Source organism: Myxocyprinus asiaticus, chromosome 30 (assembly GCF_019703515.2).
Source record: "Myxocyprinus asiaticus isolate MX2 ecotype Aquarium Trade chromosome 30, UBuf_Myxa_2, whole genome shotgun sequence".
Taxonomy (NCBI): Eukaryota; Metazoa; Chordata; class Actinopteri; order Cypriniformes; family Catostomidae; genus Myxocyprinus; species Myxocyprinus asiaticus.
This window is the reverse complement of record NC_059373.1, coordinates 37,887,230-38,031,408: the sequence shown is the minus strand read 5'-3', so window position 1 is coordinate 38,031,408 and position 144,179 is coordinate 37,887,230. Positions and strand designations below refer to the sequence as shown.

The 144,179-nt window shown below is 39.4% G+C and overlaps 1 protein-coding gene and 1 long non-coding RNA gene across 8 annotated transcripts; one reads left to right on the top strand and one right to left on the bottom strand.

The window, feature by feature from the left end:
• Positions 1-10,577: 10,577 nt before the first annotated feature.
• On the bottom strand, positions 10,578-11,383 carry LOC127420799 (uncharacterized). The gene is made up of 3 exons (XR_007893883.1): positions 11,239-11,383; positions 10,760-10,822; positions 10,578-10,647 (listed from the first exon to the last, which is right to left on the bottom strand). It is a non-coding gene; the product is annotated as an uncharacterized LOC127420799 (long non-coding RNA).
• Positions 11,384-28,025: 16,642 nt separating this feature from the next.
• LOC127420691 (protein 4.1-like) lies at positions 28,026-116,801 on the top strand. 7 transcript variants are annotated; one of them, XM_051663165.1, is made up of 21 exons: positions 28,026-28,145; positions 60,192-60,592; positions 63,911-64,420; positions 66,727-66,831; positions 67,089-67,131; positions 68,467-68,542; positions 68,913-69,131; positions 69,315-69,402; positions 70,893-71,045; positions 71,605-71,702; positions 73,498-73,673; positions 75,407-75,654; positions 77,292-77,366; positions 79,696-79,734; positions 82,052-82,114; positions 92,715-92,885; positions 101,373-101,501; positions 103,403-103,501; positions 108,812-108,892; positions 110,945-111,061; positions 115,841-116,801. In XM_051663165.1, the coding sequence occupies exons 2-20, from the start codon at positions 60,200-60,202 to the stop codon at positions 111,041-111,043; spliced, it is 2,865 nt and encodes a 954-aa protein (XP_051519125.1). In that variant the 5' UTR covers positions 28,026-28,145; positions 60,192-60,199; the 3' UTR covers positions 111,044-111,061; positions 115,841-116,801. The 7 variants fall into 7 exon arrangements, with proteins under 7 accessions (XP_051519125.1, XP_051519124.1, XP_051519126.1 ...); XM_051663164.1 differs by having other exon boundaries at positions 110,942-111,061; XM_051663166.1 differs by lacking the exon at positions 82,052-82,114 and having other exon boundaries at positions 110,942-111,061.
• Positions 116,802-144,179: the final 27,378 nt, after the last annotated feature.

Here is a 144,179-nt window from a genome sequence, read left to right as displayed (position 1 = left end):
ATATTTATTACTATATATTCTGATTTATAACTATATATTCTGATTTACAATGATATATAATTGATGTATAATTTATTAATTTTAATTTTGGGGTGAAATATGTCTAGACTGGGGCATGTTGACAGGCTTTGTAAGTTTTCCCTTTTTTGGTCCAGTCCTTCCTACAAAATCCTTAAGTTGATTGTCTCGAACAAGCGCAAGATTCATTGCTCGGATTTGAACCTACAACCTTTCAGTTTCCAGCACAGGTCTTTCACCACCACCACCACCACCCACACCTAAAAAAACGAATCGTGATTTCATGATTTTGAACATGTTTCAGTGCGCGAGCATCACCGGAGGAGAGCTGTGACGCTCCTCTACGACAGAGCACAGCGTCGACAAAAAGAGTGTTTGTATACTGGAAAAACAGCAGACAGGATACAGAGCAGCGCCTTTTCGTCGCCTCAGATAAAAACGTACAGTTTTTGATTCAAATGGTTGTTATAATATCAACTTGTGTAATGTAAAATCATTAACGAGAGTCGTTATTTCGGTGAGGTACAGCAGAGGTGCGGCGGATGAACGCAGAGGTAAGTGTGACGGGGATTGACAGATAATGTTGCTATGGTAACAGCAGTGACTGTTACGTTCGCCTCGCGCTGCCAGGTGAATCTGCGCGTGCTTTTATTTAGACAGATCTAAATAAAACAGTCGTAGATTGAGCTGGATTTAACTGCTGAAACAGCGGTAGAGATGATCTGATATCTGCTCTTTGGTGGCACGGTTACTATTGCATTATTCTTGCATGAAATCAGTCATTTCGTGTTTTTATTTTGTAATGAAGCTTCGTGTGAAACCATTTCTGTCAGTTGCAGTCGAGTAGAAATAAACACTAAGCTCATTGGTTTTTTTTAGGCATGTAGCTGTGAATTATGTACAGGCATTATCACTGTGTTATTAATCGTGCTGCAGAGAAATGAGCAATCTCTCGCGCGTCTCCCCTCATCCAGCAGATGATTGCTAGTCTCGTGCGCGTAAACATTATATCGAGATAATACATTACAAAATCAAATTAGCAGTAGCCTATAGTTTCTTAGTTATGGTTCGAGCCAGATGATTCAATATTACAAATAGCTTCTTCTGATTTTTGGCATTTGTGCACGAGTGCACAATTTATTGGTGAATGGGTTCAGTGGTCAGTGGAAACTCCTGTGCATTTCACTTTTATGTCAGGTTAAATCACAGGGTCAGGACTTCCATATTCATTGGATTTAGTCACATCTTCTTATGGCTTCATCATATTACCATGTATTGCTCAAAACCCTAATCATATAACACATAAAAAAGTAGTTACATAACAACAGAGAGGAGCATACCTTTAGTTGGTTTAATGATAACAGGGCATCACAAAAATCTGAATGTGATAATTTGATGACCTTTTTATACCAAACATACAATAAGATACAAACACATAACACATGTGCAATACAATTAGAGTGTGTGAATTCACAGGCATGGATGTAGCCTACAGTATAATCAACGTTATGTAATATTTCGAAGTGCAGTGCATTTTGACTTAGCTGTGATGGGATGTGAAGTGGTTTATCTAGAGGGAAAACAGCCTTTAAGGGATACCACACACAAAAATTAAAATCCTGTCATCATTTACACACCCTCATGTCTTTCCAAACCAGTATGACTTTCTTCTGTGGACCATAAGAGTATAAATGTTGAACTGTTGATGCTGCTTGCTTTCCAAGCAATGAAATGGAGCTGTAAGTCCCTACACTGAAAATAAATGTAAACTTAAAGATGTGCTTCATGTTGTAAAATCAAATTAAAGGAATAGTTCACCCAAAAATGAAAATTTGCTGATAATTTACTCATCCTCAGGCCATCCAAAATGTATCTGAGTTTCTTTCTTCATCAAAAAATACTTTTAGGATATAATTTCAGGCCTCCTCCTTTAAACAATGCAAGTGAATGTCCTCCATTTTTGGATGGTCCAAAATGCATATTTAGGGTGCACCAAAATAATCCACACTACTCCAGTCGACAAATAAAATTCTTCTGAATGCAAACGATTGATTATTTTTAGAAACAAAACAATACTTATATACTTTTTAACTATAAATGTTCGCTTTCGTACATCTCTGTGACGCACGCTCATGAGAGGGATGACATAAGCTCGTTGGTAAGGTCACGCATCATGTGGAAGAGGAGTCAGGAAGTGCGTCATTGTTTACAAGAGAAACTTGTGCCGTTCGCAAACCAAAACAGTCCAAAACTAATAATCAATCGTTTGCGTTCAGAAGAACTTTATTTGTCGACTGAAGTCGTGTGGATTATTTTGATGCACCCTAAATATGCATTTTGGACTGTCAAAAAATGGAGGACATTCACTTGCATTGTTTAAAGGAGGAGGCCTGAAATGAAATCCTAAAAGTCTTAAATTCTGTTTTGATGAAGAAAGACACTCAGAAACATCTTGGATGGCCTGAGGGTGAGTAAATTATTAGCAAATTTTAATTTTTGGGTGAACTATTCCTTTAACTTGTTTTGAACCATGGTCTGTTCGAATACTCGATTCTGATTGGATGGAATGATCCGTTAAAATCGTTTAATGCACAGGTAGTTTGATACAGTTTTAATCACCATTCTGTATTAATGCGCCTTCTCTGCTGTCCTCCGTAATGAGACATTGTGAGAGTTTTATGCCTCTGTTCAAATGACTTTTGACGTGAATATATTCTCAGAGCTGGGATTAACCATCACATCACAAAACAACATAATCAAGTCATGCAATGCCGTCTTAAAAATCAATTGTTAACCACTACGGGAAACATAGAAAAGACAACAGTGTTCATCAGCCCCGTATTACTCACCCAAAGCGCTTGTGAGGAAAGTATGGTTTGACATTCAGCTGTCAAATGCATCTTTCGCTGTCCGGCAGGACGAGGCAAGATTATTTAAATTGTAATATGATAAAACATCATCCAGTATTGCTGCCCTGCTCAACATGTGCGCTAGAGTTCACCCCGCGATCACACATCGCTGACTGAAGCTCTGAATGGATGGAGACTGTTTCATAACACGCAGCCTTTTGCTGTGTAGTAATCGTATAAGGCCACAGCCTTAATGGATACCTTATGGATGTCTCAGAGGTCAAAGTCTGCAGGATTAGAGCATTTTGGATGATTTTATTCTCATCATGTACAGCATGTGCTACTTTTACAACTGTCATGTCAGCAACGCTGGTTTTTCCTCATTAATGTGAAAATGACAAAGAATAGGAATGAAATATTACATGTTCTGAGGAGTGCCAACCCTTCTTCATTATGTAACTATTATTATTTCTGGACTGAGTATTTAAATTAACAGTTTTTAAAGAGGATTTGGTCTCCAAAAAACTGTGATATTATCACAGTACTTTGTCTCTGTGTCTGATTTAGAACGGACAGAACACTAGATCTAACAACCCGTAGAAAATTTAATCATTATTGTTGTTCTTCCAGTCAAATTTTGCAATGTAAAATCAATGACAGCTGTAACTAATCAATTCTGCCAATTGATCATGGTATAAGCAGGATAATCCATGGCTAGGTGTGCGTTAAACGATTTGCATGCACTATGCTTCGCGTCAGGTTGTTTTTCGCCTCCACATTGTGCATTAAAATAATTTAACACACACCTAGCCATGGACTATCCCTTACTTATTTGAGCCCAAAATATTATTTAACATCCCTAAATCAAATTGAATACATTAAGTTACACCAACAAAACAAGTTTTTATGGTTAGATCAAGTAGCGTTAACAGTAGTTCTGTCAGATAAACTCGTAGTAACATTATGCCATTCATTAAATTCAGGCATCTCATCCAATCATAAACCAGCCTCTGCTTTATAAGCTCTGCAGCTGTCTTTCGTCGCTGATTATGCCGCCATTTGTTTTCACCCCCTACCACCTCATCACCAACAGTTTAGGTTCTGTCCTGCTTTAGGGGTAAGTTCCTCTCAGCTGCCATCATTGTCTTACGAAAGGATCTGACAGTTCCAAGTAGGTAAAGCTGCAGCCCACAGATCTCCAAACGGGGGTGGAATCTCCAAAAGAGGGCGGGGTAACTCAATTATTACAAAATAATCATTAAAATAATCACAAAATAATCATTATTAACTGAATTAATGCAGTTTCTCATAAATCAATATCATATTTCATATCTCAAGTGGTTTAAGTGAAGAACTAACATTCTCTCAAACCCCACTTCACTCTGGAGAGGAGCTTTTCTTCTCAGAGGTGTCAGAAGTTAATGCACATTTGCAAAAACCAATAAAGCGCAACAGTGCCCTCCCACTTGTTCAGCTATCTTGATTTTGGAAATACTTTCCTCATTCATTTCTTCCATAGGGATTTCATAGAATCCTTCATAAAACAGTTCTGAGCCATGAACCAAATAAACCATCTTCAAGGTGAATCACGACATTATACAAACAGTGATTTGAAGCTGAAAAGTATTTTAAGATCGGACAATAAGACAAAGGTACAAGACTGCGTACTTAATGTCTTTCATGAAAGAAATACAATCCCATGAAGCATTGCAAATGGTGTAATCGAATTTAAAACAATGGAAAAATACAAAATTATTGATTTAAATTTGTTTGATGTATCTTGCAAAGTGGTCACATACATGCAAATATACAAGTAGTTTGAGAGTGTAGGGGGACCGACTCGATTGCGTCATTCATAGTGCGTCATGGAAGTGGGCAGTTGCTGCAGAGCTCTTTTGCCACGGTTTGTTTGCTGCGTATCTCTGATTGGTGGATTTTCCCCCTCAGGATCATGGGTAGTGTAGTTTGTCACCAGAAATTCCACTATTAAACATGATAAAATAAAAAAATAAAAAACTTGAAATATAGCAGACTGAAGCATATACTGTAGATTAACAACCTCGGAACTCATGGTGGGTTTGTATTGAAGGTTTATAAGGTATTGTTAAAAATCTATTTGCCTATGGAAACAATTAATGTGATTATTACTTCCGGAACCAGACCTTTGCACTATAGCGTATGTGCACAAGGTTGTGTTTGTCTAAGTGAAGGCAAACAAATAAAGGAGCAAGTGGCAACATTAAAGTAATCAAAAACAGATTCTTGGTAGCATATTTATTGGAAGCATAGCTTTAAGATATAGGACATTCACACCGACAGCAATTTGCTATGACAAAGTAACTGGAAGACAGTAATTTTCAAAGACAATTGACGATTTGAGGTGACAAAAACGAGAGCTACTGCTGACAATGTGACAAAGCTGAGCAGAGTTCAGCTTTATGCAAAGAAGTGCTGACCATGAAACCATCATGATCTGCACTCAACAGTACAGAGACTCGCAGTCTTGACAAGTGAAATGGCTGTTGGTATGAAAGCAGCTGGTGTACCTGTCTAGACTGGTGGATTGTGCACACTTCAGTTAAAAAAAATTTGATTTTTAATACTCTGGACCTTGTCTGTCCACCCATCTCCCAGTACCATACTGTTGATACAGCAAGTTTTCAGTTCCCACCAGAGGATAAATTCATGTTCTTCATTGTCTTTAGGAAATGGAATTCAGGGAAGCAAAAAAGGTTGAGGAGGATCAGAATAATAGAACACAAGGCACCTGTCTTCAGCTTAATGAGAGTTTAGTTTCATTCTGGGCAACATTAAATATTGAACATTACCAGTGAGTGATAAGAACAAGAGAAAGTATTTATAGAGATCCACCACATTCTTTCATTTTCTCAATCTGCTGAGGTCGAGAAAATTGTCTTTGTCCTCAGATAGTTAAGTAGACTCATTCAGAGGAATGCAGAGTCTTAGAGTAAACTGAAAAAAAAAATATATATATATATATTGATGACTTCAGTATGATCAGCTGAGCTTTAAACTGACACACGCTTTTTTAATGGCTAGTGTCAAGTGCCATTTTAGCAAATCCTGAAAGTTTCTTCCATAATACTAAGGCTATGTTCACATAAGCAGAAAAAAGTCAGATTTTTTGGATGCTGTCACTCAAATCCAGTTAGGTTTTTGTAGTCTGAACAGGACAAAAACAAATTAAATCCTATTTGGAATCCGATTAAAATCAGATTTTTCTAAATGCATCTCAGTCTGAACAGTCAGATCGGATTTCATGTGTTTTTTTCATCATTTTCTGTGCGCAACGGTTGTTATACATCAGGTTTTGCAACGAGAAAAAATACTGCGCTCCGAACGGCATAATTACTGCCTTCACAAGGCATTTCCAATTTAATACAATAATGATGGCCACACAGTAGGATCATTACAAACAGAATTTTCAATGAAAATGACTTCAAATGTCAGTTCAGCCTGTTTTATTACACACTTCAGCCCTTCAAAACTCTCACAGTGGAAGATAAACAGGGCATAGATATCATCACTTCTGAATGAAACACACCCATATGTCATTTCTATGTTACAGGGCATGCAAAGCACTGTAAACCTCTTATAATAATACAGACATTGGCTTAACTTACCCAAAGAGGTGTTCTAAGGTGCAGTAACCCAGACCGGTTGAGAAAAACCACAACGCGATAAACTAATGAATGTCATGCGAATACGGGACACTTGAGCATTTTGAGCATTTCATCACAGGACACGGGTCCTCGTCTCACCGTCCAATCTTTTTATGCTTTAATATGGGACACAAAGCCTCTCTGCTAAAATACAGGACCCCAAGATAAAAGGTGGCCCGTATGGAACGTCCTAATTTTGGCCAAAATACAGGACATCCTCGGTAAAATGGGCAGCAACAACACTAGCAGCAACAAACTTTGCATATGCCACCTCTTCCATTTTTAAGCCTTTGTCTGTGAAGAATGTTCACATTTGGATACTGCCCTCATGAAAAGCATAATCAAAGGTAAAACATCCATCACTATAATCTCAGGCATGGTGAATATGGTTGATCTTCTTTTGGTCACATGTCTCCTCGTCATCCAGATTCACAGGTCAACGTTGAACAAACCTGATTTTTTTCGCTGAGCTTGAACTTTTCAGGCTGACAGACAGCTGCAGAGGAGAGAGGGGGCGATGAAGGGAAAATTTTAGCACAGCGGCATTTGATAGAAGATAAGACGCTGAAATCTTTACTGATTGCTGTTCGGAAAAATCCAGAAAATAACTGATGTGACCGTTTTCGGATGGGATTAAAATCAGTGAGAAACTCTAGCAATTATTACATTGCCCCACATCCTCTAATTAATGTTTATATCATCACATGACTTGTTGGTACAGAGTTGTGATTTTACTGATGGTGTCGGAGGATTAATATTAGGAAGGAGACTCATTTTTTAGCTATTTATTACCTTGACCTGTGCTGTTCGACGCTATTATCATCCCTCCCTCCATGGTTTTTGGCTTCTAGCAGGTGAGTACACTGGGCTGACAGACAGCATCAGAGGTGGGAGTGGGCAGTGAAGGGAAAATTTTTGCACAGCGGGAAAAGCACCGCTGAGACTGTGGGAATGAACGATTCTCTCATTATTCGTCGCAAGTTTCTCATGACAGAAAAAGCACGGAGTACAGAATTGATCATAAAAATATTAGGCTAAGACTGATTATCAGGACAAAATGTGTCCCAACTGTAACTCCATTGGGATGCGGGATGCAGGATGCGGCTTATAAAATTGGGACTGTCCCAGTTTTATCAGGACTGGTCATTCTAGTTGGGATAGAAGAGAGTAGGCAACTGACCTGTTCACCTCAAGCACTGGTGATGGGATGGTTGATCATAGCGCTGGTTGTTGTACGGTGTTTGCAGAGAATGGTGCCATTGTTTATTTTGAAATGGTCCCTCACCTGATATTATTCAGCCAGCTTCATGGGTGCGCTTCAGTGTCACTGTCTCATGGATCATGTGACATGCAGCGTAATCTACAGTGCGCTTTCAAGCCATATTTAAGTTCGGATGACTGTTCGCAGTGTTTCACCTGAGTCCACTCAGTTAACTGTCATTTCTTGACACTGCTTCCTGCACTGTTGGTTGTAATGAAGGCCCACCTCAGACTTAGGAAAATACCAGTTATAGTTCAGAATTTGGTGTGGACCTGGGGTGGCCAATCAAATTATAGGGGTGGCCAGGGCCACCCAATGCCACCCATCTGGACACGCCCCTGAACAGCTCAAAGAATACATATTTAAAAGCTGCATGTTTTTATTGTTGCAGGAAAGTAGACAGTCAAGTCAAGTAATTTTTATTTGTATAGCGCTTTTCCAACACACATCGTTTCAAAGCAGCTTTAATGAAAGTTACGCTGTAATGTAGTCGTAATTGTGCAGTTTATATGAATAACTCAATTGAAAATCATGCTTTAAAAATTATTTGTCTTTAGGCCCCCAGTGAGCAATCCAAAGTATTGGGGAGAAACGGACCTTACAAAAAAAACCCACAGGAAACACGCAGGAATTTTCTGAAGTTTTCCTACAGGATTTTCAGCTAATTTTCCTGTAGCAATCCTGCAGGAATATTATGAAAGAATGGAAAGAATTTTCCGCAGGAATTCTATCCTGCAGGAATTGTCTTGCAGGTCATTAAACACCTTTTATTCCCTGCAGGAATATTGTGCTGGGTAGATTTCAAATCCTGCAGGACATGGCAAGGGTTAAACCATACACATTGTGCAGGAGATTTCTACAGGAACTATTTGGGTGGTATCATGCAGGATTTTATTTCTTCCTGGAGAATCAAACTTACAAATACAACAAAGTCCATTTTTACAAATGAATAATTTTATGTATGGAAATTTTGTCATATAGAATTACATAATCTGTTAAGATCCTAAGCAGCTGAGTCAGTCACACCTAGAAAACAGAGAATTAAACAAGCTAAGAAACAGGACAATATTGCTGACAACTGTGAAAAATAGATCAAAACAATGGTGTGAGATGAGATCCTAACAGTGTCATATATATACAGTAAGTTTTTAGGCGGTAATAGGTTTCAGTGGCGTGCACAGAAAGGAGGCTGCAGGGGCGCCTTTGAGAAAAGATTCATTTTCTCACTTTCGTTTGGAACATGCTTTCGAGGGCCATCCCCTCCTGCAGCAGTGCCCTTCAAGGAGGCAAAAATGCAGTTTGGAATTTGCCCCAGAACATCGAAGTGCCGTTGCTCCAGAAGAGTAACAGGTCAGATAAAAAGTCCACTCTATGTATTGTAGTCTGTGTCCATCAAAAGAATAAAACTTGATTAGTTTTCCAACAATGCAGAAAACTCTCATTTCAGACATTGCACACTTGCAGTGTAGACAGCTTTATTCATTACAATGGCAGCTTTTGCGTTGCTTTCAGTGTAGAAAGAAATTCAATACGTCTTAAAATATGGTCATAAAATGAAGGAGCTGTCTGATTCAGCCAAAACCAGTTTGGTTTTTGTTAAAACGAATAAGCCATTAAACTAATCATTTTCAAAAAAGTACCACGGTATTACCATTTTTGGACATGTAGGCTACAGTACCAAGGTAATTATTCAGAACCATGGTATTACTATCTTGACACCATCATTGTACCATGGTTCTGTCACATTAAAGGTCCTAATTATTAATGCCAGAATTTTAGTAAAATAACATTATATTAATATGAAAGGAGATGAAGAGAAAGTACTACAAAAAGTGTCAGTTTTTTAAAGAGGATGATGAGGTCAGAGAGGAAGCAGCAAAGTTGACAGGATGAAGTGAAGGAGCAGAGATGAGAGAACGTGAAGAGAAGAGTGATGAGACAAGAAAAAGATTTGAAGACTTTGAAGTACTGTGGTTTTACCAAGGTAATACCATGGTACTGAACGATCATATTCATGATATTGTATTGGTACTCCAAGGTACTTTAAAAAAATATACCAAGGTTGTCTAAAAAAACATTGTAATACTATGGTGCTTTTTGTGATAGATTTAACGGAATAGGTTTTTATTTGTGAGAAAGGAAACAATGCACAATTTGGATATGTATATAATAAAGGAAAATTACTTAAATACTCAAAAAGCAAAGAAATTAGTTTAGTAAATAAGTACTATTCATTAATATATATATATAATCAGTGCCCTTTTTATCCTTCCGCCCCTGTACCTCAAGAGGCACCAAAACACTTTCCCGGACTTCCAGCTTCATTGTACCACGTTGGTGGAACGACCTTCCCAACTCCATCCGTGAAGCTGACTCATTCTCTGTCTTCAAAAAACGACTAAAAACACATCTTTTCCATGAGCACTTAACCAGCCATTTAAAAAAATAAATAAATAAATAAAAAAAGATTCTGTTGCACAAAGTGATACTTTGTAATACAGCATTTTTTATACCACTGTCTCCTAAGATGTTTTGCTTATATTTTCCTCTTTTGTAAGTCGCTTTGGATAAAAGCGTCTGCCAAATGAATAAATGTAAATGTAAATGTACCTGCTGAGGTCTGTGCATGCCACTTTTAAATTCATAAAGGTGTAAGTATTAGATAATCCTAATCAAACATCTTATCTGTTATCAACTTTATATTGGATTGGTATAAAAAAATACTTTTCAAAACTCTTGTAAAAAAAAAAAAAGGGGAAAGGTATTACCTATCATCCATCCTTACGTTTCCCCCCATTTTTGCCTTATTCATTTCCTTTAGGACTGTCCACTGTGTCTGGAGAAAACAACAAGTACATTTCTTTAAGTTCAAGTTGAATACATTAAGGCAGTGGGAAGGGTATTTTGGACATGGCAATAATACACCTTATAACATCTCATAACATCACCTTTTTCCATGAGATTCACAATCTGACATCTTGTCCATATTGGTGTGGCAGAAAGCTCAACATCTAATAAAAAAAAAAAAAAAAGACATTACAACACAGCACAACAAAAAGGGGATACGAGGTTAGAATGGTATGAACAAAATAGTCTAGAGGTGAAGCTCTGTAGTCTGGTATGTACCGTTAAACAAGACGTACACACACGACGCGTTCGCGTACAAAAACCGATACGGAGCGCAACGAACTGGGACAGAACACAGCGGTCTTTTGACGCGTCTGAAACACGCGACGTTAATGACGCGAGCCGGCGAAAACAGCGAGACGTGACGCAACGGCTTTAACGGTACAACCCAGACTATAAAGCGTCACCTTCACAATTTCTACATTATTCTTACCTTACAATGGAAGATAATTATATCAAACAGTCAGCTAAAACATTTACCGCTCATAAATAATGAAACAAAACCTACGTCATAATTTACCTTTTCAGTGTTTTTCTCTGGCTTCCACGATCCTCTGCACATTCCCGTACAAAAAAAAAATCATTTGTATTCCCGTACAAAAGGAATAATGAAATCATGCAGGACACATGGAGAAACTGTGCAGGATATTTCTACAGGTTTTAGGATGGAACATGCAGGAATAGCCAGCACACTTCCTGCACAGGAGAAAAATCCTGCAGGATTTTGACATTTCTGCAGGACAATTGCAAACCTCCTGCAGGAATAAAATAAGGTTCCAAAAGGTTTAATCAATCCTGCACTACACCTGTGATTATTTCTTGCACGGATAACAGTATCCTACAGGATACACAGGAGGATACACTGATGTAATAACTGTAACAACATATATTAACACTGCTGTTATATATAAAAGTACCTGACTGTCTTTTCAAACACCAAGACAATTATTTTCTTTAAAAAAACAAAGAATTTAAGAAGAGACACAATTTAAAGTAAACAAATATTTTTAACTATTTTTAAAACATATATTGAAAATGGTATATTATGTGTTAGAGTGTGCAGTAGAAGATATGCTGTAATTTTAAGTATCAGACTACATAACCTGTTTATCTATTTACGTTGGTACGTACGTGTTGACGTCTGTTTGTTACGTCAGTCAACGAATGCACTCGAGTTCAACTGACAAGAAGCGTTCTGTGTCTGTTATCGCCCTGCAGGTATGACAATCATTTATTTAATCTTGATAAAGTATACGTTAGTGATGTGTGATTGTTTGTTAAATATGTGAAGTAAATATGTGAATGTGTAGTTTATCGAGTTAAATCTCCATTACAGAGTTAACAAACAAACTTTATGTTTGAAATATCAAAACCCGTTTTAAGACTTGACATTTGAAAGAACCCTTATATATTGTTAACAAAATACATTTGTTTTGTTATGCGTTTTCAATGGTCCTATGTGATGTTAAAATACTTTTGATTTCCTCAGAAAGTAATTTGTAGCAAATATGGTTATGAAAGAGTATGAGATGGTCATTCTTTCATTCTTGGAAAATACAGTTCCACACTTTTCATTAAAAAAAGAAATTTAAAATTAAGACACAGCACAAATAAATTAAACCACAATGCAAAGAAATTAAAACAAAACACAAATAAATTAAGCCACAACACAAATAAATTATACCACAATACAAAGAAATTAAGTCGCAACACAAAGAAATTAAGCCACAACACAAAGAAATTAAACAACGCAAGTAAATTACGATACAACACAATAAATTCAGCCACAACACAAATAAATTAAGCCACATCACAACGAAATTCAGACACAACACAAATACATTAAACCACAACACAAATACATTAAACCACAACACAAATACTTTAAACCAAAACACAAAGAATTTAAGCAACAACACAACGAAAGTCAGACACAACACAAATACTTTAGACCACAACACAAAGAAAATAAGTCACATCACAACGAAATTCAGCCAAAACACATACATTAAACCACAACACAAAGACATTCAACCACAACACAATGAAATTAAGCCACAACACAAAGAAATTAAGCCACAACACAATGAAATTAAGCCACAACACAAAGAAATTAAGCCACAACACAATGAAATAAATATGGACACAACACAAAGTAATTAAGCCACAACACAAATAATTTTAGTTACAGCACAAAGACATTAAGCCACAACACAATGAAATTAAGCCACAACACAAAGAAATTAAGCCACAACACAGAGAAATTCAGCCACAATACAAATAAATTAAGATACAACACAATTAATTTTTATTTTGTATTTTTTGTTTTTAATCCCCTTTTCTCCCACTTTGGAATGGCCAATTCCCACTACTTAGTAGGTCCTCGTGGTGGCGCAGTTACTCACCTCAATCCAGGTGGTGGAGGACAAGTCTCAGTTGCCTCCGCTTCTGAGACAGTCCACGCATCTTATCACGTGACTCGTTGTGCATGACACTGCGGAGACTCACGGCATGTGGAGGCTCATGCTACTCTCTGCAATCCATGCACAAATTACCATGTGCCCCATTGGGAGCGAGTCACATGGTTACCCCATGTGACTCTACCCTCCTTAGCAACCGGGCCAATTTGGTTGCTTAGGAGACCTGGCTGGAGTCACTCAGCATGCCCTGGATTCGAACTCGCGAGTCCAGGGGTGGTAGTCAGCGTCAATACTCGCTGAGCTACCCAGGCCCCCCACAACACAATGAAATGAAGCCACAACACAAAGAAATTATACCACAATACAAAGAAATTAAACAACAACACAAGTAAATTACGATACAACACAATAAATTCAGCCACAACACAAATAAATTAAGCCACATCACAACGAAATTCAGACACAACACAAATACATTAAACCACAACACAAATACTTTAAACCAAAACACAAAGAATTTAAGCAACATCACAACGAAAGTCAGCCACTACACAAATATATGAAACCACAACACAAAGAAATTAAACCACAACACAAAGAAAGTAAGCCACATCACAACGAAATTCAGCCAAAACACATACATTAAACCACAACACAAAGAAATTCAGCCACAACACAATGAAATTAAGACACAACACAAATAATTTAAGTTACATCACAGAGGGTCCTGGGTAGCTCAGCAAGTATTGATGCTGACTGCCACACCTGGAGTCGCAAGTTCGAATCCAGGGCGTGTTGAGTGACTCCAGCCAGGCTTCCTAAGCAACCAATTGGCCCGGTTGCTAGGGTGGGTGGAGTCACGTTGGGTTAATCTCTTCGTGGTCGCTATAATGTGGTTCTCGCTCCTGGTGGGGTGCGTGTTGAGTTGTGCGTTGATGCCACGGAGAATAGTGTGAAGCCTCCACATGCGCTAGGGCTCCGCGGTTGATGGTCTCAGACGCGGAGACAACTGAGATTCGTCCCCCGCCACCCAGATTGAGGCAAGCCACTACTCAAATTGGGCATTCCAAATTGGGGAGAAAAGGGGAGGAAAAAAAAGTTACATCACAGAAATTAAACCACAACACAAATAAATTAAGATACAAAACAATGAAATTAAGATACAACACAGAGAAATTAAGACACAACACAAAGAATTTCAGTTACAACACGAAAAAATTATGCCACAACACAAAGAAATTAAGACACATCACAATGAAATTCAGCCACAACACAAATAAATTAAGATACAACACAGTGAAATTAAGCCACAACACAAAAAAACGTTAAACCACAACACAAAGAAATTAAGATACAACACAACAAAGCTAAGATACAACACAAAGAAATTAAGATACAACACAACAAAACTAAGATACAATACAAAGAAATTAAGATACAGCACAACAAAATTAAGATACAACACAAAGAAATTAAACCACAACACAAAGAAATTAAGATAAAACACAACAAAACTAAGATACAACACAACATAATTAAACCACAAATAAATTAAGCCACAACACAAATAAATTAAGCCACAACACAATAAAATTAAGGCACAACACAGAGAAATTAAACCACAACATAAAGAAATTAAACCACAACACAAAGAATTTAAGATACAACACAACAAAACTAAGATACAACACAACGAAATTAAGTCACATATAAATTAAGCCACAACACAACGAAATTAAGCCGCAACACAGAGAAATTAAGATACAACACAATGAAATTAAGCCACAACACAATGAAATAAATATGGACACAACACAAAGAAATTAAGCCACAACACAAATAATTTTAGTTACAGCACAAAGACATTAAGCCACAACACAAAGAAATTAAGCCACAACACAAAGAAATTAAGCCACAACACAGAGAAATTCAGCCACAATACAAATAAATTAAGTTACAACACAATTAATTTTTATTTTATATTTTTTGTTTTTAATCCCCTTTTCTCCCAATTTGGAATGGCCAATTCCCACTACTTAGTAGGTCCTCGTGGTGGCGCAGTTACTCACCTCAATCCAGGTGGCGGAGGACAAGTCTCAGTTGCCTCCGCTTCTGAGACAGTCAGTCCACGCATCTTATCACGTGACTCACTGTGCATGACACCGTGGAGACTCACGGCATGTGGAGGCTCATGCTACTCTCTGCAATCCATGCACAACTTAACACATGCCCCATTGGGAGCGAGTCACATGGTTACCCCATGTGACTGTACCCTCCTTAGCAACCGGACCAATTTGGTTGCTTAGGAGACCTGGCTGGAGTCACTCAACATGCCCTGGATTCGAACTCGCGTGTCCAGGGGTGGTAGTCAGCGTCAATACTCGCTGAGCTACCCAGGCCCCCCACAACACAATGAAATGAAGCCACAACACAATGAAATGAAGCCACAACACAATGAAATTAAGACACAACACAAAGAATTAAACCACAACACAAATAAATTAAGCCACAACACAAAGAAATTAAACCACAACTCAAATAAATGAAGACACAACACAAATGAATTAAGCCACAACACAAATAAATTAAACCATAACACAAATAAATATGGACACAACACAAAGAAATTAAGCCACAACACAAATAATTTTAGTTACAGCACAAAGAAATTAAGCCACAACACAAATAAATTAAGACACAACACAAACGAATTAAGCCACAACACAAATAAATTAAACCACAACACAAATAAATATGAACACATCACAAAGAAATTAAGCCACAACACAAATAATTTTAGTTACAGCACAAAGAAATTAAACCACAACACAAAGAAATCAAACCACAACACAAAGACATTAAAAAAATAACACAAATAAATTAAGCAACAACACAAAGACATTAAACCACAACACAAAGAAATTAAACCACAACACAAAGAAATCAAACCACAACACAAAGACATTAAAAAAATAACACAAATAAATTAAGCAACAACACAAAGACATTAAACCACAACACAAAGAAATTAAACCACAACACAAAGAAATTAAGCCACAACACAAATCATTTTAGTTACAACACAAAGAAATTAAGCTAAAACACAAAGAAATTAAATCAATCAATCAATCAATCAACATTTATTTATAAAGCACGTTTAAACATAACATAAGTTGTTCCAAAGTGCTGTACAATAGAGAAAATGAAACACAATAATAAAGAGGAAAAATATCAAGAATAAAAACAATAAAACAGCATATACATAATCACAATCAATAAACACCCATCATTTAAATATTTTCAAAAGCTAAAGAATAAAAATATGATTTAAGGGAAGATTTAAAAATAGCTAACGATGAAGCAGACCTCGCGTGATAGCAGAGACTATTCCAAAGTTTGGGTCCAGCCACAGAAAATGCCCAATCACCCTTGTATTTACATCAACAACGGGGGACAGACAAAAATAATTTATTGGAAGATCTGAGTGCTCTGGTCGGAGAGTAAGGGTGGAGAAGGTCAGAAATGTATTTTGATGCAAGTCCAAACAATGCTTCATAAACAAAAAGAAGGATTTTAAAATCAACCCTGAACTTAACAGGAAGCCAGTGAAGTGATGCCAAAATGGGGGGAATATGATCCCTCTTTTTTGAACCTGTTAAAAACCTGTCTGCTGCATTTTGAACAATTTGTAAGCAAGATAAAGCAGATTGAGAAACTGTAATTCACAATGTACAGTGAATTACAATAGTCCAGCCGCGATGTAATAAGAGCATGGATCACAATTTCCAGATCTTTACTAGAAAGGAATTGTTTTAGCTTTGCAATAGACCTGAGATGGAAGAAGCTTCCCTTAATAACGGCACTAATCTGTTTATCAAAAATAATTCCAAGATTCTTAACTTTGTTTTGTACATTGGAAGAAAGTGGACCTAACTGGGCTTCCAAGACAGGAGAGGAAGACATGGGACTGCCTAAAATCAACACTTCAGTTTTACCTTAATTTTAACTGCAAACAATTATTCTCCATCCAACTTTTAATGTCTTCAAGACACTTTAGCAGATTCTCAAATGGGCAGTTAGTGTCTGGTCTAACTGAAAGGTAAAACAGGGTGTCAGCAGCACAGCAGTGATAAACGAAATTATATTTCTGAAAAATGTAACCCAGTGGAAGCATATAAAGGGAAAACAATAACGGACCTAAAATGGATCCTTGAGGGACACCACAAGATAAGGGAGCTGATGAAGAGTACAAAGTACCTAAATTTACAGAAAAGGTCCTATCTTTTAGATAGGAAGCAAACCACTGCAAGGCCAGATCCTGGATGCCAACCATACACTCAAGGCGTTTGAGAAGGATGTTGTGGTCAATAGTGTCAAACTCAGCACTGAGATCCAACAAAAATAAAACAGCATATAAGCCTGAGTCCAGAACAAACAAGATATCATTTGTGAGGATCTGAAACCGGACTGAAACGTGTCTAAAATGTTAACAGTGTTCAGGTAAGAGTGAAGCTGTGAATCAACTACTCTTTCTAAAAGCTTGGAAATAAAGGGCAATTCAGAAATTGGCCTGTAATTATTTTGTATTGCAGAATCAAGATTTTTTTTTTTTTTTTTTTAAATAAAGGTTGCACAGCTGCATGTTTAAAACTAGCTGGAACTAGTCCATTAGCTAGGGAGCTATTAATTATTGCTGTCACGCTTGGACTAATTATCTTAAAAACATCTTTGAAAAGACATGCAGGAAGAACATCAAACATGCAACCTGAAAATTTCATAGTTGAAATTACATCAGCTAGCTGGGATGGGGAAACATCATGGTTACATGTGTAACCTCCGTTCCCTGATGGAGGGAACGAGACGTTGTGTCAATGTAGTGACACTAGGGGTCACTCTTGGGAGCCCGAGACACCTCTGGTCTTTGATAATAGGCCAATGAAAATTGGCGAGTGGTATTTGCATGCCACTTCCCCGGACATACGGGTATAAAAGGAGCTGGTATGCAAGCACTCATTCAGGTTTTATGCTGAGGAGCCGATATAAGGTCCGGCCATTTCAGCGGGTAGTTCAGCGTTGTGGCAGGAGGGACACAACATCTCATTCTCTCCATCAGGGAATGGAGGTTACACAAGTAACCATGACGTTCCCTATCTGTCACTCACTCGATGTTGTGTCGATGTAGTGACACTAGGGGTCCCTATACAAAACGCCACAATTGGCTGAACTATGTTACATGAACTGGTGGTGTGTGGTGGGCAGACTACTGTATGCCTCATAGCCAGCACACCAGGTTGACACGTAACCTCCCCCAACATAGTTATGTGTCGAATGGCACTTTGGGGACAAGTCAACTACCCAAGAATTAGAGACAGGCTTAACCCAGTCATGGCCTCTTTTCCCCTTCTCTTTTTTCCACTCCCTAAAAAAGAAGGGGGATTATCTGACTGGGCTGCCAGGTCTAGTCGGGGGTGTCCCTCCCAAGGGGAAGACACCACGGAGACCACACGTCGCCCAAAGAGAGGGGTGGATATTTAAGTGGAAGAATACATCACATGGTCTTTCCAACCATGTGGAGAGTATTCAAGGTAGATCCTACCCAATGGAGGAGGAGTTACTACAAACATGGAGACTGGGGCAGAGGGGCTCTGCCCAAGGAAAACACAGCTTGCCAACAGGGAAATGAATTAGTGGAAGATATATATCGCATGGGGTTAGCCTTACAGGGAACCACCACATGCGGAGCACCTACCCCAGAACAGGACCCTTAGTTAGTACGTGTACTGGGCCAGCAGCGAGTCTCTCCGAAAACTCGACTGCCATAGGGCTTGGAGGAAGTCAACCAGGGAACAAAGTTTGTGAACACTACTGGGAATTAATGGCACACGTCTTCAGCTAAAAAGGAGGTGGAAGGCGCTATGTGCAAGTGATACACCCGGCCGGCTATCCCGGGCTTATCCGCTTGTATTGCGTGCCATTACCTGGGATGAAACCGGTTCCACCCGGAGGTTGTAGAACCTTGCAAAGGAATTGGGTGTTGCCCAGCCTGCTGCTCTGCAAATGTCTGTTAGAGAGGCACCCCTGGCCAGGGCCCTGGAGGCCACTAAACCCCTGGTAGAATGGGCTCGTAGCCCTACCGGGGGCGGCATGTCCTGGGCGTGATATGCCATAGTTATAGCGTCAATGAGCCAGTGGGCAATCCTCTGCTTGGAGACAGTGCTTCCTTTCTGCTGTCCACCAAAGCAGACAAAGAGCTGCTCAGAGATCCTAAAGCTCTGCATACGATCCAAATAGATGCGTAAAGCACGCACCAGACACAGCAAGGACAGGGCTGGGTCTGCCTCCTCCTGGGGCAGCGCTTGCAGGTTCACCACCTGGTCACTAAAAGGGGTGGTGGGAACCTTGGGCACATAGCCCGGTCGGGGTCTCAGGATCATGTGAGAGTAACCCGGACCAAAGTCCAGACACGTTTCACTGACAGAGAATGCTTGCAGGTCTCCTACCCTCTTGATGGAAGTGAGTGCAGTCAGGAGGGCAGTCTTCAAGGAGAGTGCCTTAATCTCGGCTGACTGCAAAGGCTCAAAGGGGGCTCTCTGTAGACCCTGAAGAACTACAGAGAGGTCCCATGAGGGAAGGAGGCGCGGTCTGGAGGGGTTCAGTCTCCTGGCGCCTCTTAGGAACCTGATGATCAGGTCGTGCTTCCCTAAGGACTTACCGTCGACTGCATTGTGGTTTGCTGCTATGGCGGCAACGTACACCTTCAAGGTGGAAGGGGACAGCCTCCCTTCCAACCTCTCCTGCAGGAAGGAAAGCACTGATCCGACTGCGCATCTATGGGGGTCTTCCTGTCGGGAAGAACACCACTTAGCGAACAGACGCCACTTAAAGGCATACAGGCACCTCGTAGAGTGGGCCCTAGCCTGAGTGATCGTGTCTACCACCGCGTCCCGTCCAGGGGCCAGACATGGAGATTCCAAAGGTCTGGTCGCTGGTGCCAGAGGGTGCCCCATCCCTGAGAAAGAAGGTCCTTCCTCAGGGGAATTTGCCGGGGGGGTGGGGCTGTCGCGAGGAGCGTGAGGTCCGAGAACCACGTCTGGGTGGGCCAATAGGGTGCTACCAGGATGACCTGCTCCTCATCCTTCCTGACCTTGCACAGGGTCTGTGCAAGTAGGCTCACTGGGGGAAACGCATATTTGCGTAGGCCAGGGGGCCAGCTGTGTGCCAGCATGTCTATGCTGAGGGGAGCCTCGGTGAGGGCGTACCAGAGCAGGCAGTGGGAGGATTCTTGGGAGGCGAACAGGTCCACCTGTGCCCATCCGAATCGACTCCAAATCAGCTGGACCACCTGAGGGTGGAGTCTCCACTCTCCCCTGAGGCTAACCTGCCATGACAGCGTGTCCACTGTAGTGTTGAGGTTGCCCGGGATGTGAGTGGCTTGCAGCGACTTGAAGTGCTGCTGACTCCAGAGGAGGAGACAGCGGACATACAACGAGAGCGCAGACTGCCTCGGTGGTTGACATATGCTACCGTTGCCATGTTGTCTGTCCGAACTAACACGTGCTTGCCCTGGATCTGCGTCTGACTAGACAAGCCCGCTCTCTGATGCTCATCATCTTCACGGGCTCCGAACAAGCAGCCAGACTCACCGTGAGAGGAGCCAGCGAACTCATCCGGAAGCCTGACTGGGGCAGACGAGCGTGCTGGGGAATGGGAGGTCCGCGGGGGGATACCCGGTGGAGGCGATCCCATTGTGTTCCCCAAATCGCCCCCAGTGCTAGCCGCGCTGGCCTCATATCCGTATTTTCTTACGAAAGCAAGCCACGACCGCAACGTTGCCATGGTCATGTTTTCGCAATGAGAACATGAACCATCCACAAACGCTGCCTCCGTGTGGGTTGCGCCCAGACATGAAAAACAGCGATCATGACCATCCGAAGTTGAGAGATAACGAACGCAACCCGGAATAACACACAATCAGAAAGGAATCTTTTAAAAGACGTTCTGTGTGCCAATCTTTTAGAGAAATACACTCTTTTAGAGGGAAAAGCTCTTTCAGAAAATATACGCTCTTTGTTTTCTGCCGAAGTGCCCAGGGGCGTTCTCTGCAGTGCACCAGTGCAGAGGAGGGAGAAGCCGCTAAAATGCGCCATCAGATACAGCAGAGGTGAATGAACAGTAGAATTCAGCTCAATGAGCATGACCGTTTGGCTCCGAAGAGAAAATCTGAATGAGTGGTTGCATACCAGCTCCTTTTATACCCATATGTCCGGGGGAGTGGCATGCAAATACCACTCGCCAAGTTTCATTGGCCTTTTATCAAAGACCAGAGGTGTCTCAGGCTCCCAAGAGTGACCCCTAGTGTCACTACATCGACACAACGTCGAGTGAGTGACAGATAGGGAACTGGTTAAAAGTGAGACAGACAGCTGGCAAGTGGAGATAATTGTGGAAATGGCAACTTAGAAGGTACAATAGTAGAATTTATATTTTTTATTTTGTAAATAAAATAATATAAAAAATGTTCACAGGTCTCTGTGGAAGCATCAGGAAAGACATTAGTAATAGGGTTTAAATAAATAAATAAGAAGAAATTAAACCACAACACAACAAAATTCAGCCACAACACAAAGAAATTAAGCTAGTTTTCTATAGCAGTTAACTGCAGAAATGTACTTTCTATATGATATTTGGTTGCATATTATTGCTGACAAATTTTCTCTGCCTCTCATTTCCCCTCTCATATCCTGGACTGGAACATCCATCATTGACTGCTGATGCCCTTGGAAATGGTCTGCTGTGATTTGTGGTGAGTCTGTCAAATTTCTTCCACTTTTTACACTGAGATTTGGAAAGGTCAGCAGGAAAAAAATAAATAAATAAACTGGTCGTTCATTGCTGCAGGTCACAGTATGACTTACTTAGTGAACTATATTTCATTATGCAGTGTGGCATCTGGAATCTATATTTACTGGGCTGAATACTGAGTGTGTAAAGCACTAATGAGGTAAAATTATATATTGCTTTTTAAACAGGCTCAGAAAGTACCAATTTTGGTATTTTACTTTGACTTAAAGGGACAAAATATTTTTTATTATTATTGTTTATTTATTTACTCACCCTCATGCTGTTACAAACCCGTATGACTTTCTTTTCTCTGTGGAACACAAAAGTAGATACACCATCACAACTAAATTGTTCTGCTTGCCGCTTTTTTTTAGATACCAATGCCAGTGAATGGCAATGTCATTCAGTAGATAACATTAGATAGAGCTGAGACAGACAGCTTTGTGCTAGGACACAGTCTTTTGATCGGAGATCAGTCTTATCAGTCTTATGATCTCAGATCAGTCTTATCTCTGCTGTCAGGTGAGACCTGAAACAGATGACTTCAGGGTGATAAAGAGACTCAGGTTATCATCACATCACCATAAAAGTCTTCAACAGTGTTCACACAGTGACAGATTGTGGTCACAGTGAACAACTGATGGATAAAGAGAGTGTAAGGAGATACTTTACAAGATACAGCTTAAGAAAGAGTGGGTACTTTTCATTAAAAAAAGGACTTCTCTGATGATGTTTACTTTAATAAAATGATTTCCAGAAATAGCCTAATTCAGTAAAAAAAAAAAAAAAAAAATTCTGTCATCATCTACTCACCCTCATGACTCTCCATGAGCACAAAATAATTTATTTTATAGAATGATTTGGCTGTTCTTTTCCATACAATGAAAGTGTATCTGGACTGTGGCTGCTGAGCTTAAAAAAAAAAAAAAAAAAAAAAAAAGGCACCATAAAAGTAGCCCATATGTGTCTTCTGAAGCCATTTGATAACTTTCTGTGAGGAACAGACCAAAATTTAAGCCGTTATCCACAGTTAATCTTCCCAAGAAAATTTGTTCATTCGCCACACTCAAATTTGGTGAGTGAAAATATGTTGTGTCAGGTTTGATATCAATGACATAGAAAACATCATTGGTTCTCGCATGTCTCATGAGCAGTCATCATTGACGTTATTGCCTGAATGGTCTTGCACTCACAATTCAGATAGCTTACTGGTATACAGATGTTGGCTCAATGACCAAAGTCATTTAGTTTTACCAGGTTTACAGTGGTGCCTGAGAATATGGCCATTTCTGGAACTACATTCATAAACTAAGAACATATTTAACAAAGGCTTTATAGCCTTCAACAGCCCTCTCAGCACGACTCATGCAACTTCAATTACATTGTATATGAGAGGACTTTAATAAATTTATATTCTAGTAGCTCATAAGAGGAGAGAGAATTGTTTTATGTAATAGTTTTATCCTTAGCAATAAGAAGAAAAAAAAGGTACATTTCCAACACTGTTTGCTGTTCATTTTATTTGCTTCATATCGAGAACTTTATATAATGAGCCCTGGTGTAGTTTTATGTAGCATCAGGAGATGGCAGCAGAGAGTGAACTGTGGAAATGGAGGAACAGGTGGCCAGTGGCTTGAGCTCAGGATTAACAACATGCAAACAGCACAGCCAGTCAGAAAACAACATCATCCAGAGAAAGACCCGGCCAGTGGGTGTTTTTAACACATCACCCTGTTTTCCACCTTTTTAAAAAATATTTTCCAAATACACAACAATTTAAAATAATAAAATGAGACATTTGTGGAGATGATTTAGAACAAATATTTAAATAATATTTAAATCATATTAAATACAAATATGTTAATATGATTTAGACAAATATTTAAATGTTCAATATTTTGGGCTATTTACATTTATTTTATTTTATTTTGATGCACAGCTGTTAAACAGTATACAATATTTCAGTTTTTAGAAATTGTATTATTATTCAACAACCTTTGAGCTGACTATTATCATTATATTATTCATTCTTTTTCTTTCTTCTTATTCTTATTTATTAATTTCTGTTTTATTTCTTATTATTTACTTTCATTAACTTCATTAATAAGTAACATTCACATATGAATATATGAGTGTTTCTTTAAACTTCGGGCACTTTTAACACCGTGGACTTCTAGAAAGTAAAGTCTTGATAAAATCTTTTTCATACTCTATTTTATTTTTTATTTATTTTATTTTTGTATCTACTAGCAATGTCCAACAGTGTTTGTACATGCATCACAGGAGATTATTATATTATTATTATTATTATTATTATTTTTTTTTTTTTTTTTTTAAAGTCATGTAAATTCCCAGCACATCTGTCAGGAATAAGAGGCAGGGCCCAAAAGTTAGAAAGGGGATTTATTTATAAAAACCAAAAACCAACATAAAACTCCCACAAGGGGGAAAAACAAACATAAACTAGCCCATAGGGGAATGACATAATACAGGCTGGAGAAGAACTTGACACAGGGCACATGACCAACCAGACCGGGCTACGGGAACAGGGATGAAACAGGACCGACAGACAGGACCGATATGGGAAAACAAACAAGCGACTGGAAAGAAGATGAACTGGCACTGGACAGCAAACACGAGGAGACTAAAATAGGGAAAGAAATCAGATGGGTTAACAAGACAGGGCAGGTGTGACTAATAAACTAATAATGGGTAAACAAGGAGGCGGGGTATGATGTAAGACAGAGAGACACGTGGCGATACAGAAACAAAACAAAGCCACGTGCTCTCACGAGACAACAAATCACCCGAATGGCATGAGCGCACATCGCCAAGACAATAAGGCAATATATGCCCATGCCAACAGACAAACAAGATTAGAGAATGCGTAGTTACACCAAACAAAGCGATGCCACGGATTCTCACACTAAATGAAGCCTGAGCGTTCATCGTGAGGCAAACGCCACAAATTGCATGCAACAGGCGACAAAAACAAGACAGAACACCTGTGCGAGAGTTCGGACACACACACACCCCCGACACCTTAGACCGAAGTGAACGAACCTCAGCACAACATGAAGACAGCTCGCGACCTGGGCGCAAAACACAAAGCGAGCGCGACAGAGGCGCGCCTGTGTTCACGAGAGACAGACAAACTATTGATGCGAGGGCATGCTGCCAAGATGACACAAGCGTGATACACTCACGTCAATAACAGACAGACATGGAGCATGAGTGTCCGGAACTCGACACAGATCGAAACCGAACCAGACAGGACGTCAGGACCTAGACACCATACTCCAGACATGAAACAAGACAGACCGAAGAGCGCACGGCAGGGAATAAAAACGAAACCATGCGCTCACACAAAGACAGGCAAAGAAACACTAGACAAACATGGGACGATGATGCCACGGCCCTGTCAGACAAAACCCAAACTGACATAGTAACAGGACCGTGACACATCTCACATTCTGTCTTGTGTTTGATAAAATTCTGTGCTGGAAATGACACTGATTTAAAATAAAATGGCCTACCTCTTTGTCTTGCTGTGGTTAATTTCATAGCTAACATTTGATGTATCCTAAATACACACAATTAAGTAACATTTTAAAAATTTCAGCTTCACTGGAAATTACGCATAATGAAAATATTGTGCTGACAAGTGATATTTACCTTGACATTTCTTTGTTTTCTTCAGACATCACTTGTCTGGTTTGACTTGGTTAACAAGTATACTAACTTTTGGAGAAAAATACATAAATAATTAGTAGGGCCAAAATTGTTTGATGTGGTGGAAATGTCGTATAATAAAAAATACAATAAAAAATAACGGATATAAATCATTTTCACACAATAAACACTGAATGGTTTTTGTTTATTTTACTCTTTGTTTAGGTTATTATAGTTTTAAACATGTAATAATTTTTATTTTTATAATGGATTTTCATAATTTAATATTGAATATCTGATCTGGGACAAGGTTAAAACAATAAAATCCATATGTAAAAGGCATTTGAAAAGTACCAAAAATAAATAATGAAGGCCTGTTGAAAAGTTTTCAAGTCAGTTTTAACTTGACCATCATATAAAACAAGTTTAAATCTATTCATTTAAATAAAAATCAACCCATGGGACATGAAAATGCCTGAAGTTGAAAAAACACCTATACGTTAAAATGCATGAATCACAGTTTCATTCATTTGCAACTATTTAAATGCACATTTTGTTCAGCTACACACATAATGTAATAATGAAAAATTAAAGTTATAATAAAATGTTACTTGCATTAGTATACCCAAATATAATGCTATGACTAAATAATCTAGTTTTTAGAAACAATCGCAAAGGTGATTTGTGATTTGTGATGTCCTGAAATGTTGTCTTTTTAGACAACTCACTACATTTTAAAACACAGCCAATATGTGTTCAATTCAGAGCTGCACACGTACAGTCCTCAAAGCCTCTGCCACATAATGCTGTGACCATGTCTGACACGACATGATTCGTTCTCCGTAAGGAGGTCTCTATACGGACAAGTTAAGAGGTATTTGACTAATGATGTATTGGTTGACAGAACAGTAATTAGGGGTCTCGTACCCAGCTGGTGCCCACTAGCACAGATGTTGATGGAGAAGGTCTGGGGGCGGGGGTGGAGAGGCAGAAGGTTCTGGAAAGATGGGGTGGGTGGGGTGGGATTTGTGTCACAGTCTCCCCTCTGTCGTGTCCATCTCTGGGGACTTGAACTGTCTGGATGGTGCTGTCGTTTTGTTATAGCAGACGTATGGCGATGCACCTGCCCTTTACATTAGCAGAGGGAAGGACCAATACTCCTAGTGTTAGAAACCACAGGAAACAAAAGAGAGAGAGAGAGAGAGAGAGAGAGAGAGAGAGAGAGAGAGAGAGAGAGAGAGAGAGAGAGAGAGAGAGAGAGAGAGAGAGAGAGAGAGAGAGAGAGAGAGACTTATACTGTTTTATAGGGAACAAATCCATTGTGCTTAAAAGAGCACCAAAACAGGCTTTTTAATGTTTTATGGCTTTTCCTTAGGTCCCTCTTATTAGTTTCTAACAAAAGCAATGCTATCTGTGGCATTTTTTAAGTAAATATGAATTATTAAATGAAATCTTAGAAGTCCTGTCTACATTATGCATGCATTTTGAGTTTACATTTACATTTACACTAGAACAGACAATAGTGAACAAATAAAAGTGCACATTACAGTTTTTGTCAATGCAATTGTGAGGGCGGCACCATCATTCATTATTTACTAGTAATGATGGATGTTGCCGTGTGTTGAGGCCTGTGCAAACACACCAGTCATGATTATTGTGTGGCAAGACAAAACGCTGAGATTTACTACAATCCTATGAAGACATTATATGACCTATAAAAGCAGGACACACCTCATGTTGCTGAATTTGAACTACACCAGACAGTTTTCACCTGAAATTTGTGACTTTATTTTTCTTTTCATTTTTTTATTATCTATTTATTTTTTGCTGTTTTTATTTTATTTTATGTTTGTTGTGTGTGATATTTACCAAAAAATATTAGTACTGGTGTTTGTTCATTTTTGTGGCAAATTTGGTTTATTTATTTATTTCAGTTTTATTTTTTGTTTCATTTTTGTTGTGGGTGATATTTACTGAACAACATTAATGTCAGATGTTTTTGTTATTCATTTTTCAGTCAATTTTTTTTTTCTTTTTTTTCAGTTTTTATTTTATTTTATTGTGTTTGCTTTGGGTGATAAGCAAATATTTACTGAAAAAATATGAATGTAACATTTGTTATCGTTATTTTTTTTAGTCAGGTCAACCTATTCTAGAAACAAAGTAGCAGCTGAGATGAAACTGTGTTACAAAATGAGTGTAGTTTCTGAGTCTCCTTGGTTACGATGCTGTTGCTAACGCCAGGGACCGAAGCTCAGTGCTCTCGCCTTTGATTGGCTCATTCCCCCTGTGCTCGTCTCCCATTGGCCGCTTTTTTAAATACGTTTGCCTCATTGCATAGCTAGCTCCCCCTTTTTACTAGAATCTAAACACCGTTTAAAAAAAAAGGTTGGATAATTTAGTACATGGGTTTGCCAGTCTGATAACTGTGGAAAAGCGGTTTTGGAATATTTTGTAGTGGATTATTTCTACCCGTGGATGAACTGAAAAAAAGGTAAGAGGGAAATCTTTTTGCTGGATTATGTATTGTGTGATGCTCGAGGACGGGAATCTGTTGACATTTTTTTTTCTACATTCGGCGCCATTTTCAGACATTCCATTCACGCGCACCTGCTCACCCATTATGACTCACGAGCTCAAATCATTTTGATAGACAGCTGTCAAAATACCACAAAAGCGTTAACATTACAGCAGTTTGATGAGTGTTATGATTTATTGCGTTTGTTTCGGTGCACAGTAGTGGGTTAGTCCGTATATCCCTTATGGATTGGTTAGTTCAGACTCCCAACACAAGTAAATGTGATATTTTCACGGAGAAACTCGCTTTCATTGAAATTCAAACAGCTTCTGACTGTAATTTGAGGTAAAGGCTCGAGAAAGAGAGTTTCTGACCAGTTACAGTATGCCCGTTCAGTCGCTGCGTGGGAAATTGTCCCAAAAGGGAAAGAATACAGCGCATGTTTTCTTCAGACAGGTCTATCAGCCTGCTTCCCCCCAAAAACAAGATGTAGTCTTGTTAGTGCTAATACGCGGTTTAAATACTAAATAAAAGGCGCTCAAATTACCTTTGTTCCTCTTCTCATCAGTTTGTCTTTCTTTCTTTCTTTCTTTGTGCAAATTATGGATTATGTTTGATGGTTTACAGGGACTGAACTGGGTTCTGAGAAAAAAAGTTCAACATTTTGCTGTCTCTTTGCATCCTATGTGCATCCTTCGAGTCTATTTGAGAAGTGCATATTATGATATTTGTCTCTTGGCCCTGTTAAACTGCCTTGTGAAGTCAACAAATCACATGCAGTGAGTCCTGGAGACTTTACATGGACTCCTGATTAAAACCCACAGGGCATGTTATTGTAATCGCCGCCTTCAGTTTATTGTTTCTGTGCTTTGCCCTCAGTCTGCGCCCATTCAAAAGTGTTATGCAATCAAAGCCCATTTATAAATGAAGTGCTGGAAAAAGCACAAAGTTGAAAAAAAAAAAAAAGTCTTTTCTCTATGATAGGACAATGTTATGAACGCACATGTGGTTTTTGTTATTGTTCTGCCATGCAGCAAAAGCACTTGGGAATATGCATGCTTATGACAGTATAGTGACATCCCCTTGTCTGCAGGGAATAAACTACAGTTACAGATTCTAAAGGTCTTTCCTGTAGGCTGTATATGCTTAAATAGGCAAAGTGCATATTATAATATAGTTCAGCATTTAAGTGGAGATGGAAGTTTAACACCATAAAGCGTGTGTGCTTGTGGAAGCATAACTGGCCATGTTCAATTAGAAATTTAGGTAACACTTCACAATAAGGTTCCATTAGTTAACATTAGTTAATGCATTAGGTAACATAAACAATTAACAATATGCATTTTTTTACAGCATTTATTAATGTTAGTTAATGTTAGTCAGACAAATGCAGTTGTTCATTTTTAGTTTATGCTAGTTCATGTTAGGGATAATGTACAGTCAGCCAGTTTTTATCACACAATAAACCCTGACAGGGTTCGTTGTGAAGCGGAGGGGTCTTGTATCAGTCTAAAGTGGTTTATTTTGTGATAACAACCGGTTGACTGTACATTATCCTGCTTATTACACGGCTACTAACCAAATAAATAAATATATGGACATAACATATTGATTTGCATTGAAATTATGTAATTTGAGAAGAAATAAATCGCTGAACAGCTGAAATCAACATCTGAGCTCTGTTGGTGTTTATTTTTTGAAAATGACCGTCTGACTCATTATTCAGCTTATTACAAGACTACTTGCCAAATAAATAAATAAATAAATGCACATGAAACATCGATTTGTGCTAAAATTGTGCAATTATATGGGAAGAAATAAATCGCTGAACAGCTGAAATCCACCTCAGGTTTGCCTCAGTTGTTACAGAGCAATATCTGACCAGTGGATGGCACCATTGAACAATCAGAATCAAGTATTCCAGAGAGCCGTGTAATGAAGCGCATTAACAAATGTTAACTTTTTTTAAATGTAATAGTATATGTTGAAATTAATAAATGATTAGATTAATAAATGCTGTAAAATTATTGTTCATTGTTTGTTCATGTTAACTAATGTTGATAACTAATATTATCAAATGGAACCTTATTGTAATGTGTTACCGAAATTATAGCTTTCTCATCACTGTGTGTGAGTTCATCATCCTGTTGCACCTGAAGTGTTAATGGTTCATTAATAGTTTATTGTTTGAGGCGTGGGTGTTACTGTATTATACTCAAGTGTAATATAAAATTCTAGCCTCCCGTTTAAATATTTCTCCTTTGCTCTTTATTTATACTCATTGATCAGTGTTGAAGGTAGTAAACAAAATTTTATTCTCATAATCACATTTTGAATCCATTTCTTCTCTTGTTAGTGGTGTTTGGTAAGGTTAGCATCACTATTACTGCATCACTGATATGATAGTTTGGTGGGGTTTTTTATGCTAACTTGTTTCAAATCACTGACAATTACACAACTTTGAAAGAGATGTAAATATTAGCATAATTCTCTATGTCTCTACATGTTTTCCATGTTTCAGAGTAACTGGTAATGGATAAGAGTAACAGATAATTGCTTTTATCAGCCGATACCAATGTTTGGGCAATAAATCAGTGCATTTCTACTATTACTATAAGTCCCTAACTGTATTATACTTTGGCGTGAAACCCTCTCTTTTCGGGAGGAGAGGTGAGGTGTGCTATTCCTAAAGTGATAAGAGTTGCAGGTTTTTGCTAGGTAAATTATAAAATGGGTGAAAAAAAAAGACCATACATTTACACTGAAGGAGGGACCAAAGCCAGATCTAGAGACCAGAAGAAAAGAGAGAGTTAGGTGTGGGCTCTTTTGACTTGTGCTAGTAAGCAACCAACTAGCATCTGCATAGTAAGTGCTAAAAAAACACACAGAACACTTTAGCAACCACACAGCAACATACCGGCAGTGACTTTTACACAGACAAGCACAACTTACATTTTCTTCAGAAATATGTATTGCAATGAGATGTTGAACTGCTTGAATTTCTAAATAACAACACTTTTATCTCTCTTGAATCTGGTTTTGAACCTTCCTACTTTAGAATTTCTGTTAATATTCCCACTCTCAATGGAGCGAACTTCCCTATCCATGTGTCCATTGAGATCAGGTGCACTGTGGCACCCTGCATGACCATGTGGCCATTGATTGGTTTGATTGTTCTGAATTCATCCTCCTGAGCCCCAGTGTGTGTGTGTGTGTGTGTGTGTTTGTGTGTCTCAGGCCTCCTGTAAGGCACTTACCCTTACTATGGTCCCAGGAGGAACCTCTCAGTCTCGTTAATTTGGTGAAATTTGATCTGTCAATCAGCACTTTGCTGGAATTGTGAAATCTTTATTGGGTCTGTCATATCCTTTTTTGTTTTTTGTTAAATACAACCCCAGTGGACTCTATGCTTGGCACATAATCTACATATTTCTGCTAAAATCTCAGGGTGATAATAGGGTTGGGAACCGAGAACCGGTTCATGTTCAGAACCAGTTCCATTCTTTAAAAAAAATACAGGAATCTTTTGATCTTCATGACTTTCGGTTCCATTAACGGTAAAACATCCTCTAACAGCACATATTCCTCAAGAGCCTCCAATGATCGGCATCACCAGTAACGTTTGTCTAGCTCTTGCGTACAATAACAACAACTAAGCGGAAGTGCAGAGCATCCGGGAGGATGTAGCTTGGCGTAACATAAATGACAGTTATACTGAAAGTGAAAACCATATTATGCTGCATAAATACAATAAAATGTACTAATATTGACCACTATTAGATGAATTTTATGGTTAGAGTCACTGTGGTAAGAGCTATATTTTCGTTCACTTCTGCATTTGCTGTGAAATTGAAGTATCATCAATTGTCATATTATATTAACATATAATATCACAGGAATATGCTTTATATAGCAATATAAACCAATATAATTACATGTGTAATACAGTCAAAAACAGGGACCTTTGCTAAGCCAGTGCTGGTCTATGGCTTGTTAATATTCACCCTCATTGTGGTCAATATTGAAATACACATTGTTAAACCCCTTCTCTTTACTGAATGGAGTAACTGCTGTCTAATGTCTGTAACTTTGTCCAATGTCATCTGCACAAACTCCTGGAGGAAGTAGGAAGAAATAGTTTCCTGTGCTGTGTTGGATGTAAGCATGCCCCCTCAATCAAAACGTGGAAGTGACTGCATAGAGTCTATTCCGAAAAAGTTGGGACAGTGTGGAAAATGCTAATCAAAACAAAAAGGAGTGATTACGAAATTATATTCACCCTGTGCTATATTGGAAGCTAAGCAATACAACAACACAATATTTGATGGTTTACCTTATGAATTTATTTTCTAATTTTTTAATATCAACTCATTTCAAATCAGATGATTGCAACACGCTCCAAAAAAGTTGGGACAGTTGATTCTTTTTTTTTTCTCTCCCCTTTTCTCCCCAATTTGGAATGCCCAATTACAAATGCGCTCTAAGTCCTCATGGTGTCGTAGTGACTCGCCTCAATCCGGGTGGTGGAGGACGAATCTCAGTTGCCTCCGCGTCTGAGACCGTCAGTCCGCGCATCTTATCATGTGGCTTGTTAAGCGCATTACCGCGGAGATGTAGCACGTGTGGAGGCTTCACGCTATTCTCCGTGGCATCCACGCACAACTCGCCATGCGCCCCACCGCGACCATGAGGAGGTTGCCCCATGTGACTCTACCCTCTCTAGCAACCGGGCCAATTTGGTTCCTTAGGAGACCTGGTGGGAATCACTCAGCACGCCCTGGATTCGAACTCACGACTCCAGGGGTGGTAGTCAGTGTCTTTACTCGCTGAGCTACCCAGGCCCCCGGGACAGTTGATTCTTTACCACTGTGTAACACAATTTCTTCTAAAAACACTTATTAAATGTTTGGGCACTGAAGACACAAGTTTGACAAGTTTAGCGAGCAGAATTTCCCCCCATTCATCCATTATGCAGGTCTTCAGCTGTACAATTGTACAGGGTCTTTGTTGCCGTATTGTGCACTTCATAATGCGCCATATATTCTCAATTGGGACAGATCAGGACTGCAGCAGGCCAATCTAGCATCCGCACTCTCTGCTTAAGCAACCATACACTTCTAATCTGGGCAGTATGTGGTTTGACGTTGTCTTGCTGGAAAATGCAGGGACGTCCCTGGAAAAGACAGCATCTGGATGACAGCATATGTTGCTCCACAGTTTGGACAAATCTTTCTGCATTAATGGTGCCCTCAAAGATGTGCAGGTTACCCGTGTCATGGGCACTGGCACACCCTCATACCATGACATAAACTGGCTTTTGCACCTGATGCTGATAATAGCTTGGATGGTCCTTTTCCTCTTTGGCCCGGAGAACACGGCGGACCACAAAAAACAATTCCACTGCTCTGCTGTCCATCTCAGATGAGACCGAGCCCAGAGAAGTCAGTAAAGTCTTTCTAGCAAGTCAGTCCACTGGCGGCCATCTTTGGAATGCTCCCAGAAAGCTATTTCCAGTCATACAAGTGCAGCTCCTATCTACAGGGTTTCTGCAGGTCTGTAAAAGTCTTTGCCCTTTCGCAAATTAAAGACTTAAAAAGGTTTAAATTGGAGCAACAAGTCTTAAATTCATAAGGTCATGGTATTAAATGTTGCATGAGGGATTGGTTTCTCATTGCGTTTAAGTCGTTTTAAAGTAAATAGTAATTTATGGGCACAGATAGCCCCCATACCAAATTTGGGGTCTCTAGGACACACTCTATAGCACCACCACCAGTTCAAAAATTCACTTTTCTTTTGTGCGTATCTTTTTAAGTTCAAGTTCAAGTTTGTTTTATTGTCATGTGCGCAGGCTAAAAAGTTACACTGTTCAATGAAATTCTTACTTAGTTTGTCTGCCCAATGTTCAGCAATAAAAAAATTTAAATAAAAAATAAATAACAAAATGTATGACAATAAATGCAGATCACAGGAGCCATTTGTGTTTAACCATTTGTTCTAGAAACAAAATTATTTTTGCATGAAATTACGCTCCTCCTGTTGATACAAATGCACCGGCCATTAAATTAAAACTCCACTCATTACAGTGGCCGCCATCTTGGATTATGACGTTTATCATTTATTCGCTACTATTCCTTCAAACTTTGCCCGATTTGCCTAAACAATGGCTCAAAATAATCTCCAGACTGATCCGCCCAGAATGAATAATACAGAATTTAGATTTTGTTGAAAAGTTATGTTAACACAAATTTAACAAGATCGTAGTAAAACAGGAAGTGAGGCTATATCTTGGCAACTGTTTGTTGTATTGAAATGAAACTATGCTTTCGGGACCATGATCTAAGGGTACATGCAAAATTTGGTGACAGCCCTACCTATAGGTCAAAAAAAGTATATTTTTGCACGTAACCTTTGAACCATAGGTCCTAAAATCATGAGTTTGGTGTCTATGGATTCCTTGGATCATGAGGATTTCAAGGATACCCATATCAGCCATATATTATTTTTCCCATATCAGCCATACTGCCTCTCTGGCATATTGATTTTTATCAAAACATTTAAAAGTTTTTTGAATTCATTGTCAGATTTATAAGAAATTTTGTATGCATCATTGACATCATGTCCTGAACGTACCTGAGCGGTTTGGAGACAGCGCCACCTATAGTTAAAAAGATTGTCCACACTTGTGTGCTGAATCCAACCTTGGCATGTCTCTGTGCCGTTTGAGAATCATCACAGTGTGTACATTTCTGTAAATGTATATATTATTGGCTAATCTAGGACAGAATCATAGGGAGGTTCATATAACAAAAGAAAATCATATATGCTCCTTTTGTTGAGCTTCTGCATTTAATGACCAAATGTATTTGAATAAAATCTTGTTTTTACATGTATGGTGGTGATCACTTATATTTTATTCCAGAGCTTTGAGGGATATTTTTGGGTGTTTAAACACTTTTCAAGTGAAACAGGAGTGTCGTAGAGGAGTATAGCTGATACAGCGGGTCTGATCAGAAGGTAAAAGTTATTTACACATTCTCGTGGTTGGGGCAGAGATGTTCAAGCCTTATTATGTTACTTTTTGTAAAATTAATTCATCTGTTAAATTGCATTTTTAAACTTTGAACTGTATACAGCATTCTTGACTGTTCTTGTGCTCCCTAGGCATTTATGTTTAGAGAATGATGTGATTTTTTTGCATACTTTTCCCTTAACCCCAGAACTGCTGCTTTTCTTCTAATGAACCTTGTAATATCATTTTGCATAAATGTCACCGCAGTCACATAATTTTTATGAGATCTGACTCATTGAAACATACCAACTCCCTGCATTTTTAATGTGTTGTCCTTATTTCTGTGTATTTAGCATACATTGGGGTCACTCAGGCAAGAGTTTTCTGTGTCATTCACACTGTCACCGAGCCCAGGGTGAGCAGAAAGACAGGACTGTGAGACATCCAGCTGCTTGCACTCGCTACATCAGTACATCTAGAGAGAAAGAGATAACCTCTGCGTAATCCTGCACAGGAGCACGATTAGATTTAAAGCGGCTTTCCAGTCTTAAGCTCGCTTTTTGCATCCAGTTACAAAAGTCCACAACAGTCAGCCTCTGTACTACATTGTTTACTCACTGTCTTTCTGACGTTTATTGTCACTATCTCCTTAAAGTGATGCTCTGAGTGTGATTGCAGTGTAGGTGAGATTCAAGGTGGGGTAGCACTTTATTATTGGAATAATATGAACAAAAAGATACCTACTGTATAAGCTCTATCCTACGGTTCAGCGTTCTGATGCTGCTTGAACCGTCAGATCCTGCCGGAGGCAATGACGGCAGGGGAGCGGAGCTAACCCCTGCCCAGGATAGGACCTAAACTGGTGGAGATGGGGTGGGATGGGGTGTGAAAACACGGAAGTATGCGAACAATGAGAGTAGGGTTGCCAATTTTGAAGTTGTAAAATAAGGGACACATAAACGGGGGTGGGGGTTTGTGGGGGGATCAGATGGTCCCTTACCCACGTAGGCAAATTTTCCAACTTATATCAATGTTAAATTAGTGATCTGGAATGATTTCACCGTGATGCCATCTTACCATCTTAAATACGGGACAAATCGTGTCCCATATTGATTCAATACGGAACGCATCATTTTATCTTTAAATACGGGACGATCCTGTATTTCACAGGACGGGTGGCAACCCTAAATGAGAAGCAGCTGGCAGGCTTTTAAAGTGGAGGCCGTATTGTGATTGGATGTGATGCCTGATGAATGAATCCCGAGATCTTCCTGCTAGAACTATGCTTATACTTACATGGATGTTACATGACAGTGTGCACATTGTACTGATGTGTTTTAAAGGAATAGTTAAGCCAAAACAATTGTAGCTCAACTGATAGAGCCTTGCACTTACATGCAAAGGACAGGGGTATGAGTCTTGAAGAGCACTCAAGTTGACACTTGAACCAAAAGTATCATAGAAGCACCACAAAATTACATAGTTGCTTCAGCATTAACGTATTCATGACACTATCGGTTAGGTATAGGTTTAAGGTTTAGGGTAAGGAGGTTGGTTTTGTTGATTTAAAACTCAGTAGAGCATTAACCTTAAAAACCTAATCTGTTTGAGAGAACATTAAACTCGCTTTTAGCGCCAAACTGTGTACATTTCACCTCAGAACTGCTGCAATACGAATGCTATTCTGAGATACAAATTGGCACTGTTTTGGCGGCACGAGGGGGACATACACAATATTAGACAGGTGGTTTTAATGTTGTTGCTGATCAGTTTATGTTATATATATATATATATACAAATATATACATATTTCTAAAGTAACTGTCTCTTTAAGATGAAAGTGGTAGGTTTGTGTTGCTGTAGCTGTAAATATATTTGTGTGATGTCTATCTGTGAGTGTAAATCTGTGTACTGGCACTGTCAGTGTCATATGACACCTTGGGCTTGTGCACACCCACTCCTAGGGTTTCCACTTCCGGTTTTATGCCCTATCAGCATCTTCTGCCCCTGCCAGCCACTCAGAGAGCAGAATTCCAGTGCTATTATTCCTGGGGATTAAACTTGAGCTTTCCAGCACTCTCACTGTTACTTTTTCTTCTCACTCTATTTCTCTCTCTCTATCTCGACTAAACTTTCTAGATAAAGGTTAAAGCTCATGCCTGTGCTCTACAGCTTTAAAATGCATGAATGTTTAAAATGTGTATTAAAGATCAGTCTTTTAGCCAGTCTCAGTCTCATGGGTTCATAATAACTCACACATTAACATACTGGCTCACTCACAGCACTGGCTACCTTGGACAGCGCAGATACACTCTAATCTCTGCCAAAGTTCTGTTGTTTTGTAAATACAACGTCCAACTACAGTAAGCCCAGGATAACAAAATGAGCCTTTTCTGGTTGAGTCCAATTTTATAGAAGTTTTGGTTAGTGTTCACTTGGGCAGACTTCAGTGTTTTACAACACCACAATAGACTGCAGATGCATAGTGCAGATTTAAAAAAGGCAGCACATATAGACATTAAAGGAGATTTTACAGTTCTAGATGTATTTTATATGTAGTTTTCTGAACATACAGTACATTTCATTTCATCAAACATACTTTTGGCATCCAGTATCATTTACTTGGCTTTTGGAGATTTTGTGGCTTTAAGTTAGGGTTGGGTAAGGAATTCAGAATGATTCCTGTTCTGATGTCGATTCTGGTTTCTTTACGGTTCCATTAACAATTCTTTTAGTACTTTTGAGGAGGCCTGGCCTGTTGGTTTGTGGGGTCCTAAGGCAAAATCCTAAAAAATGGCCAACCAGTGTGAAAATAATCAGAAATTTAAAACATCCATAGAACCACCTCAAACATGATGGGTAGATTTTTTTTTTTTAAGAGAAAGGACTTTAAAAATAAGCACTAGCTCGATAGATGTGTGTTCCGGTTCTCGGTTACCATTTTGTCCATTAAATTGCTCTCTTCAATGGGAATGTGTCTCTCCCTAATATCACTACTTACTCAAATTATGAAGTGAAAAGGTGGAGTGTGTAATTTTTTGAAGTATGTCGAAGTGGCTTTCATTCTGATATGATTGAACTCTTCATCTCACACGAGTGGTCATGATACATATGTTTCAAAATTACTCTTAATTTCTTTAGAATTAAAACTTTTTAAATGAGGAAAGAATTGCTGAGTGAATCTTTAAAGGTGAAGTGTGTAATTTGTTTTAGAAAGAACCAATAAACCAATGGAATATAGAGGAAGTGTTTTGGAAACGTGCTTAAAATTGATAATTATTTCTGCAGGTCTGTTTGATGGCACTAGTGCCACAGACATTACAAACTTCAGCTTTAACTGTGAAAGTCGGTCAGATTCTGTACAGAACCGTTCTTAGTCCATACCATAAAATGTATCACAGTTTCGTTGGATAAGCTGACCAGAATCTAGTGGTTTGTAAACATGTGCAGATTGGATTTCAGGTGCATTCTTTATTCTGATCTTCCAGAAAGTAGCAGAAAGAGACTAAGGATAAATGTGTGAAGATTAACAGTCTTGATGTGTCCAATGTAACCTGATCTGGGACCCTTTGAAAGTGACTCATATGTGGAGTCAGTAATTGTGTGTACTTCTCAAAAGAGGGTCTCTGAGGGTCTTGGTCAGGTCAGAGGCAAAGGGTCTCGCACATGTTCACTTTTCACGGTCTCTGGGGGGTAAACCCCCCCCCCCACACACACACCCACCCACCATCTGTCACCTCTGCACCATCTGACAATATGAGCTAGCTGCTGCAAGTTTGTACAATGTTTTGTATGTGTGTTTCCTTTTCCTGTTAGAGTGCATTGAACTATAATAAAGTTTTTGTGTGTGTATGAAGCAATCTATAATTAGATGATGATGGTGTGTGTGTGTGGTGGATGCATAAGAGGATGATGGAGTGTTTGTGTGTAACTGAGTGTTTTGGTGAGTTGTAAGTAGATGATGTTGTGTGTGTGGGCAGGCTTGTGTTTAAATGTGGATGATGTTGTGTGTGTGTGTGTGTGTGTGTGTGTGTATAAAGTATATAATTGAGAGCTAAAATTAGACAAAGTTGTGTGTGTGCACAAGCAATTATGGGATAAAAGTGTTGTGGTTCATAAGGGTGCTTGTGTGTGTGTTTTAAAGGAGTTATAAGTGATGTTATTTGCATAAGAGAGTTGTGTGGTGCATTGATGGATGGCAGATGCAGCTGAGAGATAGATAAGTGTGTGTGTGTATGTGTGTGAGGGGGGAGGGTATGTTTAGGAGTGGATTAGTATCAGTGCAGCGGTGTTAGCGGCCACACGATCTAAACAAAAGCAGAATTAGAGAGAGTTTTTATTGAATGTATATTTTATTTTGTATATTATTATTTACAGGCACCTTATTTTGTCACTGGTTTCTTTATTTCAATTTCTTTATTTATGTATGTATTTATCATTACTGGCACATCATTTTTGTCACCTTGTTCTTATTTAGATGCTTTGGAAATATAATATTTTAAACAGTCATTCCAAAAATAGCACAATGTTTGTGGTTGGCAAATAGTGCCTGGTTTGCGAATAAAGGCGTAATCATTAATGATAGAAAGGGGGCATTTTTGTGCTGGAAAGTATGACAGTGACTTAAAGGGATAGTTCACCCAAAAATTGAAATTCTCTTATCATTTACTCACCCTCATGATATCCCAGGTGTGTATGACTTTCTTTCTTCACCAGAACACATTTGAAGAAAAATAGAAATGCTCAGTAGTTCCTTAAAATGCAAGTGGATGGTGATTCGACTTTTGAAGCTCCACAAATCACAGACAGTCAGCATAAACATCATCCGTAAGACTGTAGCGGTTAAATTAATGTCTTCGAAAGCGATAAGATTGCTTTTGCTATGAAAAAGATCAATATTTAAGTACTTTTTAACCGTAATCCAATGCTTCCGGTAAGCTTAACGAGAGGGTGGAGATCACGCGGTCTCTCGTGTGATGTATTCGCGTTGCCATGTTACGGATGTAATCTCATGTTCTCACAAGAAATATTAACAAAGGGAGGTGTCTGAATTTCTGAAATAGTGCAAAATAATAACAATAATTTATTATTATTATTATTATTAGTGTTAGTATTATTATTTATTTAACAAACAACAAAATAAATTCTAAAATTGTAACCATTTAAATTTTTTTGCATGTATTTAATTGTCCATTTTAAACTACTGTTTTAAATGGTTTAGGGATTGTTTATAAGGCTACAGCCAACTAGTTTGCTGGAATAAGTAGGCTTACATTCTTACATTCTGAGAAAAGAGAAAAATTGTGAATACATCGTAGCAATTACGAAGTCTATCTGAAATGGCATCGGAATAATTAATAATGTTTTTGTCAGTCTAGTTAATATGGCAAGGAAATACCAAGCCTACTGATGGAGCGGTATTTACCATGTTATTATAATGAGCAGCACGTCTGCAACCTATCCAGTAGCAAATGACATGCACATCTCCTCTCTTAGTGTCACCTAACAACACAAAAGCACCTCTTAGAGATGTTTGTTGTGCCAAAAGTATTTTCCTCACAAATATCTGACAAGCTGACACTCAACTTGTACCGGAACGGAGTCGCGGAGATAGTTAATTATTTTCCACAGAGCTGTAATACACACTTTAATATACATGGATGCGATGATTAACAGTGAAGAAATGTTTGTAAATACAATTTAGGGAGTTGAATCTTAACAAAAGGATCTTGTTAAGTTTCAAAACTTAACAAAACTTCTTTGGCTGGGCTTCGCAGGGTGGCTAGTTGGAACATGCCCGAACGTGAATGATCTGCTTTACGAGATTAACAAGGCACATAGGCAACAAATAATTAAATTAGCTCCTTTTATTGCTGTTATACACTCAGCCAACAGTCTTTGATTAAAGTAAAATCTTACAGCTTGTGGACTTTGCACAATTTGCTTGCCACCGTATGAGCTATTTCTCACTACACAAGCAATTCTGTAATACATCTCACTTGAGCACGAATGTCTGCACTGAATAACATTTAATCATTTATTCAAACAATTGTTAATTACATAAGCCAGTTACTTTACCTTTGAACACCGTTGTCTCCGTCTCCCATTGCAGGCAGTGCTGTAATTAGGCTCTTGCGCGCTGTTCACGAGAGATCCACATAATGGCATCATTGATCCATGAAACCGATATTACATTATAAAGTGTGAATATCGGTAAAATATATAGGTAAAATCGGTCGATCTCTAGTTAGGGCTGTCAATTGGGCAGAGAAACTAAATTCAAATTTTTACCTTAAATATTTTCAAAATTCGAATTAAATTTGAATTTTAAAGTCAGCTGATTTTTAAATTTATGTTTTTTACTTAGTCCTCAAGAGGGCGCATTGAATAGATAAACCATACAGCACCGTGTTATATTATTGCAAAGAACATTCCTTGCTGTTAAAAAAAAAAGGAATTTCATTATCAACTAATGTGCATAAAATAAATAAAGTTTTAGTCGGTCCATATTTTCAAATGTTAAGTCAAAAGTAAAATGAGTGGGGTGTTGGGCCTCATGTATTCAGATAGAAGACAAAGGCAGGCCTAACACAAGTCGTAAAACCTAACTCAGCCCCCACCTTCCAAGTCGTAAATCTTACTGATAAAAATCGCGCCAAAATCAAACAAAGGGAGTCCAAAACAGACTACAAATCCATGAAGCCTTGCTCACTAAAGGATCGAACTCTCAACTCCTATTGGATGAGGCACACAACAGAACGTCCCTCAAAAATGACATCATCAGGAGTTGGAATACCTCTGAAATGCTTCCAGAATTTACTTCCAGCGACTTTGTTCACCGAATATAGACCTTTGCTGCTCTCAGGTGCAACCTCGTGGCACAAGGAAGTAACGTCCGACTTGGAACTGTGGCTATACAATCTCCATCTTGCTGGATGAGTTGAGATTACTCTGTGTTCAACCGAACACTCTAACAGATCCGAAGGAGACCGCCGAGCAATTCGCATCTTCATCCGTTTGCCTGCAGAAGTGAAGAGATTAAAGATTTATCTTCCATCTTCAATCAAGTCGACGTTTCTGAGTTCTCCGCCAGCCCGCCGAGAATCAACAGCCGTACCGCCCGCCGACAGAGCGAGGAAACGACCTCCCGTCATCACCCAAGCCTCAGAGTTAAAGGACAGAGGAAAACACATTCTACCTGTGTCCTCATGCGATTCAAGTAAGAGGTTACGTCTTGGCAGAGATAGAATATTATAGTGTGCTATTCTTGTGTTTCAAGTTTTTTGCTTGTACAGTTTACGGACCGCCATGTCCGCTCATTATTAATACTCAGGGTATTAATTATCACAAATTTGTTTTGCTGTATTGTGATCCAACCAAATTGGACTGTTGTGCAATTTCGTCATCGTGGGTGAGACAGCAACTGAGTTCATCCGTTAAAGAGTCAAATAACGCGGGACTTTTACGAGCCATCAACCGCGTCTCTGAGTGATGTACACGGCTGCTTTCTCTCCCACTATTGCGAAATCGGCTTTAGGGCTGTCACTTAATCATCTCTCTCTCTCTCTCTCTCTTACTAATCACACACACACACACACACCTTATGTGTTATAGGATTATTTTTATTTCCATATCTAATCATATCACTGTTTAGTTTGGAGTTGTAAGTCGGAAGTTTATTGACTGCATTGTATTAATTATTAATTGATATTACTGCATAAATAAACTTTGTTTATATTACAAAGAGAAGTGTTTTGGTTTGTTTTGCATACACCTGTGTCATGCTGACGGGATGTCAGTGCTCGGATTCAAACCTTCATTCATTGTTTTTTTCCCGAAAATTGATATTCTTCGGATGTCGATTTTCCTAAGAAAACAATCTAATATTGAGACTGTTTTACTATTTGGTTATTAGTCCCTGATTCCAGGGTGGTGCCCCGTCAATGTTAATCCTTATTAATATTCTATTGATTTTTGATTATTGATAATTATCTTTGATGATTGTTGAATTTGATTGATCAATAAGCTAGTGTTAATTTTAATTAATGTTTCATCGATGTTAACAATTAACGATTATCTTTGATAACTGTTGATTTAAAGGATTTAAAAAAGCTAACATTGATTCTCATCAATGTTCTATTGATTTTAATAATTAATAATTATCTTTGATAATTATTAATTATTGCTAATAACCAAACCCGCTCCTAAACATAGCGCACTACATTTACTGGAGCCGCATATGAGGTTTTAATGAGTTAGATTCAATTAATTAATTTAAATATTAATTAATAACTAAAGAAATAATTATTAATTATTTCTGATAGTAACACTGATCAAACTGATGCCACAGTATACTACCCCAGACTCAAGCTTCATAATAACAACGAAATACCACATTGTTTTTATTCAGTACAGTTGTATGTAGGGTAGCAATATTCCCAGATAGCAATGGTTTTCAGCTGAACTCGGTGGTGAAGCTGCTCAGACTATGAGCCCAGGCCAGGGGCTGTTCAAACAGACGGTACACAGAAGAATGGAACCGAATGCTAGGATCTCGAGACACACATTTCCAAGTTGAACATCTTTCCTGACAAAGTGTTTAAAAAAACTCACTGTTTAATCTGAGAGATGCTTATAAGAGTGCAAGACGCAATGGTACCTCCACCAACTCTAAGGGGCTGTTCACACCGAACACTTTGGCAACCATCTATTTGTTTTTCTATGTAAACACATGCTAGACGAACATCTTTGTTTTGCTTTGTTTTTGTTTATTCAGTGTCTTGTGCAGGAGCGCTGTTTTTTTAGATGATGTGTGGAATTAAAAATAACTTAAAAGCACATTGAGACATCTGCTTTCTGTTAAACTGTATTTGTTGCGCTGTGTCTAGCCTTTTTTAGTGCAAGAATACGATCGATCTGAAGTCATTGTCAGTGCTTGGCACACATCCAAAATTCGAATGCACAGTTGTAGCATTCAAATAGGAACTTTTTCTTTAATTCGACGAATATACAAATTTTGAATTTTAATTTGACAGCCCTAGTTTGTGGTGTTATCATCGGCATATCTAATCTCTCTCTCTCTCTCTGCTGTTCTGTGTGTTCATTTCAGACATTGTTGTTTCAGTAAATCTGTGCTGTCACGACACCCGCCCCACCCTCCTCCACCCCTCTCCATTAATAGCCACCATATAAAAGCACCGTAACACAAATGCATGCGGACAGGCCTTATATTGTCAGTGAACAGGGTATTAGCAGCATAACAGGGCCTGTATGAGGGATAATGTTGATTTGGGGGAGATACTGGTCAACCTGGGATGAAAAAAGCCTTGCTTTTTGTTTGCTGTTGCAGGGTTATTATAGTTTAAGTTTTTATTTCTATTTCAGTTTTTATTTCTGTTCTGCCTCCGCTTTCTGATTTCTTTCATTTTAGTGTAGAAGAACCCGTTAAAACTGGTCTGGTCACTTCTTCAGTAAAAAAAGAACCAATCTGTTATGCCCTGTCAGAAATCCCCTGGACCGTTGTTTTTGTTCTTTAGTTTTGTTGGTCGCCTGGGTAATGTCAGGATCCCAACACACTTTTCTTTTTTTTCAAGGTCTGGATCCTGTCACCCGTTTTCTAGTCTTTGTTTGGTCTTGTGTGTGTTTTTCTTTCCTTTCTCTTGTGTATTGACACCGCCCCCCTCGTTTGCCTTGTTACCCATCTGATCATTAGTTGATTTGCCTCATCTGTCCCTCTTGTTTCCCTCCTGATTTAATTCCCTTTGTAAATCTTGTCTTGTGCTGTTTTATTGCTACTTGTCCCTGGCTGCAAGGTTGCGTTATTGCTGTCAGGGCTATCTCCCTTTTGGGGTGTACACCCAGTCTCTTCTCGATGTGGCCCAGGGGCTAGGTTTTTGTGATTAGGATGTGTTGGGTGACCTGAAGAAATGGACCTTCTGGGAGGTGGTTGACTGTGTCTGTCAATTTAAAGAGATGGAGCTCCTACTCAGGGAATGGGACCCCATCTCTGACTATCCCACCTCCCAGGTGTTGTTGGTCCATCCCGCAAATATGACTGATGTCTTTTATGTCTTTTATTTAAGGATAGTGATCATATGAAGCCATTTATCATCACATAGTTGTTTGGCTCCTTTTTAAATCATAATGATAACAGAAATCACCCAAATGGCCCTGATCAAAAGTTTACATACTCTTGAATGTTTGGCCTTGTTACAGACACACAAGGTGACACACATGACTCCCGCATGACTGGTGCAGACTAGACGTCGCTGGAGAAAGAGGGGAAACTCCGAACTCCCCCCCCCCAAACCCAACCAATTGTACAATGCCCACCGCTGGCTGGCACTGTCCCGGAGATCCCTGTGTCAGTTGCCCTGGTTCTGAATGGTCTTGCCTCTGCTTTTAAAGCCTCACTGGTCCCAAAGAGCTCTGCTTTGGTGATCTGCCCATCAAGAAGGAGGAGGAATGCTGAAACTTCATGATGAGCTGCAGCCTCCCAGGAGGTGCCTGCCCTTGCCGCTACAGCTCCTGTGGAGGCGCCCGCTCTCACCACTGCAGCTCTCCTAGAGGTGCCCGCCCTCACCACTGCAGCTCTATTGGAGTTGCCCGGCTTTGCCGCTGAAGCTCTCCTGGAGGTGCATGTCAGTCCCTATCCTGAGGTCCTGTTCCCTGCTCTATTGGTCCTGACTACGGAGCCTCCTCTGTTCCCGCCATTCCCTGTCCCAACCACAGCGGCCACTGCAACCCTCTCTTCTGTGGGCTTTGCTGACACTATTCTGGAGATGCCCAAATCTCTTCTGGCTTCGGTGATGCTTAAACCCACTCCTGCCTTGGATCCACCCCCTTGGTTTTCCCCTCCCACCCTCCCGCAGACTGTTCCACTGATGATCCCCTGGTCTGTCCCACCAGCAACTCTGTCATCCCCTGGTCTGTTCTTTGTCTTTCTGCTTTCCCGAAACCCCCCCTGGTCTGTACCGCTGGAACCCCCCTGGTCTGTTCCCTGTCTTCCTACTATTTTTCAATTTTCTACTCTTTGCTTGGTCTTGTGTGTGTTTTTCTCCCTCAAGGACTCTCTCTTGTATATTGACCCGCCCCTCTCATTTGCTATGTTACCCATCTGACCATTAGTTGATTTGAGTAACCTGTCCTTGTTTCCCTCCTGATTTCTTTGTCTTTATATTCCCTTTGAAAATCTTGTCTTGTGCTGTTTCATTCCTTCATGTCTCCTGAATCCTGTCTTGTTGGTCAGTAGGAATTGCTGACTTCGGATATAATTTTTCTGGTCAGTGCCTTTTTGTTTTTGGTCCTGGTTTTTGTATGGTTTACCGTAGTTCGGTCATTTTTGTTTTGCCCCAACGTGGACCTGTTTGTTAATCTCAGCCTACCTAGCAACCACAAATAACACACAAGCATTGTGGTGAGCACCACTCACATTTTATCCAGACAATATAAAAAATGTAGTTTGGCTAAGTAGAATTGGCAAATGCTTATTATAGGGAAAAAATGTTTCGAGCTGTGGTGTTGGTTTTGTATGTTTGTGCTGCTGTATGGTTCAGTCATGGTAGAACTGGTGGTGGGTGTGTATAGTGTAGTTTGCTGGTTAAGGGCTTTAATAAGATAAATGTGGAAGTTGCAAAGTTCACTTCCTGTATGGGTTAATTTCAGAATGCAATGTGTAACATTTTGCATTTGGCAGTCATGTCATACATACACACACCTGCACTCTCAATAAATAGTATGTTATATATCACAGTGTCTCTTTGGGGACAGAGGAATTATTAGACACATTTAATTACCTTTTAATTTGGTGTTAAGGGAGATAAAGAAATAGTTCACTCAAAAAGACTCAGGGACACACTTTTATGATACTTAAAGCATGAAAGTGGAGTCACTAACAAATGTCAATTTTTTGGGTAAACTAAACTGCATCTTCGTGCCACTGTAGCTGCAAAAACTCACACACACGCACACTCACGCACACACGCGCACAATCTTGTTTAGTCTAGTGTTTGTTAGGGATGGACATTTTGGTAATTTTATCTACTCGAGTACTCTATCTAATTACTCAAGTACTCGAGGGGCAATGACATGTACATAACTGTATACTGTTGTGCTCAAAAGTTTGCATACCCTGGCAGTAATTGTGAAATTTTGCCATTGATTTTGAAAATATGACTGATCATGTCTTTTATTTAAGGATAGTGATCATATGAAGCCATTTATTATCACATAGTTGTTTGGCTCCTTTTTAAATCATAATGATAACAGAAATCACCCAAATGGCCCTGATCAAAAGTTTACATACCCTTGAATGTTTGGCCTTGTTACAGACACACAAGGTGACACACACAGGTTTAAATGGCAATTAAAGGTTAATTTCCCACACCTGTGGCTTTTTAAATTGCAGTTAGTGTCTGTGTATAAATAGTCAATGAGTTTGTTAGCTCTCACATGGATGCACTGAGCAGGCTAGATACTGAGCAATGGGGAGCAGAAAAGAACTGTCAAAAGACCTGTGTAACAAGGTAATGGAACTATATAAAGAAAGGATATAAAAAGATATCCAAAGCCTTGAAAATATCAGTTAGTACTGTTCAATCACTTATTAAGAAGTGGAAAATTCGGGGATCTCTTGATACCAAGCCAAGGTCAGGTAGACCAAGAAAGATTTCAGCCACAACTGCCAGAAGAATTGTTCGGGATACAAAGAAAAACCCACAGGTAACCTCAGGAGAAATACAGGCTGCTCTGGAAAAAGATGGTGTGGTTGTTTCAAGGAGCACAATACAACGACACTTGAACAAAAATGAGCTGCATGGTCGAGTTGCCAGAAAGAAGCCTTTACTGCGCCAATGCCACAAAAAAGCATCTTGACACGCCTCACAGCTTCTGGCACACTGTAATTTGGAGTGATGAGACCAAAATAGAGCTTTATGGCCACAACCATAAGCGCTATGTTTGGAGAGGGTTCTAGTCTGGATGTTCAACAAGGCCTATAGTGAAAAGAATACCAACCCCACTGTGAAGCATGGTGGTGGCTCACTGATGTTTTGGGGGTGTATGAGCTCTAAAGGCATGGGGAATCTTGTGAAAATAGATGGCAAGATTAATGCAGCATGTTATCAGAAAATACTGGCAGACAATTTGTATTCTTCTGCACGAAAGCTGCGCATGGGACGCTCTTGGACTTTCCAGCACGACAATGACCCTAAGCACAAGGCCAAGTTGACCCTCCAGTGGTTACAGCAGAAAAAGGTGACGGTTCTGGAGTGGCCATCACAGTCTCCTGACCTTAATATCATCGAGCCACTCTGGGGAGATCTCAAACGTGCGGTTCATGCAAGACGACTAAAGACTTTGCATGACCTGGAGGCATTTTGCCAAGACGAATGGGCAGCTATACCACCTGCAAGAATTTGGGGCCTCATAGACAACTATTACAAAAGACTGCACACTGTCATTGATGCTAAAGGGGGCAATACACAGTATTAAGAACTAAGGGTATGCAGATTTTGAAAAGGGGTCATTTTATTTTTTTCTTTGTTTCCATGTTTTGTTTTATGATTGTGCCATTCTGTTATAACCTACAGTTGAATATGAATCCCATAAGAAATAAAAGAAATGTGTTTTGCCTGCTCACTCATGTTTTCTTAAAAAATTACCAATTCTTCAAGGGTATGCAAACTTTTGAGCACAACTGTATATATAATAACATGTCTGACAAACATCTTTGGCTGCTGAATTGTGTCTTGTTCCAGTGTATCATCTGTTCATTATTATAGTTATACAATAATCTGTTACAAAATGCACAAAAGATTTCATAATAAAAATATAACGCATCATATTTTGTCATTATGTGAAGATTCTTGCCCAACTCAATGAATGTGCACAACACGGGTCTGTCTGTTCTTCCTTCAGGTTACAGTAGTAATCTTAGTAAGCGTGCAACAGTTTTTTTTAATGACTGTCCGAACCGTCTATTTTCAAATCGTGGTCTGCTAACAGGAGACGCCATAACCATCGCGTTTTTAATATGAGTGTTAAGTTGAAGTTCAGTTTTGAAGACGCTGCATTCTGCTCCATTTAGCCGCGCTCTGTCTAACTGTTTGAAATACTCGCCTGCTGTATATACACTGCTTCAGCACGTTGAGTCCACTGCCACACACCTGGTGTTTGTGTGTATGTGTGTGTATATGTCTCCCCAAGTGTTTGCACCTGTGGGGAAAGCCGTGATGCTCCGTATTGTTGTTGCTATGATGATTCATGAAGCATTCCATTCAACTCGGAGAATCTGAATTTCCACCTTTCAACTGGGGAAAGTGCAATGGAATGACACTTTATGTTGGACTTCTAACTTGGAAACTCGTGCGGAAATCTTCAACTCCCATTTCGTTGAAATGCAGGTGTGTTAAGTCACCCAGGGCAGGGAGGTTTACAGTCAGTGACAAACAGTCAAATTTCTTACATTAAATGATAATAAAACATGTTTAGCAAACGTTTGCAGAGACAGGTGTTCAAAACACGGTTAATTACACTCTTATGATTATCGTAACGATAGCACTGCAGCGTCGTATATCAGTTTGGTTGCTATAAGACATCTCTGACAATCAATGTACCCCTCAAAATCACAACATAATCAATTTCAAAATTAAAAATAAGCTCCCTCTTTGACATGTTTGTGTTTAGTTGTCAGGAAATTGTCACTGAATTTCAAATTAAGTGAAGTCACATCATGTATGATCACTGTCGATCATCGTTTTCATGATTGATCATTGCTGCCACGTCCGAGTACCCGAGTACTCGTGCCCATCCCTAGTGTGTGTGCTGTCTGGCCTTGAGTTTGGACCCTTATAAAGAATTGAAATAATTATTGATTCTTTATAAAATATACTCATTATTTTGCTAGTGAGTGGCTAAGAATGATGGTTGAATGGCAGACCTGTGTGTGTGTGTGTGTGTGAGTGTACAGGAAACTATTTGTGTATTTGTTGATGTGAATGTGTGCAGTGAACTAGGTATTTGCATACTGCATAACATATTATGACCAATAATCATGAAATCTAACTGGAAAAAAGCTATGCATAGTATGTGCTGTATTAAAAAAATATTCTGTATGTTTTGTTTTTTTTGTTTTGTTTTTTGCTTTAAAGAGCACTAAGGAATAATTAATTTCTGAATTTGCCAAAGTTTTTAAGGTTAATGGTATCAAATCTTTGAAAGATTAAAATTTTGTTTTAGGAAGTTAATAGCAAGTAAATTAGATATCGATGAGCAGAACTTCTCGGTTACTTGCATAACCTTGGCTCTCTGAAAGGAGGGAACGAGTCCATGCGTCAGAAGCTGACACTATGGGAGAACCCGTCAGGGGGCAGGACTTTGAAACCTTATGCCATCACGCTTATTTTATTGGTTTGCTTTGCTTTGAAAACAGGATTTTCAGACTGAAGGGAAGGAGAGCATATCTGTCGTCCTGTGACAGTGAAAAATCTGTAGCTGCAGCACAGCTACACAGCGTCTCGTTCCCTTCTTTCAGGGAACCAAAGTTATGCAAGTAACCGAGACGTTCCCTTTCAAGAATGTAACTTCAGCGCTGTGTCAGAGGCTGATGCTATGGGAGTCATATACTGTTACGCCATATCACTGATGTGCAATGCCTACTAGCCATTATAGTGTAGTCAAAAGCATTGCTGTAGCCACACCTTCATGATGAGAAATAGGAACGGAGGTGGAAATAATAAACCAACAGCTCGATGCCAACACAAAACACTAGCCATGGCTGTGTTCCACTTCACTTTTAACATCCACTCGCTAACTCCCCTAAGCACTTCCCCTCGGGGGAATACCCGCTGCCATTTTGGAAGTCCGTCCCACTTCGTTAAGTGAGCGAGGGAAGTTTCTGTTGACAGACCCTCAACCCCTCGATTTTCACTGAGGGAGCAAGCCTGCTCTGATGTACGCTTCAGGCAGCTCCATATCGCACAATGCAACTCGATTGTGACATGACAGCAGACTGCACTTCATAAACTCAACCCACACAACTCTAATGTATGATGGAAGTGAAGTTAGGTCAATTAAGTATTTTAGAAAAGTTATATTGAGGTTTAACAGCATAATACTTGTAGCTACCTTAAACTGTTTATCACACAGATATAGCCTATGACTATAACTATATAGTTATGTTATGTTAACATTTTTGTTTGTGTAAATCTTGATTAATCCTTTCTAACAATTCATTCTAATGAAAAAAAAAATATTAAACATACGAGATTTATACATAAGCCTCTGAAATCAATCTCCAAAAACATTGTTTTCTCAGGTGCAAAAATCACTAAATAATTCCACAAATTGACATCAGCCTTCAACATGCTCCAAGTGATCAAGGGTTAAGGGTGTTCCAGTTAAACCCATTGCACGTCTTCCGCCAGTAGTGGACACTCGTGCAGCGTAAGCAGTGACATACATCCGAGTCCATGAGACGGAGTGAAGTTTGCGAGGGAAGGGGATACAATTTTTAAATGGAACGCAGCCCATGTTGGGAAGTGGAACAATGTCTCAACACCTATTCCCGGTTAGCGGAAAGGTGGGGAGCAGGGCCAAGGGCTTTGGCACAATGACACTATCCGACAAAGTATTAAAACATTGTACACAGGGTTTGAAATGAACTTTTCAGCCAAAAAGTGGCTGGTAGATGGAAAATTTACCAGCCAAAATGCTTACCGGCCAACTTATTTTATTGCATTTTACAAGCAGATTGTACTGATAAAAGAGACTTTTTTAAAGAACTGTATTATTTTATTATTTATAAAATATTTAATTGTCAGATAGTCCATTTAGAATTATTTTTCAGATTTTTCACTTATTACAACAAAATTAAATTTGTACTTGAAACTACACATTGTCATATGAACAACCAGTAAATTACTCTCAACACAGTAACAGTTCTTGGTTTATTTAGAGTGTCAATTAAACGAATATTCCGGGTTCAATAAAAGTTAAGCTCAATCAACAGCATTTGTGGCATAATATTGATTACCATTAAAATATATTTTGACTTGCCCCTACTTTTTTTTTTTTTTTTTTTAGAGCAAAAGTCTGTTACAGTGAGGCACTTACAATGGAAGTGAATGGGGCTGATTTTTGAACGTTAAAAAAGACATAAACAATATGTGTGTTAACATGATTTTCATGTGCTAAAATCACTTACTAACCTTTTCTGTGTAAAGTTATAGCCAATATTAACAAACCCTAAAACCCCAAATCGACTGTAAAAATGAAAATTTAAACAACTTTACAGCTCAAATAATACATGAGTTTTAACAGAAGAATTAATTTAAGTGCTTTTAATAAAATGATAAGCTTCACATTTCTGCCTTTAAACCCTCTAAAAATTGGCCACATTGACTTCCATTGTAAGTGCCTCATTGTAACCTCGATTTTTGCTTTTTTAAAAGAAAAGGAGGGATGAGTTGAAATTAATATTTGTGGTGATCAACATTATGCCACAAATGCTGTCGATTGACATCAGCCTTCAATGGAACCCAGAATATTCCTTAAATTCATTCAGCTCCAACTGATTCTTTTTTATAATTAATTATATATTTTTTTCACACATTATACATTTGCACATATACAGTGAAATTCTTTTTTTCACATATCCCAGCTAAGCTGGGGTCAGAGTGCAGGGTCAGCCATGATACAGCGCCCCTGGAGCAGATAGGGTCAAGGGCCTTGCTCAAGGGCCCAACAGTAGCATCTTGGCAGTGCTGGGGCTTGAACGTCTGACCTTCTGATCAGTAACCCAGAGCCTTAACCACTGAGCCACCACTGCCCCTGATTCATAGGTCTATTCACTAAAATAACCGGCTCAAGAGAGTCATTTGTTTGGGAATCGGACAACACCGTCACGTGTTGTCTATAGATTCAAAAGAACCTGTTCAGTTGTTGGGAATCGGTCTAAACTGGTAGCACATCATGTCTCGCGCTGTAGATTCAGTACTGACTGTTGCTGCACCACTAATAGTCTGTCTTGAGGATTCTAGTCTGGTTTTCTGTCCGCATCGCCAGAAGAATGCAATTTCAAGAACTGTTAATGAAACCCAACGTCATGAAATTCATTTGGTTTCTGTATTATAATAACACAATAATTATCGGAGAATTACTCACACTGAAATACAAGAGTGGTCTTCCCTTCTTCCTGATGGCATGAACTCTCCTGAACATTATTTGAACGAGCTACTGTTTTTGTTGTGGCATCACAGCCGTGCGTCATTTACAGGTGTGATGGGTGGGTCACTTTTTGCTTTTGTCAGTTTTGTCAACACGACTTTTTGAAATAACTTTTAATCAGGTAAGTGTCTGATGCAGAATTAACATCTCCAGTTCTTGAGCAGGGGTTTCCAATTCATTAGTGTGTTAAAATAAGTGGCGATCCACCACTGGTGTTTTTTTCTTTTTTAATGTTATGATGAGTGTTTGTCCTCCTGTCTAAATAAGCTATAATGTGGACCAGACTTTATGGCAGTGGTTCTCAATTTTGTTTGGTCACACCACACTTTAAAACTAGCGAAATTCTGAAAATCAAATGTGAAGCTTTTTTTTTTTTATTATTGAAAAAGAAAAACCCTTCATGTTTCTTTTTGTCTCTAGGCCTACATTGTTACAAAATTATATAAAATAAAGCATTTTAATTAAATATTTTTTTTAAATTAAATATCCAAAACTGGAATAAATAAAAAAGTGATACTTCTTTCAAGTTGTTCATATTACTCGTGTGCTATATTTCAAGTCTTTTGAAGCCATACGATAGTGGTGTGTGAATTCACGGGAAGTTTTCCCCTTCACCCATTCCAATCTTGCGTCACGCAACAACGTACTTTGTTTACAGTGAGCGCACCTGACACCATATAAGGAGAAGGAGGTGTAGAAGAAATTTAATTGGTTCTTGTGTGTATTTGTCACAGCTGCAAATTTAATTTAGTAAAGGTGAACGAGATTTGAGAACTATAGTCTTCCACGCACTTTGAGTACCACTGCTTTATGCTTTAAAAGTCTAGCCTGACTTGACATGCAACTACAGGTGCATCTCAATAAATTAGAATGTCGTGGAAAAGTTCATTTATTTCAGTAATTCAACTCAAATTGTGAAACTCGTGTATTAAATAAATTCAATGCACACAGACTGAAGTAGTTTAAGTCTTTGGTTCTTTTAATTGTGATGATTTTGGCTCACATTTAACAAAAACCCACCAATTCACTATCTCAAAAAATTAGAATACATCATAAGACCAATAAAAAAAAACATTTTTAGTGAATTGTTGGCCTTCTGGAAAGTATGTTCATTCACTGTATATGTACTCAATACTTGGTAGGGGCTCCTTTTGCTTTAATTACTGCCTCAATTCAGCGTGGCATGGAGGTGATCAGTTTGTGGCACTGCTGAGGTGGTATGGAAGCCCAGGTTTCTTTGACAGTGGCCTTCAGCTCATCTGCATTTTTTGGTCTCTTGTTTCTCATTTTCCTCTTGACAGTACCCCATAGATTCTCTATGGGGTTCAGGTCTGGTGAGTTTGCTGGCCAGTCAGGCACACCAACACCATGGTCATTTAACCAACTTTTGGTGCTTTTGGCAGTGTGGGCAGGTGCCAAATCCTGCTGGAAAATGAAATCAGCATCTTTAAAAAGCTGGTCAGCAGAAGGAAGCATGAAGTGCTCCAAAATTTCTTGGTAAACGGGTGCAGTGACTTTGGTTTTCAAAAAACACAATGGACCAACACCAGCAGATGACATTGCACCCCAAATCATCACAGACTGTGGAAACTTAACACTGGACTTCAAGCAACTTGGGCTATGAGCTTCTCCACCCTTCCTCCAGACTCTAGGACCTTGGTTTCCAAATGAAATACAAAACTTGCTCTCATCTGAAAAGAGGACTTTGGACCACTGGGCAACAGTCCAGTTCTTCTTCTCCTTAGCCCAGGTAAGACGCCTCTGACGTTGTCTGTGGTTCAGGAGTGGCTTAACAAGAGGAATACGACAACTGTAGCCAAATTCCTCGACATGTCTGTGTGTGGTGGCTCTTGATGCCTTGACCCCAGCCTCAGTCCATTCCTTGTGAAGTTCACCCAAATTCTTGAATCGATTTTGCTTGACAATCATAAGGCTGCGGTTCTCTTGGTTGGTTGTGCATCTTTTTCTTCCACATTTTTTCCTTCCACTCAACTTTCTGTTAACATGCTTGGATACAGCACTCTGTGAACAGCCAGCTTCTTTGGCAATGAATGTTTGTGGCTTACCCTCCTTGTGAAGGGTGTCAATGATTGTCTTCTGGACAACTGTCAGATCAGCAGTCTTCCCCATGATTGTGTAGCCTAGTGAACCAAACTGAGAGACCATTTTGAAGGCTCAGGAAACCTTTGCAGGTGTTTTGAGTTGATTAGCTGATTGGCATGTCACCATATTCTAATTTTTTGAGATAGTGAATTGGTGGGTTTTTGTTAAATGTGAGCCAAAATCATCACAATTAAAAGAACCAAAGACTTAAACTACTTCAGTCTGTGTGCATTGAATTTATTTAATACACGAGTTTCACAATTTGAGTTGAATTACTGAAATAAATGAACTTTTCCACGACATTCTAATTTATTGAGATGCACCTGTATAGTCTGAGGATAACTGAAAATATTCTGACATTTACCACATTTTAAAAACATTGACAGATATTTCTAAATGCTTCCTGTCATTTTGACTGAAATAAAATAAGGTTAGATATCTATTGTGTTTCTCTAGTATAGAAATGTTCTTTTAGGAAAGAATGTAAATAGGGATTTTAAATGACAAAAAGGAGTGAAGATAAAGTAAAAGTGCCCTGTGAACATAAAATAAGTTCACCAAAGTCTAATAAATGAGTTCAGTCAGTTCAGTCTAGTTCATACGTCAAATATAAATTTATCAGACAGCAACCTGTGGCCTGGATTGTTTGAGTGCATGCTGACATCAATTTCAATGAATCTGTTGCCTGGGCAACCCAGGTCAAGCTCCGTCAGGTTTGGTTACAGACTGCTTAAGACCACCTACCCATAAATCTTGTGTGTTTGTAAATCTGCTGTGATGTCACAAGGGCTTGACAGTACGTCAACTGAAGATAAAGCGGTTAGTGTGCACAAGTACATTGGATTAGATTTAACACTGGAAAGTGTGATCTTGTCATAATTGGATATGCTTTGCTGTTCATTTCAAAATAGATTGTTACAGTCTCAAAAAGTACACAAGATCTGACAATAGTCTCTTTATCACTAATGCTTTATATTATGTACATATTATGCAACAGTGAATTTTACACATGCATCGATCCAATAACCAACGATCCAGTGTTATCGATACAATGCGTAAATATTGATATAGACATTTTTTAAGATGTACCTTTATTTTAATACTTTCATGTCAGCCACATCCTTACGCATTTCCATCAGGCGATGAAGCAACCTTATTACATTCACTTGACTTTATGAGCACTAAATACGCTTTTCATGTGGAACATGGATGTGCGCGGGGTCTTTGAAGCCAAATTGCGCTCTGCTATCCGTGCGCACGTATCAACCGGGCTTCCCGCGAGATGCCAGCTCCATTGACAAGATCAGTGTGAGCACGTCAACCGGGCACTCCTCTGACAAACGCAGAGTGGCTCACATGCGCGATTAATTCGGGCTTCCATCAATATCGTTGCACATGCGACCCATTTGAATTTTACATGAGAATTGTGAGCGAGAGTTGTTGGCTGCTGCTTTACCCCGATTGGTCTGAATAACTCGCTGCTGCATGGTGCTCCCTGCTCTGTCTTGTCTGTCTGTCCGCTGTAATTTCCTCTTTGCTCCATGACGTGAGAAGGGACGTGTGGCATGAGAACGTGAGAACAGTGTCAATTGCGTGAGTCTCACGCTCAATGCGTGAGAGTTGCCAGCCCTGTATTTGATACATGATTTTCTAAAGCCTCTACATAATCAACATGATAAATAATAACTAGGTGAAAAGCCTCTTGTATGCAATGTACTAGATGTCCCCGTATGATTGCACAATCGATCTACACCCTGGGACTTCTTCACGTGGTCGGTTGTATTTGCTCTCTGCGCACGAGAGGGAGGCCATGAATAAATATATTACTGATTCTCTGGCAGCCGGTCTCATCCGCCATTCCTTTTCCCTTGTAGGGGCGGGGTTCTTCTTCGTGGAGAATAAGGATGGCTCGCTTAGACCCTGTATTGATTATCGGGGGCTGAATGATATCACAGTGAAGAATTGCTATACTTTACCGTTGATGTCTTCAGCTTGTCTCCTCTTGCAGGGGGCGTCCATCTTTACGAAGTTGGACCTAAGCAATGCTTATCACCTGATTCGGATCAGGAAGGGGGATGAGTGGAAGACAGCTTTTAACACCCATAGGGGGCACATTGAATATTCGGTCATGCCGTTCGGATTGGTCAACACCCCCGCTGTCTTCCAGGGGTTCATGAAAGACGTGCTTCGGGACATGGTAGATCGATTTGTTTTTGTTTATTTCGATGATATTCTGTTCTTCTCCCAGACTATCGAGGACCATTTCCAGCATGTCAGGCAGGTGCTTCAGCGACTGCTAGAGAACCGACTGTTCGTTAAGGCGGAGAAGTGTGTTTTCCATACGCAATCATTCTGTTCCTGGGTTTCATCGTCTTGTCCGAGAGGGTGCGCATGGACCCTGTTAAAGTTAAAGCAGTTTCTGACTGGCCAACCCCAGACTCCCACAAGTCTTTGCAAAGGTTTCTGGGGTTTGCTAATTTCTACTGATGTTTCGTTAGAAACTTCAGTCAGCTCGCCGCGCCCTTGATGTATCTCACCTCCACCCGTACTAAGTTCTGTTGGTCCTCGTGGGAAGAAGCCACGTTTTCTAAATTGAAAGAAAGGTTTACTACCGCTCCCATTCTTAATACTTCTGACCCTTCACGTCAGTTCGTGGTGGAGGTGGATGCGTCAGAGACTGGTGTTGGGACTGTCCTGTCTCAGCGCTCTTCCTCGGACGGGAAGATGCATCCGTGCGCCTTTTCTCGCACCATCTGTCCCCAGCCGAATGGAATAACGATGTCGGTAATAGGGAGTTGTTGGCTGTCAGACTGGCTTTGGGGGAGTGGTGTCACTGGTTAGAGGGTTCGGGGGTACCTTTCGTGGTCTGTACTGACCACAAGAACTTGGAGTATATCTGCAGAGCTAAACGTCTTAACTCTAGACAAGCTCGTTGGGTGCTTTTCTTTACCCGTTTTGATTTTATTTTATCCTAACGTCCGGACTCCAAAAACACCAAGCCCGATGCTCTAGCCCGATGTTTTGAAGTCGGGACCTCCACCACCCCTCCGGATACCATCCTCCCCGCCTCCCGGGTGGTGGGCATGGTGTCCTGGGACATGGAGTCTAAAGTCTGTTCAGCGCTGCGTAACACCACCTCGCCTGCCGGATGCCCAATGGATTTGTTATTCGTTCCACTGTCAGTCCAGACGCATGATCTCCGGTGGGGCCACTTGTCCAATGTCGCCTGTCATCCAGGAGCTGCTCATACTCAGGCGCTCATTAGACAGCGATTCTGGTGGCCTTCGCTAGCGCTGGACGTTCGCTGTTATGTGTCCACTTGCTCTGTTCGATCATTCCAGCTTGCTGCGGGCGAGCGGCACCTGAACGCCATTAGTTTGAGGCCGATACAATCACCGATATTTTAATGGCTGATACCAATCCAATCACAGATTTTTCTTTTAAAAAGTGCCCTTTGCCACACTTTTGCAGGTTTTATGCTGCAGTTATATGTTAATGCCCCACACTGTAAAATTACATTCAATATACATTAATTGGGAATTGCTAACATTTATTTGAATAGTAAACAATTATGAATAGTTCTGTTGTCACTATCAAAGATCATTGTAACATACTGGTAACCAGTAAACACCATGAGAGCATCACACACAGCAGAGATCAGATCAAAAATAAGAAAAATATATCTATTACAAGCTCCAAAACCACTCCAGTGAGAAATCATTAGTATCTATGACAAATTATTAAGCAACAGCGTGATGACATGTTGCTGTTATTAAAGTTTAAACTGTTCTTGCTGTTATTAGTGGTATTAAAACAAATATATATGTCTGATTTAAATCAGGTTTCTCACAGAATAGCACTTGGATGATGAGTGACTGATGAGAGATTGAGAGCGCGCATGTTTGATTGATTATGTGTGCATAATCGCACACTCACACTCCACACACAATCTTACAACTCACGTAACATCAAGTATACTGCGATTTGTTTTCGCATGTTTATTTGTTTAATTTATTTTTGCATCCGTTTGCTGTATCTTTGTCCTATGTGTAACTATACAGCGAGGGAGAATGATTACTGTAATGACTCTTGAAAATGGGCACCTTAATACTCATTCACATGTGATTCATACACATTTATAAAACAAACATATTCATCTGAATTACAGCATATCTGAAAGCATAAATTCGTGAATGCTTAGAATTGCCAACCACTCACCCTCCGGTGGCCGAAATGTCATACTTCGAGGGCTGAGCAAATGCTTATTCATTAGAGTAGCAGTGTGTGATTAAGTGTGTACTGCATTTAAAAAAAAAAGATTGACCCTGTAACTAGGCATGATCGGACGATCGCCGTTCACAGATTAAGGATGAAGATCACTTAAACTTCATATGTGTAAGGTTGTGAGTTTTTATGTTAGAACACAACAATTAGAAAAAGTTGTGTTTCTTGATCTGTAGGAAATGGCATGAATGCTATTTCTTAAAAATCATGATGTATCAATATATGTTTATGTTGGCACAGCCCTAATGTTGACCTTTAAAAAAAAAAAAATTATATAACAAGCTAATTTTTGATAGTTATCAGTGTTTTGTTGAACATGTAATTGCATTCAGTGATTTAAAAATAAAAGCTGAATTCATGACTTAAACTGTAACCTTTGATCCTTTCTCCTCTTCACGCAGTGGCTGCCATGACGACAGACGAGGCGGAGAGCGTTCATACGAAACAGGTGTGCGAGCAGCAGCAGGAAGAGAAGGACCCCGCTGCTCAGGAGCCCGGCCCCACTGACACAGCTCAGGACAGCCCCTCTGGCCCTTCGCCGCCCCCTGGGGGCTCGGAGGACGAACAGCAGCTGAAGCCGCGGCAGCGCACCTCCGCTGGCCGCGGCCTCTCCCGCCTCTTCTCCTCCTTCCTGAAGCGCCGCTCACAGTGCTCAGAGGGTGAGGGGGTGGAGACGGAGAGAGTCCGGGAGACAGAGGGCCAGGACGAACCCAAAGCTCCCATTGCGGACCCCGAACCAGAACTGCGCATAGAAGGCGATGTTGCTCTAGACCAGCACTCAATCAGCAGTGCTGAAAACCAGGTGAAAAAGAAAGACTGATGTGTCAAATGTACCAGGCTCGTAACCCACATAGGTTGATGCATCTAACCCAATACTCAGATTTCATGTTAACAAAAATATATTTTTCCATGGCTTATCCTTAAACTCTTACCTGCAATCCAAAATATGTGGTTACAGAAAGTTTTGCTGCTGGTCGGTCTGTGCTTATTGAAATTCAAAGCACTGCTCCCAGTGTCCAAAGCTGGAAGTGTTGTTGAATGTATGAGCTGCAGTTTCCATGTGAAATGTTTCCATTGTATAAAGGTGCCTGGAATTGTTCCTGTCAGGCAGAAGATGCCCCACCCCCATATCCCTAATCCTGACCATATGAAGCCTGTAAGGCTGAGTAGCATGCCAGGAACCACTTTAGGCATCTTTTTCCCATCGTGTGTGAAATGGCCATAGAGTGTCGCTGTGGGTTGTATTTTAAATGAGGCAATACAGTTCACATGAGTGCATATTTTGTTAAAGGGATAATTCACCCAAAAATGAAAATTCTCTCATGATTTACTCACCCCCATGCCATCCCAGATGTGTATGACTTTCTTTCTTCTGCAGAACACAAACTGAGATTTTTAGAATATCTCAGCTCTGTAGATCCACACAATTCAAGTGAATGGGTGCCAACATTTTGAAGCTGAAGGGGGATGGTGCTTGTTGTCAGTATATCAGCTGAATGGAGTTGATTTCAGTACTCATGAACTTTCAGAAAATAATGTTCAAAAATGTCTGATGGCTTTGGCAAACAAATTTCACATTATTTACAGGCACTATTCTTGTTCTGTTATATTTATCTGTAAAAACTGTATCACTATGATTTTTTTCCCATAACAGTGCCAATTATTGAGCTTGGCAAGCCCAGTGTAAGTGTAAACATAATGAAATACTGATGCTGTAAAAGAAACATGTGGTCAAAGACTTTCATGATGTTACTTCTTTAAATATGATCTCAGAAAGATCTAACCATTATTTTTAAAGGGGAAAATGGCACAGCTTAACATAGTTGAAAAGAAAGAAGAAAAAGAAGAAATGCATTAAGCATTTAAAAAAAAAAAAAAAAAAAAAAACGTGAGAGCACATTTTAATTTTAATAAAAGCTCATATTTATTTTTGTTATTCAATATTACCAATTAGAATGTAATGGTGATGAATTACTTGCCTGTCCCTTGGCAAATAGGCACTGGCTGATAAGTATCCACACTGGGCCAGTCAACAGTGTTATTTCCCCCATGTGACAGTTTCAAAATCTGCCAGCAACCTTATCAGTAGAAAATCAGATTTTCTGTTTTTAAATATTTTGTTCCCTTGTATTATGTAAAATAAATGTTTATTAAATCGAATTTTCCATCATCATGTACAGTATACTGTATATCAGCACCATCTTGGCATCGACCATTGAAAAACCTATATCAGTCAATCACTGCTTAAAACATTAAAAAATTTGAGTAATGCTCATCCTACTACAGTGTGGAGTTACTGAGATTTGAGTTTGACCTGAGTGTGAATATTACATGCTCACACATTTTGCATGTAGTGAGGGATGTGTAGCTAGATGTTATTCCAAGGCAACTGGCCAGTAGAGCTTCACACAGCTCATTTACACACTTGTATATTAAGCTCTGAGGTTGTGTGTCAAAGCTTGTTTTATACACCTCTCATCTGTTTCATCTCTGAAGAACAGCAGGGTACGCTAAAAGCTTTCTGAGAGGCTGTTCTTACTCAACGGCAGGTATTTTAGGCTTTTCAAAATGCTGTCATCATGCTGCAGCTTTTTCTCCATTTGCTAAATTTAAATTATTCATTCTGTGAGCCCATCGTTTAACTATACTATAGTCAGTAATCTGGGAGCTTTTGTCTTGTATAAAGATGTTCCAAAACTTATTGAGCTGCCAACATAGACAGCATTTTAAGACATCACATGCACAATCCAAATGCAAAGCTGTTCCGAAAGGGAGGCGTAATAATGCTGCCTTCTAAAATATTATCTTGTGGCCAAGTACTAAGGCAGCATCATGGAGGCATTCTCAGAATGCATTATTACAAACTTCACAGGATAAAAATGCTGACTCTGACACCTGACCTTGTTAAATGTGTTTTGTTTTGCTTCATGGCAGCCTGAAAGACTTGTCCTTTTCAAACTTAAAACATTTACTTGAGTCTAAACCTGTATTCGACTGTACACCTCTCTGCCTGCCCCCGCTGGTCTACATTCACTCTGCATTACATACAGTTTCAATTTAATTCCATCTGTTTTATTTTTGTTATTAATGCGAGTATCATTGGAAGCAGTTTATCCCCAGTTTTGGGAGTAATCTGATAAAAAAGTAATTAGTTACTGTAATATAATTACTTTCTTACTTGAAAAGTAGTGTAACACATTACATTTCAAATCTTTTATTACAGTAACTGACTTTCAATTTAGGTAATTTTAAACACATTACTTGTGTTACACATTTCAAAAATAATATTATTTATGTATAATACATTTAATTTATGAATTCATATGTTGATATGTAGGTCTGTTTGCTTTTCTATGACAGCTGAATGATATGTGACAATAAATCAGGAAATACAGATGTTATTTTGGAAAAACTAAAACGTTTCAGTGTTTTAGAAAGTAACATAAAAGTAAAGTAATTAGTAATGTGATTATTTTTGACGAAATAACTAGTAATCTGATTACAGAGAATTAGTCATTTGCTGTGGATTATTTGTGGATTTATTTACCTAAAACTGTTTATCACAGCTATATATACTTAAAGGAATAATTCACCCAAAAATGAAAATTCTGTTATAATTTACCCTCATGTCATTCCAAACACGCATGACTTGCTCTCTTATGTATACCACAAAAGGAAATGTTTTAAAAAATATAATCCAATTGTAGTTGTGACTTACTTTAAACTTAAAAAAGGACCCAAAATTATCATAAAAGTAGTCCATGTGATGCCTGCATCATATTCCAAGTCTTCAGAAGGCATACAATATGTTTTAGTGGTAAACAACCCATAATTTAAGTCATTTTTTTTGTGAAAATCTTGATGTCCATTGCACATTAATGAGCGCTATGAGAGAGGTTTGTTCACAGTGATTTTCAAGTCTGCGTGAGGACTTGTGTTGTTTTTAGTGCTAAACAACACAATTTCTCATGTGAACACGTGAGCCACTGTGAATGACCTTATAAAAGTAGTCCCTGTCAATCCCTACTAATACAAAATCCTGATTTGACCATTGTTTGGAAATACTGATGATAAGCTAAGCCTTAGATTGTTTAACGTGTCTTATTTTGTCTTCCTCTAGCAAGTCGTAGCAGATCTGAAAGAAAACGCCGAGCTGGAGTCTGTAAAGGGAGAAAAGGGGGAGAAGGGGGAGAAGAAGGAGAAGAAGGAGAAGAAAGAAAAGAAAGAGAAGGAGAAGAAGGAGAAGGCAGATAAGGAGAAGACTGAGAAGAAAGAGAAGACGGAGAAAAAAGAGAAGGCAGAAAAGAAAGAAAAGAAGGAGAAAAAAGAGAAGAAGGACAAGAAGAATGAGGACAAGGCCAAAGCAGATGAGGCAGAGAAAGACAAGGAGCGAGAGAAGGTGAAAGAGAAGGAGAAGGAAGAGCCCAAAGCACAAGATGCAGCGGCAGCAGAAACAGAAGCAAAGGAAGAAGGAGAAAAAGAGGCAGAGAAAGAGGAGGAGAACGCTGTGGTGGAGGAGGAGGAGGAGGAGGAGGATGAGGGAAAGAAGCAGAAGGCATCTCGCCGCCCCAAGATCATGCAGTGCAAAGTCACACTGCTGGATGATACCCTCTTCGAGTGTGAGCTGGATGTAAGCGACAAACACACTCACAGAGCACATATAACCACTGCTTTTGTTGCTTACCGAGTGAGGCGTATTGTTGTCTAGTCCCAGGAGAGCGACTCTGAGACTCCAGCATTGCTCAAGGGCTTTTACTTCCTTTGCTAATTAACTCTCAAACTACAGAGAGACTGTCTCTGCTGACGTGACAGTTTGTTGTGTTTTTGTCTGCATTTTTCTCTGTGGCTCTGTCTCAAAACCGACTTACCTGACTCAGCAAAGACAACATCCTAAGCGAAACAGAACCTTATGCATGGTGATCTGAGACACACTTCATAGACAGCAACTTGACCCACACAAGAGACTTATGTTCACTCTCATTCACTGGCTAATTCTTATGTTTTTACGTTATGTAACATGTAGCTAACAAAGCTAATAGCTTGACCTAAAGACCTCCAATGACCCAGACAAAAGTCTGATCACTGGCTAATTCTTACATCAGCATGTAGCTAGCTATGCTAACAGCTCAATCTAAAGACCTCCAATGACCCAGACTAAAGTCTGATCACTGGCTAATACTTACGTCAGCATGTAGCTAGCTATGCTAACAGCTCAATCTGAAGACCTCCAATGACCCAGACAAAAGTCTGATCACTGGCTAATTCTTACGTCAGTATGTAGCTAGCTATGCTAACAGCTCAATCTAAAGACCTCCAATGACCCAGACAAAAGTCTGATCACTGGCTAATTATTACGTCAGCATGTAGCTAGCTATGCTAACAGCTCAATCTAAAGACCTCCAATGACCCAGACAAAAGTCTGATCACTGGCTAATTCTTACGTCAGCATGTAGCTAGCTATGCTAACAGTTCAATCTAAAGACCTCCAATGACCCAGACAAAAGTCTGATCACTGGCTAATTCTTACGTCAGCATGTAGCTAGCTGTGCTAACAGCTCAATCTAAAGACCTCCAATGACCCAGACAAAAGTCTGATCACTGGCTAATTCTTATGTCAGCATGTAGCTAGCTATGCTAACAGCTCAATCTAAAGACCTCCAATGACCCAGACAAAAGTCTGATCACTGGCTAATTCTTATGTCAGCATGTAGCTAGCTATGCTTACAAGTCAATGACTCACATAAAACTACCACCCCTGGAGTTCGTTAGTTCGCTAGTTCGAATCCCAGGGCATGCTGAGTGACTCCAGCAAGGTCTCCTAAGCAACCAAATTGGCCCGGTTGCTAGGGAGGGTAGAGTCACATGGGGTAACCTCCTCGTGGTCGCTATAATGTGGTTTGTTCTCGGTGGGGCGCATGATGAATTGAGCGCGGATGCCGCGGAAGCCTCCACACGCGCTATGTCTCCGTGGCAACGCGCTCAACAAGTCACGTGATAAGATGCGCGGGTTGACTGTCTCAGACGCGGAGGCAACTGGGATTCGTCCTCCACCACCCGGACTGAGGCAAAATCACTATGCGACCACCAGGACTTAGAGCGCATTGGGAATTGGGCATTCCAAATTGGGAGAAAAAGGGGAAAAAAAATCCCCCCCAAAAAATAAATAAAATGACTCACATAAAAGTCTTGCTCAATATTCACAGGCTAATTCTTGTAGCCAGCCAAGCTAAGTCATTGTACAAGACCAGCTTGATGGATTGCAAAGTCCAGAAAACCACTTTAAGCTGGTTTAAGCTCTTTTTATTCCTGCAGGGCTTACAGTATATTTGCCAAGCTAAGAAGGAGATACTCTAGTCTCTTTCAAGGACAAAAATGTATATCACATCAATATTGGATGAATTCATACTTTATTAATTAGCTGTAACTATTTCTTATTTCATAAGACTTTTCACTATCAGCAAAGTCTATTGAACAGCCTATCAAAGATTGGTCCACTTTAGACTAACCAAGAACTACCCACTTATACAAGAAGGGACCATCTGATTGACATGTAAAACACAATGCGTTGCTTTTATGTGATGTTCAGGGACGGGTAAATCTTAAATCGATGCTAATGCAATAATAGACCAGCTTGCAGCTCATTCAAATAATGACACAACAGTCTCTGTAAATTATTGCACATACAGCAAAGAAATTAGTAGAAAATGTGTGTGGACTTCTGATCAGAATTTCTGTTCAGCTAAAATAAATAAGGACCAATTATTATATCTCGTAATATCTTGCTTGTAATATCTTGCTAATTATACTGCTAGCTGCCTCAAACAATACAAATATTCAATGCCGTATAATGGCAAACTTTGGCAAATATACTTGAGGAATACTAACATTTTTTTTTTTTTTGGTTTGCTTTAAATAACAGCATTTCTTTGTTTCCAGAAACATGCCAAAGGCCAGGAGCTGTTCGCAAAGGTGTGCGACCACCTGAATCTTCTTGAGAAAGACTATTATGGCTTGGCTGTATGGGAGACGCCAACTGTAAAGGTGCCTCAATCTGTTAGAGCTCTCTCTCTTGCTCTTTTAATATTAACTTATAGCTGCTCAGACCTTTTTCACACAGCATGTTTTCTTCAGGCTTCTTTAACTTTTGTCTGTTCTGGTCAGAATTTAAACAAATGAATATGTATGTTTTGTGCTGATGGGCGTATTGTTAAATGGCTTTAAAAACTATATTTGCTTTCTTCACCCTTTCAAGGAGTTGTTTATTAAAGCAGTTAGTTAAAGTATTGTTTGTCTTTCAGACATGGTTGGACTTTTCCAAGGAGATCAGACGGCAAGTACAAGGTGAGTAGCATCATGCTGTTCAACTCTTTGGCATGTTACAGAGATAAAGTTAGTAACTTAGTAACACCCAAACAGTGCCCAAGGAACCATCGAGGATGCCCTAGCAACCACCCAGATCACCTTGGAAACCAATAAGAATTCCTTAGCAACCACTCAGTTCATCCTAGCAACCACATATCAATGCCCTAGCAACCACCCATATCACCCTAGCAATGCCTGATAACCTTTAGAAACACCTTAGCACCCTCCTAGAAACTACCAGAGCTCCCTAGCACCTATGTAGAACACCTTTTAGACCACAAGAAAGGTCCTGGCAACCACCCAGAACACACTAACAACACCCCAGGAACCACTGAGAATGTACTAGAAACCAATCAGATCGCCTTCACAACCATCTAGTAATGCCCTAGCAAGCACCCATATAATCTTAGCAATGCCTGGCAACCACCAGTTGCACCCACCTAGGAACTACCAGAACACCCTAGCAACTACTTAGTAACGCCCTAGCAACCATGTACTATAGAACACCTTAGTGACCACTTAGCAATGCCCAAGCAACCACCCATATCACCTATGCCTGGTAACCTTTATAAACGCCATAGCACCCTCCTAGAAACTACTAGAGCTCCCTAGCACCTATGTAGAACACCTTATAGACCACATGCAAGGCCCTGGCAATCACCCAGAACACACTAACAACGCCCCAGGAACCATTGAGAATGTCCTAGAAACCAACTAGATCGCCTTGACAACCATCTAGTAATGCAAGCAAGCACCCATATCATCTTAGCAATGCCTGGTAACCATCAGAAACACCTAAGCACCTGCCTAGCAACTATCAGAACACCCTAGCAATCACTTAGTAACGCCCTAGCAACCATGTACTGTAGAACACCTTAATGGCCGCCTGTCAGTGCCCAAGCAACCACTCAGAACACCCTATCAATCCCACTTCACTTTAACATTGTGGTAGAGAGTTTTGCACAAACAAACGCCACTCACATTTTCATCAAAATCCCTGCTGAAAAGACCAGCATTGCTGGTCACCAGCTTATGCTGTTTTTCGGGTGCTGGTCCCCAAGCGAGGAATGCTGGTATGCTGGTGACCCTACCAGAGTTTTTATAACTAGCTTAACCCGCTTCATAAGAAAGACCATGCTGGTCAAGCAGCTTCACCAGCTAGGTTTTGCTGATGAAAAGCATGATAGACCAGCACCCTACCAGCATAAATCAGCTCAGTTAGGGAATTGCATGCTGGTTAAGCGGGACTTTGTGAAAATCTAGTATTATATGCAGTCATCTCTGTTTTAAATCTTCATCTTTGTATTTGTCTAGGCACCAATTATGATTTCACGTTCAATGTGAAGTTCTACCCTCCCGATCCGGCTCAGCTATCGGAGGACATCACCAGGTGAAGATCACTTCCATTTCCATTTTACTTTTAACATTACCTGTCCCTGCTGTCAAAATCCAGTCATATACACTTGCTCAATTATATTAATTCTGATCTCCAATACTTGCCAGATTTAATCATAAATAAAATGGAGAGCCTCCTGCTGTTACTAACCAATCGTGCAAGCTATTCTCTAGCCAGTTTCATTATCACACTCATAAATTACAAAACCCCTTTTACCCTAAATAATTTTGGCAGCACACTAACATCATCTTTTGCTTTACTGTTGTTGTCATGCAGTTTTAGACTGAACTGTACATGACATGATCCAACATGCAGTGAATTGGTGAGTTTTTGAGCAAACATTGAAATCATTTGTGCTGTGCAGGTATTATTTGTGTTTGCAGCTGCGTAAAGACATCAAGAGCGGTCGCCTGCCCTGCTCTTTCGTGACCCTGGCTCTGTTGGGCTCATACGCCCTGCAGTCTGAACTGGGCGAGTACGACCCAGAGGTCCATGGCACTGACTACGCCAAAGAGCTCCACCTGATCCCAGGACAGACAAAAGAGCTCGAGGACAAAGTCATGGAGCTTCACCGCACCTACAGGTGGTCATAACGGTTTCTGGTTGTTGATGTGGTGATCATTTTGATTTATGTTAGGGATGGCACAAGTTCTCAAGTGACAGCAGTGATCGATCATGAAAACACAATGGATCTCATTCAGTAATATGCATTTTTTGTATATATTTAGAGATGTTTGGTTTAAGAATTTATTATGCTTTTCTGTAGGTCTATGAGTCCAGCTCAAGCTGATATGATGTTCCTGGAAAATGCCAAAAAACTTGCCATGTATGGAGTTGACCTCCACCAGGCAAAGGTACAATATATCAACAGAAGGCACTTTCAGTAAACGGTGTTATAAATAAATGCTTTTCTAAGTAGGGGTGGGAAAAAATATAGTTTTTCCGATTAATCGCGATCTTCGTTTGAACGATCTCGATCTTTCACTCAGTGCGCAACCCTCTACTACAATGAGAGGGAATCACTTGCATTTGCAACCACATTTCATGCTATGCCCCTAAAGTGAATATATTTGGCAACTGGCTGGTAAATGTTTACATTTCACTCACCAGTAATTGTGTGGTTTAGTCGCGAAGTGTTCAGCAGCGAGATCCTTTCACAGCGTGTTGAGAGTAAAAGTTGCTCCGTGTAATGTGTGTCAAAAGACGAGATCCACGCAACCCAATTTGTCATTGAATAATGTCTCTTTTAATACCCTTTCTGTTCTTTATAATCAATTGTTGATAAAAAACAAACAAACAAAACATTTAATTCCAATCATGTATCGCACAGATGAGGTAAAGCCATTCGAGTCTCTCTAATTAACATGCGCTCATTTAAAGGTGCTGTTTACAGAAATGCCGTTTTTTGTAAAAGGGACAGTACCGGTTTTAGCACGTCAATGTAAATACTTGTAAATAGTACAAATTAACAAATTAATTAATATATACAGTACATTTATTTATTTTCAGATTTTGCCTAAATTGAATTATCACTCAATGGGAGATTGTTGTATAAGTTTAAATTATGTTTATCAATAACCACAAAAATTTGGTCCCAAACTAGCAGAGGGTCATTATATTTGAAAATGTTTAAAAATACAATTAGTTTTTTAAAGTCGGCCGCAGTGTACAGTGATTTAAAATGTATTAAATTACACATTGAAGTTAGACTTTGGACAAAGTGACTTTCCTAGTCATTGATTAAAGCCCCTGCTTTATGTGAAGTCATGAATTTCAGTTGTCATAAAAACATCAGTTTGGCGCAAGAATGAAATGTCCATATATCACTTGAGCAGTGTGCTTGTGTCTATCCTGACAAAAATCTTTGCGTGGCCTGTCATTGCTCAGATTTAGCAGCTGAAACCAGGTCAATCTGTTTGCATCAAGCCATGGATTTAAATAAATTATGAAATTCGCTATTTTAAAAGATAGGGCAGGGACGCCCTCTGGTGGTAGAGCTATGTGATTACAAAACGTCTGTTTGTAGACTGGGGCTATGTTTGGGAATATCGTACTACTATACCACTCTTAGTATTTCTGCAGTATGCAGTGTGTGTGTGTGTGTGTGTGTGTGTGTGTGTGTGTGTATATATATATATATATATATATATAAAACTGCAGGCCACTCACTAAATGCTGAATTATGTATATGGTTTTACATGCTATTTAAAAAAATCGGTATGCAGTATACAGTATATAATGTATAGTACTGTAAGCAGTATTCTAGTATTCAGTTTCAAACATCTGTGATTGGTCAAGACAAGGGTTGATATCTGCAATGAGTTTTTGTTTTGATTTCTCCCAGGATCTGGATGGGGTGGATATAATGTTGGGTGTTTGCTCCAGTGGTCTGATGGTGTATAAAGACAAACTGAGGATTAATCGTTTTCCCTGGCCCAAAGTTCTCAAAGTCTCCTACAAACGTAGCAGTTTCTTCATCAAGATCCGGCCGTCTGACGTATGTGTGCACACACTTAAACACAGAAGAGTTATTCTCATTAAAAACTGTATTTGTTCAGGTCACATGCATTAGATATTTTTTTAAATAATGGTTTTGTTTGTTTTGTTTTTGAACATAAAAGGGGAAGTCTGAAATTATTGTAAACATACATTTTATGACATTATTTATATTTTATGGCACAAAATAAATGTTTTCCTTATATTCCTTTAGATATTTTCTGGAATTTGACTTGATAAAATCTAATTTCCGCAAAAATAAAAGAAAAAAGAAAAATAAATAAAGTTAATGAATTTAACTAACAATATTTATTTCATTTTAAATTATTATGCATTTTTGCAATTTTAACAATTGTTTCATCATATTATTCAGATAAACTTTAAATATATATATATTTTAATTTTACATTTAAAAATGTAATTTGTTGAGGTAATGAGAAATTAACTGCAAAATGTTGCTAAATACTTTTTTGATCTTTATATAGCATATGTATATGCATGTGTATATACAGTATGTTATAATTTTGTTGTTGTTGTTTTATTATTTGTTTTTACAATAGATGGAACAATATGAAAGTGCCATTGGCTTTAAACTGCCCAACTATAAGGCTGCCAAGAAACTGTGGAAAGTGTGTGTGGAGCATCACACATTCTTCAGGTAGGAATACCAAGCAGTACATTAAAATGGAGCTTATAAAATGCATTTGGCATATTCACTTTTTAAAGGTCCATAACCTGCTCTGTAGCATTTTATTTTCACTTAAAATATCAATCAAGGTTTCTTGCAAAAGTAAAGTCATCATTTAGGTTGAAATTATAATTTTAGAGGAACACAATTTTTACAAGTTGCAAACACTTTGTGTTATGAATCCTGATCTGACACATTTCAGAATGCAGTGATTCATAGCTAGAAGCATGTTCAGTCATATATTTTTGTAGAGTATGTTTTGGGTCATAGAATTAAACAGGCTGATGGTGCCTCTAAAAGTTTTATGTAATTGATCCCTGTTATGATTGAACGTCTGCGTACTGGCATAATTCACACTGTTGTTCATCAGTGAGGGCCAGGTTGCTGAATACTGTTTGGTGTTGATAAGTAAACGTGGGTGGTCATATGTTAATGTTTTCATAAATGCATACAGAGTCCCCGGGCTCTATTTCCGCATGTCCACAAAGCGCAGTGCTATGCACAAAGGTCGTGTGCTACGTTTTATCAAATTTTTGTGAGAGCGCTAATTCTGCGCTCAATTTTCATGCCAGCACAAAGCACAAGTGGCCGTGGGTGGGAGTGTTTGCGCTATTGTGGGTGTATACGCGCAAACTGTGGGTGTATTGCATGTTAATAAAGTGCCGCGAAATGCAATTTGCTGTTTTCCTGAGAAATTGGTCATTGCAATAAGACGTTTCAGAAGCAGGTTTAACCTCGCCGTGAAGTCTTACTTCAGTTCCTGCATTTGCAGTTTGGAGATTCCAGAAGCAGGTGGTAATAAAGTTAATGTCCAAACTCTTAAAGTATACAGTAGTGGATCGTCAAATGAAGTCCCTGACAATCACTGTTGTAGCCATTTTATGAAATACAAATGTATGGGATTTGTGTTAAACTATCTATAGGTCATGGTTAATTTTTCAGTTATTGTTATTATTTTTACATTTACAATTATATTTATGATCTAATTTGTGTTGGTATTTTTCCACCTGTTGTCGTAGAGTGATTTGTAAGTCACGCAAAAAGTGCAGAGGATAAATTGTTTGGATTTGGTATTATTATTTTGACCATTGTTATTTTAGTTATAATTTTTTCGTTTGAAGTGTGATTTGAATTTAGAAATCTTTTAGGTTTCACTAAATTAATTAAATTTTTCAAAATCAAAATCGCCAGTAGAAGTGTGTGCCAATACAGTCACTGTTAATACAAGCCATGATTTGTTACAGTAGATGTAACAATTAAATGATTATTAATACTCACATTCTCTCGTACAAATCCTGACGAGAGCCACATTTTCTATGTGTATAAAAGTAATGTGTCACTGTCATAGAAATATGCCTGACATTCAACAAGGATGCAGTTAATGCACAAAAGAACATAATAATTAATTGCATACAGTCCATTTACACTACCAACTTCTTATGAATGTGCTGTCTTTGTTTATATTGCTGGTGCTTGAGGGAATGAACTCTATAAAGGGACGCAGATGCTGCAGTAACCAGAGAAGAACCTCAGAATTAAATTGCACTTGACCCAGCCCATTAGCGCAATGCACACACAATTTCACCAAACCCACTTGCGCCTAGACTTAGCACATGTTTGCACGAAAAATACCCAAAACTTCATGGCCATGCCCATTGACTTTGTGCTAATGACTTATAGCATAGTGCTGCGCTTAGCGCTAGTGCTCTTAAAATCGGGCCTTCTGTATATTATCAGGAGATGTAAGCACACTCTTGTGTCTCAGGTTGACGTCCACAGAGGTGGCCACAACTCCCAGGAAGTTCCTTGCTTTGGGATCAAAGTTCCGTTACAGCGGGCGTACCCAGGCTCAGACCCGTCAGGCCAGCTCCATGATTGACAGACCCGCCCCCCATTTCCAGCGCTCCGCCAGCAAGAGGGCGTCCCGTAGCTTAGATGGAGGTATGTCAACATCTATGGGATTTCATTTTGCTATATTCTTTAAATTTGCTTTGGTAATAGAGTGCAATTGTGACCGCAGTGGTTCTGGAAACATTCATCAATTCATTTTCTCTGTAGGGATTTACAATTTTTTTCTAAAACCTTAACCAGACCAACCAGCTATGAGATAAATGACAATATCACAAGAAAAGGCTAAACACATTTAAAAATCAGAAAAGAGACAAAGGTACAAGACTGTGTACTTAATTTTTTATGAGTGAATGAACTACAATCCCATTGTGAATGGCGTAATCAAATTAAAACGCAGATACAACTTTTGCCTTAATGTCATTAATTATAAATATAAAAACAATATATTTTGCATTTATTGCTAAATTATTCAAATACGTACAAATAAGTAGTTGTAGAGTGTAGGATGACTGACTCAATTCCGTGGTTCGCAATGCTTCATGCTTCATTTTACCGTGAACAGTCAGTGTCTTCTCTGATTGGTGGAGCTCTCTTTAGGATTATGGGTAGTGTATTTCTTTATCAGGAATTTGTCTATTTAACACGATTTTAATTTAAATGAAGTTAAAATTAATTCTGATTTATGGCTTCTTTAGAAGCATATACTGTATCATCACCTAACAACCTCAGAGCTCAAGATAAGTCTGTCTTCAAAGGTTTTATATGTTAACGTTAAAAAAAAAATTTCTCTATGGAAAAAAATGAATGGGACTTTTACTTCTTTTCTGATGGCCCAAGGCTACAGCCAGTCAGATTGAAAATGATGGCACATGATTGGCCCTTTTGTTAGATTTTGGACAATCACTGCCTGTTGCCCTCAGGTAGTTTGACATGAAAAGTTTGACACCATTAGTAGCTCTTCTTGCCATCTCATTTGCCAAGTTCTCTGTTTTTACCTCTCTCTCTCTCGAGCTTTCTCATGCAGTGCCCTTGGGGCGGCTCAGTCTCTTTATGTACTGCAAGCATCGATTTTTATTTGGACTGTAAACACAAGTCATCTGTTTTTACTCGCTTTACATTGAAAGACAGAGAAGCTCAAATTTAAGATATTCCCTCAGTGTTCCCAGCATGCAATCCTAAAAACAACCTGATGTTGAACTTTGTCAGATCTTCCATTTCTGCTATGACAGTCCCATGACTGAGCTTAAGACATGTTGAAAATAATAAATGTCTGATTTATGGATAAATGTGTCTCAGCACTAAGCTTGCAGAGCTATACGTTTGACCAATACTTTTTTTAACTTGTGTCTGATATAAAAGCCAAATAAAACAGTATTTTTCAGTATCATTTTACTTCCATAATGTGACGTATAGTATATTCAAGTAAAACAGGATACTCAATTAGACAAAATGGTAAGTGGTCTAATTTAATTTTAAGGATTGATAAATAATAGTTCTATCGAATTAAAGATGCACCACTTCACCCAGTATTTGCATGTGCTACGTGTATTTATGTGCTTATTAGTGTATCTAGTTGTTAGCTTAGCCACGGAAATTGACTGGGATGAACTGCAGGTTTTTTACCCGACAAAATGTTTCTAGCTTCAGTTACCAGTCAATTGGGGTTGAGTCCAGCAACAGGGTCTTGTTTACTAACTGAATTCGGCCCAAACGCAAGAAAAATTGCTAATTGGTTTTTAAAAGTTTAGGTTAATAGAAAGTGTACTTTCTTCTAATGGCATTTTGAAAAGGATTTTTGTTTCTCCCTTCCATCTCTCGGCCAGCAATGGTCTCGACCCCGGATAAGAACGCCCGTCCCGTCAGCGCTCCCATCATGTCTCCCATCTCCCCGGGTGATGCGGCCCCTTCTCCAGTGGTGACATCTGCCACCCGCACAGACCGTAAAGAGACGTCCACGCCCACGGGCCGCCCGCGCTCCACTGAGAGGAAGAGTGAAGTGAAGACAGAGGCACATGTGACGGACAGCTCCAAAACACATGGCACCAAAGCAGAGGGCGCAGCTGAGATCAAGGTACCACACACACTCATAAATGCACAAAAGACACTCAAATATATATTCGCTTTTGTTATGAAGTCATTAGAAACAAATTTTAAAATCATAATTTAAACAATTGTTTTAGATAATTTCAGTGCATATACAGTTATTTCAGATGTTATGTATCATTACTGCTAAAAGCACTGTAAACCTAACCACAGATGAAATCATTTATACAACAAACAGATAATTAATCTGAAGGACTGACTCCTACTTGACCTTTTAACTACTGACCTTTTGCTAAGCCCCGCCCCCTTGGTTACTGTTGCTAGGCCTGGCAATCTTTTCTACTAGCATTGTCAAACATGGAGGAAGTAGTGATGAGATTGTGTGAATCACCCCAGGAATTATGAAATAATGTCTGGATTATGTGTGCCTTCATATCCAGTAATTATATCTGGTTTCTAGTATATCATAGAAGGCTACATCCGAAATGTGAAATTGGCCAAAGAAAGGCATAACGGAGAGGTTTGCTTTAGAACTGGGGCACATACTGTACTTATCACAGTCAACTTAAAAGAGAGGAGCCTCATTTGATAGTGAATAATTCAGAATTACTCTCTTTGGTCCTATAAACTCCTTGTTAAAGTGATAGTTCACCCAAAAATTAAAATTCTCAAACTCAAGTTTCAAACTCAAATGACTTTCTATCTTCTGCTGAACACAAGCGTAGATATTTTGATAAAGATATGATGAATTTATTTTTGTCCATACATGCGCCAAGCTTCAAAAAGGATGTAAAGGCATCATGTAATCCATATGACTCGAGTGGTCTAAAACGATTTGAAACTGACCAAAATGTAATTTCGATGAAGTGCAATCGAGCTTCAAATCATGACTGCAGATATCAAGATTTATTGTGAATAAGGAGTTACATTTTGGTCTGTTTCTCACACAAAACTGATTAGATTGCTTCAGAAGACATGGATTAAACCACTTGAGTCGTATGGATTGCTTTTATGCTGCCTTTATATGCTATTTGGAGATTGAACCTTTTGGACCCCATTGACAAGCATTGCATGTATATAAATGCATCATATCTTCATTATAATATTTTTGCTTGTGTTCTGCTGAAGAAAGAAAGTCATACACATCTGGGATGGCATGAGGGTGAGTAAATGATGAGAGAATTTAAATTTTTTGGATGAACTTCCTTTAACTAATCCTTTAATATCACCATTACTGTTAACTGAAGCAATACATAAATGGATTAAATAATATGTATTTATATATATATATATATATATATATATATATATATATATATATATATATAGTATTTATTTGGAGTTAATATTAAGAAATAGCTTGCAGTTCTGAAGATTTATTTAGAGGTTAGGAAAAGGGACAAAAATACTGCATGTATTCTCTCTTGGCCAAAGCTTGTGTAATTTTTTGTGTAGGATTGAACGGTAGCGTTTTCAAGTTTGGGCTTAGTGAAGGGTCAAATGCACTCATGGATAAGAAAGCAGCTTCATACACAACCTTAAATGTACTCTTTTGATAGCAAGAGGCCTTCCTTGTGACCTGAAATGCAAGAAGGACATAATATTATAATATTTAGGTGCGTGTGAGAGAGTAAGTGTGTGTATACTGTCTCTGTGCTGCTGCAGACGGTAGCCCGGCGAGAACGGCGGCACCGTAACACCCCGGTGGTGACGGCCACCAATGGGGAGAGAAAGAGCCAGGTTTGTGCTAAAAATTTCAGCCAATCCCAACAAGAACATGACAACAGTGGACTTACAGTACTTTAGTGGGCATGTTCACTAATGCCATTACGACTGTGACCCCAACACGTTTTTGAACACTGAAGTCAAAATATCAAACCAAGTGGCTTCTGAAAACAAATGCTTCACTTTTCAGAGCCATTTTTGCAGTGTGTTTTAATCAACTAGTGTCAAGGTGAAATCAAATCACTCTCTTTATCATTTCTTCTCCAAGCAAGTAAATTTGTTGCAATTTGCTGTTTTATTTAAGCATCGTAGGCGTCATACTTGACCATTTAAAAATTTAAATTCTTTTTAACTCGGTGTCTAAAAAATGTAGGCTTTCCTATGAGTCAATGAAAAAACAACAAGTTGTCCAAGAAGTCCATCCAGTGTGTGTTTACATGGAAAAACGATTAAAAAAACAGCGCAGATGCAAAAAATAAAAAAGTCCACACTCTGTGTTAAAAACGTGTTAAAAAAAGTGTACGCAATTAATCATGTCCCTGGACCAGAATAAAGTATATTCCTACCTTCGATTACAGATCTACATGGGCCTTAAAATTAATCCGACCCGTACCCGAGACCACGTGACCCGACACTGCTCAGTCCGAACTATACTGTCAGATGTTAAGCCTGAACCCGAATTGCTTACTATCTCATTTCTTCTCCTAGCAAGTACTGTTGCAATAGGCTATATTTTATGTAAGCATATAGGCAACATTTGTAACAGTATTGAAACAGTAGCAGCCCCTTAGTACACTAGAGCAGAATGGAAAAAAAAGCATTGACTTCCCGTTTATTTGCTGAAACTTCAGTTGGCGCAGAACAATCTGGAATAAAATGAAACAATGCAACAGTCCCCTCTATGCAGCCTGAACTTGTTCAGATTGTTGAATCTTTGTGACAACTGCGCTAAAAACAATCTAGATACAGAACAAAGAATGAAACAGAGCACAGGTGTCTCGACATGCGTTTTTGACAAAAAGTTATTTTTAACTTGACATGGTGTTTAAAATATGCTGGTCTTGCGTGAGACGCTGAAGAAAAAGTGAGACGCGGTGCAAATGTCAAAGATATTTTTGTTCCGTTCTCTTCCGTTCGCGCGTGTCTAATTGAGAGCGCATGCGTGAAACAAGTTCGTTAAGCTTGTTTATTTTTTCATTAATTCCAAAGCTGAACCCGACCCGAACCCGAAGTCCTACATGTAAAACTGACCCAAACCCGGCCCGAAACCCGGGGTCCTGTCGGGCCTGGGTCGGGTTGCAGACCTCTACCATCGATGCAATTCAAGCTGGAAGTACCAGGTGTTTTCAGCAGGGGGCAGTAAGCGAAACTCCAGCTGAATAGATAACACTCTGCTGTACAGAGAACAAACCACACACAGGCTTGCTTGACACTAACGACAGCACAAGATGAGGACACGTTCTTCAAACACAGCTGGACGGAGCACAATTCCAAATGCAGGGATCTCGAGACATGTTTTTCTAAGTTTCTATCTTTGTTTAACTTGACACAGCGACCTAAAACTACTGTGTTTAAAGTGAGACGCTCCAAAAGTGTGCGTCTGAAGCATGTGTACATTGACACATCCTAAGACAAGCCCTTATAATAAATCTAGTTCAGACAGATTAAAGGATTCAATTGCAAAATGGATTGCTATGAACTACAGGCCAATGATTGGTTTATGTTCAGTAATATAAAAACAAACAATATATTGCCTCCTAAAGCAACTTTTGTATGGTCTCATAAATGCTTTACTCGTCATTTGCCACAATAATGTCATGTTTTAATTATCTAAATTGTTGTATTTATAAATATATTATATTTATACTCAATTAAATATTACTATTTATAATTAATCATTATATATTGAATTATTGTTATTTGAGGATCTTTCTATTTACATATGCGATTAATTACGATTAATTCAATTAATTAATTGGCATCTCTTGTAATTTTTTCGATTAAAAACTTTAATCCATCAACAGCCAAATCTAAAGCAATGACTTTTAACAATTTTTAAGTGTGGCTTAATTATTCAAAAACCTTTTGGGGCCACTCTATATGCAAAAGTACTTTATGCAATTGACCAAGCAGTGATCTGACTTTCAATGACTGGTCAATATAATCTGAACCATTAGTTTAGTCATCTTCTTAGTGCATGCAGTATACTAAAATACATACATTCACTAATGGCTGTAAACTATTTAGACCTGATCTAATAAGTGTGAGTGTGTTTGGGAAGAGATAACATGTATAATGGACACTCGCATGTTTCCCTCTTCCTTCCCGTCGGGGGTCCAAACAGTCGCCACGGGCGGACACAGAGGTGGTGCGCATGAGGAAGGTCAGAGCTCATTCCCTGCACGGGTATCACAGCATGAGGAAGATGCCATCGCACTCATCATCTCCTCACTGCCCATGTTTGACAGGAAAAAATATAATTTTATTATTTACTTCCATCTGCTTTGGCTGCATCTTGCTGTATTGCACTTGTATAAGTTTGGCTGGATGGCGCTGTTGCTGTCGGATATGCCCGTTTCAGGCTGTGACTTTGAGTCAGCATGATATGAGGTTTACGGAATCAGAAAAGTGTCTTGATACCCTGCGAGAGTGGAGTACAAATGAACCTTACAGCAGTTGCATTGTTTTTGTCGCATTACCTCAAGCACACTGCAGCATCTGTTGTCATGCTGTGTCTTTTACATAGATGCAGGCCAAAATTGTTATAGGGGCGGCAAACTGTGCTGTCCTGCGGTAGAAATGAGTCATACTTCCTTTAGAACCAACTGTGATAAAATACAGAAAAACACTCGCATGAACTTTTACATTGAACTTTTTAGTTAATAAACTTTTTTTATAAACCATACAGGCCACTTAAAGCATATTTAATAAATGCTCCGGGTCCAAAACAAGTTCAGCTCTATCGACAGGATCTGTGGCATGCTGGCATTTTCCACAGAAAGTAATTTTGAATTTTTCTTCAGTTTGTTAAACCAAACAAAAATTGTGTTCACAGTAATGTATGTACAATGGAAGTCTATGGGGCAAGGGATTCCGTAGGGTTTAAAAGCAGTAGTTTGTACTTTATTTAAAGCACTTTTATTAGTTCTTCTGTACAAAAATGTGTTATCTGAACTGTAAAGTTGTCCTTGCACATATTGTGTGAAAGTTACTGTTTTACTGCCTTTACATGGTCATGACAGGAGTTGAAAGACTAGATAAAGCATTGCACAGACAAGTTTTGAAGGCAATTTTAACAAGTGTTAAACAACTGATAATGTTAACATATACATATACAATATATGTAAATATGTATACATATTTTAACATTATGTGTTTTAATGTTTAAACATTTGCAATGCATTGCCCCATAAACTAGTCAAAATGATCTTCTGTGGTAAGTGACAGCATGTCAAAGATTTTCTCGATAGAATTTAACTTGGACCCAGATTTTTTTTTTTTAAACTAGGAGGTTGAGTTGGATTTCTGTTTGACTGATGCATTTTTTTTCTTCACTTTTTAAAGGAACATTCCGGGATCAATACAAGTTAAGATCAATGGCAGGTTTTGTGGTATAATGTTGATAACCACAAAAATTTATTTTGACTTGTCTTTAAAAAAAAGCAGAAATTGAGGTTACAGTGAGACACTTACAATGGCAGTGAATGGGACCAATTTTTGGAGGGTTTAAAGGCAAAAATGTGAAGCTTGTAATTTTACAAAAGCACTTACATTAATTCTTCTGTTAAAACTCATGCATTATTTGAGCTGTAAAGTTGTTTGTCATTTTTACAGTCGTTTTAGGGTTGTTTGACATTGTCACATCATGGCAACGACAAATAAAATTGGCTATAACTTTACACAGAAAAGGTTAGTAAGTGATTTTATCACATGAAAATTATGTTAACACACATATTGTTTACGTCTTGTTGTTATACTTTTGAAACAGTTAATATTTTGATGTTCAAAAATTGGCCCCCATTCACTTCCATTGCAAGTGCTCACTGTAACCTCAATTTTTGCTTTATTTAAAGGAAAGGAAGGGCGAGTCAAAATCTATTTTTGTGTTAATCAACACCATGCGACAAATGCTGTTGATTGAGTTTAACTTGTATTGAACCTGGAATATTCCTTTAAGAACAGAAGGGATCAACATTTTTTTTTTTTTAATTTTCAACAGCTCAACAGCTTAGAGCTGCAGAACAAAGTCAATGAGATGTTTGCACTTTATAAACCTTTATGTATATACCATAGAACAATCGCATAATTATGGTAAAAATCGTCTAATATTCAAATTTAAACCAAGATGATCTAAAAGGCAGTTCCAAGACAAGAGTTCAGATTATTACAAATGCATCAAGACTCTTAAAGATGAATACGGTGTTTCACAAATTCCAGCAAAGAGGAGCTAGTGTATATTTTAAACCGTTCTCATTACGCTTTCATAATTTTACCCATTGCACAATTATCCTTGACCTTTGACCCCTTCACTGTGCCTGGCTACGGCTCTTGTGGTTCATTCATATTTGATTTGACCCCATCACGTCCCCATATACTGAATGCAACTGCAAATCAAACCGTAAAAATGACCCAAGAATCATTTCGCAGTTTTTTTCTACGTTCAAACACTGCCAACTCTGTTTTCTTCCTGTTCTTCACAGAAAAGAGCTAAGAAAATTGAGGGTGAAACTATTTATATCAGACATAGCAATTTAATGTTGGAGGTTTGTATGGAAACTCTAGAAATGTTTTGTTTTTGCTGCTGCATGTCTCACTGCATGAGATTGTCTGTTTCATCTCGCTTCATTCTTCTCACCACGCTCTCTTTCTTTTTTGTGTTTTGTTTTGTAGCTTAACCCTAAAGGCTTGGCATGCACTATTTACCTCACTAACTCTAATGCAAGTACTTCTATTTATTCTTTGTTTTTGTTTTTTAGCACTATTTACTTAAATATATGATTGGCATTATTTTTTGCTTTGAGATGCAGTACTGTTTTTTTTTTTTTTTTTAACAATTTAAAGCAAACCTGCTCTAAACCAGAATTTAGCCAGCAGTTTGATTGAGAGTCATGCATAAAAGCTATTCATGAAATACTCACAAATACATGTTTTGCTAACACTGACCAGTGCATCTTTAGATGTGATTCAAAGCATGTTAAGCTCTAAGCATAAATGCTTTTTATTTACTCTATAGATTCTAAAATTTTTCTAATGGGCTTTTAACACTGAAAGAACCCAGAGACATTTTTTAACTCTGGCTTTACATACAGCAATCCTGGGTTATCTTTATGTGATCCTGAGTTAAAAGCCGTGCTAACCTCCTTTCAAAATTTGCCTTAACCTGGAGTTTGTTAACCCAAAGATGTTATTCCAGGGTAAAGCATAGTGTGAAAAGTATTCCACTTTTCAGCCCTATTTATATCATTTGCTGTTTTTTTGTTGTTGTTTTTTTTTACTAAGTAAATACTTTTTATTGATTTATTTGTTGTGTGATCACATTATTATAATATATAATCTAGTTGTGTTAAATATTGTACAGATTGTATAGTCTGTCCCAGTTATATATTTCCTTAGTTACAATAAAGGCCATTTCTGCTGTTGTCAGCATTGTCCTTGTGAGTTTATAATGTGTCTGTTATTGATATGGAAGAATCCTGTGGCATTAACCCCTTCAGTCACCCCATGACCTCTTCTCTAACCCCTATGACCTCTGTATCTAACCAAATATTACGTATAACACTATTTGTCTTTGATATATAACACTGTTCATCTCTTGGCCTTTAAGCTGAGTACCCTTGCGCACACTGCTTGGTTTCACATGGGTAGCAGATGAATAGATTTGTCAACAAATGGTCAATAGTTAGTTCAAGTTCATGTGATTAATATGGTGCATGAGTTTAAACGTTTTTAGATGAATATACATTTAGAGACAAAGAAAATAAGTACCATTTGACCCATGTCTGACCCCAAGCTTTGTGCACATCGGAGCTTGAATAGTGTAATTCATGTTTTTAATCTAAACCTGGTGAAACGCTCACATGATTGCCACCTTATCTGCTCCTTTCTCATAACAGATCAACATTTAGAAGATTTAATTCATCATAATCCATGAGAGTCAAAAATACAGAAATGAGTTCTGTTCCAAAACCTAGTCAGCTGCCTATCTATAATTGTTAAGGCACCAATAAAGTCTTTTAGAAAGGGAATATATTTACTGAAATAAAAAAAAAAAAAAAAAAAAAAGTGATACTTTTTTTGAAATGATGAAATGATGCTAGTGATACTTTGTAATACAGCACTTTTCATACCACTGTCTCCTAAGATGATTAGCTTATGTTTTCCTCTTTTGTAAGTCGCTTTGGATAAAAGCGTCTGCCAAATGAATAAATGTAAATGTAAATGTACTGAAATAGTTTTGCGTTCCCTCACAATAGTTTACGTTCCCTCGCAATATGTTTTGTGTTCCCTCTGGCTGAATGATTATGATTTTTATTAACATACCTTTAGTTTATCTGTATTATTAATACTACGAATATCATGGTTAAAATATTAAGTAAAGTATTATGAGGGAATGTAAAACTTATTTCAAGGGAATGCAAACTATTGCGAGGGAACGCAAACTGTTGCGAGGGAAAGTAAAACATTGTGATTGCAAAGGAATACAAAACTTATTGTGAGGGAATGCAAACTATTGCGAGGGAATGCAAAACTTATTGCGAGGAAATGCAAACTATTGCGATGGAACTCAAAACTTATTTCAAGGGAATGGAAACTGTTGTGACAGAACGCAAACTATTGCGAGGGAATGCAAAAGATGTTGCGAGGGAACGCAAAACTTATTGCAACTGAATGCAAACTATCACGAGTGTACGCAAAACTTATTGCGAGGCAACGCAGAAATTTTTGTGAGTGAACACAAATTATTGCGAGGCAGCACAAACCTTCTTGTGAGGGAATGCAAAACTTATTGTGAGGGAACAAACAATTGCGAGGGAATGCAAACCTTATTGCAAGGTAATGCAAACTATTGCGATGGAACACAAACTTATTGCAAGGGGGAAGCATAACATATTGTGAGGGAATGCAAACAATTGCAAGGGAACACAAAACTTATTGCGAGGGATGCAAAACTTTGTTTAGTGAATAGGGAATGCAAACTATTGCAAAGAATTCAAAACTTATTGTGAGGAAATGCAAACTATTGCAAGGGAATGCAAAACTTATTGAGAGAGATTGCAAAACGTTGCAAGGAAACACAAAACTTATTGCAAAGAACACAAACTTTTGCAAGGGAATGCAAAACTTATTGCAAGGGAATGTAAACTATTGTGATGGAACTCAACTTACTGCAAGGGAATGGAAACTATTTTGAGGGAATTCTAAACTTATTGTGAGAAAACGCAAACCGTATTGCGAGGGAATGCAAAACATATTGCAACTGAACGCAAACTATCACGAGTGAATGCAAAACTTATTGCGAGGGAACGCAAAATGTATTGCGAGGGAACACAAAACTTATTGAGAGGGAACGCAAAACTTATTACAAGGGGATGCAAACTATTGCGAGGTAGCGCAAACCTTATTGCGAGGGAACACATAACTTATTGCAAACAGTATTGGGAGGGAACGATAAACTTATTGCAGCTGAACGCTAACTATTGCGAGGGAACACAAAATTTATTGCGAAGGAACGCAAGACATTGTTTAGGGAATAGTGAATGCAAACTATTGCGATGGAAAGCAAAACTTATTGCAAGGGAACGGAAACTATTGTGAGGGAACGCAAACTATTGCGAGGGAAAGCAAAATATATTGTGAGGGAATGCAAAACTTATTGTGAGAGAACGCAAACGATTGCAATGGAATACAAAATTAATTGCGAGGAAATGCAAAACTTATTGAGAGGGAACGCAAAACGTATTGCGAGGGAACGCAAACTTAATTGCGATGGAATGCAAACTGTCACAAGTAAACACAAGCCTTATCGCAAGGGAATGCAAAATATTGCGAGGGAATGCAAAACTTATTGCGAGGGAACACAAACTCTGTTGAGAGGGAACACAAACCTTATTGCAAGGGAATGCAATTTATTCCGAGGGAATGCAAAACTTACTGCAAGTGATTGCAACACTTATTGTGAGGGAATGCAAACTATTGCGAGGGAAAGCAAAAAATATTGTGAGGGAATGCAAACTATTGCAAAGGAATGCAAAACTTATTGCAAGGGAATGCAAACCATAGTGTGAGAGAACACATTCTATTGCAAAGCAACACAAGCCTTATTGAGAGGGAACGCAAAATTTATTACAAGGGGATGCAAACTATTGCGAGATAGCGCAAACATTATTGCGAGGGAACACAAAACTTATTGCGAGGGAACCCAAAACTTATTGCAAACAGTATTGGGAGGGAACGATAAACGTATTGCAACTGAACACTAACTATTGCGAGGGAAAGCAAAAAATATTGTGAGGGAATGCAAACTATTGCAAAGGAATGCAAAACTTATTGCAAGGGAATGCAAAACTTATTGTGAGAGAATGCAAATGATTGCAAGAGAACACAAAGCTTATTGAGAGGAAATGCAAAACGTATTGTGAGGGAATGCAAACCTTATTGTGAGAGAACACAAAACTTATTGCAAGGGAATGGAAATTATTGTGAGAGAATGCAAAACGTATTGCTAGGGAATGCAAACAATTGCAAGGGAGTGCAAAACGTATTGTGATGGAATGCAAACTATTGTGAGGGAGTGCAAAACTTATTGTGAGGGAACGCAAACTATTGCGAGGGAACACAAAACTTATTGCAAGGGAAAGCAAATTATTGTGAGAGAATGCAAAACTTATTACTGGGGAACGCAAACAATTGCAAGGGAACATAAAACGTATTGTGATGGAATGCAAACTATCGTGAGGGAGTGCAAAACTTATTGTGAGGGAACGCAAACTATTGCGAGGGAACACAAAACTTATTGCGAAGGAATGCAAACTGTCACGAGTGAACACAAAAGTTATTGCGAATGTAAAATTTATTGGGAGGGAATGCAAACCTTATTGTGCGAGAACACAAACTATTGCAAAGCAATGCAAACCTTATTGAGAGGGAACGCAAAACTTATTACAAGGGGATGCAAACTATTGTGAGGTAGTGCAATCCTTATTGCGAGGGAACACAAACTATTGCGAGGGAACACAAAACTTATTGCGAGGGAAAGCAAATTATTGTGAGAGAATGCAAAACTTATTACTGGGGAACGCAAACAATTGCAAGGGAACGCAAAACGTATTGTGATGGAATGCAAACTATTGTGAGGGAGTGCAAAACTTATTGTGAGGGAACGCAAACTATTGCGAGGGAAGACAAAACTTATTGCAAAGGAACGCAAACTGTCACGAGTGAACACAAAAGTTATTCAGAGGGAATGTAAAATTTATTGGGAGGGAATGCGAACCTTATTGTGGGAGAACACAAACTATTGCAAAGCAATGCAAACCTTATTGAGAGGGAACGCAAAACTTATTACAAGGGGATGCAAACTATTATGAGGTAGTGCAAACCTTATTGTGAGGGAACACAAAAAGTCTTGGTTACTGTTGTAACTTCCATTCCCTGATGGAGGGAACGAGACGTTGTGTCGATGTAGTGACACTAGGGGTCGCCCTTGGGAGCCCCAAACACCTCTGATATTTGAGAAAAGGCCAATGAAAATTGGCGAGTGGAATTTGCATGCCACTCCTCCGGACATACGGGTATAAAAGGAGCCGAATTGCAACCACTCTTTCAGGTTTGTGCAGAGGAGCCGAGACAGAGTCCCGGCCATTTCAGCGGGTAGTTCAGTGTTGTGGCAAGAGGGACACAACGTCTCGTTCCCTCCATCAGGGAATGGAGGTTACAACAGTAACCAAGACGTTCCCTATCTGTCACTCACTCGACGTTGTGTCAATGTAGTGACATTAGGGGTCCCTATACAAAATGCCACAACCAGCTGAACTGTGTTATATGGACTGGCTGTGCAGGTGCAGGCAGGCCACTGCGTGCCTAGTAGCAAGTGCACTCGGCCCCCATGTAACCTTACCAACGCCCCACAAACATCCCTCGTACCCAAAAGGGGGGGGCAGGACATACTTACAATGGGAACAGGCCGCACAGCCGCTTCTGCCTTTTCTCTTCTTTTTCTCCCACAGAAAAATCATTCAGCTGGGGCCAGATGTATTCGCATCGGGGAAGGTGTTCTTTTTCCCAAGGGTAAAAGACAACGCGGTGACCACATCCTGCCCGAAGGGGAGGTTAACATGTGGAGAATACGTCACATGGACTTACCAACCGGTAGTACACATGTGGAAAGAAGCCCCCACGGTAGGTCCTACCCGGAGGGGAGGAGCTCTACAACACGGTGACTGGTGGCAGAGGAGGCTCTGCCCGAGTGAAGACACGGGTTTGCCGTCAGGGAAACCGTACCATGGAAAATACATCACATGGGGTTACGACCCCAATACAGGGCATACCAGCGCAAATACTGGGCCTGGCATTGAATTTCTCCGCCGAACTCACCTGCCGCAGGGCTGAGGAGGAAAGACATCCAGGGTTCACCGGTCTCAGGAACTCACATTGGGGAAAAAGCGCACATCTTCCCCTTGGGGAGGGGAAAGGTGCTGTGTGCAAGCGGTACACCCGGCCAGCTGCCCGCCAACTTACTTGTTCGTACCTGCCAACACACGGGACGAAACTGGCTCAAACAGGAGATTATAAAATCTCGCAAAGGTATTTGGTGTCGCCCAGCCCGCTGCTCTACAGATGTCTGCTAGAGAGGCGCAGTTTACCAAGGCCCAGTAGGATGCTACACTCCTAGTGGAGTGTGCTCGTACTCCCAGGGGGGACAGCACGCCCTGGACCTGATATGCCAAGGCGATGGCATCCACGATCCAGTGGGCCATCCTCTGTTTGGAGACAGCCTTCTCCTTCTGCTGTCCCCAAAACAGACAAAGAGCTGCTCGGAGTGTCTAAAGCTCTCCCAAGTAGATACGCAACGCGCGTACCGGACACAGCAACGACAAGGCTGGGTCTGCCTCCTCCCGGGGCAGCGCTTGCAGGCTAACCACCTGGTCCCTAAAAGGAGTAGTTGGAACCTTGGGCACATAGCCTGGTCAGGACTGGCGCATGCCGGACCAAACTCCAGGCATGTATCGCCTGCAGGTCCCCAACCCTCTTGATGGAAGTGAACGCAGTCAGGAGGGCCGTCTTCAGGGAGAGGGCCTTTAGCTCAACTGACTCCAAAGGCTCAAACGGGGCTCTCCGCAGGCCCAGCAGGACCACAGAGAGATCCCACGAGGGCACCAGGCGCGGTCTAGGAGAATTCAACCTTCTAGCACCTCTGAGGAACCTGATGATCAGGTCGTGCTTCCCTAAGGACTTACTGTCCACCGCATCGTAATGTGCCACTATAGCGGCCAGGTACACCTTCAAGGTAGAGAGGGACATCCGCCCCTCTAACCTCTCCTGCAGGAAGGAAAGCACTGACCCGACTGCTCATCTCTGTGGGTCTTCACCTCGTGAAGGACACCAATTGGCGAACAGATGCCACTTCAAGGCATATAGCTTACTTGTAGAGGGAGCCCTGGCCTGAGTGATAGTGTCTACCACCGCCGGTGGTAGTCCACTTAGGTCTTCCGCATCCCGTCCAGGGGCCAGACGTGGAGATTCCAGAGGTCTGCAAGCACACATATTTGTGCAGGCACTGGGGCCAGCTGTGTGCCAGCGCGTCTGTGCTGAGGGGGGCCTCGGCAGTGGGAGGACTCCCGGGAAGCAAACAGGTCTACCTGTGCTTCGCCGAATCGACTCCAAATCAGCTGAACCACCTGGTGGTGGAGTCTCCACTCTCCCCTGAGCATCACTTGCTGTGACAGCGCGTCTACTGCGCGGTTGAGATTGCCCGGGATGTGAGTGGGACGACTTCAGTCGCTGCTGATGCCAAACCTTATTGCGTGAGAATGCAAACTATTTCAAGGGAATGCAAAACGAATTGCAAGTGATCGCAACACTTATTGTGAGAGAATGCAAATGATTGCAAGAGAACACAAAGCTTATTGAAAGGAAATGCAAAACGTATTATGAGGGAATGCAAAATTAATTGTGAAGGAACACAAACCTTATTGTGAGAGAACACAGAACTTATTGCAAGGGAACGCAAATTATTGTGAGAGAACGCAAAACTTATTGCGAGGGAACACAAAACTTGCAAGGGAACGCAAATTATTGTGAGAGAATGCAAAACGTATTGCTAGGGAACGCAAACAATTGCATGGGAACACAAAACTTATTGTGATGGAATGCAAACTATTGTGAGGAAGTGCAAAACTTATTGCGAGGGAACGCAAACTATTGCGAGGGAACACAAAACTTATTGCGAAGGAACGCAAACTGTTGAGAGGGAACACAAAATGTATTGCAAGGGAACACAAACTATTGCGAGGGAACACAAAAATAATTGTGAGGGAACACAAACTATTGCGAGAGAACACAAAACTTATTGCAAAGGAATGGCAACTATTGTGAGGGAAATCAAACTATTGTGAGGGAAAGCAAAACATATTGTGAGGGAATGCAAAACTTGTGAGGGAAAGCAAAACTTATTGTTAGGGAACACAAAACTTATTGTGAGGGAAAGCAAAACTTATTGTGAGAGACTGCAAACTATTGTGTGGGAACACAAAACGTATTGTTAGGGAACACAAAACTTATTGCGAGAGAATGCAAACGATTGCAAGGGAACACAAAACATATTGTGAGGGAACGCAAAACGTATTTGCTATTGCTAAACAAGTTATTGCTAAATGTGACAATTCAGTTTGCGTAGCTTTGGACTTGAACATTGCTTGAAAATATTTGGCCAAATTTAAGCAGTTTTAAGCAGTTTGTCTCTGTTTAATTTTAACTGGCAACTGTCTGTCTGAAGTCTGTTATCATAGATGCTGAAGGCTGGTTTCTCCTGAGAGTGTTTCATCATGCCTGAGCTCTCTGCAGGTGTTCTGTGGGTTACTGAGACACAAAGCAGTTCTCTCCAGTTTACTACTAAAGTCTTGCCCGTCTGCTATATGCTGCCATTATATGAATAAAGATCAGCTGAGATCTTAGACTCTGTCTTTCTCTAAATGTCATTAATCATGGTCTGGACTGTTTGTTTTGGCGATCACAAACTCCTTCCCTCTGACATGAATATTCATAGCATCATAGCTGATAACCCGCCGTAACCGAGAGGGGAATATAGGAGATGATTCAGGACAAAAAAAATTTATAAAAATGCAGCTAGAAGACATTGAAAGTGAAAAGGAGAGACCTGTGTCTTAGTGGCCCATGAATTATCTGTAGAATGACTCTGTGTGTTTATCATGACATTGAGCACTTTTAAATGCACATACTAATATGCTGATAACTACCAAATATCAGCTTGTTCAGTAAATCTGAAAATGCAAAAACGTTTACATGAGATTTAAAATCACTGGGTTATTCTTTGCTTTTTACGTCAAAATGTAAACAGACATTCAGAACGGCAGTAAAGGTGTTTACATGCAACGTGAAATCGGGGGTAAGGATTTACAGTACCTGTGCCTGTGCAGATTGGTTTATTTTTAAACGTTTATGACCTTACCACAATACAAGAACACTGTTTATGATATTTTCATGACCTTGCGCATTGTTGGCTTGCATAATCGGTGTAAGTTTGTGCATGTAAACGTGCTCATTCACCAGTGTGACTAGGGATGGGGATTGAAATGTAGCGATTTTGGTCCAGATTCTGAACCCACTTAATGTTTTCGGTTCCTTAACGATTCCATTAATGATTCTTTTAGTACTTTACAGGAAGCTCCTTTCCAATCATTTCTTTTAACTACACTGCAAGTCAAAAGTTTGAACACACCTACTCAAATCTTATTATTACTATTCTCCACATTTTAGAATAATAGTAAAAATATCAAAACTACGAAATAAAACAAATTGAATAGTTATGTAGTGACCGAAATGTTAAACAAACCAAACTATCTTATACTGTATTTTAGCTTCTTCAAAGTGGCCACCCTTTCATTTCAGTGAATAAATGAATGATTCTTTTTTTTAATGATTATTAAAAAGAACCAGCTCATACTGTGAATCATTTGTTCATGGTCAGACTTCACTAGTCGCTCTTTTTGTTTTTGTCAGTATTTCTCATCACATTCATCACATGGTTTACTAAAGTACTAACTAAATTTCTACTAAAAAACTAAAAGTATTGTTAATAGAACAGTTAAAGGGATAGTTCACCCAAAAAGTATCATTCTCTCATTTACTCACCTTCATGCCATCCTAAACTTGTATGACTTTCTTCTGTGGAACACAAACAAAGATATTTTGAAGGATGTATGAGATGTTTTTGATCATACAATGCAAGTCAATGGGGTCCAAAACTTACATGCTGGATTAGTTGTTTAATCCATGTCTTCTGAAGCGATATGATAGCTTTGGGTGAGAAACAAGCAAAAATCCAGTCCTTATTCACCAAAAATCTTTAGTTCCATTCAGCTCTCCAGTGCACAGTCATGAAAGAACTTTGTTTGCGTAAACTGATGTGTGTGCGATGCAACCGGAAGTTCTTGTGTGAACATAGGAACGCGCAGGAGAGCATAGGAGAGCTGGGTGAAAGTGAAGATGTTTGGCCTAAAGCTATCATATTTCTTCAGAAGACATGGATTAAACCACTCAAGTAATATGGATTACCTTTATGCTGACTTAATATGTCCTTTTAGGAGCTTCAGGTTTTGGTTCAAGTTACATTGACTTGCATTATATGGACAAAAACACATCATATATCCTTCAAAAAAATAAATAATTTGTGTTCCGCAGAAGAAAGAAAGTCATGCGAGTTTGAGACAGCATGAGAGTGAGTAAATGAAGAGAGAATTATCATTTTGTGTGGACTGTTCCTTTAAGGAACTGGAACAGTTAAGTGGAATCTGAAACAAAACCAGAATCGGCAATTTCTTTACAATTTTCATCCCAAGTGATGCCTCAGAGACGGTGATTCATATCAGTGATTCATATCAGATCATCAAGCTAACGAAATCTCTTTGTCATTTCTTCCTATTCTCAACCTCCCTGATCTCACAATCTAACTATACCTCTCTTCATCTATCCTTTCTTTCTCTCTGTTCTCTCTCTTTTTTTTTTTTTCAATTTTACTCTCAATTCCCAATTCTCCTCTTCTGCGATTCTCTTGTTTCGCTTCTTTTGACTATCACTGTATACTTCCTCTCTGTCTGGATCTCTCTCTCTCTGTCTCTCTCTCAGGACGTGGATAAGACACAGACAGAAATCCTGCGTCATCACACCAGTATCAGTGAGCTCAAGCGGAGCTTCATGGAGTCGGTTCCGGAGCCACGGCCTAGCGAGTGGGACAAACGTCTGTCCACTAACTCGCCCTTCCGCACCGCCAGCATCAACAGCCAGCTGCAGCCTGACGTGAGTGCTAGGGTTACTCAAGGGTTAAATGTCACACCTCATTGTAGTGCCTTTGTATGCCTCGTTTATGAAGGCAAAACAGGTGGATCTTTAGTCTTGCGGTCTTTGCGCACACATACCTGTAAGACCACAGAGAGTCCTATTTGTCACCTCATGTTTCAGAGGTGCTACCTTTGTGTAAATGAGTTGCAGTTTCATCTGAAACTTGATATGGAGAGGCACTGACTGTGTGCATAAAAACCTTACTTTATGTGTTTGTGTGTGTGTATGGACACGTTTGCACACAGGTGAAGACGCCCTCTCTCTTGCCCTTACACACAATAGTGGGGGGTCTGTCAGAGGTAAACATACTCTACTTTGGTCCTTATTGACAGGGCTGTGATGCAACCACGCCACAACAGACTGACGTTTCTTTATTTAGATAAAGAACGACATAAGCAGAAGCGCAAATGGCCGATGGACTCTATAGCTTGGTCAGAGCAGGAGATCTCCTCTCTATCTCTGAAAACTGCTCACCGCTTTGCGCTTTTATAGACTCTCTGACCACGCCCTCTCCCAAACCCCCCTCTACTGCTGCTCCTCTCTGAATGGCTACTGCCGGCTTTCTTCTGCTTTGATCTTCCAATCGCATGGCTGGATTACACTGCATAACGAAGCTGCATGAATCTGTGATTAACAAAAGTAGGTATAAAAGGCAAAAGTAGTAGAAATACAAACAGGAATAGCAAAATGGCGCCTCCTCCTCATCACTTCATTGTCTTTTTCCCCGTTTTTCCCTCTTGTTCCTTTCCTTCTTGTGTTGTCGTGTTCATTCCTTCCCGTCCTGTTTCGCAGTGCTGTCCTTCTCCTCTCTCATCCACAGCTCTGTCTCTGCCTCCTTCCTCCTCCTCTCCACAAGCAGGCGTGTCCAGAATCACCCAGAGTGTGGCTCGCCCGCACACCCCACGCCCCTCCTCTGCAGAGGCCTATTACATCATGTACCTGTCCCAAACCTAAACGCACTAAACTGCCACATTACAAACACTTCTAACCCCTCTTTTTAAATTCATTCTCTGGATTAAGGCTGGCTGATTACCTGCCTGACATCATGCACTTCGTGGAATATTCCAGGTTAAAGCGATAGTGAAAATGAAAAATGAAAAATTTCTCATCAATTATTCACCCTCATGCCATCCCAGATGTGTATGACTTTCTTTTTTCAGCAGAACACAAACAAAGATTTTTAGAAAAATATCTTAGCATTGTAGGTCCATACAATGCAAGTGAATGGTGACCAGACCTTTGAAGCTCCAAAAAGCACATAAAGGCAGCATAAAATAATCCATATGACTCCAGTGGTTTAATCCATGTCTTCAGAAGTGATATAATAGGTGTAGGTGAGAAACAGATCAATATTGGAGTCCTTTTTTACTGTCAATCTACACTTTCACTTTTATATCTAAAAGTCACATGTGGTGCCTGTTTTGTTTCACGTTCACATCTGAAAGTTAATGTGGAGATTTATAGTAAAAAAGGACTTTGTTCTGTTTCTCACCCATTCCTATTATATCGCTTCTGAAGATATGGATTTAACCACTGTAGTCCTATGGATTACTTTTATGTTTTCTTCATGTGATTTTTGGAGCTACAAAGGTCTGATCACCATTCACTTGCATTGTATGGACCTACAGAGCGGAGATATTTTTCTAAAAATCTTCATTTGTATTCTGCTGAAGAAAGAAAGTCATACACATCTGGGATGGAATGAGAGAATTTTCATTTTTCGGTGAACTATCCCTTTAAATACAAGCTAAGCTCTATTGACTGCACCTTTGGCTTGCTGTTGATTACCATAGATGAAAATCAGAGAATCACGGCCAACAAAGCACTCAAACTACTTGTATATTTGCAAATATTCACAAACATTTTTTAAAAAGATTTAACTTTTTGAACACAGCTGTTTACTGTTTAGTTCTCAAAAGCATATCTCTGATATAAAATCTGTATTTCTAGCCCTCTGTGGGAACGTAGTAAACTCTAGTTCAGCATATCTTCTGTTATCCAATAGGGCTTTGAGGATTTCACTTAGTGGTCCCGTCCAAATCCTGCCGGTTTTTAGGGTGTTTCTCAGTGACAGATATTTGCACTGCCAAATCACGTTTTTCTGCCAAATCTGAATATCAATCAGGTCTGCTTTATACCACCGACAATAAAAACCCTCTAGGCCTCTGCTTCAGTCAATTTGGCCTGCTTGAACCACTCTGGTGTCCTCTGTGTTCAGATCCTGAGCTTGATATTCTCCCAAAATCCTCTACTACCCCTCATACACCTCTATCCCCCATCAATCACTCTCTCCTCCATGTCTCTCCATCATCCCCTCCACACATCTGTTCAATGTTTTCTGTCTCTCTTGCTGTCCCGTTGCCATGCTCAGAGATGGAAGTGTGCGGGCATGCCGTGGCGAGAGCAGGTAAGAGTGAGGTGGGCACCTGCACCTAGGGGGCCATCGCTCCTGCAGCATATGGAGGAGGATGAAGATGGTAGTGATGAAGACAAAGACTTTGAGACTCAAGGACATGTCTACCAGGTCTCCATAGCTGTGCCCACAGAGGAAGAGAGGAGTGTTGCCAGAGTCTGCCAGCTGTACCCAGTGGTACTGCATCACCCTCATGTCTCCGTCCTGCTGAGTGGCCTGCTGGTCATGATGCTGACGCTGTGGTGGCTTGTCTTCATTTGAGAGACAGTAGAGGAGATGAAATAGACATGAGAGAGGCAGTAGCCACTTCTCACACTGTTTTTGTCTGGATAATGTGACCGTAAGGATGGAAAGAGTCTAAAAGGAGTCTTCCTGGATTCTTCTTTGTTTCTCTTGGATTCTTAAAGGGGACGGTTGGCAGTTCATTGTTTTAAACTATCTTTATACTGTGACATGAAAATATGGGATACAAGGCACTGTCTTATATAGGATTCCAGGACGTAAAATTGTATTTATCAAAGCCAACGCATTCACTCAACTTTTTAGCTTTCCTTACTTCTGTATTCACTACTTAAAATAACCATTTTATTGGCTTATTTTGGTGCTTGCAAGACTGTATAGTATTGATTTTTTTTAATCTTTTTTTTTTTCCCGGAAGTAAAATGGGTTATGTAAACCTCTTTTCTTACACACTTTAATCAAACTTTGTTTTACAGATAATTTCGGTCTTAGTTGTGCTTTCTATTTTTGTTTTTGTAAACTTTTTAGTAATCATTAAATGCCATATAGGGCTGTCGATTTAATGCATTAATTGAGTGAGATTAATTATATAAAAAAGAATGTGTTAAAAAATTTACAGAATTAATAATTCCTATAATCATAAGGAATATTTAAACTATTGAGCAATTCAAGCTTGAAGTACCACCTGTTTTCAGCAGGGGGCAGTAAGAGAAACTGCAGCTGTAGATTACAGATTGATGAATTTAATTGCAGGCCTATGTTCAATAAAATAGAAATAAACCATATACTGTCTTCTAAAGCCATGTTTTGTATTGCCTTATCAATGCTTTACTCGTCTGCCATTATAATGTATTGCAATTTAATTATCTGAATTATTTTTAAATTGTTTACTGTGTAATTATTTAATTTTTAGATATTGATTTATTGTTGTTGAGGGGCTTTCTCAGCAAGTATTTATTCTGTAAATGATTAACTGTGATTAATTTGATCAATTAATCTGTATATCATATAAAACAATTCGATTAAAAATGTTAATCGATCGACAGCCCTAATGTCATAATATCATCAGTTTAAAAATCCCCCATTCACTTTCTAAGAATGCTCTGCATTCAAATTCTAATTTACAACAATATCATCATCGTACTAATATTTACTTACAGAACTGTGATTGGACCTCTTTTTCCATTTATTTATACTGTATATTGAATTGTAATTTTGTTATTGCTTTTTCTACTTAACGATGGGTGTATTCTCGTGCATAGTGGACAGAAAATACACACTTGCCGCATGAAAACTTGATTTTAACTGCTCTTTTGCTGCCTTGCAAGCACTGGTATTTCTTTTTGGAAACCTAAATCTAGTTTCAGATTATTACTTTTTTACTGTTGAGCTAGTATTGTTTCTATTTGTTAGCTGTGTCAATTCTTCAGTGACCACTGTAATTCTCTGCACAGCTTTTCAGCACATGGTGCACTTTGCTTCTCCTTGCAGATGTAAATCTCGTGTCCATTGCCATTGATGCATGTTGAAGTGGACATCTCTGTATTACAGCCAAAAAACTACAGTTTATGTCTGTATCAGGCAAAGTCCAAATCACAAACCTCATGAATTACGATATTATCCTGTTTTTCTACCCTGGTACTCTGTGCTCCACCGTGCACCAAAAACATTGATGTTGCTAAGCATTGCACCACTGTTGTTGGTAGACATGTCAGGCTTTTGCGTGATACAACAATCAGGGCCTCTTTGCACATGTGGAGCGTTGACATAATTCATAATGAAAGGAGGGAGAGAGGATGTATGTTATGTTCAGTTATCTATCTACAGTTGTTTGTAATTTATGATTTAATGTACATGGATTTACCACTTAAAGAAATTGTTCCACTTCTATTCAATGATAAAGACAATCATAGGTACAGCACAGTCAATAAAAATTTGAAAAGAGGACATTTATATGAAGTCATATTCATAGTAATCTCAGCCTCAGATGGCATCCCCACGTTTATAGACTGTGTGATGCATAATCCATACAAAAATGGCAAGAGTTGTCTGAAATAACCAGGTCAAATGTGATTAGCTGGCTTTATGCTACTTCCGAGAGTAAGGGTGATATCAGATATCACAAGATATCCATGACCAGAACTGTACAGTTGAAGTCAGAAGTTTACATACACCTTAGCCAAATACATTTAAACTCAGTTTTTCACAATTCCTGACATTTAATTGTAGAAAACATTCCCTGTCTTAGGTCAGTTAAGATCACTACTTTATTTTAAGAATGTGAAATGTCAGAATAATAGTGGAGAGAATTTTTATTTCAGCTTTTATTTCTTTCATCACATTTCCAGTGGGTCAGAAGTTTACATACACTTTGTTAGTATTTGGTAGCATTGCCTTTAAATTGTTTAACTTGGGTCAAACGTTTTGGGGAGCCTTCCACAAGCTTCTCACAATAAGTTGCTGGAATTTTGGCCCATTTCTCCAGACAGAACTGGTGTAACAGAGTCAGGTTTGTAGGCCTCCTTGCTCGCATATGCTTTTTCAGTTCTACCCACAAATTTTCTATCGGATTGAGGTCAGGGCTTTGTGATGGCCACTCCAATACCTTGACTTTGTTGTCCTTAAGCCATTTTGCCACAACATTGGAGGTATGCTTGGGGTCATTGTCGATTTGGAAGACCCATTTGCGACAGAGCTGTAACTTCCTGGCTGATGTCTTGAGATGATGCTTCAATATATCCACATAATTTTACTTCCTCATGATAGCATCTATTTTGTGAATTGCACCAGTCCCTCCTGCAGCAAAGCACCCTCACAACATGATGCTGCCAGCCCCATGCTTAACGGTTGGGATGGTGTTCTTCGGCTTGCAAGCCTCACTTTATTTCCTCCAAACATAACGATGGTCATTATGGCCAAAAATTTCAGTTTTTGCTTCTTCCTTGCTACCCAGCCTTTCAGGTTATGTCAATATAGGAATCGTTTTACTGTGGATATAGATACTTGCCTACCTGTTTCCTCCAGAATCTTCACAAGGTCCTTTGCTGTAGTTCTGGGATTGATTTGCACTTCTCACACCAAACTACGTTCATCTCTAGGAGACAGAATGCATCTCCTTCCTGAGTGGTATGAGGCTGCGTGGTCCCATGGTGTTTATACTTGCATACTATTGTTTGTACAGATGAACATGGTACCTTCAGGCATTTGGAAATTGCTCCCAAGGATGAACCAGACATGTGGAGGTCCACAATTGTTTTTCTGAGGTCTTGGCTGATTTCTTTTGATTTTCCCATGATGTCAAGCAAAGGGGCACTGAGTTTGAAAGTAGGCCTTAAAATACATCCACAGGTACACCTCCAATTCAGTACACCTCCCATCAGAAGCTAATTGGCTAAAGACTTGACATCATTTTCTGGAATTTTCCAAGCTGCTTAAAGGCACAGTTGACTTAGTGAATGTAAACTTTTGACCCTCTGGAATTGTGATATAGTCAATAAAAGTGAAACAGTCTGTCTGTAAACAATTGTTGGAAAAATTACTCGTGTCATGCACAAAGTAGATGTCCTAAACGACTTAGAACATAGTTTTCTTATATTAAAATTGTGGAGTGGTTAAAAAATGAGTTTTAATGAATTCAGCCTAAGTGTATGTAAACTTCTGACTTTAACTATATATTCTGCTTTAGAGTTATCTCTGTGAGATAATAAGTGCTCATTACCTTTTTGCGGGCAGAAATTCTGATTACGGGATCTTCACCTTTTTTTCCACTCATTTCTTTTGCAAATTTCAGTACAACCATTTGCTAGAGATTTTATCTAGCTCCACATTTACTCTTTGATCTATGCAGGGTAGTAAGAACATATGCCACATTGTTTCTGTATGGATCAAAAAACAAGAAATGTGCATAATCTGAGGCTTATTTGATTTTTATTTGAAGTGGATGGTGATTTTGACGGCCAAGTTCCTAAAAGAACAAAAAGCATAAAGCCTAAAGTATACTAGTATATTGGCACGAACACTAAGCATATGCGTATAGGATGCGTGATGCAAATTTCGTCAGCAGTAGAGTGCTCAATCACTGAATGCGTGCAGCCAGATTTTTCTGAAAGCACATAATATGTATGTGCCTGGAATTATTTGCACTAATTGATGGATCCACAAGGTGGACTCCTGAAGAGAAATGGTCCAGTATCCCATTGCAGTCGTAGCACGCATGCACCAACAGCCTGTGTATGCGCGCACAGGCAAATGAAGTATACTTTGAAAGGCTGAGCGTTTGACTGTATGCAGACGCTAAGCGTTCGTGTCAAAACCGAAGTATAATTTGAGCTTTAAAGTAACTTATTGAGAAACACACAAAAATTTTCCCTCTGCCATAGCTCTCAAATCTCATTCGTACTTCCGCGTATTTAATGCATTCAATACAAAAGAGATTTGAGAACTGCGGCGGAGAGAAAGAGTATCAGTGAAAAAATGACTTACATTTCAGCTTGGTCATAAAAATCACCATCCACTTTCATTTAATGGAAAACAGTGGCTCGAACACTCTTTAAAACATCTCCTTTTGTGTTCAAGGAAGTAAAAAGTCATAAGGGGTTTAGAGCGACATGACAATGAGGAAATGATGACACAATTTTCATTTTTGGGTGAACTGCCTTCAGTGTTTGTATGAACCAAAGCATGAGATTAGCACATAAAGCAGAGCCATTCATTTTCTTTTTAAATGACTCTTCTAGTTTCAGTCTCTCTTCTCGTCCTTTCTAATGATAGAGTATTTTGCATCACTTTTGTTTGGCCTCTTTTAAATGAGCTAATATCTGTGTGAAAGGAAACTCACAGGCCTCGTAACGTGAGCTGTCACAGTGAGCTGTTCTTTTGAAAGCGCCACATGGTGAACCCATTGCTTTGCTCGAATCTGACATTGTGTTCCCGCCATACATCTGTCAACCTGACGTTCTCTTTATTGGATGAAAATAATATTTGACTTCCAATGTGCAAAATGTTTCTAAATCAAAAGCTTTTTTGGCAGTCCGCCTGAAGATAAAAGATTAGAAATAAAAAAACGAAGCAATTTGTGGTGGTTTTAATATGCATGAATTGTGTATCTGAGCTGAGCATTATAGGTAATAGGAATGCTGGGCTTCTGTGGGGTGCTGAAGGTTACATTTACATAGGCCCTCTCACTCCAGGCAAAAATCATTTAACTTAAAACAAGAAAAACAATATTCTTGAATAGCAAAATTGCATAAGTAAATACACATCCTTCTTGGATGAATATCTGCACACCTGTCTTATAGATGACTGTATGTTGTCCTTTAGATTCTGCTTCACTGGGAGGCCAGTTTTATGCAGTGTATTATCATTTCAGCATAAATTTGTATCATTTTGGGTTGTGTAGTGAAGTTTTAGCTCATCTGTGGTGGCCATTTTTTCCACTTATAACGTTTAAGGAATCAAATCAGCGTGCCACATGTGGCTTGTTGTAGTTTGCAGAATGATAAAAATTATGGATTGGAGAGGATGAATAAAAAAAACATGAAACAATTAGAGTAACTCTGTTGTTTGGTTCGAGAGCTGATTTTCACTAACAACCTCTCAAAGGACTAAGATGAATTTTGCATTTGAAGCTGTTTTTATGAGTTGGTCAGCAAAGAATATTTGTCTTACAATACAGTGCAATGACTAGGGCAAGGGTTCCAGATGGTGTTAGTAATTGTTGATGTGTGCAGGTAAAGTTAGAGTAGTGGGAAAAGCAATTCTCCACTCACTCTGTGTCTTGACTCCTCTCACAGTCTCCTGTGGTGAAGACAAAAACTATCACCATTTCTGATGTCACCAACTCACTTCGTGGTGAAGTCGCCACCAAGGACGTCCCGATAGTGCACACAGAGACCAAGACCATCACTTATGAGTCTGCACAGGTGAGGGGAGTCTAGGACACGTACTCTGTGTTTTGCATCAACCGTGTGTCAGATGTGTAAGATCTGTGGTGTTGCTGACAGCAAGTGTGTTTCTTCTCTGTCAGGACTTTTTTTGGTCTTTGGTTAGTTCTTTGTTGTTGTTTTGTGCCCACTTTTTCTGAAAGTGTTGTGCATTGCATGAAAAGAGAACTAAGTTAACACTATGCACAATATATCGGTATTGGTGCATTTATCAGTATTGGTACATAATGAATTTAACACTAAGGATGTTAAATATACAGGTATCAGTGCATGTATCATATTGGTATAATGAATTTAACGCTAAGGAGACACAAATTTGTGGTATTGGTGCATATATTGGTATTCGTACATAATTAATTCAACACTAAGGATACAAAATATACTGGTATCAGTACATGAATCCATATTGGTATTTAATAAATGTAATACTAAGGATATGCAAAATATATTGTATCAGTGCCATGTATCTATATTGGTACATAATAAAATTATTGCTAAGGATGCAAAATATATCAGGATCAGTGCATGTATCATATTGATACAGATTGAATTTAAAAGTAAGGATGTCAAATATGTCATATTTGTGTATGTATCGGTATTGGGACGTTATGAATTTATCACTAAGGATGCAAAATATGTTAGTATCAGTGCATGTATCTATATTTGTACATAATTAATTTATCGCTAAGGATGCAAAATATATTGGTACCAGTGCATGTAATGTATTGGTACATATTAATTTAATACTGGGAATGCAAAAAAATAGTGCATGCATCGTATTAGTACAGAATGAATTTAACACTAAGGATGCAAAATATGTCGGTATCAGTGCAAGTATCTGTATTGGTACATGATGAATTTAACACAAAGGATTAAGAAAATATTTCTGTATTGGTGCATGTATTAATATTGGTGCATGATGAATTTAACACTTAAGTATTTAAAAAATCTATATCGGTATCAGTGCATGTATTGGTACATATTGGTATCTGCATCAGCCAATTTTAGTGATTTTTAAATAAACGACATTGGCTGATATTAGATATTAAATAAGCCAAAATCGGATATTAGTACTGGTACATATGCTGTATAGGTGTCAGTATATGTTTGGATTTACATGGACCAGTATTAGTGATTTTTAAGTTATTTGCAAATCAGTGAAAAAAAAATTGGTCGATATTGGATAGTTAATTGGCTGATATTGAATATTGGTATTGGCACTTATTGATATCCAAAAATGATGATATTAGTGATTTTAAATTACTGCCATTGATTGATATTTGATATTTTAAAAGCTTATAATGGATATTTAACAGTTTTCTGCTATTCAAGATTAATTAAATATTGCCCGAAATCTATTGCAATCCCTCTAAAAGTGATTTTTTTTTGTCAATTTAACTCATCATTAAATTCATTGGTTTTAACTCTCAGAGCTCTGCTCTCTACCCAGAGTCACCTGTTTTTCAAAGGCTATCTAACCAATATCCCAGAACTCTAACCTTTATTAAAATGAGGGCTTACTGTATTTATCTAATTCAAAAAGTACCAGATTTCAAAAGAAATAAACATTTATCAATTTTTCATAGTGCACATTATGGTGTTCTTATGTCTGAACTCATTTGTAATTGTATAACATTTTTAAAAATTATATATCGGCCATCATATTGGTTTTTGTCCAAAATATGAAACTAATTATTGGCTTTTAGGTGCCAGCAGAATTTCCATTATCTGTGTATCTTTAATTATCCCTTACACATTTATGATTCTCTTACTGTGGTAAAAGGATGTGTTTTGGGGAATTGCAATAGGAGAATGGGATAAATGATGGGGATTGTAAGTATTAGTATTCTAACCAGGTGTATGTGTTTGTCTTCTAATAGCCCAATGCTCTGTCAGAGAAGGAGTCTGGGATGCTGCTGAGTGCTCAGACGATCACATCAGAGACTGTGAGCACCACCACCACAACACAGATCACCAAGGTAACTACAGTATCCTTCACGTATGATTCATTGACTGTTACACTGGATGTGGCTCAGTACTGAACACCTGGTGATCAGGGTTTACCAAAGGTGTTTAGAAGTTACACTCGCACTTGCAATGTCATGAAAGAATCGTCTAGAAATAGAAAAGTCAATTGCTTAGGAAACATCCTGGTTACTTTCGTAACCTCCTTTCCCTGATGGAGAGAACGAGACATTGTGTTGATGTAGTGACACTAGGGGTCACTCTGCTTTTTTGAAAAAAGGCCAATGAGAATTGGCGAGTGGAATTTGCATGCCACTCCCCTGAACATACGGGTATAAAAGGAGCTGGTATGCGACCACTCATTCAGGTTTTGTGCTGAGAAACCGAGACCAGGTCCCAGCCATTTCAGCGGGTAGTTCAGCATTGTGGCAAGAGGGACACAACGTCTCGTTCCCTCCATCAGGGAACGGAGGTTACGAAAGTAACCAGGACGTTCCCTATCTGTCACTCACTCGACAATGTGTCGATGTAGTGACACTAGGGGTCCCTATACAAAACGCCACAACTGTCTGAACTGTGTTACGTGAACTGGCGGTGTGTGACGGGCAGACCGCTGTGTGCCTCGTAGCCAGCGCACCAGGCCATCACGTAACCTCCTTCAATGCTCTTATGAGCGTCGAACGGTCCTTCAGGAACAAGTCGACTGCCCAACTATAGGGACAGGCTAGCCCAGCCGAGGCCTCTTTCCCTCTCTTTTCTTCCCAGAAAGAGTGGAATTTGTTTACTGACTGGGAGCCATATGTGTCTGCGTCGGGGGGGTGTCCCTCCCAAGGGGAAGACACCACGGAGACCACACCCCGCCCAAAAAGAGGGGGGTGGTATTTTGAGTGGAATACATCACATGGTCTTACCGAGTCTTGTCGGAAATTTGTCATGTGGAGAGGTCCCATGGTAGGTCGTTCCCGAAGGGGGAGGAGTTTCTACAGAGCATGGCAACCGGGGGCAGAGGGGCCTCTGCCCAAGGAAGATGCAGTTTGCCAACAGGGAAACAATTTTGCAGAAAATATCACATGGGGTCGCCTTCGGGGAACCAGCACATGTGGAGCACCTACCTCAGTACAGGGGATCATTAGCGTATGTACTGGGCCGGTCAGCGAGTTTCTCTGCAAACTCAACTGCCAGAGGGCTAAGGAGGAAAGTCATCCAGGGATCACAGTCTGTGAACTTGACTGGGAGTCAAGAGCGCTCGTCTTCACCTCAAGGGAGGGGAAAGGCGCTATGCGCAAGCCGGCCAATATACGGGACGAGACCGGCTCAACCCGGAGATTGTAGAACCTCGCAAAGGTGTTGGGTGCTGCCCAGCCCGCTGCTCTGCAGATGTCTGCCAAAGAGGCGCCACTGGCCATGGCCCAGGAGGCCGCCTCACTCCTAGTAGAGTGGGCTCGTAACCCCGCAGGGGGTGGCACATCCTGAGCCTGATATGCCATCGCGATGGCGTCAATGACCCAGTGGGCGATCCTCTGTTTGTAGATATCGCTTCCTTTCAGCTGTCCACCAAAGCAGACAAAGAGCTGTTCGGAGCTTCTAAGGCTCTGCGTGCGATCCAAATAGATGCGTAAAGCTCGCACTGGACACAGCAACGCCAAGTCTGGGTCTGCCTCCTCCTGGGGCAGCGCTTGCTGGTTCACCACCTGATCCCTAAAAGGGGTCGTGGGAACCTTGGGCACATAGCCCGTTCGGGGTCTCAGGATCACGTGAGAGTAACCCAGACCGAACTCCAGGCACGATTCGCTGACAGAGAACGCCTGCAGGTCCCCTACCCTTTTGATGGAAGTGAGCGCAGTCAGGAGGGCAGTCTTTAAAGAGAGTACCTTAAGCTCAGCTGACTCCAAGAGCTCAAAGGGAGCTCCCTGTAGACCCCGAAGGACCACAGAGAGGTCCCACGAGGGGACGAGGTGCAGTCTGAAAGGATTCAACCTCCTAGCGCCTCTCAGGAACCTGATGATCAAGTCGTGCTTCCCCAAGTACTTACCATCTACTGCATCGTGATGAACCGAAATAGCGGCTACATACACCTTCAAGGTGGAGGGGGACAGCCACCCCTCCAGCCTCTCCTGCAGGAAGGAAAGCACCGATCCGACTGCGCATCTCTGGAGGTCTTCGCGTCGGGAAGGACACCACTTAGCGAACAGACGGCACTTGAAGGCATACAGGTGCCTCGTAGAGGGAGCCCTAGCCTGAGTGATCGTGTCTAGATTCCAGAGGTCTGGTCGCGGGTGCCAGATGGTGCCCCGTCCCTGAGAAAGAAGGTCCTTCCTCAGGGGAGTTTGTCGGGGTGGGGGGGGCTGTCGCGAGGAGCGTGAGATCTGAGAACCATGTCTGAGTGGGCCAGTAGGTTGCTACTAGGACGACCTGCTCCTCGTCTGGGGGAAACACATATTTACATAGTCCAGGGGGCCAGCTGTGTGCCAGCGCATCTATACCGAGGGGTGCCTCGGTCAGGGCGTACCAAAGCGGGTAGTGGGAGGATTCCCGGGAAGCAAGCAGGTCTACCTGTGCTTGACCGAATCGACTCCAAATCAGCTGGACCACCTGAGGGTAACCTGACATGACAGCGCGTCCGCTGCGGTGTTGAGGTCGCCCAGGATGTGAGTGGCTCATAGCGACTTGTGGTGCTGCTGACTCCAGAATAGGAGACGGCGGGCGAGTTGTGACATGCAACGGGAGCGTACACTACCTTGACGGATGATGTACGCTACCGTCGCTGTGTTGTCCATCCGGACCAACACGTGCTTGCCCTGGATCAACGGCTGGAACCTCCGAAAGGGCGAGCAGTACTGCCAACAACTCTAGGCAGTTGATGTGCCAACGCAGCCACGGGCCCGTCCAGGAGCCGGCGGCTGTGTGCCTGTTGCATCTGGTGCCCCAGCCCATCTTGGAGGCGTCTATTGTAACCACGACGCACCTGGAGACCTGCTCTTGGGGAACCCCTGCCCGTAGAAATGCAAGGTCGGTCCAAGGGCTGAAGAGGTGACAGATCGGCGTGATGGTCACACGATGTGTCCCGCGGCGCCATACCCATCTCGGGACTCGAGTCTGAAGCCAGTGCTGAAGCGGTCTCATATGCATCAACCCGAGCGGTGTGGCCGCTGCTGAGAATGCCATATGCCCCAGGAGCCTCTGAAAACGTTTCAGTGGAACCGCTGTTCTTCGTCTGAACGCCTTCAGACAGTTCAGCACCGACTGCGTGCTCTCGTTCGTGAGGCGCACTGTCATCGAGACCGAGTCCAACTCCAAACCGAGAAAAGAGATGCTCTAAACCGGTGAGAGCTTGCTCTTTTTCCAGTTGACCTGAAGCCCCAGTCGGCTGAGTTACCGGAGTACAAGGTCCCTGTGTGTGCACAGCAACTCTTGAGAGTGAGCTAGGATTAGCCAGTCATTGAGGATGCGGACACCCACTTCCTTTAGCGGGGCAAGGGCTGCCTCTTCGACCTTCGTGATGACGCGAGGGGACAAGGACAGGCCAAAGGGAAGGACCTTGTACTGGTACGCCTGGACTTCAAAGGCAAACCGCAGGAAGGGTCTGTGTCGAGGTAAGACCAAAACGTGGCAGTACGCGTCCTTCAGGTCTACCGCTGCGAACCAATCTTGATGCCGGACGCTCGTTAGAGTGTGTTTTTGCATCAGCATCTTGGACGGGAGTCTGTGCAAAGCCTGGTTCAGTACTCGCAGATCCAGGATTGATCGCAACCCACCGCCTTTCTTCGGTACGATGAAGTAAGGGCTGTAGACCCCTTTCTTCATCTCGGCTGGAGGGACAGGCTCTATCGCGCCCTTGCGCAGAAGGGTAACGATTTCCGCACGCAAGGTAGCGGCGTTCTCGCCCTTCACCGAGGTGAAGCGGACGCCGCTGAACCTGGGCGGGTGCCTGGTGAACTGAATCGCGTAGCCGAGTTGGACGGTCCGGGTCAGCCATCGCGACGGGTTGGAAAGCACGAGGCATGCGCCCAAACTCCGGGCGAGGGGGACCAAGGGAATGATCACGTCGGACGTACCTGCGGGTGGGGCCTCATGGCGGGGCAGAGCTCGAGCTGCCACATCGAGGGGACTCGAGCACCGTGGCTGTGCTGAGTCCAGGGACATCAAAGCACTTACCTAGCTCCTGCTGCCCACCATATGATTGGCCGAGGAGGGAGGAGGAGGAATCTCGTTCCCGTAGTCCACTAGTACCCATGTGGGGGTGTTTGTGACACAGCTGGGCGCACAGGGGCAGGGGGTCCACCGCTGGAGCGTCATATCTGCCAAATTGGGACGGTGGATGGTGGTCGTGACGACGGCCGTGCACACCGGATATGTGACCCAGGAGACAAGGGAACCATTCTTTCTTACGAAAGCAAGCCGCGACCGCAACGTTGCCATGGTCATGTTCTCGCAATGAGGACATGACTCATCCACGAACGATGTCTCCGTGTGGGCAGTGCCCAGACACGTAAGACAGCGATTGTGGCCGTCAGAAGCGGAGAGATAACGACCGCAACCAGGAATAACACACAAACGGAAAGGCATCTTTAAAAAGACGTTCCGTGTGTGTGCCGCTCTTTTTGTGAATGAAAATATACACTTTTAGAATATACTCTTTTATTTTCGCTCTGCCGAAGTGCACAGGGGTGTTCTATGCACTCCATGGGTGCAGAGGGTGAGAAGCCGCTGAAATGCACCGTAAATCCAGCAGTTTTGAGGTGTGTCTTTGGAGGGAATTGAATTCAGTGCACTGAATACAACCGCTCGGCTCCGAAGAGAAAATCTGAATGAGTGGTTGCATACCAGCTCCTTTTATTCCCATATGTCCAGGGGAGTGGCATGCAAATTCCACTCACCAATTCTCATTGGCCTTTTTTCAAAAAAGCAGAGGTGTTTGGGGCTCCCAAGAGTGACCCCTAGTGTCACTACATCGACACAATGTCGAGAGAGTGACAGATAAGGAACTCTTTAATACTATTGTACATTACATTTCAAAAAGAGATACCAACCCATTTGTTAAGAAATACACTTAAAGTGTATGTTACACTTTTTGGTGAAATCAACCTACAAATGGCTTACTTATAGTTGTCTCTGCATATTTAGCTTGATTACGAGAGAGAATGTTAACATTGAAATTATTTACAAACGTCAGCTTTAATTACTAATTTTGCTGACCATAATCTTCCATTTTGCAAGTTAGCAAAGAAGTACCAAACTGCCTTCTTCTTGGTTCTTGGTTGAGCAGTGAGATGAGATGTTTGTATCTTTCTGGCTCCCATTCTCTCATTTACGTCTCTGTTTAGACGGTGAAAGGCGGAATCTCAGAGACCCGTATTGAGAAGAGGATTGTGATCACTGGAGACACTGAGATTGATCATGATAAGGTGAAATGACTTAACCACCCATCAATCGTTCTGGTCAAGCTTAAAGGTGCACTCAGTAATTCTAATCCAATACACTTTTTGTCAAATTCTGCAAATATCTCCTCACAGTCTGCTAGCTGTCCATTCTGTGGGTGGAAAAAAATCTAGTATTTGTACACAGCCCTGGCTCTGTAAATGGGACAAAAACAAAGTGGATCGGACCGATCCACACAGCACTACTCCAGCCAATCAGCAACAGGGGGTGGTTCTTGCGCGTGCACAGGATGGGGGGTGGGGGCAGAGCGAGAGGGAAATTAATTTGAAGAGCGATGGAAAATCTGGCTGAAGTGAACTTTCTAAACTCCAAGGAGGATAAATGGCTGAGAAATAGACCAAGAGAAAAAGGTCAGATGAATATAAACTAAAAAAGAAGGATTATGATAAGTCAAGGGCAGAGCTTCCAAAGGAGCACTGAAGGGAGGGGTGTGTTTTTTTTGGCAGCTGAGTTCGAAAATCAACAGTGTTTCTCAGGAATTGCTGTGTGCACCTTTAAGAAGCCTGGTGGTGACACCAGTGCAACAGCATCCAAAACACAACATATGCTGGTGACCAACAATGCTGGCCTTTTCCATGGGTTTATTTTGACAACCTCAAAGCTAACGGACATGGGGCCCTATTTTAAGAGCGCTAAGCACAGTGCTATGCGATAAGTCATGCGTGCAAAGTCAGTGGGCATGGCGATTAAGTTTTGTGTTTTTTCGTGCAAGCATGCGCTAAGTCTAGGCGCAAGTGGGTTTGGCAAAATTGTGTACGCAAAGTGCTATTGGGCGCAATTTAATTCTGAGTTTCTTCTCCGGTTATTGCACCATCTGCGTCCTTTTATATAGTCCATTCCCTCAATCACCAGTGATATAAACAAACACAGCACATTCATAAGAAGTCGGCAGTGTAAATGGGCTGTATGCAATAAATTCGAAGAACAGAAATGTGGACTTACATTCTTTTGTGCATTAACTCCTTGCTGAATGTCAGGCATATTTCTATGACAGTGACACGCTCCTTTTATACACATAGGAAATGTGGCTATCCTCAGGATTTGGATGTACGCTCCATTAAATTATAGAGAATGTAAGTTGTATTAATCACATTGATCAAGTGACACAAATCATGGCTAGTAATAACAGTTATTGTATCAGTTAGGCTTTGGATTTATGCATGCACTTCACTTCTTCTGGTTGATTTTGCTTTAAAAATTAAATTCATTTATTGAAACAGAAAAAAAATGTAACCAAAAATATTTCTAAATTCAAACGAATACACTTCAAAGGAAACTAAAATATAATAAAATAACGAAGTGCTCCAAAAAAAAAACAAAAAAAAAAACACTTCCCTAAATCCAGACATTAGGAACATTCAAACTTATTCCACCGGCCTCAGTGATTTCGTTTTTGCAGTGATTTAAAAATCACTCTTCGACAACAGGTGAAAAAAAATATTCATACAAATTAGATCATAAATAATTTTGTAAATATAAACATAACAATAATAATAACTGGAAAATAAACCATGACCTTCAGAAAGTTTAGTACGGATCTCATACATTTTTGTTTCATAATACGACTTCAACTGTGATTGTCAGGGACTTAATTTGATGTTCCACTATATTTTCAGAGTTTGGACATTAACTATATTACCACCTGCTGGTGGAATCACCAAACTGCAAATGCAGGAACTGAATTAAGGCTTTGTGCTGAAAACACCTGCTTTTGAAAAGTCTTAGTGCACTAATCTATTTCTCAGGAAAATAGCAAATTGCGCTTTGCGGCACTTCATTAATATACAATACACCCACAGTTTGCACACATACACACACAGAGAGTGCAAACACTCCCACCCACGCCCACTTGTGCTTTGCACTGGCATAAAAATTGTGCTTAGAATTAGCGCGCTCACGAAAATAGATCCCATGAACTGAAAGCCACAAAATCTTTTCATGGGATCTTTAAATGTAACCTGTATAATTGCTGCATGTTATGGCAGTCTGGCGTAAACTCGGTCCTCTCTGGTCAGCAGGCTCTCGCTCAGGCTATAAAGGAGGCAAAGGAGCAGCACCCTGACATGTCTGTCACTAAAGTGGTGGTGCATCAGGAAACCGAGATCACACCTGAGTAAGACCTGTATTAGACACAAGTGAGTATCCACCAGTAACATCGGCGTGTGATTATAGCTTATACATTCCACACAGGAACTTTATACCACACCTGCTAATGGCAGGTGAATTCAGAAAATTTACCAGCCATAAATATTTTTAGCCAGCAATGAAACTGTATTTTGCATAATTTATATATATAAACTCGAATGTTGCTGTTGTGATTTTGTCCTTCATATTTTTATTTCGGTGGCTTAATGCAAGGAATGCTGTATTCCACAAGTGTGTTGTTCTGAGAACAACAACAACAACAAAGAAACAGATAGTTTAAACTTGTTGGAAGACGCACAAGTCTTGGCAAATGTTTTCTTAAATAGATGGTCAGTATTTGTATTTGTAAACAGTAAATCGTTTGCATCAGTAAGGGTTAGATTATCATTCTTACAATTCAATTTAAACCATGTATTATGTTGTAGTTCTTAATAAATTTAACAGCCAATTTTTTTTTTACTCTCCAAACCATACCTGCCAACACTCCCGATTTTACCAGGTTTCTCCCATTTTTCCACCCCTCCTCCCGCTGTTCTCCCGATTTACAATTTCTGCCGATAAACTCACGATTTTCCACATCCACATTTTAAAAATGAAATGATGCGGGACGCCTCCACGGGACGTATGGAATCAGTGCCGGACACGATTTGTCCCATAAGCTGGTCAGATTGCGTCACAGCGAAATAGTTCCAGATCGTTAATTTAACAGTGATATAAGTTAGAAATTTTTCAAACGGTGGGTAAGGGACCATCTGAAAAGTCCACACATTGTGCTAAAACTGTGGATTTTTTTAAAATTGAAAAACAGAAGGTTCAATATAAATGTTTAATAAGATGTACAAAATTATACAGATCCAACAATGTATGAATACAATCACTAAGTCATAAAGACAAGAAGTACAGGTGAAGGAAAAAAATAAATAAAGTAAATAACAAAAAAATATGAACCAACACAGATGAGATAAAGAAGACAAATAATTGAAGAAATCAAAATAATTATATTGTTAAAAAGTCATGGGTCAGGAAAGTTCTCGGTATATAAGAAAGGATATACACTTTTTATTATTAATAACTCAGAAAACAAACTGAAGGATGTGGTAATACATGGTCAGTTTCTTGGTATTATTCATCTTCAATGTAGTATTACTGACCGGTACTGTCACTCCCTGTACGCATATTACACAGTCTGCGTAGTGCACCTACTTATTTTTCACAATGCGATGTTGGCAGGTATGCTTCAAACTAAATTTTCACTTGCATTGGGACAAGCATTAATTTGGACTTATAATTTCATTCTCATAACATGCGTTCCCTTTTAATATTTCATGCAATGAATGTCTGAAGCAGTGCATTACTGCAATACTTTATCCCATTAAAGTGTCTGTTTCAGTCTCTTGCACTTTGTGAAATAGTGGTTTGTGAAAGCAGCCCTGCTTTACATGGGCTTGTATCAGTGATGAGCTCCTCTCTCTGATTGCACTGGAGGCCGCTGGGTTTATGGCATGTATCTAAATTTCACCCTCCCCTAGGCAACGCCACTTACAGCAGTACCATCTCCCATACTACATTAACCCCATTACAGTGGCTCTGACATTTTGCCTTTTTGAAACAGTGAGGAAATAGCAGGATAATACAGGCTTACTACTAAAAAAACAAAGCAAAATCCCTAAACAAGCATGTATTGATGGAAACCCTTCATATTAGGGCAGTTTTGAGGAAGAGGCCAGGGTGGCAGTGCCCCCTTAAAAAAATCAGATGAGACAAAAATCGACAGTACAGAAATGACAATTGATAAATAAAGTACATTACAGTTCAAACTGTAGTCACCATTAATGGTGGAGAAAATGAAATGAACTTCAGTAAAACCACCAGGTTTCTCAGATAGCATCATAATCCCAACATATTTACAACCTTGATATACGTATGTCAGAAATAAGTATAAGACTTGTTTTCAGAGAATAAATCTTGAAATAAGTTTATTTTGCTTACCCCATTGGCAAATATTTTTTAAATTTATTATTATTTTAAGCATAAATCTCATTAAAGTTTGTTAGATGTATGCTTAAAGCAGTACTCAAAATGTTTTTTTTTTTTTTTTTGCTAATTGCTGAACAGAAAGAAGTGAATAATATTTTTGAAAAATATGTTTAAAAGGATGTACACATGAGATGAAGACTGCGCTGACCTTCATTTAAGAATTTTCCAAAATCCTTAACCCAATTCTTCTTCTTCTGTATAAATTTTTGCATCATCCCACACAATTTGAGCTACAGACATGAATAATTGGCTTGTGCAGTATCCTGCAGTTTATTGAGGTGATGGGTACTATGACTTTTAGATGCAATGGGGTATATGAAGTACAGCCAGCAGGCGAATAAATCCCATAGATTTAACGTTGAATCATGTCATAGAGACATATGGGTAGGCTCATTTGATTAGCAAGAAATCTTTAAGGATCACCCTTGCAACTACCTAGCCATGCCCTAGCAACCCTGCCGAGCATCCTAGCAACCGAATAACAACATGCCCCAGCCATATCTCGACACCAGATCATTGAGAGACACCTATCAATAGACCTATCTAGTTCTACATATGGTGCTTGGTGCACATTCTTGAGCGGCGCATGCTGAGATCAGATGGCTAGCTGAATAAAACTCACTTTATCTTAATAATCCTTTGTAATTGGATGCTTTCACTCACAGAATCATGGCTGACTGCAAATTGCGTATTATTCTACAATGGCATTGGTAACTTAAAAGTGTTGTACTTGCATGATGCTGCATCTACGCCACTAGGTGTCAGTGTGACAGTTCCCCCTCAACACTCAAAGCGTTCAGTAATAACCCCACTCCAGCTCCACTCCAGGTTTTCCGGGAACGCTGCTTGACCAATTAAATTAGAAGACCGGAACTAACTGTTATGTAAGTCTTATGGTGCGTTTATGTCTTGTCGGAATTACTGTAATTATGAGATGTCAACTCGGAGATTCTACAGTCCACAGACTGAGGAATTATTCATTTTTATGGCAATGCTGATAATGGCACAACGGATCCATGTGTTGCTTTGTTGTTGATGACGGCAAACAATAATTCCTTAATTCACGTCTGTATGTTCTTGCAAAATGATTAAAAACAGAGAAAGTCCAGGAGATAACCATGGCTATAAGAAGTAAGGGATAATGTACAGTCAGCCGTTTGTTATCACAGAATAAACCCTGACAGGGTGATTTTGTGATAACAACCAGCTGACTGTACATTATCCTGCTGATTACACAGCTATTAGGCAAATAAATATATAAATGGACATCAAATATGGATTTGTGTTGAAATTGTGTAATTATGTTAGAAGAAAAACAGCTGGAATTAACCTCCGGTTTGTGTCAGAGTTCTGTTGATGTTTATTTTGTGAAAATTACAGTTTGACTGCTCATTATTCAGCTTATTACAAGACTACTCGCCAAATAAATAAATGCACAAGAAACATTGATTTGTGCTGAAATTATGTAAATATGTGACAAGAAATAAATAGCTGGACAGCTTAAATCAACCTCCGGTTTGTGTCAGAGTTCTGTCAATGTTTATTTTGTAATTAATGACTGACTGCTCATTATGAATCTTATTACAAGCCTACATGACAATTAATAAATAAATGCACACCTGTAGAGATCACAGTGATCTAAGAAGTAGTAAAGATGAGTCGCAAATATCCGAATGAGCAGTTTGATATGTGGATGTGCGGTTGTTCCTCAGAAATATCAGACCGCTAGATGGCGCCATTGACCAATCAGAATTAAGTATTCCAGAGAGCCATGTAATAAAAGAAACAAATGTAAACTACCTTTAACTGTTGAGGCCGCTGCCATTTTAGTTCTTGTTACATGACGCCACAATGGTCAAGTCAGAGCTTTCATAGACCACATCCAAACCAATCCGTTTCAGTTTTCAGATTCCTGACATTATCATTTTTCATTGTATGCAGCAATGGAGAGATTTTTCGAAATGCTCTGTTTTTGATGAAGGATAACACCGCTCAGGTGTGGATGACAGGAGTAAACATCAAGCAAAATCAATGCGTTTTCAAATGTGGTCATAGACTTTACAACTTGTAATGTTGAGTTCCAAGAAGACGTGAACGGTTTTACAAGTCGCAATCTCATAATTATGGTAATTCCGACATGACATGAAAGCTCCATTGATTATGTATGCAATGTTGCTCCTCAAGTAAACAGATCTTGTTCTAAAGACATTTAAATAATAATAATGAAAAACAAGACAAAAATACTGATTGAGAAACTTAAATTCTTTTGTTTTGTTTTTTGGCTGTTAACACTTTAGTGTTAAATCTGCATTTCCCTCACTGAAATGTATAAGTTTCAAAAGCAAATAATGTCAGTGTTAGGGCTGTAATTGTGGTGTGTGAGGCGCTGGGCGTCTGGTGCTGTTTAAGCAGATGTCAGGGTGGTATGTATACACCAGAGGATCATGGGTGAGGCTGTCCTGCCGGTGTGTTCTCACAGTGCCCTATTTCGTGCGTGCAGAGACCCGTTCACTCCAAACGCCCCTCCAATGTTTACTCCAGCCAGAGAGCGCTTGTTTTCTCATTTATTCTCCATTCTTTCCATGTCGTTAAGATCTGCATGCCACAGACATTCCCTTTTTCCACTACTAACACTGTGACCTGTTTTTGGGGATGTGTTTAACTTTTGCCTGACCAGAAATGTTTGTTTACTTATATTGATTGTTTATCAAGATTTGATCTTACTTTTTCAGGGTGAAAATCTGGGATCAATCGGTTTATGAATGTCAAAAAGGATCCCTCATGTCCAGCCCCTTCCCACCAGCCTGCCATGCCCACCCAGTTCTCCCATGGACAAACACTTCCTGTAGCAGCACACACACCGCCAGCTGTGACCGCCACATTCCAGACCCTAAACATCTGTCAGACCTTGAACGTCTCATTCTGCAAACTGAGCCTCCTTACATTTACTCCTAACCAATAATTCCAAGGAACAAAGGCGAGATCTCATCCACTTCTCGGGACCTCGGACGGACTTTTCCAAAAAACCTGCCTGACATTCGGTGACGGACTAAAACAAGTTAAACAAATGTTTTCTAAAAACACATTTTTATCTCCAATTCAAATGATATTTTTAAGTTGGATTGCAAAGGGATGGTTTAAACATTAACAACTGGGTGGTGGGAATTTAAAGGACAATTTTCTAAAGTGTCAAGTTGTTCTTTTTTTAATTGAATTGAATTTCATTTTATTCTTGCAATTGGTTGGTTTGGCATCTGATAATGTTGTGACAGTTTTTTCGTTGAGACAGGGCAAAGGAGTATTTTTTTATAATCTAAAACACTTAAAGGATAAGTTCACCCAAAAATGAAAATTCTGTCATAATTTTTTCACCCTCATGTTTCTAAGTCCAAGTTCCAAGAATGATTTTTTTTCTTCTGTCACCGTGCAACACAAATGAAGTTTGCATCAGAATGAAATGGTCACAGACAGTCAAGCACAAGCATGACAAAAAAGCACCATAAAAGTATTATAAAAGTTGTCCATATGACCTGTGCGCTATATTCCATGTCTTCTGAAGCTGTATGATTTTCTGTGAAGAACAAACTTTAAAGGGATAGTTAACCCAAAAATAAAAATTCTCATCATTTACTCACCCTCATGCCATCCCAGATGTGTATGACTTTCTTTCTTTAGCAGAACACAAATGAAGATTTTTAGAAGAATATTTCAGCTCTGTAGGTCCATACAATGCAAGTGAATGGTGACCAGAACTTTGAATCTCCAAAATTACATAAAGGCAGCATAAAAGTACAGACTCCAGTGGTTAAATCCATATCTTCAGAAGTGATATGATAGGGGTGTGTGAAAAACAGATCAATATTTTAGTCCTTTATTACTGTCAATCTCCAACTTTGACCAGTCCCGACCAGTAGGTGGCGATATGCACAAAGAATTTGAATCACCAAAAAAACAAGAAGAATGTGAAAGTGAAGATTTATAGTAAAAAAAAAAAGGACATAAGTATTTATCTGTTTCTCATTCACACCCATCATATCGCTTCTGAAGATATGGATTTAACCACTGGAGTCTTATGGATTACTTTTATGCTGCCTTTATGTGCTTTTTGGAGCTTCAAAGTTCTGGTCACCATTCACTTTCATTGTATGGACCTACAGAGCTGAAATATTCTTCTAAAAATCTTAATTTGTGTTCTGCAGAAGAAAGAAAGTCATACACATCTGGGATGCCATAAGGGTGAGTAAAAGATGAGAGAATTTTCTTTTTTTTTTTTTTTCAACTATTTTTTCCCTTTTATTAAGTTTTCAGTTGCTGAAAATCTTCCCCTCCAGCTCTCAAATCTCATTTGCATTTATTAGAAAATTGAACTTGAAGACAGAAAAAAAGAAAATTAAAAGAAAGTTTTTGGGATAATATTGTTGTGAGTAAATAACAGAATTTTCCTTTATGGGTGAACTATTCTTTAACTCCATCTCCATTTGGTAAAGTCCCATGTTAATGTCCCTACTAAATGTGAAAGTATCATTTTGTTCAGTTTTTGTTTTTGGTGTAAAAATAAGGTGTTGTCTTTCAGAATGCTGGGCCAATTTCAAAAGTTTTCTTGTGTTTTAAACTTCTATTACTTTGCATATTGCTTGTATGATTTTTCTTATGTTTGTTGGTGTCGTCCTGTCTCATCACGAGTAGGGGTTTAAATGACGGTTAGGGGTGGGGGATTGTAGTGAGCCTACATTCTATGATATTTCTATTTATTTTCATCAGTTTTTGTTTCTTGTTTGTGTGTACTTTGCATTTTAGATGCCCTGCTCTCTTAAATGCATCTTTGATGTTTTTGTATTAGATACAGCATCCCGAACACCAGCTCCTGCCAGTTTTTCAATAAGATTTGCAGGGATAACTTTCATTCATTTTCAGTATATTTCTACTTTTCTACTAGAGGGGGCAGTATGTTCTTACCCATGAGCACTACAGCAGATCTGCAAAGCCTTTAAAGAACATGTATCCACACAACCTAGAGTGGTTTTAGGTTAATTGAAATTGATTAGCCAGAAATGGTGTTAATTAGTGATAACTGTAATTTAAAGTGGCTGAGAATAAATGTTTTATAAAAAAACAAAACAAAAAAAAAACTAAAAACTGACTAGATGGATTCTACGACAAAATAAAATGCATTCCAGTAATTCGTTGAGTCATTCTAACCTCTCTGATTTTTGTAACGATCAAAATAGTAGATTCTACAAAATCTAAGTTGGAATTTTGTCGATTTTGTATTGTGCATCAACACTGCCAACAGCGCAAAAACTCTTGTGGTAAAACCTACTGCCCCACGTCAAGCTGACAAGTTCAGCATGTCCAGTTTTAGATGTCTATTTTAAAATGTTACGCTTTTATAATAGGTAGTTCAGGTAGTATCCTTTACAGAGAGCAAGGTGTCGTAGTTCGTTCAGTGTGTTGTTTTCTTCTTTGTGGCACTCCTTTCCTCTGATAGTCTGGGGTGAAGAAAAGAAAGGACTTGTATGTTTATCCTCAGAGATTCTTTTTATTCTCATTGCACCCTTTCTTTGCCATCACTGAAAAAAGACAACTGTAAAATATAGTACCATGCACTGAATAAACTCCAACCTAGACATACTATTGCCACTGTTTCATGAGTATATATTCTATGTACAACACTCTTTATCAATGAAGTATTTTTTTCCTTCCAAGCTGCCTTGCTACCCAGTCAGCTGATGACTTAACAGTGTTTCTATGAAGGCATCTTTACAGGAAACTTGTTTCAGGGGAAGTGATGGTAACAATTCTTGGGGCCCACAAAAGTTTCTAAATTGTATTTAGAAAAAAAGGTAAGGGGCCACAAATTAATTGCTTCGGCCCTGGGAACCATAAAGCTACATCTGATTATCTGCACTGGAAAACATAAAAAACTATTTTCATCAATATTATTCCATATCCATACGACTCCAGTGGTTAAATCCATGTCTTCTGAAGCAATATGTTAAGTGGGGGTGAGAAACAGATTCATATTTAAGTCCTTTTTTTCTATAAATCTCCACTTTCACTTTCACATTCTCCTTTTGTTTGACCATTTGCATTCTTAGTGAATATCGCCACCTGCTGGTCGGGGCTGGTCAAAGGTGGAGGTTTATAGTAAAAAGGACACATTTATCATATCACTTCTGAAGACATGGATTAAAGCACTGGAGTTTTATGGATTACTTTTATGCTATAAAATCGTTGTGTTCAGCAGATACATACACATCTGGAATGGCATAAGGGTGAGAAAATGATGAGAGAATTGTAATTTTTGGGTGAACTTACATTTAAACTGTGTCCAGGATCCAATATGAACATTTCGCCAGCCACACTGGTGAATGGCATGTGAATTGAGGAAATATACTGGCCATTTAACTGTATTTTGCATTATTGTTCTTAAAAATATAATTTTGTAATTATGACATATGGGCATATTTGCACCTGTCAAGCAAACTAGTGCTGTCAAAGATTTTATTGAACAATTACAAGACATGCTGATTAAATAATTTAATTAATTGCAATTTATCACACAATAATAATAATATAATCAATACATAATAATTAAAATAATTATAATTACCTTTATTGTAAATTTTTTATAGTACATTGCATTATTGTGGCAGATGTGTAAAGCAATAATTGGACAATAAAAAAAGTGTCTTTAGAAATCAGTGTAGGACTATTATTTATTCTCATGTAACTGAACATAAACCTACAGTTCACAGCAATCCATTTTGCAAGTTCGTCAGTCTTTCCGAAGTAGACTTAAGCCACGTCCACACTCACAGTTCCTATGCATCCTGGAAAACCTGGAATTTTGCAATGCAGTTTTCCAGTCATGGAAAATTAGAAAAATAGCTAAATGTCCTGGAAAATAATTAATTTTCCTGGAAAATATTTCAGTATAATAAAATGGTTTGACTGTTGACTGCTAGCAAGGTTTCCGTTACATGTACAAAAACATGGTAACGATCACTAATATATATATATATATAGAACTGGATTGCTTATGGCGTCATATCAGTGAAGCCACTGCACTGCCATATTGCTATGCCCAAACAATCCAATCTCCTAATTGACTTAATAGGAAATCGTCTCATTTCAGCGAGTAAACATTAGTCATTCAATCACCGATTTTATATCTGAAATCTGCATGTACATCCTTACAATTCAAACATCCTTCACATGTAATTATTTATTTATTTAAAGTCAGGAATTTTTCCTGTGTCTTGAAAGCCCGAGCGAGTTATGTGTATCTATATCAAACAGTATCCACCTCTAACAAACTTCATCAGCAAACAGATCCACTGAATGTAAACAAGTTCAGTGAAACTTTTTTTCATCAAAAAGTGCCATTTTCTCGCGGTCACTTGAATAAAAGCACGCACTCTCTCCCTCTATCACACGCGCAGCGGGCGGTGGGCGCTGAGATTGAGGGAGACATGCAAAGCACAGGTGGTTAAAATTAAACTGATTTAGTGGTTTAAATGGCAAATGAACACGTATTTATGACATGTATCCATGTATGCTCAAACACTTCTGGTGACTTCACCTCCTGCTCGCAGTTAACCGTTGCATCAGTGATGCAGTTCTATATTTGTATTAGTGGTAATGATCGGGACTCGGAATAGGAGTCAAATACACCAATTTATATAGTTTTGTCACTGCCAGCGGCTGCACATTGTGAAACAACATCAACGGTTAAGGGCGCTTATGCCCTCATGATCATGATGGCGCCGCAGATGGCCACCTCGGTGTGGAGCTCCTCAGTTCTTTTGTAGTTTTTGTTTGTTTGTCCTGTGTTTAGTAATCTTTTTCCAGTCAGTTTTACCAGAGACGAACTGCTGAACATTCGACAGCATATGCCAGACAATCTTTTCCCGGTTTTTGAACATTCAGTTGTTTTGCTGGACATTTTAGTTGGAGTCGCGGCTGTGTTGTTAAGAGATGCAGGCGAGGGAGACGAGCAGGCGCGCTGGTCAAACTCCGTCGGCGCGACTTTCGAACAGCGCTGCCGAGTATTCAACTAGTGAATCTCCACTCTCTTCCTAATAAAACGGATGAACTACATCTCCTCACCCACACAAACAAGGACTTTTCAACCTCTACTGCCTTGTGCTTCACAGAAACCTGGCTGAGTGAAGCCATTCCGGACAGCGCGTTACATTTGCCGAGGCTTCCAGCTGTTCAGAGCGGATCGCATCGCAGAGTTAACGGGGAAAACAAGAGGCGGTGGAACATGCTTTTACATCAATGAATGTTGGTGTACAGATGTAACAGCATTAAAGAAGATGTGTTGTCCTAATTTGGAAGCGCTCTTTATTAATTGTAAGTTGTTCTACTCACCGCGGGAGTTTTCCTCGTTTATTCTGGTGAGTTTTTACATCGCGCCAAACGCGTGTTTGAATGCCGCGCTGCAACAGCTGGCTGATCAAATCTCAGACATGGAACAACAATAGCCGGACTCAGTTATTATTATTCTTGGGGATTTTAACAAAGCAAACCTCACACATGAACTGCCCAAATACAGACAGCACATTACATGCCCCACCAGAGACAGAAATATACTGGATCATTGCTACACAACAATAAAGGATGCATATCGCTCTGTCCCTAGAGCAGCTTTGGGACTCTCTGATCACTCTCTGGTTCATCTTTTTCCAAACTACAGACAAAAACTAAAATCTGCTAAGCCTGTAGTAAGGACTGTAAAAAGATGAACCAATGAAGCAGAGCTGGAACTACAAGCCTGCTTTGACTGCACTGATTGGAGTGTTTTTGAGGCTGCAGATACCAATCTGGATGAGCTCACAGATACGGTTACTGTGTCATATATCAGTTTCTGTGAGGAAATGTGCATCCCTACTAGGACTTATTTAACATTTAACAACGACAAACCATGGTTTACAGCAGAACTCAGGCAGCTTCTTCAGGCCAAAGAGGATGCTTACAGAGTTGGGGATAAAGTATTGTACAATCAGGCCAGGAACACACTGAATAAGGACATTTTTATTTTTTTATTATTATCTATGTCTTGCTGCTGTTTTTGTATTGTTTTTGTATTGTTGTACACTGGAAGCTCCTGTCACCAAGACAAATTCCTTGTATGTGTAAGCATACTTGGCAATAAAGCTCATTCTGATTCTGATTCTGATTGATTACAGCTGCGGCCAATCATATGCTTGGCAATCGCGGTCCAACCGAGGCAGATCACTTGATTGGTTACAGCTACAGCCAATCGCGTGTTTGGTGCATGTACAGTGAGAAGTGGCAATCATGAAACATCTCATTCATAAACAAACTGAATGACCTGGTACATGTATGACTGAATGAGAGGGGCATGTTGTTCGTTTACTTCAGCATCAGCATGTGAGTCTACCTTGTTCATCACGGAGAGAAAAGGGTGGAAGAGCAATTAATGTGTAAAACTGACTGATGTTTATACATGTTAAGGGGCAATCAAATGACTCACGTCAGCACTGCCAAATACATTGAAGTCTGTGAAGTGACGCGTCAGCGCAACCTCAGCTCCAACTTCACACAAGTGTTTTTCACACATGTTCTTGCTTCACAAATGAGAGTCTTTGAGAGTACAAAGCTACAATAATAAATATTTTATAACAGTAATATAATTTATGAAGAGATATTGAATGTCTCATAATTTATTTTAATTAATTATTACGTTATCGTTTCCGAGTATCCAGAGACTGCAGTTAATGAACTACAGTAATTACATTCACCAAAAAAACAAAACCCAAAAACGCTAAGACCTAAACTAGGGCTGGGCGATATGGCAAAAAAATTTTATCTAAATTTTTATCAAACTTATGGACGATTCACGATTCTATTTATTTTTTTACTTTAAATGTAATCCAACGTGATTCAAATTGTATGTTCTTTGATAGAATGCAAGGCAACCTGTTAGAGAAATCCAAGTTCTTTTCATTATAGCAAACAAAGGTGTGCAAGAAAATTTTACAAATGCACCACAGGGGGAAGTTGTAAAATAAATTAAAATCTAATAAACCCAAATGTTCAGAAATAATAGAATAAAAAACTGCAAAAATAATTCTTAGCCAGTGTAGGTATTCATTTTATCTAAATCAAGTCTCTCTAGAACATTATCTAGAAATCAATAACTATAAATGATCAAGTTTATCAAGAAAGTACTTATTGTATATGAAACAATTTGTGTGTATATTCATAAACCCCTGCAGATAGAGACGTGCTCTCTAGTGGGTCACGCTAAGCAGTGCAGCAATATGAAATAATTTATCATTTCAATTCAGCTCGCAAAGTTTGTCGAAATGATCGCTTGCCAAATGCCAAATGTTGGCTATAGATGCAGTACACTTGAAACAAGTCACAGAACAAAGCAATAATTAGCTATCTATCTGAATCATCATGGCAAAAAGAGCACCGGAAATTTGATTCTCCCTTATATAGCCTCTCCACGATTTGAAATGAAGTGCAATAACTGTCAAGTAACTAACACCTTTTTATGGGTAAAAAGAAAAGACAGGAGATCGTTCATCAACGTGCAAACCGAGTCTAGTTTATGGTCTTAAGCCGGTGTACACCTGCATGATGGACGAAGCTGAGCTACAATCACCTTGTGTACAATCGTATTGGGAATATAACCCCTGTGTTTTATAACAGTATCCCTAACCTGTATAACCTGTCATGTTCATTTGAAGCACGCCACACATGTGCAGCTGATCAGATCTGGAGCGGCACTAAGACAAGTGCTATGAATTCCTTTTCTCTTCCTTATTCAGCCTTTGGTGGATTTACAATATATCTAACTATAGCGTTTGCAATATTTTTTGCAAAATCTCAATTTCTCGATTAAAAAAATAAAACTTTTTTTTTTGTAAAAACGCAAATTCAAATTAATCGGAAAAACTGCCCTGTCCTGCTCTAACCTAAACGTAAACAAGTCCTCTTTTTACTTTCTGCAGTCAAAGCGATTTCTATTTTTTTCTCTTCAAAATAAATGTTTTCAATGTTTATTATGCACACCTCCCATTTACTTGCATGGCAAGCTCGTAAATTCGCCCCTCCATGATGCTTTCTGCAGCGCTTGTCATGTGGAGATTATTGTATCAGTCTCAAACCTCTTCTGATCAGGAACCACCACAACAACAGCAAACAATTGCGTGAGGGATTCAGATCGATCAAACCCTCGCTGCTCAAGAACCACCACCACAACTACAAAAAATTGCGGTAAGTCATGGCATCCACTCATGTTATCGCTTCCTGTACTGCATGCCACATGTTTACTATAACTTCTTTCGTCAGCAGTGAGGGATTTACTTGTGATAAATGTAAGGAATTAGTCAGGCTGACGGAGAAGTTTAATGAGTTAGAGACACGCATTCGAACACTAGTGGAGGTCAGTGAGAAAGAGAAGACGGTAGATACTCGCATACTCGCACAGCAAAGCAACACCACTCTCCCATTCCTGTTAGGATTTCCAATCAATTCTCCCCACACAGTGATGCACCCACTGAGAATCATGTTGAAAAAGCCCTTGTTATATGTGATTCTGTTGTAAGGAATGTGGAAATAGAGACTCCATCCACCATTGCTAATTGCACTTCGGGTGCCAGAGCGTCTGACATCAGATCAAATTTACAAGTGCTGGCTAATGCTAAACGTAGATTTCTAGAATTGTTGTTCATGTCGGCACTGACGATGTCCGGCTTTGCCAGTCGGTCATCACTAGACATAATGTTAAAGAGGTGTGTGAACTTGTAAAAAAAATGTCAGACACTGTAATATGTTCTGTCCCCCTTCCTGGTGATGAGTTTTACAGTAGATTAGTGTCACTGATTGCTGTGGCGGTTCTTGCTTGTATGGCGCCCTGGTCGAACCCCCCCTTCAGCATCCAGCAAGATGCCACCGGGGTTGTGTTTCCGTGCTGCCCATGCCTAAATCCACCACTGACTGAATGGCTGGATGTCTGAATGATGTCCGTAGAATAGCATAGATTTATAGACAGTTGGAAGAGTTTTTGGGGTAGATCTCACCTGCTAAAGTGAGACAGACTCCATCCCTCCAGGGAAGGTACCGCTCTCCTCTCTAGTAATTTGGCTCATAGTCTTAATAGTGATAGTATATGACTAACTGGGGCCCAGGTCAAGAAGCAGACAGAATGGCTTAACCATCCATCTGCAAGCTGCCTTGAGACATCACACAGGTCACGTAAACAACAACACATAAAGACTGTATCACCTAGATATCAAATAGAGACTGTGTCTGTTCCCCGAACTACCCAACACAAACCCCTCATTAAATCATTTAGGAAATTTTTTATTAAGGTCAAATTTGAAAATAACAAAACATTTAAGATTAACATCATATAAAGGTAGGGCTACTAAACATGAGATCTCTTTCAACTAAAGCACAAATTGTAAATGAAAATATAACAAATCATAGTTTGGATGCGCTCTGTTTGACTGAAACCTGGCTTAAACTGGATTCATATATTAGTTTAAATGAGTCTACTCCCAGAAGGGTGGAGGAGGAGCTGTTGCTACAATTTACAGTGAAGTTTTTGGTGTCATTCAGAGGACAGGTTTAAGTCTTCAAGTTTAATTCTTTTGAACTAATAATGCTTAATGTGACATCGTAAGATATAAATAAAACATCTCTGTTGTCTTTTGCCCTTGCTACATCATAAAGATCACCTAGGCCGTATTCTGATTTCCTTGGTGTGGAAAGAGCTTTAATTGTTGGTGACTTCAACATTCACATAGATAATGAAAATGACACAGTGGGATTAGCATTTATCGATATTCTCAACTCCCTTGTGGAAGGACCAACTCATCGCCATAATAATACGCTAGATTTAATTCTGTAATATGTGTTGATGTTGATACTATAGAAATTCTGCCACAGAGTGATGACATCTCAGAGCATTACCTCATCTCTTGTATGCTGCGATTAGCTAATGTCACTCAATCTACACCACGTTATCATTCAGGTAGAACTATTCTTTCGACCACTAAAGATAGCTTCACTAATAATCTTCCAGATTTGTTTCAAATACTCAGTAAGCCAAAAAGTCTAGAAGAACTTGATGTAATCACAGAAAATATAAATACAGTCTTCTCTAGCACTCTTGATAGTGTCACCTCCTTCAATTAAACAAAATTAAAGAAAAAAGCCCCGCACTATGGTACAATGATCACACTTGTGCTCTCAAGAGAGCAGCTCAGAGAATGGAGCGCAAGTGGAAGAAAACAAAATTAGAGGTATTTTGCGGTGCATGGAAGGATAGTGTCTGTAGCTACAGACATGCACTAAAAACTGCCAGGTCAGCATATTTTTAGCAAACTCACAGAAAATAACCACAACAATCCTAGATGTTTATTCAGTAATGTGGCTAAATTGGTTAGGAATAAAGCCTCGACTGAACCAGACGTTCCGTCGCAGCACAACAGTAATGACCTCATGAATTTCTTTACTGATAAAATTTAAATCATCAGAAATATGCAATACTCTGTCACAACATCTCAGAAAACTGTCTCATAATTGTCCCCATGAGCAACTTCAATCCTTCGCTGTCATAGGTCAAACTTATCAAAACATCAAAAGCAACAACATGTACAGTATGTTAGATTCAATACCAACTAAGCTCTTAAAAGAGGTGTTCCCTGTAATCTCAGAACCTCTTCTTAATATTATTAACTCCTCGCACTGTTCGGGACTCAGACACACTCTCAGTTTAAGTCTAGACTAAAGACTCATCTATTCAGCCAGGCCTATACCTAATTTATCCATCAACTCATAATTAGGTTGCTTTAGTTAGGTCTGCCGGAACCGGAAACTCTTCTCATAATCTATAATTCTGCAATAACTTGAATGTCATCTACGCTAATCTTATTCTATTTGTTTTCCTATCTCATATCCCAAGGTTACCAAAGAAGGCCGGATCCATCTCCATTCCTGCTTGGTGTCGGACTGCTACGTGTCACTGAGTTTTGACGACTAACTGCAGCTGATGCCAGCCAGACATCACTTTAGTCTAGTACGATGGACTTCAGAGGATGAACTGTTGCCAACTCCAACTGTAAGACATGGGATACTTCATATGCCACTGCCTGAACCTTGGACTGAGGATGGACCACACCGAATCTCACCGAAATGACCTGCCAGTTGAACTCCGATGCACCTCACTGAACTCTGCCTGCATCACCTTAGTCTAATGATGGACTACACTCTTAAAAGGAATACATAGACTATCAATTAATTACCAACAAAAGCCTTGATCAGCCAATTAACTATGGACAATGCATCTATGTGAACTTCTGCAGTTAATCCAGGATGGACTTAGAGACATTAGTCATTAATCTTACAGTTAAAACAAAATATTTGTTTAAACATTGGCCCTTAACATGTACTTAGTTTACTAATTTTAAACCATGATGTGCACTATACACTAAAAACTAATACTGGCATTATATTCATGCTGTTTAGCCAGAGTGGAACTGGCCCCCACAGTGAGCCTGATTTCTCCCAAGGTTATTTTTCTCCATTAACCAACATCATTTGTAGTTTTGTTTTCCTTGCCACAGTCGCCTTCGGCTTGCTCACTGGGGTTCTAAATACAATTATTGTTACTTATTTACTTATTTATATTTATACACAATTTACAATCATATTTTTATCAAACTGCAAAATGATGACTCTAAGACTTTATAGATATAACAGTTTAATTTTCTGTTGAAGCATGATTTTCTGTAAAGCTGCTTTGAAACGATGTTTGTTGTGAAAAGCATTATACAAATAAAAATGACTTGACAAACGCACAGCATGCAACAAGAGGTTCTGTGGTATTAAGACACAATTTCCTGATGTGGTATTTTTTCTTAATACTTATACATTCATGCACAGGGTTGGGAGGATTACTTTTAAAATACATTCCACTACTGAATACTGATTACTGAATACATGCTGTAAAATGTGATTTATAACATACTTTGGATTGGTTCTTCAGCACTGGCAGATATTGTCACTAGTTTTGACTATAAACAATAAACATTCTCATTAAGAATAGGCTTTTTGCAGTACTTTAATTAGTATTTTTGCCCTAAAATCAGATTAACATTTTTGGTCTAATATCAAAGGTCTTATTAGAAAAAAAAAAAAAGATCTATAGTGAATAATTTTGATAGATTTCGTTATAATATACCTTGTAACAGATGCATGGAAGGGCTAGAAATAGCATTTTAGCTTAGCATAAAGCTAAATGTTCACATGTTAATTTACACAAGGTCAACTATTTCTGCTGCTTCAAACTCACTTAAAAACCCCACAGAGTGTACACAACCACATCTGATCATTTCTGGATTCTGTTCATAGAATGAGGCAGAAATACATTATTTGTACCTTTCTATACAATTCTAAAGGCTATCGTTATTATTTCTCATATGAACATCCTTTATTCTTGTAAAAAATACACAAACTGCATAGAAACACAGACAAACCATATACTGTTGTGTGTGTTTCTAACTCTTTTCTGTTAAGATGTAGAAACGTGGTAGTTTCTCTATTTAGCTCTCAAGAAGTTCCTCAATGACGTCATATCCATCTTTTCACTCATAACAGTGTGAACGTGCACTCTGTATGCATGTGAGTATGTAACACATAAGAAAGTGTATAACGTCTCGGTTAAGTGAAGCGTATCCCTGGTTCCCTGAGTGGGAACGAGATGCTGCGTAATCCCACTGGGACACGCCCTGAGTTTCACGTGGTCTGGAGCCCTTATACAATCACGCCAATTTATTGGCTGATGCCACTTAAGCAACGCCCCTAGGGAGCTATGTCATGGGCTCCATAAAGGCGCTTGCTTCGTGCCATCGAGTCAAATTTTCTGCATGAAGGCACAAGTCTATGCAGCTGCTAGAGAGTATTGCCAGCTTTCGCAGCGTCTCATTCCCATTCAGGAAACCAGGGTTACACTTCACGTAACCGAGACGTTCCCTTTCGTAGGAACTCGAGCTTCGTAATCGCATTAGGAACGATATACATGCACGCCATGCGAACAGTAGCTGCCAACTGTCTACGCCTGTGTGGCAAGCATATAGCGGTGCACAAGCGAGCTAAAGCGTCTGGATAAAACAGAGGGAATTATGAGTTTATTCCTGTTCCAACAGAGAGAACCTGGGAAGCAGGAGTCAAACCCTCGTCCAGATTATAAAATCTAACAAATGTATGAAAAGAGGACCATCCTGCCAATATACAAATGTCCTCCAAAGACGCACCTCTAGCCAAAGCCCATGAGGATGCCATGCTCCTCGTAGAATGCGCTTGAATACCCGAAGTTGAACACCCCTGTTTCGGCCACCAAAGCACACAAACAGCTGCTCTGACTGTCGCCACTGGGCAAAGCACAAGCAATCTTTCATGCTCCTCCGACTCAAATGGGTGGGGGATAGGAAGCCTGAAAATTAATAGTCTGCGAGCGAAATGTAGGAACGACCTTGGGCAAATAGCCCAAGTGAGGTCTTAACACCACCTTTGAACACCCTTGCGCAAAATCCATACATAAGGGATTAATCGACAGGGCATGCAAATCACCAACCATTTTAAACGATGCCAATGCCACCAGCAGGGCTGTTTTAAGATTCAAAGACAAAATTTGGCCAGGACACCAGGGTTACACCTCTACAAGAAGTGCTCTGGGATTTTTAATGACCACAAAGAGTCAGGACCTTGGTTTAACATCTCATCTGAAAGACAATGCCTTTTTACATTAGGAACCACACAGACTACAGGGTGAGCACCCCCTGTTGGCCTCCCTAATACCTCTTCCAGCAGCAAACTTAGTTTTCCCCAGGAGGTCTCCCATCCAGGTATTGACCAGGCTTATCCCTGCTTAGCGTCAATGGGCAACCAATCTTGAGCTACAAGGTGATATGGCTGCTGGCTTCTGGTTCTACTTTCTTGACATATAAGAGGTCATTGTACTTCAAAAACATACTGTTAGTTTCAGAACTGAAAACTTCCTCCTTAATAGAAAAAGAGCATTTATTTAACCCAGGCAGTTGAAATGGATCGTTTGGAATTTGTGGAGCTTGTGACGTCACAAGGACCAAATACATCTACATATGACTGCCTCTTCAGCAAGATATCAATGCCTATTTTTCGTCATTGCACCAATGGCCCTGCCCACTGGTGCTCAGTCACACAGGTGAAGAGAAGAGAGGGCCGGTCATGGGAGATTCATCTACAGCTGTCTGGGAGGAAAACATGCCGTTCTGTGTGTATATAAACGTTGAAGATGTGAAATGTTGCTCCTGTGAAGCCCAGCATCTTTGCTTTGGCCTGCTGAAGCCCACTGAAGCACGTATTCAGAACATTTAAGCATGGATTGTATTTGTTTTCGGAAAATAGAACGACATCTGCTGGTGTTGGTCCATTGTGTTTTTTGAAAACCAAAGTCACTGCACTCGTTTACCAAGACATTTTGGAGCACTTCATGCTTCCTTCTGCTGACCAGCTTTTTAAAGATGCTGATTTCATTTTCCAGCAGGATTTGGCACCTGCCCACACTGCCAAAAGCACCAAAAGTTGGTTAAATGACCATGGTGTTGGTGTGCTTGACTGGCCAGCAAACTCACCAGACCTGAACCCCATAGAGAATCTATGGGGTATTGTCAAGAGGAAAATGAGAAACAAGAGACCAAAAAATGCAGATGAGCTGAAGGCCACTGTCAAAGAAACCTGGGCTTCCATAGCCCCCTCAGCAGTGACACAAACTGATCACCTCCATGCCACGCCGAATTGAGGCAGTAATTAAAGCAAAAAGGAGCCCCTACCAAGTATTGAGTACATACACAGTAAATGAACATACTTTCCAGAAGGCCAACAATTCACTAAAACATTTTTTTTTTATTGGTCTTATGATGTATTCTAATTTTTTGAGATAGTGAATTGGTGGGTTTTTGTTAAATGTGAGCCAAAATCATCACAATTAAAAGAACCAAAGACTTAAACTACTTCAGTCTGTGTGCATTGAATTTATTTAATACACGAGTTTCACAATTTGAGTTGAATTACTGAAATAAATGAACTTTTCCACAACATTCTAATTTATTGAGATGCACCTGTATGTATATATATATATATATATGTGTATGTATGTATTCCACTACAGTTACAATTTAAATAATTGGTAATTAGAATACAGTTACATTCAAAAAGTATTTTGATTACTGAAGAGATTACTTTGCATTTTATTGTCATTTGTTTCTTTTAATATTTAGTCCTTTCAGATGGAAAAATTTATTCATATAAATGATGCGATCCAAAGTGCATTTGAACAGCGGTGAAACGCTTTCTTATAATGTGTTACATTCATACGAACAGACAGAGAAGTAAGTTTGAAGTAAGTTTGGAGCAGAAGATATAGAAATAAACCTTGTGTAAATTGTCAGCTTTACGCTAAGCTAAAATGCTATTTCTAGTCATTTTACATGCAAGTTACTAGGCGCGATCATATATTTTCATCAAGAAAACATGCACATGTTACCAGGCACAATCATATTTACTTATCAAGAAAATTCACTTTAGATCATAATTTCTTTTTTTCTAGTAATATTGATATTGATATTAGGGCAAAAATTGATAATATACAGTGCATCCGGAAAGTATTCGCAGCACTTTACTTTTTTCCAAAATGGATTAAATTCATTATTTTCCTCAAAATTCTACAAACAATACCCCATAATGACAACATGAAAGAAGTTTGTTTGAAATCTTTGCAAATTTATTAAAAATAAAAAACGAAAAAAATCACATGCACATAAGTATTCACAGCCTTTGCCATGACACTCAAAATTGAGCTCAGGTGCATCCTGTTTCCACTGATCATCCTTGAGATGTTTCTACAACTTGATTGGAGTCCACCTGTGGTAAATTCAGTTGATTGGACATGATTTGGAAAGGCACACACCTGTCTATATAAGGTCCCACAGTTAACAGTGCATGTCAGAGCACAAACCAAGCCATGAAGTCCAAGGAATTGTCTGTAGACCTCCGAGACAGGCTTGTACCGAGGTACAGATCTTGGGAAGGGTACAGAAAAATTTCTGCAGCATTGAAGGTCCCAATGAGCACAGTGGCCTCCATCATCCATAAATGGAAGAAGTTTGGAACCACCAGGACTCTTTCTAGAGCTGGCCGCCCGGCCAAACTGAGCGATCGGGGGAGAAGGGCCTTAGTCAGGGAGGTGACCAAGAACCCGATGGTCACTCTGACAAAGCTCCAGCATTTCTCTGTGGAGAGAGGAGAACCTTCCAGAAGAACAACCATCTCTGCAGCACTACACCAATCAGGCCTGTATGGTAGAGTGGCCAGACGGAAGCCACTCCTCAGTAAAAGGCACATGGCAGCCTGCCTGGAGTTTGCCAAAAGGCACCTGAAGGACTCTCAGACCATGAGAAACAAAGACTGAACTCTTTGGCCTGAATGGCAAGCGTCATGTCTGGAGGAAACCAGGCACCGCTCATCACCTGGCCAATACCATCCATACAGTGAAGCATGGTGGTGGCTACGGGATAATTCTGTGAATGTCCTTGAGTGGCCCAGCCAGAGCCCAGACTTGAACCTGATTGAACATCTCTGGCGAGATCTGAAAATGGCTGTGCACCGACGCTCCCCATCCACCCTGATGGAGCTTGAGAGGTCCTGCAAAGAAGAATGGGAGAAACTGCCCCAAAATAGGTTTGCCAAGCTTGTAGCATCATACTCAAAAAGACTTGAGGCTGTAATTGGTGCCAAAGGTGCTTCAACAAAGTATTGAGCAAAGGCTGTGAATACGTATGTACATGTGATTTTTTTTTTTTTTTTTTTTATATAAATTTGCAAAGATTTCAAACAAACTTCTTTCACGTTGTCATTATGGGGTATTGTTTGTAGAATTGAGGAAAATAATGAATTTAATCAATTTTGGAATAAGGCTGTAACATAACAAAATGTGGAAAAGGTGAAGTGCTGTGAATACTTTCCGGATGCACTGTAATTGATAATTTTTGTATTGTTTTCCTGTAAAAATATCTAAAATCCTTAAAACAAGATCCATTAGATTAATCTTGTTTTAGAAACAACACTGCATAAGATATTTAGGTTTTTCAGACAATGTATTTTTAACATGTGTATTTTGTCTTACTGTACTGGCAGATTTTTTATAGTCAAAACAAGTGAAAAAATCTACCAGTGCTGAAGAAGTAATCCAAAGTATTTAGAATACGTTACTGAGTAATCTAACGGAATATGTTACAAATTACATTTTACAGCATGTAATCTGTAGTGGAATACATTTCAAAAGTAACCCTCCCAACCCTGTTTATATATATATATATAAAGAATATGTCATGACCCCTTTAAGAAAATGTTGTGTCCCTGTACTTGCTGTTACAATAATGGAAATCGGCCCTTTAAAAAAAGAGGGAATTCTATTTGGACTACTTCCTGTGTGTAAAGGTCATTTCAGTGATGGTTGATCTGAGGAGTGCTTGGTGAGTTCAGTCTTTCTCATTAAATTTCATATTTAAATTTCATGTGTCACGCTATATCAGAGTCTGTGGTGTTAAAATCATAACTTGCAGATTTGATGGATAATCTAAATTTTGATAAATATAATCCAATTAATATTTCCAAAATGTTCCCTGACCATGAAACTATCATGATGGCATCCTCCATTTTAGAAATCAGTCAAGATCTGCAAATTTGTCAGTGGTGTTACTGTTTCTCATGGTAACAACAACACAAGCAATACACAGACGGAAACATGGCCATAATGTAAGTTGTCTGTGGTGTTACTTTAAACTGTAAATTGTCTTCAGAGCAAATTAATCTTTTTATTTGATGTTTTCAAATGTTAATGTGATTTTAACCTTTAAGAACAAACACTATAATGTTACTACATTTCATTTATAATTTCTCCCTATGACACACACACATCTATACAGCATGTTGTGGTCCTGTCAGCCCAAATGTGCTGTTGGTTAATTTCTCTTTTGTCCGAGTCAGATAGGAATCATGGAACAGTATATAAGACCTTCACAAAGGCTTCATCATGTAATGTGAACTGCAGTCAGTTGGAATTATACAGGCAATTAGTTTTTCCTGGAGTTGTTATTTATGAGAATACTACGAATGCAAGGAATGTTTAATCTCTGCAGCCAATTAGCATCTCGCTAAAGGTCAGCACGAGGCCTGAGCCACGACAACTGTAACATTATTTGTTTAAGCAGCCCATAGGATTTAAGAGTGGTGCAGATGTATTAAATGCTTAACCCGGCCACTGCAGTAAATCAGGTCAGTTAGTAGTTGATGGCAATATTACACTGCTAAATACCATCTTGGATGTGCCCCTGGAATGTAAAGATGGTTAAAATAAATTTCAGATTGTTTTTGAGGTTTAGCTGTTTCCACAAGCACTGCATTGCAGTCTGTCAGTCTGCCTAAAGCAGACAAATACTCAATACAATTACACAAACGTAGACACGAATGCTTGGTACCAAACCGCTGTACACATGTGAGGGATAGTTCACCCATAAATGAAAACACTCTATCATTTACTCTCATGCCATTACACATGTGTATGACATTCTTTCTTCAGTTGAACACAAATGACGATTTTATGAACAATGCAAGTTAATGGTGACCTGAACTTTGAAGCTCCAAAAAGCACATAAATGCAGCATAAAATGAATCCATAAGACTCCAGTGGTTAAATCCATTTCTTCAGAAGCCATATGATAGGTGTGGGTGAGAAACAGATCAATATTTAAGTCATTTTTTAACTATAAATCACCACTTAAATCTGAGTACATGATGAGAGAATTTTCATTTTTGGGTTAACTATCCCTTTAAAGGAATAGTTTAAGTGTACTAACACCCAAATACTGAAATTCTGTAATCCAGTGTGAACTGGTCATATCAGTAATTTTTTTGGAACTTGTTACACACTGAACACCGGTAAAGATTACAGAATCTTACATTCTATAATACACCCAGTAATAATTGGTTATACAAATACTGTGAAAATTGACATACAGTATATTATATACATAGACAGACCGATAGATAGATAGATAGATAGATAGATGGTTCTCATGACTAATCATGACTCTTTAAATTATGTATTTTCATTTTTGTGGTAAACTATTCCTCTTTTTGTGTGTGTGTTCTTGCATTACTGTGGCGGCAGGGGCCCCTTAACACATGGGCTTAGACAGGCTGAAGCCCATGGGCCTACAACTCCCATGGGGCCCAGTTCGTGGCCATGGGCCCAATTTTCCCCTATTTATGCTCATGGGAAGAGCGCATTTAAATGCTTTCAGTGGAAGACATGGTACCTTTAACCCCCCTGGTGACGGTAACAAATCTCAGTACTCAAGTACCCTGACACATTTCAGATTCAGTGAAGCGTGAAATCGAGCATATGTATTTTAGCTAGAAGAGTTTATGTATTTGTGTAAAGTATGTTTTGTTCCTTAAAGCTCATACATGCAGAGGCACTAGGAGTCATTTTGTCTGTGTACATCTGACTTGTCCAGTTTAGAGTTTGTTTGGCTATTTTTAAAGAGGCTTGTTTTAAGATTATCCTAAAAGCTCAAAATACAGTTTTACAAGTTTGTAGCAACATATGTGTCGCCCAGGGATGAAGTCCACTAGTGATTAATAATGTAATGAAATAATATAAGCATAATATAAGCTTGCAGTGTGAGCCGCGCATGCTGTTGAATTCATATTCATGATTGTGCTGGGCAAAATTATTATTATAAATGAACAGCAGCTGGTCGGCCATATGTAGATCTGCCCAGTCCTGATATCCAGGGATTCATGAGTGGAATTAAAAAAAAGTTTTTAACTGCCTCTTCACACAGGCCAGAATGCTGAGATTTGACCAAATATATTGGCCCTAATGTTTCTTTTCTCACCCAATTTTTTTTCTCCCAATTTTGTAAATGCAAGCTTTGATTTGTCAACATGTTTTGAACAGCAACCACCTAGAAACTACTCAGAACACCCTAGCAACCACAAAGTAACTCACTAAAAACACTCAGTATGTCTTAGGATCCACATAACAATGCCCAGGCAAAGGCCACATCATCCTAGCATCATGCCATTGAATTTGCACCTGGCATCATAGCGGCATGATTTAAAATTTTTGTCAATGTCATAATTTCAGGGCCTCTGACTAAATTGTCTTTGTGAGTATAGCACTGGGTGAAATTGAAGTTGGTATATTTCCCCATGCCAAAAACCAATAGTTGAGCTAAAAGTCAACCTAAGGTCTATCCTCTTAAACAGAGTCTTGAATTTGTTTCCTCTCGTCTTTCCATGTAATGATTTGAATCTTAAATACTTCAAGAGAGGAATCTGAAGCCAAAGGAAACCTCTCTGTGCTAGAGTGAAAACATCTTGTTTGAGTAAAATCCTTCTTGGGACTCATTTGTCTTTTACAGACTTTCTTTCACTTTTGGTTCAAGTTTTAATGATCTATTTTTAGAATGGAGTTGTTTATTAAAGGTGTAGTTCACCCCTAAATTAAAATTGCCATCTTTGGGGGGGGGCCTGGGTAGCTCAGCGAGCATTGACGCTGACTACCACCCCTGGAGTCGCGAGTTCGAATCCAGGGTGTGCTGAGTGACTCCAGCTAGGTCCCCTAAGCAACCAAATTGGCCCGGTTGCTAGGGAGGGTAGAGTCACATAGGGTAACCTCCTCGTGGTCATGATTAGTGGTTCTCGCTCTCAATGGGGCACGTGGTAAGTTGTGTGTGGATCGCAGGAAGTAGCATGAGCCTCCACATGTGGAGTCTTCGCAGTGTCATGCACAACAAACCCTAAGATGCGCGGACTGACGGTCTCAGAAGCGTAGGCAACTGAGACTTGTCCTGCACCACCCGGACTGAAGTGAGTAACCATGCCACCACGAGGACCTACTAAGTAGTGGGAACTGGGCATTCCAAATTGGGGAGAAAAGTGAAAAAAAAAATAAAATAATTGTCATCCTTCACCCACCTTAATGCCTTTCCAAACCATTATGACCAGTGTTGGGGGTAACGTGATAAAAGTAACGTGTGTTACGTAATCAGATTACTTTTTTTTCGAATAACAAGTAAAGTAATGCAATATTTTTTATTTTAGACTATAATATCGGAGTTACTTTTTAAATAAGTAATGTGTTGTTGTACAACTCTACTGTCCCTGTATTGCGAGAAATCAGGAGTAAAAGTGTGCAAACTTCGGTGAGGAGTTGACTCTGACATTGTTGATGGGCACAGCACATGATGACATATATGATGCAGGTTCAAGTGTTGGACTTTGCTGCTTTAGGTAAGACAGTGGTTATACTTCATTATTCATATTGGCTGCCATGTTGATGGAAAAACAAATCATATTCATGTTATTGATTCTTTATTATAAATATGACATGAAGACCTACTTTCTTAACATCTGTTTGTTTACTATGTTGTTTTGACAAGAGTGTTGTACAGTAGCTAGCATGACCTATAATGTCTCTTGTACACAATGCATGGCTTATTTGTATAGAATGCATAACATAGCAGAAGAGAAAATGGCTGTGAGTAAAAAGTAACTCAAAAGTAACATAAAAGTAACGTAATGCTTTACTTTCCATAAAAAATAACTTTTTAATTAAGTTACTTTTTTAAGGAGTAACGCAATATTCTAACGAGTTACTTTTAAAAGTAACGTTACCCAATATTGATTATGACTTTTTTGAAAAATGTTTAAGAATGCACTGGTCCTTACAAAACAATAATCGTTCTTGTGTGTTTACATCATGTCTTTAAACAAAGAAAAATGTTCCAGTGGTAGATATGCTACTTACTTGCTCAGGTGACATATTTTTCAGCCCTAGTAGGACTTTCTTTTTTACCATCAATGGCTCTTGGTGTAGCCTGTCAGATCCGCTCTGATATTATGATCACAGGCAACCATGGGTTTACCTCAAGCCATTAGGTTCATCCTCACTTTAGAGCAGTGACAGAGCACAACTGACATAAAAACAAAACAATGTTCCTTCACAAGTAACTCATGATTTTATGTTTCAACCACAGATGTCGATAGAGAGCCCAGAATTCTGGAGCGAATTCCAGTAATTCACTGAAAATCTTGCCCTTCGCTGTCTGCATCCATTCCATTCAAATATAATAATGCTTTTAAGCCGGCGCCACACTAGCTGATTTTTCCAGTGATTTTCTAAATGTGTGAGCATCATTAACATAATCGTCAGCCGGGGACCTGGGTAGCTCAGTGGTAAAAGACACTGGCCAGCACCCCTGAAGTTCGCTAGTTCGAATCCCAGGGTGTGCTGAGTAACTCCAGCCAGGTCTCCTAAGCAACCAAATTGGCCCGTTTGCTAGGGAGGGTAGAGTCACATGGGGTAACCTCCTCGTGGTCACCATAATGTGGTTGTTCTCGGTGGGGCGCGTGGTGAGTTGAGCGTGGATGCCACGGTGGATGTCGTGAAGCCTCCACACGTGCTGTCTACGTGGCAACGCGCTAAACAAGCCACGCGATTAGATGCGTGGGTTGGCGGTCTCAGACGCTGAGGCAACTGGGATTCGTTCTCCACCACCCGGATTGAGGCGAATCACTACGCGACCACGAGGACTTAAAAAACATTGGGAATTGGGCATTCCAAATTGGGTGAAAAAGGGGGAAAATACCCCCCCCCCCCAAAAAAAAAGAAAAACATAATCGTCGGCCAAGTGGAGGGAGACAAAGCACACAGTAGTGTCTTCCAGCAGGAGGTCGTTAGTCACTTGACCGTCAGGACTCTCTGCTGAGTTAACGGCTTCAAAAACTGAAAAAGCATATCAGGCTTGCTTGTAAAAATCATTCTGTCACCGGGGCGGGCTTTTGAGTTTTCGTCAAGTGACAAATGAGCTTCTTCAATTACTGAAGAACTGACAAGACGTCAAGCTGATCTGAATGTTTTCATCGCACTCAGCTGTATTTCAACACAAACGCTGATTGTAATCCATAGTGATTGTCACAAGTGTTTTTCCTGTATTTTTGTCCAACACTAAGATGACTAATGAAATCAGAAAACATGATTTCTTTACTCACTGATAGCTAAATATGGACATACATGTAATACGGAAAGCCTCGAGAGGATGAGTACACAATCATGCACTTTCACAAGGTAAAGTTACTCCATGAATCGCTTCCTATCGGAAGTTACTCCATGAAGTTACTCCATGAATCAGGCATTTTCACACCTGGCTCATTTGGAGCATTTGTTTTGGAACCTGGTGTGTTTTCTCCCTTAGTTCAGAGCAATCACTCTCGGATCTACACCAAAACAATCTTGGACGGAGAAGAAAACTGTAGGTCAGCTCATCACTGTAATTCATCATCAAAACATGGATATAGCCTTTTGGCAGCTATATTAGATTTAGATTGATCTTTACTATCTTGGATAGCGGCAGAACAGACACCGGTAGAACAGTGTCAGCAAGTTTTTGACAGATAAAAACTTCACTCTTTCTGTTTATACATGTGTGTGCAAGTCTGCGAGTGCGAGAGGGAGAGAAAGAGAGCTCCGTGACTGTGAGAACAGGTGTTTTTCAGTGCTGAAATAATGGAAGAGCAACTAATGACAGATAAAAATAACTGAAATTTTACAGCTTTGGTCCATTTTAAAATATAACCTTGTAAAAGCGAAGCGAACCATGAAGAAAATGCAACACTGTAACTATTTTAGCCCCTATTTTGGAACAAATCAAGCAAGCTACAGGTCTTTAAATGCCCTAAATCACTCTATTACAATTGTTTATGCTCACGCGGTACTCCTGTTGTTATTTCTGTGAGCTCTAGGTGACATGGAATCAGAGAGAGAGAGAGAGAGAGTTGCTGTGAGTTGGTATGTTTATCACCCCTTCACCATTTTTTATCGCCAAGTGTGTCATACCTCCGACTGAAGAGAGCGAGATCTCAGCAAAACAGTCTGCATGTGTGACACCCTCAGCCAAAATATATATGTATAATATTATATGGCCTGCAGTATCATTGAATACGGCCCGTCGGACAAGACTGAGGATTGATTTTAGTTCTTTGAAAAAGGGATTATGTAAAGATTGCATTCAGTTTATGATGTTATTACACCTATTGACCAGAAGAGGTCGCTTGTTCTTAGCAGACCTCCTGATCACTCTAGGATTCTAGCATGAAACATCTTACACTTGCTCATCATTAATAAGGTAAATTGAGCTAAATTTTACCTCAGCTTGTCAGTGAGCTAGTGCACGCTATTGTTAAAGTACGCAGGTGGAACCCATGTCTTTTGTTTGCCTGGATATGAAATCTGTCATTAAAGATTTCAATTTGATTCGCAAATACACCACTGGTCAAAGAGGCGAACAGTATGAGAAATACATACACAAGAGCTGCTCTCCTCACAGATGTAAGTGGTAAAATGCAAGAGTAAAAGGCATCAAAACTATTTACGAAATCCGTGACAGTGCGGAAATCACCAAAGACATCTAATGCTGTTTCGCTCGTGCTTGTGAAAAATGAAAAAGTTGTTATAAGAAGGAGAAACTTTGAACAAATGCACGATTGAGATGCCTGACTGATTGTTAAAAGTCTTGCAAATAGAGAGAATGTTCTCTGACGCACGGGACTGTTCGGTCTGTGTTTGTATCTTGTGGTGCTGAAATGTTTTGTATTAATGCACTGAAATGTTATGTTCTTGTATCCAGTATTGTTATTGATGATAATATTTGGATTTTGGTGATTAATATTTAGATTTTAATTAGTAGATTTTATAATGTTTTTATAAGTATTGTTAAATAAAAATGTTAATATAGGTAACAAAATCTTTAAAAGCAAATTTCATTAGTCGTGTATAGATTACCCACAATAATGAAGAAATTGAGTAAAGGGGTGAACATTGTTAGAGAGGAGAAAAAATGTTGGCCCTGGCAACCTTCAAAGTTGCCCATCCCTGCTTTAAAGGCATCAATGTGATGTTAATATTCTGAGCACTTGTCTTGCACTTTAAAAAAACAAAAACAAGTGTAGAACAATTTTAATAAAATGCTAATAAGAGACTAGTTTTCTTCTAACCATCATCTTATTAACAGAAACAGATCTGCTTGAGGATGTTATTTTGCTTGTATTCCTGATGAATGAAGTCAATCCTGCCCTAAAACTGGTTAAAAGTGCTCAGCCAGTGTGGTTACTCTATATGATTCACTTGAATTAAACTACTGTTTTTTTTAAAACTCTTAAATTGGTCATATAATTAAAAAATGACTTTCCCTTGCTTTTTTTAAATAAAAGTTTAATGTAGAAATTAACTTTCAGAGGCCAAAACTTTCCCAGTCCAAAAAGATCATTTATTAGTTTGGATATTTAATGTTGAAACGTAGTTCTGAATGTTTTCAACCTAAAGTCAGATCTAATGTGATGAATTGCAGACAAGTACCACCATGCAACTGATGTTCATGCCCTGAAATTCAGCCAAGCTGTGCCTTTAACATCTCATGCTTTTTGTGGTTTTCCGGTTAACGAGATACTACATTTGCACAGAAGTAAGTGAAATAATGCTGTTTTGCTCTCAGTACTCTGAGAGTCTGTTCAGACTACCTGTTGATATTTTTTAATACAAAGATATTTATACATTTTTAAAGGGTTCAAATACTTATTGCACCACCGTATCTGTGCCAATATGTAAAAATGTTCAGCAAAAGAAATCAATCCTTTGAAATCAGTAAATGTTTACTTCAAGAGTACATTCCTAATAAGATATCTTTTGATCTTGGTACAGTGAAATAAAACAAACTTATAGAAGAACAGATGGTGTATTTTTCTTTTTTTACTTGATTAACTCAAATCTAGGGCTCTATGTTTGTGAGTGCACAAAGCACAGCGCTACGCGCAACGACTGTGCAACGTCTTATCCAATTTTTGTGAGAACGCTAATTCTAAGTGCAATTTTCGTGTCAGCACAAAGCATGAGTGGACGTGTATGGGAATGTTTGTGCTATTTTGGGTGTATGCGTGCAAACTGTGGGTGTATTGTATGTTAATGAAGAGGCGCAATTTGCCGTTTTACTGAGAAATAGGTCATTGTGCTAAGACGTTTGAAAACCACTTCTTTTTAAACTTTTTAAAGTTTAAACTCAGTTCCTGCATTTGCAATTTGAAGATTTAAAAAGAAGATTGAGGAAAAAGATTGTGTAATAAAGTTCATGTCCAAACCTCTTAAAATATAGTAGAAAATCAAATTAAGTCCCTGACCATCACTTTTGCCATTATATGAAAACAATAAAAGAGATTTGTGTTAAACGATCTATAAGTCATGGCTTATATTTCAACTATTATTATTATTATTATTATTATTATATGTTTACAATTTTATTATGATCTAATTTGTATTGGTATTTATCCACCTGTTGTTGTTGTAGAGTGATTTTTATGTCACTGCAAACAGGGCCAGTGGAAGAAGTTGGAGAAAATGAAATGTTTGGATTTGGTATGATATTTTTATTTTTATTTTTATTTTTTTACCACTTTTTTATTTTGATTATATTTTCGTTTAATTTCAAGTGTAATTTACATTTATTTTTGGTTTAATTTTGTGTTTGAATACATGAATTTAATTTGTTTAAATCAAAATCGACCTGTAGAAGTGAAGTGCGTTCTGATACAGTCACTTTTTAATACTAGACGTGATTTGAGTGTCAGTAGATGAAAATGATTAATAATACATTCTCTATAATTTAACAGAGCATACATCCAAATTCTGATGAATCACATTTTCCATGCATATAAAAGGAGTGTGTCACTCATATAAATATGCCTGACATTCATCAAGGAAGCAGTTATTGCACAAAATAACTTAATTTTCAATTGTTTTAATTTATTGCATACAGTCTGTTTACACTGCCAACTTCTTATGAATGTGCTGTTTTTGTATATATTGCTGGTGCTTGAGGAAATAGACTATATATTAGGATGCAGATGGTGGAATAACCGGAGAAGAACCTCTTCCAAATTGTACTTGACCCAGCCCATTTGTGCGATGTGCAGGTGATTTTCCCAAACCTACTAGCACCTTGACATAGTGCATGCTTGCACAAAATACCAAAACTTCATGGCCATGCCCATTGACTTTGGGCTTATGACTCAAAGCATTGCGCTGTGCTTAGCACTAGTGCTCTTAAAATAGGGCCCGTAATCTCTTAGACTTAAAGTTTCATTAGTGTCCTTATATTCACTTTCCTGCTATTTAATATGTAAAGGACTCTTCAATCTTATCATATGATTGTCCCTCTTCACAATAAAGGCATAACAGAATGTTTTATTAGGATGCTTATGAGTAGAAGTATGCTGTATGATTTATTTTGTTGCGGTCTCAGTGATATGTCAGCTCTCCTTGGGTCTTGCCAGGCGACAGAAACAATTCAACAGCTAGTAATGACCTACTCGTCGTCTTGACAGATCCTCTCAAGAACACAGGGGACTGCTGTGCATCTCTGTCAAACACACACACACACACACACACGCACACACTAAATAGGTGTCTAGGTGACTAATTATAAACTCAGAATTACCTTATTGCCAAGCATGCTTACACACACAAGGAATCTGTCTTGGTAACAGAAGGTTCCAGTGAACAGAACAACAACAACAAGACATGGATATAAAAATGAAATGGAACAAGCAAATAAAATGTATTTTGAAATACACAAGAAAAATGTACAGTATTGTGCAAAAGTTTTAGGCACTTGTGAAAAATGTTGCATAGTGAGGATGTCTTCTTGGAGAATTTACCACAGATCTTCTATCTATTTCGGCTGTCTCAATTGCTTCTGTCTCTTCTTGTAATCCCAGACTGACTCGATGTTCAGTGGGGGCTTTGTGGGGGCCATGACATCTGTTGCAGGGCTCTCTGTTCTTCTATTCTAATCTTTTCTATTTGCAAAAGTAATGTCTAATGTAGAGTCTAAAATGTATTTTTCCTATTGACACACTAAAGCT

Coding starts and splice junctions, on each gene's coding strand:
- LOC127420691 (XM_051663164.1), top strand. CDS start 60,200: ATGACGACAGACGAGGCGGAGAGCGTTCATACGAAACAGGTGTGCGAG. Junction 71,046..71,604: donor TCAAGATCCGGCCGTCTGAC/GTATGTGTGCAC, acceptor TTTTTACAATAG/ATGGAACAATATGAAAGTGC. Junction 79,735..82,051: donor AGGTGGTGCGCATGAGGAAG/GTCAGAGCTCAT, acceptor TGTTCTTCACAG/AAAAGAGCTAAGAAAATTGA.